General features: G+C 46.1%; 2 protein-coding genes across 10 annotated transcripts; both read right to left on the reverse strand.

Annotated features, from left to right (window-relative positions):
- Positions 1-1,898: 1,898 nt before the first annotated feature.
- On the reverse strand, positions 1,899-69,072 carry ZHX2 (zinc fingers and homeoboxes 2). Of its 5 annotated transcripts, XM_075582278.1 has the most exons (4): positions 68,552-69,072; positions 33,358-33,433; positions 4,646-7,284; positions 1,899-2,949 (listed from the first exon to the last, which is right to left on the reverse strand). In XM_075582278.1, the coding sequence occupies exon 3, from the start codon at positions 7,107-7,109 to the stop codon at positions 4,650-4,652; it is 2,460 nt and encodes an 819-aa protein (XP_075438393.1). In that variant the 5' UTR covers positions 7,110-7,284; positions 33,358-33,433; positions 68,552-69,072; the 3' UTR covers positions 1,899-2,949; positions 4,646-4,649. The 5 variants fall into 5 exon arrangements, with proteins under 5 accessions (XP_075438393.1, XP_075438385.1, XP_075438405.1 ...); XM_075582270.1 differs by lacking the exon at positions 33,358-33,433; XM_075582290.1 differs by lacking the exons at positions 33,358-33,433; positions 68,552-69,072 and adding an exon at positions 49,192-49,334.
- A 29,457-nt stretch (positions 69,073-98,529) lies between these two features.
- Positions 98,530-135,124, reverse strand: LOC142477471 (uncharacterized). 5 transcript variants are annotated; one of them, XR_012792436.1, is made up of 6 exons: positions 121,154-121,272; positions 118,182-118,226; positions 116,794-116,924; positions 101,866-101,995; positions 100,717-100,954; positions 98,530-98,970 (listed from the first exon to the last, which is right to left on the reverse strand). XR_012792436.1 is itself a non-coding variant. In XM_075582300.1 (5 exons), exons 2-5 carry the CDS (start codon positions 118,209-118,211, stop codon positions 98,701-98,703), a joined length of 669 nt encoding a protein of 222 aa, XP_075438415.1. In that variant the 5' UTR covers positions 118,212-118,226; positions 135,058-135,124; the 3' UTR covers positions 98,530-98,700. The 5 variants fall into 5 exon arrangements, 3 of the variants coding, with proteins under 3 accessions (XP_075438415.1, XP_075438411.1, XP_075438414.1); XR_012792438.1 differs by having other exon boundaries at positions 101,899-101,995; positions 121,154-121,268; XM_075582300.1 differs by lacking the exons at positions 101,866-101,995; positions 121,154-121,272 and adding an exon at positions 135,058-135,124.
- Between the last annotated feature and the right edge of the window lie 9,055 nt (positions 135,125-144,179).

Genomic DNA, 144,179 nt, shown 5'->3' on the forward strand with positions numbered 1-144,179 from the left:
ACACCTTTCTGTTAGTCCCCAATTGATCACACTATAATATTTCATTCTCCGTTTCACTGTTTGTCAGGGGGGACAGGTATTTACACATTTAATCCCGGGATCATATCATTGAGCAAAGCCAATAAGTAAAATAAATGGTAATTTATACCATAGAAACAGGCAAACACACATTGAATTACAATAGACAGAAAAACATACACTTACTTGGGGTCTGTGGTTGACAAACTGACTTTACTAGTTGAAATAAAGTCGTTAAAACAGTCCAGTGCTCAAGTGGGGACCTTGCAATCTCAGTAAGGCGTCTCTGGGTCCAGTCCGACCCGTTCTTGCCCTTATAGCAAAATGGACTTCTGAAATCTTGGCACAAACATTGAATCCCTTGGAATCATTCGGGGGAAAAAACCTCTCTTAGGAATCTCTGGGGAATCTGCCAAATCTGAGCTAGGTCAGAGTTTTTAAAACCTCTAGTATTCATTCCCTGAAACCCTGCAGCCCAATGAACAAACCTTAGCAATTTCCCTAGCAACCAATCCGAGACCACTAGACAGGGTTTCCCCAAACACCTGAGTGTTCCCAGGGGCAGGCAAAATATTCTTCTCTGTCCCTTTGCCCCCCCCACAGTGCGGGGCTCCACTCGGTCTAGTTTGGCAAGGGGGGTTCTGTCTTTCATGACAGGACATGGGCACTTACACAACCATCTCATTTTAAGGACTTTCACAACCCTAGCAATCTAGTGCCCTTTTCATCTATGACCAAGGGTTAGACTCACCAGCACCAACGCCCAGGTGGCTAGGAGAGGGAAGAAGACCCTGCTTTGTTTCATGGACACAGTATATAACATTTTAAAACATACCACCTTTAATAACCTATACTTTTCTATTCTTCTTTATTAAAGTGTGCTAAGTTTATTTGGGGTGTTACATACAGTTTTCACTCTGTTTTTTTCTCCCACCAGCCATATCTCCGACACTCAATAAATAAACTTCTTATTTTAATAAAAACCTGCTCAGCCTCATCTTAATAAAAACCTGCTCAGTTTTATTTTTGGGCTGGATTAAACCCTCAACTCCTTATCTCCGAGTGAGGGTTTCCTGGGTAAGAACTGGGCAGCCCCTCCTGTTTATATTGGGGACCCCATGACTGTTTCAGTTACCCTTTTCCTCCCTGTGCCTCATTTTACCTTTTCTGGTCTGTGCTGAAGCAGGACCTCCTAGGGCTGAGTTGCAAGAGCGCTTTTCATGGTAGGGTTTTGACCGGAGCACTGCGCTTCAATGTAGCCGGGAATCTAACCTGAACCCCGGGTACATTTTTGGGGTCTCCGGTAACTTTGGAACCCCGCTATATAGGACGCAATCTGACAGAAGTTTCTCCGTCAAACCCACCCTGAAACTCACAGCCTAGAAATCTCCCGGTCCCAGCATCCCAGGAAAAGCAAACCACACAGAAATCTTTAATGTCACATAATTTGCAGTCACAGTAATGCATTTAGGACATCTGGGTCCAAGAGCTGACACTCTAGGACCCCAACACACGGATCAGGGGTAACCAAGTGGGCTTGACCTTTATTGATGAGCCTGGTTAACCACGTCACCCTGTTGTATAGCAATATTGAATTTTTGGTTAACACACATACACCTGTTTTGTCACTTCCCAGGTGCCCGGCCAGAAGAGACCAGCAACCTTACAGGAATGACCACTGACCCCAAGGATATTAAAACGCCCAGACATCAGGACCACAATACCCCATTCATCCACACTGCTCACCATATTCAGCCAATATGCTTAGTGTGATTTAGGATTCCTCTCAAATCCATTCATATTAGCATTATTTTCATCACCCCCCCCCCCACACACAGACACCCCAACCATAAGTGATCACAAAGAATGTTGAGTAACCGTTTAAAAAAAAAAATGTTTTATTCAAATTTCCTAGTATATTTGTGCAGTATACTGAAATAAGGATATTTCCCCCCCCAAACACGACTATTCTTATTTCAACATATTCAAGGTAATTTGAGGGGGGGAGGGGAAACAAAAACAAAGATATTCCGAAAGTGCACTCACTGGATGGGGTAAACTAAACCTACAAATGAGGAGAGGGGAAGGAGAAACAAGGGGGAAAAAACAAAACAGTCTGTAGTTGTGCTCCAGCGCTTTTAGGGGAACTCCATACAAAAGAAAAAAGTTGAAAAATTAAACAAAATGCAATTTCATGTCTAGTCTTCTTAGTGACTTGCATTACATTTTCCTCAGTATATGAAAATGCCTCAACTAATTTGAAGCCACCAGGAAGCCCTTTTGAGGTTTAATGTCCATTAAGTTTGCAGCCAACCAGGATAAACTTGTATTAACCCTTCTGCATGCCACTGGCAGCAGACGGGTTACGGAGGACTCCGCAGCTGGCTCTCCCTCTTGCACAAGTTGCAAGTTTGATCCAGCGTTTCTCCCCTGGGCAAGTTGAACGAATCTGACAAACGTTGCCCCCAAAATACAAGCCACCCCTGGCACGGGCAGTGCCACCCACAATAATATGGAGTAAAAAATATATATAGTGTATATACACAATACAGGGGGGGGGGAGGGGGGAAAAGAGACGCCTTAGTGGTTACTAATTCTAAATAACTAAAACATCAAAAAAGAAAAAAATATTTGCAAATGTATCTTTGTCAAATAAAAAAAACAAAAACAAACAAAAAAATTCTCTCCCACTTCAGCGTCGGTTCCAATGTAGCAGGTAGAAGAATATTACAAGAGGTGTGTATTTTTTATGAATGCAGTAGTAGTTCTTTGGCAAAAAGAACTTTCCATGTTTATAATCCAAGAGACAGAGTGCTGTGCCCAGGTAGGGTCGAGAATCCCATCTTCGTTATAATCGACTGGAGTAGGAAAATATATCTATATCATCTTCAAAGGCATATCCCAACAGGAGGACATGGCCGATCCACTCATCTGGAAGAAAAAATGACAAGGACATCAAACTTCTGAAATCGCTTGGTAATTATTCATACGTAGGCTTTTTCTGACACCATATACTTCGGCGTATATGGCATTACCTCATAAATGTGTTACTTCCCGTTTCCGAATGCTCGAAAATTAATTTGAATAAAACCTTATCACAAAAGATTAGGTTTTTTTACATACTGGCAAGAAAGGAATAGCCAATGTTCTATGGGTCTTTTAACAGGCTCCAAATACTTTTAATTGTGGGGGAGGGGGGGGGGGGGGGTAAGGGAGCTTTAGGATGTGCAGGTGTATTTGATTTTATTACATACAGAGCAGTTGTAGGACTTCCAAACCCTATTTAGAATACTCTATTGTGGATATGGTTTTACAGTTGCAAAGAAGCAGTTTAGAGAGAATAGAACACAAATGGTTACTCTTTTGGAACACGTGTCACAATACAATGACTGGCTTATGTCCTCAGTTCCAGTGCAAAAAAATGAGTACTTCATTATTAGGCAATACCTTTAATATTTGGCCTAATTATTGATGGTCCTAAAAAAACAAAACAAAAACAATGGTTAGTAAAAAAAAAAAAAAAAAAAAAAAAAAAAAAGGGGGGTTACCTAATACTGAAGTAACACTGATACTTCAATTTAGAATGATGATCTCGTGAGTTTCAGATTTCAAAACTAATAAGCATGGATTCAATGTTTAAATATTCCTACTAAATCAACATAGAGTTACATGGAACAGAGTAGGAAAAAAAAAAAATTTGAGGGTGGTTCTTTTTCCAACCAGGATAACAGAAAGTTGTATCTTCTCCTCCTAAAGTCCCCAAACCTGGCCTTCTAATTTTGGTGAAAAGCTATGTGGCGCTCGTTCCAAGTCACAAAGACTATGGTGGCTTCATCTTTAATTGTAACATTTAGCAGGCATGAGAAGAGGTCAATGAATAATAGTGTACAATCCATTTTTTTAAAAAGGAAGTAAAAGGAAGGTGCCACCCTCCTAGATTTTGCTACCTAAAAAGATTTTTGTAAGCAAACATAGCACTCGAGAAGGTATCGTGCATACCTATATATTAAAAGGCATTGCTTGAATAGACGTGAGAAATATACGCCAGCAAGGAAATTTGCCCTTTTTTGCGCAAACAGATTTTGCGGAGATTTGAGAAAGTTTGCCAATCAAATTTCCCACACAATTCAATGTTTAGGTTAAAGACCCCCCCATTTAATGCAACATTGCCCTTTATATAAAGCCATTTTTTTTTTTTTTGCAACTCCCCGGCAAATTTTTTGTGAACGCACATTTCAAGACGACATTTCTAATTCTATTCTGGCAGTTCTTGGTGTGGTAGGAAACGGTGCTTCACTGTGCTTGGATCAGTATGGTTCTTTTTTTTTTTAATTGTATTTGACAAATTGTATCCACTTCCAAAAACGGACGATACAATTTCTCTTAAAAAAAACAAAAAAACGGGACATTTAGTTTAAGGGTTGGGGAAATGTACGCACGTTTGTAGTTTAGGGAAATAAATGCATGTTTTGCTTCCATGCTTTTCCCAATTAACCTCTTTGCAGCAGAGGAGATTAGAAATCCTCAGCTTCTGCTGGTGGTCTATAGATTTGTATTTCACAGTGTGTGGACCACGTGGTCAGCGTTACATAATGTTAAGGTGTTTGGTTGCTTGCACCAGCATTACCTGATTAAATGTGCGAATTGTCTGTAGGTGCACTTCCAGAATCATAATCAGGTGTGTCCTCTTGGGCATCTTGCACAGTCTGACTCCAGCTGTCTCCACCGTCTGAGATGGCCCCTTCATCTCCAATAGTCATCTTCACCCAGTCCTTGTCGTCACCTGCAGCCATCAGTTGATCGTCTTGATTACTGCTCTCCAATTCTTCAAGAACTGCTTTTTGCTGTATCTCCAAAAAACAGGCTCTAATTTGATCATAGCTCATTTTACACTTGACAACCAGGAGGTCCAAGTCCTCTTCATGTAGTTGGCTGTATTCCTGGAAATATCTCTCAAGAACGTCTTTGCCCGTCTTTGCCGCAACCATCTTTATAAACTTTTTTCTCTCCTCCAGCGCGCGCTCGTAATGTTTCTTGTATTGGTCCATCCATCTTAGGCTTCCTGTTCTGAGAACGCATCGGTTATCCTTGAACCATTTTACGATCTCAGTCCTAACAAGACCCGTCTGTGTAGCCAGATGGTCATATTGTTGCGGTGTTGGCCACTGGGTTTTTGCAAATGTACTTTTTAGCAAGTGAAGCTGCTCCTGTTTAGATTTGAACTGCGCCATAGGTTGCGACCAAGAGCTGGATAAATGAGAAATGGGCATCTGCCCGTCTTGAGGGGCAGTTCCATTCACACGTCCTAATTCATCTATTAACTTCTCTGCCCCCATTGAATCCAAAACTGCTTGTTCCATAGAATCCCTAATTTTTCTTCTTTCTGAGAACCACATGTCAATTTCTTTTCTGCTCAATTTTGTTTCTGCTCTTAGATGATCCATTTCTGTTTGGGTTGGAAAAGAACTTTTAAGAAAGCTGGTTTCAAGACATCTCAGCTGTTCATCTGTTGTCTCTTTCAGTTTTTGCGGTGTGTAGTCTCGGTATGTATGGTAACTACGTCCAGACCTGGCAACTGTTACCCTGTCTCTGGCTATGGATTCACTAGTGATATGAACAATGCCTCTCTGGCTTCTATACCTATGATCACTGAACCACTTTTTAATTTCACTCCTAGACAGCGCAGTGATGTCTATTAGCCTATAGATTTCTGTGTCATCAGGAAACTGGCTCATTACAAAACTAGCTTTCAGGATAGCTATTTGTTCCTTGGTCTTTTTACGGTCATTGGGGAGTGGCTGGGGCATGACATTCAACTTGGGTGTAGCTGGTGATGGAGTCTGTGTGGTATTTTGGCGTTTAGGTTCTGGAGTATCTTGTGGGCTCTGTAAGGTGCGTTTCTGGCTTTGATTGGAAGAGCCAGCAACATTAATTGGCATTGAAGGGATTGAAACTGCAGGTGTGTTTGTTACCTGAGTTAAGACCAGCCCGGTTTGGCCAAGTATCTGACAGGGCAAAGCGGTCTGAAAAATAGGTTGAGAAACTTTATTTGTAGTCGTTATATGGCCTGGAAAGACGGTGAAAGTTTGGGGAACAGACTGTATGGTGCCATTAAACATTTTCTTCCTTGCCTCTTCTACTTCCTCTGGAGACCAACTTATACCATGCTTCAGTCGCTGGGTAGCAAACCAAATTCGGATTTGCTCCTCCGGGTGTTTAGATGCTGCTGTCAACAAGGACAACTCAGCCTGTGTTGGGTAAGGAAATTTGTTGAATGAGTTGATCAAGGTTGCATTTGTGTCCAGAGCACAATTATATTTGTTGCTGTTCAGAGGCACTGGGACTTTGGGAAGAAGGTTAACATTGGGTGGAAGTTGCACAGAGGGCATAACATGAGTCAAACTATCATGACGCAGATCATTTGAAATGCCGTTCGTTTCTGGAAGAGTGGAGTTTCCTTTGAATTGGATTTCCAGCAGTCCATCCTCTGGCTTCCTCACCACCTTCTTCACATCTGGTCTCACTTTTCCAAATTTCATGATCGGCATTTTACTTATCGAAATCCCAGACATGTGGTCGTCATTTTCAAAGAGGTCTTCAGTGTTGCTGGCGTCGTGGAGATTCCCCTCAATGGATTGCTCTAGAATAGTCTGATTATTGCGTTTCATCAACTTTAACTTGAAGTTGCTCTCTCCGGGGTGATAATTCAAATTATGTTCAGATAAAGAATCATATTTTTTGGTTGTAAAGTTACATTCAGCGCACACGTAAAGAGGATTGAGAATGACATTTGGGTGCTGTATATCCACGTGCTCAGTAAACTCATTGAGATTTTGTGTTACGTAGGGACAGTATTTACACTCATACCCCCCTTGAAGCTTTTTAGATTGATTTTCCGGCGGTGGTTTATCTTCGACCATTTCACGGTCCTTCACATCTCTCTCTTTCTCCGGCGCCCAATCATCTTTAGTTTCTGGAGATGGCGTATCTGCAATATTATCTCTGACGTCATCAATTTCGGGGTCATCCTGATCAATGAGCTCAGTTGCTCGCACCATGCATGGCGTTGTCGACTTCCTTTTGCTGGCCATGTTACAGATATGTTACAATATCCAAATAAGTCGCTCAGTCCTATTAAATCGTGCAGTAAAAAAAAATGTGATCTAAAAAATTATTCTGTAGGTAATGTTGACTTTATACTCCAAGAATATTCCAGGGCCAACTCTGGTTATCTTGAATCAGCATAGGGATAGATTTTCTGCCCACCTGCAAACAGAACAACAAGTGTTTAGCTATATATTGAATGCCATTTACATTTAAAAAAAATTAACACCGAAATGGGAAGTAATTCATAGGATAATGCAGGGATGGAAAAATTCCAGGCACCTAAAATTCCTCCCCCTGGCATTTGTGCTGTGAGCTGTGATGACTGACCCGTCAATCAACGCCGCAACCAGCAGCAGCACTCACTAGCAACATCAGAGCCAGACCTGATGCTCTGAGACTGGCAGCGGCAGTGATTGATTGGCAGGTCAAGTCACCTCTGCTCAGTGAGGAGGGGGGAGGGTATATACATCAGAGAGCAGGAGGCAGGGGCAGTGCAAGTGCTGAGGGCAGAGCTAGTTGGAGCCCTTTAGCACTCTTCCCGTTCCTGCTCTCAATGCACACTGTGGCAATGGGTGTGTGTGTGTGTGTGTGAACATGTCTGTGTGTCACTCTGACACACACACACAACGCCCCCCCCCCCCCCCCCACCGTTGTGTGGTTAGCCAGGACTGCAACCATCCCCCCACCCCAGCACCTAACACAATGCTGGCTCCTACGTATTTTATATTGGTGTCCACCCCTGGAATAATGTATTTGCCTTTAGATTTAACAGTTGTTAAAGTTGTTAAGTAAGGGCCAATAGACAGTTGAAGCCTGAACTTGATGGTGGAGAAGGGCCTAGCATCTTATACATATGCTGGTTTGTATAACATAAGTATTCTGGAAATTATGATATCCCACGTCGTCTACTAACTCATTAAGCTCATATATTTTATTAGTGACATTAAAAGCAGACTACTGTGTACATCTCAAAAGGTTTGTGCTATTGCTAAAAAGTACATTTGCAAGGAACCAGTAGTCGTAACCACAAGTTACCACTGTCAGCTGGCAGCACAAAATGGTCTTGTTAGGACTGAGACAGTAAAATGCTTCAAGGATAACTGATGCACTCTCATATGTATATGAAGGGGAGGATGCCATGCATAACCTGAAAAGATTTAGCATTTTTTTTTAAACTATAATAAAACTACTGTATATAAATTGTTAAACTAGAAAACGACCTGCTAAATATTCTTCTCCCCAGCATTTTAGTGAACATATACACTCCAGGAAGTAGCGAAGAACAAAACCTGAGGCCTCCCCCCCACCTTTTCATTATTATTAGTATTTTTTTTTTAATAAAGTCTTCATATTAAGGTTATAGATGGTCTAATTTTGAACATTTTCTACATATTTCAGTTTGTTTTTTTTACAGAAAAGCAGAGACTATAAATGTATCCTAGAATAAGATCAACTGAGTAATCCTCTAAACTACACGAAAATAACCTTTTTATATATTAGCCTCCAAATGTACCTGATGCTTTAAATCCTGCAACACACACCTTTTCCCCCAAATATCGCAATTCATAGGCATCCCCCCTCCCCCCCAAAAAAAGGAAGTCAGAAATATAAGGAATTCACCTCACAATTGTGGCGATGGATAAATGTACTTTTAACCCCGTCACTGGCAGAGGAGTGTGCAGCACGCTTCGCAAGCCTGTCTGGCAGCAAAAGGGTGCACACCGCCGCGCCTAACACAGAGGCTTCACTGCACAAGCACACTTGATGTGCTGGCAAAGGCAGGCTACAAGTCAGCTTAAGAGAAACCCTTTTTTAAATTCATTTTGCCAATTCAGACTATTTATAACAAAATAGTTTCACATATCCTAGGAGGTATAGTATCCCAAGCTTGTTGGAGGGGGTGGGGGGGGGGGGGGGAGAAGAGCACACGCTTAATAAAGGCCCCAAACTGCAGCTCAGTGTGTGCAGACAGCATAGCGGCCGATCACTGTGCGAGATTTCACAGTTACACCGCACAATGCCTTATCACTGTGGGTGCCACACATTGTGGGGAGCGACTTTGGAAGCTCCTGCTGTAATTGACCCCTCAACTAAGGTGCAGTTTGGGGCCTTACTCAGTGCACAGTCCCCTCATGGGCTCAGGAACCCGCTGTACTGCCATTATATATTTTTATTGGTGAACCCCTTGGAGTCACCTCACAAACTCCTGTCAGAAACCACCAATGTAAAGGTAATACAGGCATACCCCGGTTTAAGGACACTCACTTTAAGTACACTCGCGAGTAAGGACATATCCCCCAATCGGCAAACGGCAGCTCACGCATGCACCTGTCGGCACGTCCTGAACAGCAATACCGACTCCCTACCTGTACCGAAGCTGTGCGCAAGCAGGGAGACTATAGAGCCTGTTACAGGTGCGTTATTTACATCAGTTATGCACGTATATGACGATTGCAGTGCAGTACATGCATCGATAAGTGGGGAAAAGGTAGTGCTTCACTTTAAGTACATTTTCGCTTTACATACATGCTCCGGTCCCATTGCGTACGTTAATGTGGGTTATGCCTGTAAAAAACATCAAGAACGGGAACTACATTACAATAACCAAAATTAAACCATACCCAGTAATGAACTTGGTGCTTTCTTGTTTAAGCGATCTGCATCTCTGCTGACCACTTCCTGTGATGTCATTTATGACCCTGTTAGTGGTACCATTTGGTAACAGTGGGAGGGGGTATGAAAGGAGCGATTAATTTATTACGAAGCTTCTCTTTGCTACGGAGTTTCTTTAGCAATGATGCATCGCCGGGGTTAGACGCACTGATCATTTAATTACAATGCATAACCTGCCACCTAGTGAGAATAAAAAGTTACGTGAAATTACATTGATGTGTACAGTCCCTGGAATTTCCTGGATCATAAATGACATCAAAGCAGCAGCACGTTTATTTGTATTTATTTCTTTTTAACATTCAGGACTTAAATATGCTGATAAAATAAAATGTTTAAAAAATGAAAATAAGAAAAAACAATAAACACAAGATCTGAATGTGCAGCTGCAGACACACACACACACACACACACACACACACACACACACACACACACACACACACACACACACACACACACACACACACACACACACTTTCCCTCAAATGAAGCACCTTTTAAATCTGCGTCTGCTTAACAGCTAGTCTAAATATAATGCAGTACTGTATGTAAATGTCTGCTTTATTAATGCACCCTGATGTATAGTACATGGGTACGACGCGCCTACAGGTACCCCAACCACTTTTTTTTGTTTTAGTATTCAATAAAGTTACAGGGTTACACAATATTTGTTAATATCACACGTCAGCAGATATGGTCACATCCGTGAACTTTACAATAGCAAATGGGGAATAAACACAACACGACCAAAGCACGTCCTTTTGAATCCTCCCGTTTCCTTCTCGTGTTAGGCTACAATCCATTTCTTATCTCTAAATGCTACTTAACATGCTGCATAAAGCCTGCAATTCAAGGCCATCAACGCTTCCGTAGCACAAGACACTTGTTTACTTATTTTAGCAAACAAAATGATAAGGCGGCTACTGTGTCAAGGTAAACCTCATAGTTAATTATATTAACATACTGTACGTCCTCTAACGCTGTCCAAAAATATGTCATCATTTCGTGTCGAGGCCAAAATGTTATGCAAGGAGTTCAACGATTGAGGAATCTTATTACGCCGCCCGGAGGGAAGTGCATGAACACGGCGACGGATTTAATGGTGCAATCCCTCTTCATTTACACACAATACTTCAGTTTGTAAACGCTACAACAGGCCTGCACAACTCCAGCCCTCGAGGGCCGCAAACAGGCCAGGTTTTCAGGCTATCCCTACTTTAGTATGCCTACTCAGTATGACTGAGCCACTAATTGAGCCAGCTGTGCTGCAGTAGGGATATCCTGAAAACCTGGCCTGTTTGCGGCCCACGAGGACTGGAGTAGTGCAGGCCTGCTCTACAATGTACGGAGCTCCCCAAAATAAATGAAACCCTGTTCAAAGCAAACGTTTGCCCGTTTTGGTTTCTTAGGAAATGAAGTTTCTTTATCCAACGGGAGCAGCTCGTCTGTCGAATGTTTCCCGAACCTCATAGCCCCCCTGTCAGAGGGGCCGCAGCTGTGCAATGCTCAGCGCACACAAGGGAGGAGCTGGGGGAAATCAGATTCCTCCCAGGCCTCGGATTACCATGTTCCCAAATCAACATATTTTTCAATAGCATAGGGAAAGGAACATGAAATCGCCTGGATGTAACCGCTTTCACACTAAACAGTGACTGGCCCTAGGCGAGGATGCACCTCTAATAAATCTCATCTTCACATTGCGAGTGCCAATTGATGCGTTTGATTGATCGCTGGCGATATATTGGAAGCATGCTTCAGCGAGTGCTTTTACACCGGCTTATTATGTGTGGATGCCTTCTCCTCACAGAGCTGCTGAAAATGAACAAAAAAAACATCCGCAATAGTTTGTTTTAAACATATTGGAGGACAACTCCAGTGGTGTAGATCAGGGGTGCGAGAGGTTTCTTTTTTTAGGGGTGCGGCGGTTACAGAGGCCCTGCGCTCTTCCCCAAGAAGAAAATTAAATGCCGGGGGACCACGCGAGGCCTCTGTAACGCACTTACCTAGATTCATCCGGCTTCGGGTGACGCGTCATCATGGCGGCAAATGACGCAGCGGGGTCACATGACCATGCGGCGTCATTTGACACCGGCACATAGGTAAAGGGGGAGGGGGGGCGCACACGCACTGGGGGAGAGCAGGCAGGGGGCGCAGCAACAAAAAAAGTTTGCGCACCGCTGGTCTAGATGTCATCTTGTTTGTGTTTTAGTTAGCCAAGTCGGACACGGAAAGTCCTGGGTTCAGTTACTATCCTTGCTTTGGATGCTGTATGATCTTAGGCAATTCATAAAACCCTGTGCAATAGGCAACTCAACTGTATGCCTCCTTGGCAAGCTGCCTTGCATAGCAGAATAACACACTTCCAGGATTGCACCCTAGAGGTGGCTGCCTGCATGTGTCTGCTTAACATAAAAGGACGTGTACGAGGCTACAAAAAGATGCTGCGCCAATTTGCCCAATGTTCTTTTACATGCCCGGCATGTGTGTGCTCAGCAGCTCTATATCCCCTCTGCTGCGCTGCACTGCTGTATACCACCATGTGCAAGAGAGACAGCAGATGGCATTATACTACCTTGCTGATTCACCAGGAGCGCAGCATCTGGAGGCTCGACACCCACTGAAAACATGATCTGAAGCAGCGACGACGTCACAACAACTGAACTGTAACACAATACTCACCGCGGGGACCTCAACCCCGCAGTGCCGAGTCCACCAGCGACACCAGAGTTCAACATCAAGCAGATTTTACATTCGGAAAGGAGTGCTACGATAAAGATGGTGTTAGATGGCCGAGCAAAAACTCCAGCATAGGCTGCTTAGTGGGATATTTGTTTTAATTGTATTTACAACATATTCCCTAGCGCGGTACAATAGGGTTGGACGATGGAAATAAGTAAACATTAACATACGGTAGGTAAGAAGGGCCCTGCCCCAAGGAGCTTACAGTCTATAAAAGGAAGGGGAAAGATAAGGTACAGGGGGAGAAGGTGGTTGGTGTGTTGGTGGCGACATATTTACTAAGCGCTGCTCTAGGAGACACCATCCGGCCCTATTCAAGTGAATGGGCCATAAAAGGACATATTGCCTAAGCAGTGTTGTGCCCTACACAATGTTACAACCCATTTACTTGTCGAAGTTCCATATTTACTAAGCGGGGCTACGTAAGACACCCTCCAGCACGGCTTCGTAACTATGGAACTTATTCAAGTGAATGGGTTGGAAAGGTGTCTTATGGAGTTGCACTGCTTAGGAGATATGGCCCGGCATCCTTCAGTTCACAGCTGGAAGTGCTAACATTACAGTAAAGCCGTGTTTAGGAAGCTCTGAGAACTCTGCCATTAAATAAAATACAAGAGAAGAAATCCCTGCAAAGTACCAACTATAGACTGAAGTCTTTCCCTCCTGCAAAGTGGTGCACAGTAAAGCTGCGGCCATACAGCCTTTGCTCGCGCGGAGGCGTGCGCCTCCGTGACGTCACCCACGTGAAGCAGGTGCGTTTTCAGGACATGTTAGATGCGCCGTGGGGGGCAGGGGGGAGGGTGTTTGTGACATCCCGGAGCTGGTTTGCCCTCATTGGCCAAACCGCTTACGTGACCTGCCCGTCGCGCCCCCTCCTGCTGTCACCCACGCGCGCGGTCAATGCCTTAAAGCAATGTGATCGCGGACGCCTCCACCCAGTCTTCGCCAGCATGGACGAGCCCCAGGGCCGCGTCCATGGTTATCGCGACCGAGTGAACAACCGTGCGGCGCGATCAAAATGCCTTAAAGGCAATGAGGTGCGCGAGAAATCAAATACATGTGATTTTGCCGTGCGACGGCCGGCTCACGGTGCGCGGTTCAGCCAATTAGGGCGAAGCGCTCGCGTGACGTCTCCCGGCACGCCCTCAGTCACGCATTCCTACAGGCCGTGTATTGCTGCAGCTACAGGCGAGCGTGACGCCGCGCAGGCACCATGGATGCAGCCTAACTCAGAACCCCAGCGTGCCAAATAACCACAGCATGCAACGCGCAGCGTTTATAAAGAATTGACAAAAAAAGCATTTAAAAATGTAAGGCTGCGCTTATAGTGCCGCCGTCGGCGACGCGCTGTCTAAGGCCAGGGAAAGCACCCGCTTTCCCTGAGCCTCAGCGCGCCTCCACACGCCAGCAGGAACCTTGGCCGAGGCCTAAATCCTGATAGGAACAGGCAGTGTTGCGGTTAAACTCCTGTGCAGGGCCTAGCCTGCAGTTGCAGCCTGGATGGGTACTATGTTGCCTTATCCAGGGGCAGGCCTAAACTGGCAGTTGGAGTGTCATACCTGGGCAGGGAACGGACTGGGTCACATGTATATGGTGTGATGCCTGTCAGTACCTAGACCTGCCCTGTTATGGGGCGGGGTTACAAGCCCTTCCCCCAGGGTATAAAAGCTGACACTCCACCAAATTGAGGTGGTTGATTATGGGACAGTGCGATTCCCTTTTCCCTACAAGAGGGTCAAGGAGATTGGGAGGGGCTCTTGGAGCCTCAAGCCCCTGGGGTCTGCTCCTGGGCTAAAGAGGTGTCATGCTATTATGCAATAAACACACCCATGTAGTGGCCAGATCTTCCGTGGCAGGGACACACACACAAAATTTTTTTTTTATATATATATATATATATATATATATATATATATTTCCCAGAATCCCTTGCTGCAGTGGAAGTGCTGTGTGCTGGGTGATAATAGTGAAGGGTGGGGTTGCAGACCTGCCTTAGACATGCAGATGAGCATACAGTTATATATATATATATACAGTTATATATATATATATATATATATATATATATATATATATATATATATATATATATATATATATATATATATATATATATATATATACTAGCTGAGAGACCCGGCGTTGCCCGGGATGTAATGTTCCCGCTCCTCTCTCTGTTTGTCCCCCATTCACATCAATCCAGTCCCCCGCCCCTCCCTCCTTTACAGCTCTGTTTGTCCCCCTTTACAGCTTCATGCAGTGTGTGTTCGTTAGTCATTGTGTGTGCGTCAGTCAGTCACTGTGTGTGTGTGCGCGCGTCAGTGAGTGTGACGCACAAACACACAGACTGACGCACACACACAGTCAGTGTGTGCATGCGTGTGCGCCTCAGTCAGTGTTTGTGTGCGCGTCAGTCAGTGTGTGCGTGCGGCAGTCAGTCAGTGTGTGTGTGTGTGGGTGTGTGTGCGCTCGCGCGTCAGTCAGTGTGTGTGTCAGTCAGTGTGTGTGCGCGCGTCAGTTAGTCTGTGTGTGTGTGTATGTGTGTTTGTGTGTGTCAGTGAGTGTGTGTGTCAGTCAGTGAGTGTGTGTGTCAGTCAGTGTGTGTGTGTCAGGGTGTGTGTGCGAGTGGCTGTCAGGGGTTGTGTGCGTGCGGCTGTCAGGGGTTGTGTGCGTGCGGCTGTCAGGGGTTGTGTGCGTGCGGCTGTCAGGGGTTGTGTGCGTGCGGCTGTCAGGGGTTGTGTGCGTGCGGCTGTCAGGGGTTGTGTGCGTGCGGCTGTCAGGGGTTGTGTGCGTGCGGCTGTCAGGGGTTGTGTGCGTGCGGCTGTCAGGGGTTGTGTGCGTGCGGCTGTCAGGGGTTGTGTGCGTGCGGCTGTCAGGGGTTGTGTGCGTGCGTCAGTACGTGTGTGTGTGTGTGCGTCAGTACGTGTGTGCATGCGTCAGTCAGTGTGTGTGTGCGTGCGTCAGTCAGGGTTTGTGTTCGTATGCCAGTCAGGGTTTGTGTGCGTATGCCAGTCAGGGTGTGTGCGTGCGTCAGTCAGGGTGTGTCTGCGTGCGCCTGTCAGGGTTTGTGTGTGTGCGTCAGTCAGTCAAAGGGCAGACGCGGGGGGGGGGGGGTGAAGGGCAGGGGTAGGGGGGGTGAAGGGCAGGGGTAGGGGGGGGTGTGAAGGGCAGGGGTAGGGGGGGTGAAGGGCAGGGGTAGGGGGGGTGAAGGGCAGGGGTAGGGGGGGTGAAGGGCAGGGGTAGGGGGGGGGTGAAGGGCAGGGGTAGGGGGGGGGGTGAAGGGCAGGGGTGTGAAGGGCAGGGGTAGGTGAAGGGCAGGGGTAGGGGGGGTGAAGGGCAGGGGGCGGGGGTGAAGGGCAGGGGCGGTGATGGGCAGGGGGTGAAGGGCAGGGGCTGAGGGGCAGGGGCTGAAGGGCGGGGGCAGGGGTGAAGGGCAGGGGTAAAGGGCAGGGGGGGTGAAGGGCAGGGGGGGTGAAGGGCAGGGGGGGGTGAAGGGCAGGGGGAGGGTGAAGGGCAGGGGGGGTGAAGGGCAGGGGTAGGGGGGGTGAAGGGTAGGGGGGGTGAAGGGTAGGGGGGTGAAGGGTAGGGGGGTGAAGGGCAGGGGGAGTAAAGGGCAAGGGTAGGGGGTGGGGAAGGGCAGGGGTAGGGGTGAAAGTGAGGCACAAATTATTGGCAGGAGTAAAATGTCCACACACACATCCGAGGAGGCTGCTTGGCCCCCCCCAGCGGCCGGGGAGTTAAGGTAGCGCCGGGGAGTTAAGGGAGTGCCGGGGAGTTAAGGTAGCGCCGGGGAGTTAAGGTAGCGCCGGGGAGGTAAGGGAGCGTTGGCGGCTGGGGTAGGAGGGCCGTGCCGCGCTTACCCTCCGTGTTTCCGGGAGCCGGTTGAGAGCGAGGGGGGAGGAACCTGCAGTTGGCGGCAGGGGCAGGAGGGCCGCGCTTCCCCTCCGTCCGGGAGCCGGTGCAGGGCGGCGCACGTGATGGGGAGGGGGGGGAGTGTGTGTGTGTGTGTGTCTCCGTCTCTCCTTTGGCCCGTCACTCCGCCTCAGGCCAATGAGAGGTGTGCGGGGGCGGGCGGGCGGGCCAAGGGAGCAATCTCATTGGCCTGGCCCACGGTCCAATGGGATTGCCGCTAGGGACACAGGGAGGGACACATACAGACATAGACACATAAGATGCTTTCACAAATATATAGTAGATATATATATATATATATGAGAAAAAGGAGAGCGCAATCCTTTGAGAAAGTCACAGTCACGTGACGAAACGCGTCAGGGAACGGAACTGCGTCATCACGCAAGCGCATGACGGGCCGCATCGAGCACAGATTCACATTGCGGACAGCTAACATTGGAGATAGTACCCGAATTCAAAGACTGCATTATTGATTTTAGGGAGACTTTGGATACCCGCACCAAAGAACATCTTCTAGCAGCTTCAAGTGAGAGTTGGACTGCAGGGTCTGGATGCTGAGTGACCAGAATTGGCGGTGATATTATCAAACACTGCTTGTTTTTAAATTTACCCTTGTGAGTGAATTTTCTACCCCCCCCCTTCCCTTCCCCCCTTTCCTAATAAATGTACTGTATTACGCTATGGGGCGTGCGCGCTCTCTTCTTTTTCTCCAATAGGTATTATCTGGATGTGGTTCATCCTATCTGAGAGCTGCCGGAGATCCCCTCATACCAGCACTATTCTTCCAATTAAGGACTTCCATTAAGGACTGGTTTTTATACACAATTTTTCTTTTCCGCATGTATTTTATATGTATTTGATGTGTTGTTTTAAATTGTAGTTCACTAATAGGAGCACAATACATGTTATACTTTTATTAACATCATTAGTATATATATAATTTAAAACATTTTTTTTTTTTAATGGATTTTCATATATATATTTTTCATTAATTTTCACATTACTTCAACACGTCATTTTGGCGCTACTTTCAATCTATATATATATATATATATATATATATATATATATATATATATATATATATATATATATATATATATATATATATATATATATATAAATAATCCACACACAAATCAGCAAATTTGAAGCATCTGCTCTATAGTGGCAACTTTTACGTGTTGTAGTCAATCCAATGATATGGGAAATACTGCTGTAGAAGCAAAGTGTTACCCTGTAATAAGCACTAATGAAGCTTGCAGCAAGCAGGCGGTCTTCAGAGAGGATGAGGTCATACTGCAGCTCAGACAGCAGACTGGTACAGCACGACAATCTGCTACCATAGGATAATGTGAATAATTAAATACAAAGAATGATATGGATGATAAAATAATCTGGATTGTATATACATTATGTATTGCATACACATGCGCAGATATTATGTGTATGATATATAGTAGTCCACAGCACTCCAGAATAGAAAATATTTCATTAATGCATCAAAGCAAGTACAAACCCCCCCAGCGTCGTGTCGGACCTGCACATGAGCCTGTCCCATGCGCCTCTATTAAAATACGTTCTATTCTTTGTAATCTGGAGTGCTGTGGACTAATGCAAGCTTTCGAGAGTTCTCCTCTCTTCCTCAGGTCAGCAATACTGGTTTACAAAGGAATCTATGGCTAAAACAGAGGTTTGGAAAGCAAAAAACCCCCCAGAGAAGAAGATAAGGTGGGGTGGCAATGGGGGGTTTGAAGAAATTAGAAGGGTAATACAACTATGACAAGTAACAGTATGGAGGTGGGAGGGTATGCTGTGGGGGGGAGGGAAGTTGTGGATAAGGCTAAGGCCCCGCTCCCTCAGTCAGCGCACCCGCACTGCAGACAGGCGGGGCGCTGACAGACACAGACCGCGATATGTGGTCTGTAGGTAGCGGGAGTCGGGCGTGGTTTGAGCGGAGGGACCCGCTACTCCCCCCCCTCCCTCCACGGGCTAGGTCTGCAGGACAGGAGGGAGCTGCTGCGGGCTGCTGGAAGGTAAGCAGCTCCCTCCCCCTTCCCCCACAAATGCCCTCCTCACACACGCTGACACAGACGCAGACACACACACACACACACACACACACACACACACACACACACACACACACACACACACCACCCACCTACCTACCTTGTGGAGGAAGCTGTCTGACAACTCCCGCTCCCGCCCCTGATTGGCTCACAGCCACACCACGTGACGCGTCACCGCTCGGGATCACAATTTTCTTGCATCCCCTGATGGCTGACGCGTCACAGTGCGTAGTGAGCTCTGCAGCGAGGGGGGACTGGGACCGGCTCGGGAGGATTCCCCTGCTGGTGGGGAACGCTCACGCGGCCGCCCGCGCCGCCGGGCGCAACGGGTCCCAGCCCTTAGGCTTGTTATATAGTACGCACTGCTGCGCATGGGGGCGCCCGGCGTTGCGCGTGCACGTTTAGTTGCTATAGCGCAAGTGGTGACGGCGCGGCTAGGGGGCGCGCCTCTGACATCACAGCGTTAGGCCGCGCTGTGATTGGCTCGCGGTGTGGCAGCAGCGTGAAAATACAATTTTCTTGTATTTGTTGTAGTCTGCCGCGTCGCCGCTCACGCCCGCACGTCCCAAGTATACAAACGTCTGGCTGACACAGAATTATAATTGACACATGCGCACAGCAGCGCATGCATTACAGCCCTAAGAACATTGGCAGCGAGGCAGGCAGGCAGGATAATTACAAACAATTGTGTGTGAGAAACCCCATATCCGCATTAAGTCATCTTGTTTTGGTGTCAAAGAGTCTTATCATTCTGAGTCCAAATGTTTCCGGTTCCTGGGTGCGTTTGAACATTCCATTGAGGATTTAGATTTTTAAATCATTTATGGAATGATCTGGTAGTGAGAAATGATGTCCCACTGGTGAGCAGTATCTTCCTTCTTCATGGTGTAGTATAGAGCAGCGTTTCCCAAACTTTTTTTTCTGTGACCCTGTTATTTTTGAACTTCTCCGAGACCCACTAAAAAATTTATCGCCTATAGGTAAAATAAAACAGTTATGAATGTCCATACAGATTTCATATATTCTCCCAATCCCCTGTATTCTCTCTCCCCCCCCCCCCATTCTCTCTCTGACCTGCACAGACACACACAGTCACTGACCTACAGACACTCACACAGACAGACCAACACAGACACTGACCACGCACAGACACCCACACAGACACAGCCACTGCTGGCCTGCACAGACACACACACAGACACTGATACACACACACACAGACACACTCACACACAGCCACTGACACACACGCAGCCACACAGAGACACTGCTACACACACACACACACACACACACACACACTGATACACATGCACACACACACAGAGACACTGATACACACATACTAATACACACATACTGACACACAGACACAGACACTGATACACACACACACACACACACACACAGCCACTGATACACACACACACACACACACACACAGCCAGATACACACACACAGCCACTGATATACACACACACACACACACACAGTGAATTACAGGCAGCGACGGATGTGAGTGACTGGAGGGGGGGGGGGGGGCGGGGGAGAGAGGAAAGGACGGCGATCCAAGTAGGCGGCTCCACCGCCTCCCCCTGCCCGCCAGCGACTGCACAGCCACCATTGCCCTCCCCCGCGCCCATCTCCTGCACCAACTGACTGGGTGGGAGGCTGGGAGACGGTGACTTAGACAGTGACTGTGTGGGTGGGAGACGGTGACAGTGACTGTGTGGGTGGGAGACGGTGACAGTGACTGTGTGGGTGGGAGACGGTGACAGTGACTGGGTGGGTGGGAGACGGTGACAGTGACTGGGTGGGAGACAGTGACTGGGTGGGTGACAGTGGGTGGGAGAGTGTGACTGGGTGAAAGTGATTGGGTGGGTGAAAGTGACAGAGTGGGTGACAGTGACTGGGTGGGTAGGTGGGTGGGAGAGGGTGACTGGGTGACAGTGACTGGGTGGGTAGGTGGATGACAGTGACTGGGTGGGTAGGTGGGAGACAGTGACTGGGTGGGTGACAGTGACTGGGAGGGTGGGAGAGGGTGACTGGGTGACAGTGACTGGGTGGGTAGGTGGGTGGGAGAGGGTGACTGGGTGACAGTGACTGGGTGGGTGACAGTGATTGGGTGGGTGAAAGTGACTGGGTGGGTGACAGTGACTGGGTGGGTGAAAGTGACTGGGTGGGTGAAAGTGACTGGGTGGGTGAAAGTGACTGGGTGGGTGAAAGTGACAGGGTGGGTGACAGTGACTGGGTGGGTGACAGTGACTGGGAGGGTGACAGTGACTGGGAGGGTGGGGGAGGGTGACAGTGACTGGGTGGGTAGGTGGGTGGGAGAGGGTGACAGTGACTGTGTGGGTAGGTGGGTGGGAGAGGGTGACTGGGTGACAGTGACTGGGTGGGTGACAGTGACTGGGTGACAGTAACTGGGTGGGTGACAGTGACTAGGTGGGTGGGTGACAGTGACTAGGTGGGTAGGTGGGTGGGAGAAAGTGACTGGGTGATTGGGTGACAGTGACTGGGTGGGTGACAGTGACTGGATGGGAGAGAGTGACTGGGTGGGTGACAGTGACTGGGTGGGAGACAGTGACTGGGTGGGAGACAGTTACTGGGTGGGGTGACTTACCTTGCCGCCGAACGCTTTCCCCTGCTGCCCCCGATATCCCCGCGGCAGCTGCCCGGGACGGGAGGTGGGCTCGGGAGGAACGCGGGAAGCTGGCCGCGGGGGGAAGAGGGCCGCAGTAGGAGCTGGTACTTCCTCATCCGTCCCACGTTGGGGGGGGGGGGGCTAACCCCTGCTTGCCCTGCGCATGCGCGCGGGACCGTAGGGGAATCGCGCCAATTTTTTTAACTTGAGCAGGGGGGGGTGGGGGGAGGGGGCACCGCGCGGCCAGACTCGCTGCGACCCGGCAATTTTGGTTCCGTGGCCCGGTGCCGGGTCGCGACCCACCATTTCAGAAACGCTGGTATAGAGTATCTGTGCATATTCATTCTGCCTTGACGTTTTTGGCTTGTTTCCCCAATGTAGCATCCTTGGTCACATTGAATCAAATAAACTACATTCCTGGATGTGCAGCTGTGTGATCCTTTAACATTGGAGTGTTCCATGGTTGTGACTGGCTGTTGGATCTTGGCATCCCCCCCATGCTGGTACTTGTCACCGTTGTATTACCCTTACAATTTCTTCAAACACCCCTTTGCCACCCCACCTAATCTAAATCTGTTTTTTTTTTTTTGCTTTCCAAACCTCTGTTTTAGAAATAGATTCCTTTGTAAACCAGTATTGCTGACCTGAGGAAGAGAGGAGAACTCTTGAAAGCTTGTCCTATGACATAAATTGTTAGTCCAAATAAAAAACGGTATCGCCTAATACTGAAGAACTCATTTATTCTGAAATAATATTTAAAAAAAATTATATATATATCTACTATATCACATTTTAAGTTATGGTGGGTGAAAAAGGCAACAAAAAACCTCCACCGTTAGCATATAGCCAATACAGAATATCGCTTGTGACCACATTCACATGTTTTAGGCAGGTCTGCAACCCTGCCTTTCAACCATTATCACCTAGCATACAGTGCTCCCACTGCAGCAAGGGATTCTGGGAAATGACATGCAAATGAGCACACGTGTCACCTTTTGCCTGGAATATCCATTCACATGGAGCCCATTTAAGCTGATGCATCGCCCATCAAGATTGAAACATGTCTGTGAGTGGTTTGTACTTGCTTTGCTAGTCCCAGGCTGTGCTTAAAAGCTGTGTGAACGACGAAGCGATCAAAACCGAAGTGAGACCCCTCCACTTTGGTTTCTGGCAACGCAGGGGCCTGGTTGTGTCATGTGATTGCTCCCAGAGCGATCACATGATCGAAAGTGCCAGATCTCCAATAACACACTCTGGTGCTGGCAGGGTCCCCGGCAGTCTAAAGGTTAAAGAATATTTCATTGTAACAGCAAATCCATCACTAGAAGACCGTGTTTCTCAACTTTCAGCCCAATCCCATTCACATATAAGATAAGAGCAATGGTGTCTGTGGGAATTCATGGGGTATTCCTAAAATGTGGTCAGGCTGCGATGCCCCAAGGATGGGGCTGAGAAACACGGCTATAAGAGAATACCATAGGCACGGATTACACTCCTGGGAGTCGTCAATACAAGCCGGGATCTATGGAATGGAAATTGTATGTAACACACACACAACACACACACACACACACACACACACACAAACAGAAAAATGAAACATAGAAAATGTGATGGTCTGGAAGTCACAGAACTAGGCATACACGGCCCTGACCCAACTACATTTACTATTAAGATCTGCAAAACAAAGAAAATTCTTTTACAGTGCCAAAGAATATACTGTAACGGGAAGCAACAGCAACCGTGGCAACGACAGAGAATGTTATGTGTTTCTGGGACTTTATTCACAATAACTCCCTGCTCAGAGTGGTGAAATATAAATGAAATGTAACAGCGACTGGCAGTGAAAGGGTTAAGGATAATGGTGCTGGCGTTTCACGTCTTTCAGAGTCTGGTTCGGCTTGGTTAGAGACACACACACACACCTTGCATTTCTGTGAAGGGGGAGCAATGCCAGCACACTCCAGGCTCATGCAGAATGTCACCCCGGGACGGACGCTGAAAGGCAGCCAAGCCGTTAACCACTTCAGTGCTTGGGCTGCAGGCCTCTCCCATTTACGGATTCTAATACAGCGTTTGCTGTTGTTATTTATAACAATAAACACAGTAGATGAGGTTTAGTAATTGAACACCGTCCCCCTGCATTTCCTGAAGCGTCTGGAGGTACAGATCTAGCAAGCCTAGCAGTCTGCCTTGCTGCTGTCGGGCGTGGTCATGTGACCGCAGAGGTTGCATCACTGAAGGATTATCGCTGCGGGGGATGGGGGGGGATTGTCCCGTTCAGAAGCATGGACCTTCCGCAGCGCGATCGCGGCAGACACGGTCCCCGGCCGAGGAAACATCTTGCTACCTCTGTATATGCAATCCCGTGCAATATGAACTCCATCACCGCAGACCCTTCCTGCTTTAACCACTGAAACTATTCAAGATGGGTCGCCCGCTCCGAGAGCAAAATAATGATTAGTAATTAAATGGAGGGGAGCGGAGCATCATTCTGCCACGGCAACGACATGTAACGAAGCAGAACATAATCTCCAAAGTAGGCCACGGCCTGAGCTAGTGACTTGAAGAGTCGCTGATAAGTCCTGACAGGCCCAGAACACAGCGACGGCACTCGTCCGCCTCCGGTCCAATCTACAGGAGCCGCCCGACTACTCCTGTCAGATGAATACCGCAGTGACCTAGGCTGGTGCAACTCCAGCGCCTGCAGGCCAGCTCGGGCCTGTAGGAAGCAAGCGCCGTGTACTGGAAACTTCCAGAATCAACCTTCTAAGAAGGCACAGAAAGGAAGTAGACAAAGCCAAAAGAAAGTTGGAGCTGGGCTTCTTGCCCTGGTTCAATCATGTACGCCACAAAGACGCTCTGTTAAATCAGCTGTAAGCGACAGAAAATGCATAGCACAAAAAAAAAAGCAACTTAAATTTCTAAATTATTCTGCATTTTTAAAGTAGCAAAACTTCCCCCCAGAAACCTTTAGGAGTTTAACTCGCGTAATATTAGTATTTTGCCACCTGAGCCTGTCCTGCTCTTTTTTTGGGGGGTTATAAACCAGGATTTTCTTAATCTCTGGTTCCTATGGTTGCCATGGGAACATTCAGACTGCACTGGGATCTGGGGAGAGTTTCATGTTAACCTCGCAGACACGTCACATTTCAAACGCATGTATTTCCTGAACGGAGCAGCAGATGAAAAAAAGAAATAAAACGCTTTAGAAATGGCAAGAAAAAAAATCTCTTAAAAAGTATGTAAAAAAAAATGTCGGCCGGTGTGGATTGTGGCTTTAAAAATAAACGTAACTTTCTGAAGCTTTTTAAAAAGTGTTCTCCAAATCAGTGGTTCCCAACCTACTTCAACAAGGCCCCGAGCCAGGCCTGATTTTTATAGTAACCAATTAAGACTAATGTAGCGCTGTTTCCCCCAACCTATGGGAAATGTGGCGGCTACTGAGTGTGTGGGGCGTTACCTGCGGCGCACAGGAGGCCTGAACCTCTGCTGCTGGGAGCCTGGGGTGTACATTATCAGTCTGGTGACAGCGCCTCCACCTGTGAGGGATCCCGACAGTGCCAGGTAGCCCATTCACAGGACCCAATACAATAAGTACAAAGCATATATAATAACAGATATACTTATTCATATCACTACAACATGTACCAGATAGGCCTCGCACGGCCGCAACCCCACAGTGCCCTCCAACCGCAATGTCCACACCCTGATGGGATTCTTCCCCTCCACTCCCTCCCCCCCACCCCCCCCAAGTACTGAGGTGGCACCCAACCTCCCTGGTGTCCACAAGAGCCAACCCACCCAATGTGTGCGACAGCGCTGCCCACAATGTATCGTTAGTGCACTTAGTAGATGAGGGTATACCTGCCGGGTGCTCCAACACCCGGTAGCGCCGACAGGATAACAGGGATCCGCTGATCCAGCGTCGTCGTTGTCAACGAAGCCTCCACCTCTGCGTGGGGTGGTATCCAGCTGGATGGTCCCACCTTAATAGTCTCTTTATACTGTGGTAGTCTGGTCCCAGACTACAGGCCGCAGATGCTGCGCGGCGTCTTCGTGCCGTGTCCCTGACACCGAGGCTGCGCTTATAGTGCCGGCCGCGACGTCGCGTGAAAACAATTGTATTGAAGCCGTCGCGTGCGCTTATATAGTGGACGCGAATGCGACGGCGCTACCAAAATCCTTGCAGTCACTAGAATTTGAGTTTTGCAGACGGTCTCACCATGCGACTGCCTATAAGCCAATCAGATAGATTCTAGTGCACCCAATCAGAGAGCATAGTTAATAACCAGAGTGTATGTCAACAGTACATGCTGACACCTAGTGACTTACGTGGTTTTAGGTGTGTGTGAGTGCGTGTGATGAGTGTGTGTGTGTGTGTGTGTGTGTGATGACTGTGTGTGTGATGAGTGTGCGTGTGATGACTGTGTGTGTGTGTGTGATGAGTGTGTGTGTGTGTGATGAGTGTGTGTGTGTGATGTGCAGGGAGAGGTGTGTATACTATAGGTTTAAACAAACTCCATTTTGTGTTTAAATAGCACACATTGGCAGCATACAGAAAACACAACTCCTCTCCGTTTTGCCTTTTGCTGTTGCCTCCGTTCGCTTTAGTCTCCGCCCCTCTGCCTTCCCCCTAGTCTCCGCCCCTCTGCCTTCCCCCTAGTCTCCGCCCCTCTGCCTTCCCCCTTGCTCTTGTCTCCGCCCCTCTGCCTTCCCCCTAGTCTCCGCCCCTCTGCCTTCCCCCTTGCTCTTGTCTCCGCCCCTCTGCCTTCCCCCTTGCTCGTCTCCGCCCTCTGCCTTCCCCCTTGCTCGTCTCCGCCCTCTGCCTTCCCCCTTGCTCTTGTCTCCGCCCCTGTGCCTTCCCCCTTGCTCCTGTCTCCGCCCCTCTGCCTTCCCACTTGCCCCTAGTCTCCGCCCCTCTGCCTTCCCCTTAGTCTCCGCCTCTCTGCCTGCCCCCTTGCTCTAGTCTCCGCCCCTCTGCCTTCCCCCTTGCTCTTGTCTCCGCCCCTCTGCCTTCCCCCTAGTTTCCGCCCCTCTGCCTTCCCCCTAGTCTCCGCCCCTCTGCCTGCCCCCTTGCTCTTGTCTCCGCCCCTCTGCCTTCCCCCTAGTTTCCGCCCCTCTGCCTTCCCCCTAGTTTCCGCCCCTCTGCCTTCCCCCTAGTCTCCGCCCCTCTGCCTTCCCCCTAGTCTCCGCCCCTCTGCCTTCCCCCTAGTCTCCGCCTTCCCCCTAGTCTCCGCCCCTCTGCCTTCCCCCTAGTCTCCGCCCCTCTGCCTTCCCCCTAGTCTCCGCCCCTCTCCCTTCCCCCTAGTCTCCGCCCCTCTGCCTTCCCCCTAGTCTCCGCCCCTCTGCCTTCCCCCTAGTCTCCGCCCCTCTGCCTTCCCCCTAGTCTCCGCCCCTCTGCCTTCCCCCTAGTCTCCGCCCCTCTGCCTTCCCCCTAGACTCCGCCCTCTGCCTTCCCCCTAGTCTCCGCCCCTCTGCCTTCCCCCTAGTCTCCGCCCCTCTGCCTTCCCCCTAGTCTCCGCCCCTCTGCCTTCCCCCTAGTCTCCGCCCCTCTGCCTTCCCTAGTCTCCGCCCCTCTGCCTTCCCCCTAGTCTCCGCCCCTCTGCCTTCCCCCTAGTCTCCGCCCCTCTGCCTTCCCCCTAGTCTCCGCCCCTCTGCTTTCCCCCTAGTCTCCGCCACTCTGCCTTCCCCCTAGTCTCCGCCCTCTGCCTTCCCCCTAGTCTCCGCCTTCCCCCTTGCTGACGTCACTCCCCTTGTAGCCAGCGACGTCTCCAAAACTGATTTACAACTTTCGTAATGGTGACGGGGGACGTCATCGGTCGCATCGCCGTCACTATAAGCGCGGCCTAAGAATGCTACTTGGGCAGTGTCCCTATTTAAGAGGCCTGTCCCTGTAGCAGCCACAATCAACAGGGGAGTCGGGGCCTAGCTGGGACCTAATAGGGGGTCTCTGGCCTAGTGCAGGGGCTACAGACACCTGCACACACACCCTTATCCACTGATGTCCCAGCTCCGACTGGCATGGTCTCCTCAGCGCACCAAATGTATCTACTGCAGAGCAGGAGATCCTCGCAGCCCTATTGGCTGTTGCACGGCATGTGACTGCAGCCCCTGGGGTTGCTGGGGGTTGTAGTTCCCCTGCGGAGTACTTTATCTAATGGCCGTCGCTAGAATAATGCTCCTGCGCAAAGCCCAGGTAATTGCCGCCGCTCCTCCGGTCCAATCGGTGCACACATAAAGATGGCGGCACCCTTGGCGGAGCTCTGGCGACCGGATCGCCAGCCCGCCTGCCGCTGCTCTCCCCAAGCACACTGCCAGCCCCTGCCAAGCGCGCCCGCGCTGGGAGGTAAGGGGACAGAAGGGGGACCAAACTCTGTGAATTAAATGTGTGCAAATGCATTGTTATTCCTATAAAAGATGGAAAGCCCCTGAAGGGAGCTCTGAGAACACATGATCTAAAAGTAGAAGCTAAAATCACAAACAATCTCCATTACATGATGCAGATAAAGGAGTGGCCAGTTTTGAAAGTTTCCAAATCACTTTCCAATTTAGAGGGAGTCATCTTAAATGTGAAACAAAAAAAAAGGTGCAGTGTTCATGCTGGGGTTTCAGGAAAAAGAGAAACAAAAAAAATGGTTAAAAAACAAAAAAACAAAGAGCCCCCGACCCCTTTCCTTTAAAGTTGCCGTTTTTAAAAATATATATATAATTTTTTCCCATTCAATATGCGAATCAATACAATCTGCACACTGACAAGTGATTAGCTAAGCTGCAGATCGATCCGTTCTCCTGTAGTCGACTGTAATCGATTGCTTGCTCAGTGTTCTTTAATTCAGCTCTTGCACAGCATTGTGGGCAATGTAGTTCCTAGAATACAATTGACTGGGCAGTTACTAGATACAATTGGTGCACTGCTAGAGAGAGGGCGGGGCTTAAGAGCCTCAGAAGGGGAAGGGGCTGTCATGTTGTAAATGCTTCCTACATTAGAAACATTAAAAAAATGTATTTAAAACATTTTTTTAAATGCTACAAGTATTTTCTCATAGCACAGAACTGATTTATTATTAAAAAAAATAATAATAATAATAATAATAAAAAAACAAACACATATAGAATATTGCTTGACCGGCTGCTTTAAAATGAGCAAATGAAAATAATATCCAAAGGATAAACCGGCTGAAGGAATTATTCAATGGGCACTTCCTTAAATGAAGTTTGGATGGAGCAGCTGTTTACATACAGGCTAAACCTCTGAGACTATAAAGGGAGGATGCTATAAAGAGATATACTTCATGTGCTCAACTTCTCTCCATTTTAACCCTTCCCGTGTAAGAATGTCTGATAGAACTGGCAAACTTCTGTGGCAGCGTCTTTCAGCGCTGCGGTGGCCATCTTTCCTAGAAACCGGCAAACACACACAACGCACACGGGGGCGCCGAGCTTTGAGACGTTCAATGGATGTTATGTGGGTACATGTTAGTGTTACACGGCAGAACAACAACAGGCACACGCCCATTTTGCTGCTGGATAATTGCAGTAGTGAAATTGGTGGTGCTCTGTTAATTAGTAGTTAACAGACTTTGGATTACGGCGTGACGCAATTCAGTACTGGAGGCTTAAACAACATTTGTGCCGTTGGCATGTGACTGTCATTCTGGAGCCTGATCACTCCCGAGAGACCTGCAGAAATAATCTGAACGGAAGAGGGGGGTTGGTGTTAGACGGAAAAGGACGACATTTGGGGGGGATCCTGTAGAATTTGATTTTTGTAATTCGTCATATGAATCTGGAGCAAAAATTTTTTTGTGCCACTAGACAATATATTGTTGAAATTGAAACTCATGCAAAACAGCGCTATTAAACAATACACCATACTCTTGTTGTGTCTGGTTCGTACGGCCGGCAAATTCCACACATTTTTCCCCATAACCACAAAGTGCACACACATTGCATACGATGCTTTTACACTTTCTTCCCACCCCCCGCCCTTCCCTTATGCTGACGTGACTACCATTTCAGGACATGGGCCTTTCCCTGGAAGGTTTGCTCAGAGAACTGCAGCCCCAGCAGATTCGAGAGGAAAGAGGGTGCTACAGCAGCTGTCTGAGGCCCAGAGTGTCGGTCTCCATACTCTGATTCTCCATAATAAAAATGTTAACTTTATACCTTTTCCTGATGGTCCAAATTGTGACTATCCAATGCCTATACTGTCATTCTAAAACAGACTCCAGTAGCTTCAAAAGTACCAATACAAAACCTTCACACTATAGGCATTTCAACCCCACGTTGTCAGCAGAGCACGTTTACATAAAGCATACATAGGCAAGATAAGGGCCCAGACAAAAGGCTTTGCCAACATGATGGGTTTGTTTTGTACTGTACATTAAGCAAATCACAGGGTGACCTGCAGAAGGTGTTTCCCTTCACTCCCTAAGGCTGAGTCCATAGAGAATTCAGCCGTGCGGAGGCTGAGGGGAAAGGGGGTGCTTTCCCTGGCCTTAGTTCGCGCGCCGTCCGGGGGGTGGGCCAGTGACGTCACGGAGCTGGTTCTCCCTCATTGGGCAAACCGCTCACGTGACCGGCCCTGCGCTCCCGTGAGCGCTTAAACTAAAAAAAAAAAAAAAATGTTGTTGGCTACACTTCCGCACGCCTGCGGAAGTGTGTGCAAGCCCCTGCTAAATCCGCTCTCATTGCGGCTGCAGGGGCTCACTGCCAAGCGTGAGCGCGGGTCAGCACCTGAGCGCTGACCATGCCCGCGGCCTAAGGCTTTGTCCACATTGGAACGTGCTAGCTTCCGCGCTCCTCCCGGCGTCGCGCTTGTAAAACAAACTTGTTTGTATTGCGAAGCGCCGCTCTCCCTGTAGCGCATGTGCACGCACACTATGCACTACTGCATTGCCATCCTAGTGTTCGTTTCGGCGCGTGCTGCCGTAGGCTGCACTATGGACGAAGCCTAAAACAAACAAGCTTTGGGAGATCGGCCAAAATGGTTCCTACAACCACACCCACCTGGCAATTATTACAATAAACAACTATTGAATCAGTGTGTTGGTGATACAATTTCACCTTCATCAGGCCTATTAATCCAATAAAGTTCAAGTTTTAACAGACCTATATATAATTATGTGTGTATATATACACACACACACACACATACATACATACATACACAGCTATCAATAAATGGGAAAATAAATATACATAGTGAAAACTAAATCTGTAAGACAAAGGAGACTTTTGGTTACATCATTTGATCAAATAATATTTGCTTACGTTTTATGTTGGGCCTAATTAAATCCTTAGCAGCACGCTCCTTGTGTGCACCACTATTTTACATTAGTATACATTTAGCATAGGGACCTGCTACTGAAACTTACCTTGGTGTGGTTAGCAGGCTTCTCGTTATTTGATCAAATGATGTAACCAAAAGTCTCCTTTGTCTTACAGATTTAGTTTTCACTATGTATATTTATTTTCCCATTTATTGATAGCTCGATGGAGAAGCGCTGGGATTCACGGTCTGTTTTTCACAAATGTAAGGCCAATGTTTTCACCAGCTGCATGCTCCCTACACAGAAGCGCTGTGAATATATATATATATTTGTATACATACATGTTGATTATTTCCTCAAACCTGTGTAGTTTGGCATGATCCATTACCACCACGGCTGTCCTGACCACTCGGGTAACAAGGCCTCAGTTTTGCATACTTCCCATGTCAGAAAAATCAAATGTATACAATTCCAAACTGTGCATCTGGAGCCAGTATGGGATTAGAAAAAGGATACACCTTTCAGGGCTGTATGGAAGTCTAATATAAATAATGCTGTTCCTTACTGAAAAACCTGTTTTGAACTGACCAAGCCTAAGATGTTTCAAAGCACTAAAGTATAGGAACAAACCAAGCTTTTACCTTGTCCATCTCTCCCCGCGACAGTTACTGGCTTCCCGAGTCACTGTGCCTACAATAATTCCATAACATCATCACGGCCTCTATGAATGATGTCATCAGAGCGGTGAACTTTCCTACGCAAGGTTCATAGACACTGCATCAGACAATACCACTGGCAGGCCAGAGGCATCCTTCCCCCATGTATCCACAGCAGAGCACAATGCTATATACAATCCGCGATACCATGTCAAAAGAGAGCTTTTTGTGTGAGCAAATTTTGCATTTTAACAATGTTTTATATGGGTTACAGTGACGCCTTTCTTTATGCTGTAGCAGGAGGTCTTTACAAATAAATATCACAATTTAAAACATTAAAGGCTAGCATTTCCTCTGAGGAAAACGTGTTTGCTGCCACATTGGTAAAACCTTAAAAAAGGAGCAATCCATGCAATATCCTACACAGGTTATTTTTTTTTTAAATAAGTAAATCAGTTCTGTAGTATTAGATCATTAAAAATATATATAATTCAACTCTTAATCCCATTTTGAATGGAGGTTTAATAAAATTGGCACCCTATAGCAGGGTTTCTTAAACACACGTCCCCAGCAGTGCAAGATCTTTGTAACACTTTCCTGTGATAATTTGGTGCCAATATTCCCAGCCGTTTGAGCTGCAAACTGTAACAATAGATAATGTTACTGTAGAATTATAAGAATACATTGTAGCTGCTGAGTTACACTGACCTGAAGGATTGATTGAAACACAGCCATTTAGTGAACCCTGGGAAGCAGGATCTTTGCTGATCGATTATGGGCGAATTAAAAATCGATCGGTAGCTTAGGTAATATTAAAAGAAAAACAAGTGGTTTTTTTTTTTGTGACGAGAGATCTTGCTCTCTGTTTGCGCACCCACCAGCTAAAGGTAACAAAACATAATCTAGAACATATCTAATATACTCATCATTTGCATTTAGTGCGAGTGACATCCATGATGTATTCTCTATGAAGAAAACACATATTGATTCACTAAAAGGTTTCAAAACCTGAAAAGGTCTAGTCTTCTCCAGGACCTCTACAGCTTCAAGGAAGCTTGTATATCAAGCAATATATCTCTATGAATTAAACAAGTCTGGTTTTAGCGCGCACACACAAAAAAAAAAAATAGAAATTCAATGGAGACCAATAAAAATGTTTTTAAAAAAACAAAAACATTTCAAACAGAAATGTCGTCGTTTTTCTATTTTTCATCCTTATTACTTGTTCACCTTCCATTTTAATTCCAAATATTTTCTCCCGGTGGTTTTTTTTCTGTATATGTGATTAAATGGATCAAAAAGTCGCTGGCATAGATGCTTGACAAGTCCATAAACATAATAATGTACTTATTACGGCAATCGCGATATGATCATTCAGAAGCATTAACGGGCGATTCCTCTTTGGAAGAGAAACATTAAGGACACAGCAACACTGGCAGAAGGTTGAGGTCTTGGATCATTTACAAACAATGGGCGATGAGGCCGTACTCAGCACTTGATGCATGTGCCCCATCGTATCCAGCAAGATCGTGCTCTTTTATTTGGGAGGTTTTACGATCTGTAACCACTGCAGTAGTTGTAGAATCCTACAGTAGATCTAAGTGAGAACCATCAAATAAATTAGTCGCTTTCAGTGCTTAACAATACATTTCAGTATTAACAAGCGCTGGGCACACACTAAGAACCACAGAGAGATCTATGTGCAAAAATAGGATATTACAGCACACCTTTACTGTTGAAATCTGTACTCTCGTGGGGAAACATAATAATTAAATATCAATACACCTTGGAAGTCAACAGATAATTCAGTAACCCTAATGCAAGTCCAAACAAGTTGATAATGCCTGATATTAATAATCTATCCAATTAAGGACCTGAAATCTCTGATTGATAATGAAAAACAAAAATGCGGTCAGTAACTCCTTGTTAATCATACTATAATAGCTAACTGCTATTTCCAACATCACAATTAGGTTAACTAAGCAAAGCCAGTTCGCGACAAAAATCACACGTTCTCACAATTCCCAGTGTCACTACCGTGGCCTGGTAGCATCCGTGGTCAGAAGCCTCAGATGGTGGATTCTACTTGCTTTAAATTATACAGATCACTACAACAACTTGTTCTGTACATGTCACACATTCTAACCACCTGTTCCACATATGGAAAAAAGTGAGATTGGAGTCTCTCAAGACAAGACACTCAGGCTGCACATCCCACGTTGGAGAGGGAAACAGGGGACATTCACAAGTCATTTTATACCTTGATATTTAGAAGGCTGCTCCTTCTTGGACATGTCAATACACATTCCAGGGTTAAGTCGTTACTCCACCTTTTCCTGAAAATATATATACATGTATAGAAGGTAGTGAATAAATGGCTCTTATCTGATGCATCACATTTACTGCAATATACATATAGTACTAAAAGGGCGGGGGGAGCAATTTGTAGAAGAATCCTGGACAGCAAAGCGCAGCGGTAAAAATAACCCCACTAGCACCCAAAAAAAAACAAAAACGTACACTTTAACCCTTTAGCTGCCAGAGCTGACACGTTGCTCTGTGAAAGGGTTGCAAGTCAATTACACTATTAAATAAAAATAGACACTGTAGACAAATTGTGTTTGTAACTAAAAACTAGAGCAACCTAGTGTCTTACCTATTTTTAAACCGATTGCATCCCATGCCTGGATAAATGAGAGGCAGCTAGAAAGCCAAACTAACTACATGAACAGCAGCACATCACGGTATAGAAACCCTAAACACGCAGTAAATGTCATCCCTCTGGCAGAGAGTTCAAAAGACTTAAATACAAAAGGCTACTCCGTGCCAGGATACCAATGGAGGTGGTACTACTGTCGGGAAGATCTCAAGTCTACTTTGCCAAGACCTGAAAGGAGACTTCGGATGTAGATGACACCCTCTTTTCCACGCTTCTCCTCAGCTTAGAACTCAACCTGCATGTGCTCAATTGCCCCAGCCACCCGAATGTATACAGGGCCAGGACGCAGGCCTTTGTGGAACTGTATGCAGTAGGCCGGCGGAGGAGCAGCATTCAGCTGGCTTTCCAGACAGGACAGATCGGAAGAGAAATCACTGAAACGTCCCGGTGAGAAATACTAAAAAGGGAACATTTGCAAAACATGGTTTGAGTCCTTTATATTTTGCGTTGCATTAATCACCAAGGTTTAACTAGTTAAACATGTCGCTGCCATTAGGTCACTCGGTATCTACTTGGCAATAAACCTTTAGCCATTTATACAGCTTTATTTTATTATTTTCCTGTCTTCAACTGAGTGAGTCCCCTGTGCTGAAGCAGGGATATCCTTAAAACCTGATCAGTTGGTGGGCCTTGAAGACTGGCGTTGGCCACCCCGATATAAACCGATTGTACAGATGTAGCGAGGAGCTGGATCGCGGCAGACACGGTCCCCAGGCGTGTTTTTCTCGGCAGGGCTGGGGCCACATCTGTACGTGCAAGGTCATTTTATTGTGGGTAGCACAGGTTTCCTGGGGCATTTTACCCACATTGAAATATCCATGAAGGTTTGGGAGGGACCCACACTAATGATGTATTTGGAAAACTCTTTTTCTTTATGCCACTCCCCAAGAAAACAACCTCTGCTCTGTGCCGCTTTCCACTTCTATATTTTTTTCCCAACATCAATTTCTTTACAAATTTTGGGGCATAAAAAAGAAAATAAACAAACAGATTTTAAAAAAAAGTGCAGTTTCCCTCCCCCTCCAACCCCCAAGTTAAAACAGAAAATTAAAACAATTTTCTTCATCTCCAGCTGCTGAGGTTACCATGGTAACTGCTCTCGGCTCTGGGGAGAGATCCATTTTAAATTCCCGGACACATAATATTGCAAACTCTTCTCTCCTCAACGGAGCACCAGATTTTTAAAATAAAAACGCAAAACTGGGTTTTTCTTCCGATAAAAGAGGACCCCTGTTTTAATATATCTGCATGGACTTTATGTTATATGCATTAGATAATTAGACAGCAGTCAATATTTTCCATTAAGAAGAATTGTTTTCCCTGTAACCCAAAAAAAATTAAAAAAAAACAAACAAATATTTCCTCGTTTGTAAGTCGAAGCCGCACTTGTGTGTATTTCTGAATAACAACTTTGAAACAATTTTACCAGCGAGTTTGTTTAATGTGTATATTGCAAAATTTGGCACAACCGGAACCAAATCGCATACAAATATATAAAAAAAACAACTGTGATAACGATGAGAAATGGCTTTGGCTCGGTGTCATTGGGTCACAGATACTCACGCCATCTGTGACACACACACACACACAAACTCCCCCTGACTGCCACAAGTTAAGCTGCACTGGGTGTGGCCGTCTCTTAGTCCCCCCCCTCCCAACCTCGCGTCTCCGTCCCCGACTTCGCAGCACAGTGTGACGGACCTGTGGGTCACCACCACTACGATATATACACACACACACACGACCCTGGAAGGAGAGGGTGGTTTTCTGTCTGCCTTGGTGGCTCCACCTCAATAATTACGTTTCTGCGCACGTCCAGGGATTTAAATACTCACTCGGCCACTGTCCCAGAGAGGAGTGAAAAATTGGGGGTGACTAGTGGAGCCGAACAAAACTGTGGCTAGCATAGTGCTATGCAAGGCAGTCACACGGCATGTCCTGCGCTGTCCCCCATTGAGGAAGTGTGGCAACTCTAGGTGGGCCAACTGGTCCTTCTCCGATGTCAAATTCTATGTATGCAAAACTGGTTGTCCCCTGCACAGGTTCCCTCTGTAAAATGGCCATATAGAGAAACAGGATAGTGGAGAAACGGCTGCAAGAAATACTCACCATGGCCCCTCCGACAGCAAAAGGGTTAAACTTAAGTTACTATGCTTACAAAAAGGACTAGAATCAAATCTTTCAAAAATGCTAAATCCCCATCACACGTTTTTATCATCCATGCCCCTCGTTTTAATAGAATATACTGTATCACTGCCTGCGATCAAAGCAATGTAAACAAACATTATTTTGTGTACAGCATTACACGTTGGGGCAAAGCACTATACACAGTAATGTAAACCGTATTTTAGAAATAACCGAGCAATATTTATGTCGTTAAAATAAGAAAGGGGGCAGCCGTTCAAAAGCCAAAGTGGAATTGTCTGTTTGTTTACAAAAACGTAGCGGTACTCCTCGGTGGGAAAATAAAGTGCTGGTACTCCATACCCCTTCGAACCGTCACCGACCACCGCCATTCGTCCTACGTGGCGCTGCCCATTCACAACTGCCATCAAGACGACGAAAACCGCATTACAGCAAGCGCAGTTCCTGCCAAGTATCACAGTCAGGTTTAGCCTCGATCCAATCAATCCAAGCAGCAGTGCTCTTTTTTGGTTCTTGAATGCTATCTGAAGCAGGGAAGGGAGGCGTCCTCAGAGCTGCAAAATGGTTGCCCAGTAGGCACGAAACGGCCACAGGGTTTCGGCTCACTTCAGCAAAACGTCATTGGGAGGTGTTGCAGCTTTCTATCGGTGGTCCCGCAGCCATATTTGTAATTTGTGTCTCACGGACACAAAAATAATCCTCTGGGTAACAGAGGGGGGACCCCCACGGGGACGACAGCTCAGGTACAAAAAAATAATCCGGTGACAGCCACTTTAAATGTATGCAGTGCCCCACTTCCTGTGCAAGGCCATACGGTATAAAAAGCTGACCTAGCATTACAGATGTTAAGCTGGACCATGACTAACAAGTCCGTTTGCTGCTGCAATAAAACACAGAACGTCCTTCTCAATCTTAGCAGCTTGCATGTTACGACTTGCACAACATAACCGGCAATTTTCTTAATCAGTTGGCAAAAGAAAAATAGAAAAAGGCAGATCAGACAGAACAGGAGCCAAATTTGCAGTGACGAGCATGGCAGCCAGCACCTTGTTACTATGGGACAGTGGTTACAAGCAAATAATGGGGTAACTACATCTCAATTTATACAGGCAGTCCTCGCAGCACTTTAATATATATATATATTTTTTTTTTTAAATTTTATTTTAATATATGCAGCCTTTGATTACCTTTATTGAAAACTAATTTCCTAAGCAGACTATGAAAAAGGGAGGGGTCCCCCACCAGCTCCCACTTCAATGCGCGCTTCGTCGATTTACTTCTTCAGGAAGAACTCCAGAAAGTCCTTTTAACCAGCAAAAATACCACAAAAAAAAAAAATATCTATCTCTCAACCACAGGTATTATTTATACTTTTTACTTATACTATAGACGGAAAAAAAATATTTATACTATTTAAAAATGACAGAGTTATGAAAGACAGTAAAAATATGAAAACATTACATTATTAAAATGTATCAGTACAGAATGTTTGGAGGGACCAGCCCAAAAACGGAACTCACAATCTTTCTAAACTCCATTTGTTGACATGCCAGCAAAGCATGTTTAAGGCATAGAGGCCCGTACAGTATGTACTTCTGGTGCTGGGAGACCCATCACAGACCATTTCCCCGAGAGCAGCACGCACATCTCCCCATCTATTACAGCCTGGACTTCCCGAGGAGGCTCAGTAAGATATTAACATCCTGATTGTATTGGCATCAAATGATAACGCACAGAATTGTGAATACTGGAAACGGCCGTGGCTTTGGGACATCGGACATCACTGAGGAGCGTGCACCATGCACGGACACCTCTGGAAGCCGTGCTGTGTTGTGCAGGGTCCCGAGTATGTCCTGTGTATTTCAACTTTTCCCCAAATAGAGATGAAGATATTTATTTAGATTTCTGGTCGCATGAACCACAGCAAACCACTATCCCTGATGCATTACCGAGCCAGCTCAGGCCAGGATTATGGGATGAGATCACGCATGCAGCAATTTGCATGTATGTGCACGTCTCCGGTGCTTTTATAGGGATGGATTCAGGCCAATCCGGCAGCTGGCAATATTACCACCATTTTATAATGTGTTACTGCTGAGGTAATACATTAAAACAGGAGAATGAACTCCTTCACTCTGAAGACACTTTTCACAGGTGTAACCTGTAATGACCAAGCTTTTGTAACAAAATCTAGGAGCTGTAAAAGTATTGGTAATAAGGAACAATGTAAGCGCAGAAACAAGTGTGCACTAAGGCAGAGGTAAGCAATCTGGGGGGGCGCGCTGTGGCTGCAGAGGCCCCACGCTCTTTCCCAAGGCATTTAAATTAACCGCCATGGCACCGCGCGAGGCTTCTGCAACCCAACTTGCCGTGATTCAGCCGGCTTTGGGCGATGTGTCATTTGACACCCGTCACCATGGCAACGTGACATGATGCCGCACCAAGGTATATGGGGGGGGGGGGGGAGGAGAGGGGCACGAGCACTTGTGGAGAGCAGGCAGGGGGGCGCAGTAACGAAAGTTGGCGCACACCTGCACTAAGGCAGTGGTGCTCCACTTTCTCAAGACCACCCCAAACAGGTCAGGTGTTAAGGATATCCCTGCTTCAGAACAGGTGGCTCCATCTTCGGCTGGCGCCACTAAATTGAGCCACCTGTGCTGAAGCTGGGATATCCTTACAACCTGACCTATTTGAGGGGGGTAGGGGGTCTTGAGGACTGAAGTTGAGCACCCCTGCACCAAGGAGTCATTTAATGATAAACCCTGAAACAGCTCCACAGGTGAACAGAGTATGGCCGAGCGACGAGCCATGGATTAGACCAGGGGTCCCCAAGCTGCAACACGAATATCTAGTGGCACAGAAGAAGGCCCTGCAAATGTGCTACTCCAACCTCTTGTGGTGGGCCAAAAATAAATATACATTCAGTTTGAATATTGCGCTCAAGACTTCAGTTGCAATAATTCAACTTCCGGAGAAAAGTAGTTGTGGGTCAGATACAACTCTGGCTACCCGTGCGCGAGTCGCTGCTACAGGAAATGGTCTAGTAGCATTAGAGTAGTAGAGAAAAAAAATTGTGAACTAGCGCTAAAGTGTAATACACAGTGTGATATTAAAAAAACTTATAATAAAGGATGGCTGCCCGGTGATACTGCCAGTACTAACAGAATAAACCAAAATAAAGAAAAACCTGGCGCCAAATAGTCAGTGGAATGTCCTGTACTCCTCAAGGGATCCGCACACTTGCTCGACAGACCATGCAAAGAAAAGAACACAAACAAACAAAAATCATAGCGCAACACTGTAGGGTAAGCAGTACTGCACTAATACACACAAACAGTTAAGAATCCTAGCGATTATTAAAATAATTATTTATTAAAAAGAACTATGCCAAGACCGACAATGGCAAATACAAGGAACCGCAGGTCATCCGGAGCACAAAAATTGGAGCCCTACTTACATACAGCAAGGTTTAAGCTCGCATGGTAGGAACAAGTCCTAGGTAGAGATGATCTCCCTGGCAGGTGATGCCTCTGCTCCACTGCGGCTCAGACACCAGTCAGTCCTTACGGCCGGAGCTGTTCCGGTTACCATCGTAAGGACTGACTGGTGTCTGAGCCGCAGTGGAGCAGAGGCATCACCTGCCAGGGAGATCATCTCTACCTAGGACTTGTTCCTACCATGCGAGCTTAAACCTTGCTGTATGTAAGTAGGGCTCCAATTTTTGTGCTCCGGATGACCTGCGGTTCCTTGTATTTGCCATTGTCGGTCTTGGCATAGTTCTTTTTAATAAATAATTATTTTAATAATCGCTAGGATTCTTAACTGTTTGTGTGTATTAGTGCAGTACTGCTTACCCTACAGTGTTGCGCTATGATTTTTGTTTGTTTGTGTTCTTTTCTTTGCATGGTCTGTCGAGCAAGTGTGCGGATCCCTTGAGGAGTACAGGACATTCCACTGACTATTTGGCGCCAGGTTTTTCTTTATTTTGGTTTATTCTGTTAGTACTGGCAGTATCACCGGGCAGCCATCCTTTATTATTAGAGTAGTAGAGAACACAATGAAGGTTGGTAACTGCTGGACCAGAACATTAATTAGATACAGTGACACATAGCCTGAAGCTGTGACCTGTTGACATGAACTCCTCAATGGCAAGCCTTCCTCAGGGCCTCATACTGTGTTAGTGCTGGAGCCATTCAAGAGGAGAGTTTTAAAATAGCTCAGCAAAAAGTGCATGTTTCACAATGAAGTAAGGGACCAGGAAAAGGCCGCGCCCATGTTTAGTGCTTGCGGGCGGAGGCGCGCTTCCGCTCAGCACTGAGCCCCTACAGCCGCAATGAGAGCGGCTTTAGTAGGGGCTCGCCTACGCTTCCGCAAGCGTAGGTCTTAGGAAAATTTCAAATGTTCCCGCTTGCCGGAGCGCAGGGCCGGTCACGTGAGCGGTTCGCCCCAATGAGGGCGAACCAGCTCCGTGACGTCACTGGCCCGCCCCCGGACCAAGGCCAGGGAAAGCACCCGCTTTCCCTCAGCCTCCGGGCGCCTCAGCAAGCAAGAAGGCACCCTGGACGCAGCCTTAGAGAGAAAAAGGCAATTGGTACAACGCTTTTCAACATATCCACTGCAACGTAGAGAATAGCAAAACATTTAGTTAATATGGAAAAGAATGTACATACAGAAAGGTACAGAACAGTTTCAGAGTGTGCCTGGGTTTCAGAGACGGGCCGCGCACGTCCCACTGCCGGGCTTATTTACCCACTGTATCAGGGAAGGGATTTTAACACACTGACACAAAAGGGAAACTCGCTGCTCTGAACCGGAAATGACGTGACCAGTGAATGGCATCTTCATGCGGCTTCTCTCAGTAAAACCCCAGGTGACCCATCCCTTTGCTGCCAGGGAACTGCATGACCATATGCCGCTATGCCACGCAGGTCTTTGCAAAAAATTATTTTACTCAGTATTTTTCCAGGGCACTTGCTAGTGCTTTTCTGAAAACGACTTTATAACGGCTCAGTGCCTCTTTAAAATGGCTGCTGTTCTCTTCAGCTGGCTGCTATCTAATAACACCAGTGTGTGGGGCATTTCATGACATTGGTGTTGTGCTTTATTTGTTTAGACTTGCACACTTGAATGCCGAGTACATCATGAGGTCTGGTACCCTGCTGGCCCTTGCGATGTCCAGCGGATTGCATTGCACCATCGTCAGCGCATCCCAACCACCTCATCACGGTAGCTGGCAGGTTCACGGCAAACAGGTGCCGCAGAGCCTTCATGCGCTAGAAAGTGTTAGACGGCGTGCGCGGCGCACACACCCTCTATGGGGCTGGCCCCAGTAACTACCTGCGCCCGCCGGCAGGAAGCAAGATGCACGGCCGCCTTTGCCAAAAGACGAGAAATTTGTATTTAGGAGCGGTGGCCGAGCGCTGGCTACGTCACGGCGGCGGTTCAGCCAATGAGGGCGAACCAGCCGCGTGATGTCATGGCAGCGCCCTGCCAAAAGTCGTCGACGTGCGTCCCATCAAGACCCTAGGACCGCAGATCGCGGCTTAAACTGATGCACGCACCGCCAGGCGCTCCGACGAGCGTGTGCACGCAGTGACTGGGGCCGTGGCCTTAAGCATACTGAATATTAAGCCCCAAAACAAGTAAGCCAACATGCATCAGATTTTTTTTGGTCAAAAGATGCGGAATATCACTAAAATTATAAACAATAAATAACTTCTGGGGCTCCAAGGTTAAATTAAAAGTCCAGAAAACAAGGATAGGCACATATGGATCAAACCGTGTATTAGAGCAGGGGTGCGCTGCAACCCCCCCCCCTGCCTGCCACTGTGCTCACGCCCCCCCCCCCTACCTAAAATCAGGCATCAAATGACGCGCGGGGTCATGTGATGTCACGGAACACGCGACACGTCACATGACGCCGCCTTGCCGAAGACAAGGGAGGAGACACTGCAGGGGCCTCCCGCGATCCCCCGGCACTTTATTTAAATGCCGTGGGGAAGAACGTGGGGCCTCTGCAGCCGCCGCCGCTCCCCCCCCCCCAGAAAAATCTTGCGCCCCCCACTTTGCACACACACATGCCAGTGAACTGCTGGAAAATACAATTGAATAAAAATATAAAAATAGATCAAATATAACAAATCAGTATTCTGTATCACAAAGATGCTGGTACTCCTCAATTGGTTAAAATTATAGGCACTTTGACCCCCCTGAGCAGCGATCCCTGACCGTTCAGCATTAGGATTTTGCAGCGTTTTCACTGGTTTACCATTTCACTGGCATCAGTTGTCACCATGGCAACCTGTGTTTTAATCATGTGCGAACGCAGCAGACATTTTAACCTCCCTAGGAGGCACATTTTCAACACATGATCTCTCCAGAGTAAAACTACAAAATAAAAAATAAAATAAAAAAACACAAAGAAAAAAATAAAATAAAATGCTGGCTTTGCTAAATACAGAACAAATACAACAAGTCTACACACTGGTAACAGAAAAAAAAGAAAGGAAAGATTTATCTTCTATGGTCAGCATAGGGGACTGCTGCTTTAAAACACTGCATTTACCACACTGGCGTTTGATCCTAATGCATGACTTACAGTCCAAAACATACGTATACGTGCACTCAAATGAAAGGTACATACATGCGAGTGCTGAAACTGAATGGTGCAATCCCGGAGAAATGAAGCGAAAAAAAGTTTAGCGCTCCAAAATAGCGGTCAAGTGGTTAATATGTATTCCCTCCAACGTATGGGTCCTGCGCAACAGACCTCTCTCACAATGATTTGCTGGAACATGCGCCCGCTTTCATCATCGTTTCACGAATCTTTCAGAGTTGGGAGTTTCTCGGCGCTTCATACACTGTAGAAGATGGGCAATTATCACCACTAACACCACCACTTCCTGCATCTGAGGCCTGACCACTCTGCGCATAAACAACGTCATCTCAGGATGTACAGTACTACAAGCAACGTATAAACATTCTCAAAACTCCTTCTTCCAGGGGCAATGAACGTAAAAACAGCCAAACATGTGAAATCTCTCTTTTTAAATAAACCAGTTCTGTAGTATTAGATCAGCGGTGCGCAAACTGGAGGGCGCGAGACTGACTGCGGGGGGGGGGGGGGGGGCGGGGTTTACAGAGGCTCTGCGCACTTCCCGAAGGCACTTAAATTAAGCGCCGGGGGAGCAGCAAAGGCCTCTATAAACATTATTTACCTTGGCTTCGGCGGCTTCTTAGACACGTTGCCATGGCAAGGTCATGTGACGTCACGTTGCTATGGAAACATGACGTCATGACGCCGGAGCCGAGGTAAACAGGGGTGGGGGCGCTGAGAAAGGGGAACTGCCGGCAGGGGGGCACAGGGGAAAAAAAGTTTGCGCCCCCCCGTATGAGATAATACGTACTGTATTTAAAGAATAAAAATATTAAACAATGCCATTTGTAATTAATTTTAAAGCATCCTTTGATTTCTGTAGGTTTTACACACCTCCCCAGCAGTGCAAGATTGTTGTAACACTTTCCGGTTTGTGATCATTTGTTGCCAATGTTCCCAGCAGTTTGGGCTGCAAACTGTAACAATAGATAATGTTACCGTAGTAAAAATAAGGATACAGTGTACCTGCTGAGTTAGGCTTGGGACATGGTGCAGGGAGCGGCGCTGGGCAGCACTGATGCTCATGCTCACCTGCTCACGCATGAGATTTTTCTTGTCCCTGCATGAGCGTCAGCGAGCGCGCTTGTGTGCAGGGTGGGAGGCGGGCCTGGAGGCGGGCCTAGGGCGCCGACGTCACGGACTACCATTGGCTTCTGGCAGTCACGTAACTGGCCCTGCGCTTGCATGAGCGGCAAAATTTAAACTGGCCTGTCTCCTGCATTTCCACGCGCGTACGGAAGCGCCGTCTAAAGCCGCGCTGATAGGGATAATGTTTCCCCTCAGCGCGCCTCAGTACGGTCTTTTTGACCATGTCCGAGGCCTTACACTAACTGAAACAGCCATTCTGTTAGTCACACAATCAGGATTGTGACAGATATTATAACAGGAGCAACAAACGATTGCCAGCGTAGGTAAGAATGTAGTTCTACATGGTCACATGCTTTACATATACAAATAAGGGGGAATGTGGGATTGCTGCTCTAGGCTTGGTCCTCACTGGCTACTGCAGCGCCAAAAGCCAGGCCTCAATGGGGCCGGGCCCGCTGCGAGGGGGGGGGGGGTGTCCGCGCCGGGGTGCGTTTTTCAGACTCACATTAAAATTGTGATTAGACCTAGCGACGGAGCGCATGGGCACGCCCCCCCCCCAGCGGTCCAGCCAATGAGGGCGAACCTGCCGGGTGACGTCATGGCCGCGCCCCCATCACTCTCCCCCCCAGCTCACTGCAGACTGGGGAATACGGTTGCACGCGTCGCCAGCCTTGCAGGTGCAGCGCAGGATAGAAAGAGAGAACCCGGCCGCTACCTGTGTGTATGAAAAAGATGGGATAAAAGGTATACTTACAACCTTAGAAGTTCATAAGGTATCCCTCCGCTTCTTGGTCTCCTCCTGTGACTCAAACAACCCCAAAAAAGGATCTATAAGCAATTCACATAGCAATTAGCTGTTTTTTATAATATGCTAGATCTACATTAATGAGCCAATACATCCGAATTGTTTAAATGTATATATTCGTCAGCTATCCCCTTTATTTAAATACACCACACGAGATTTGTCTTGTTTTAATAACAGTTCACCACCTAATGAGGTTGTCACGTATCTATTATAGAGATTCATTTGCTTGAAATTCAGTCATATAATATGTCACGATTTTAATCATAGATAGGGACGGCAGTAAAGGGTTAATAACATACCACCACACGGGGCCTACCTCTCCTTGAATTAGGAATATATTAGGTGCAGCCTTACTACAACGACGCAATAGATGACAGCAGAGTGGGGGTGTAGTGGATTGACCGGCCAAAGCATATATAGATGACGCTATGAGCCAAATCCTTTCTAGCTACGGAGCCTGAGGATACCCAAGAAAGGGCGAAACGTGTAGCTCAAAACCCCCCCCAGCGTTTTGAACCTTCACAGCCACCGTCTGGAGTGGGACAAGGGAAGCGCAGCACTGCATCCAGACGCGGAGGGAGTTTGCTGCAAAACCACGAGTCCTGCATTATATTCCCCGTAGGCTTTTTTATATCTGTTTTAGCGCTACTTACTCTTTTAGTTTGTAGCACTTCTTTGTTTATCGCTTTTTTTGATTTGTTTAAATAAAGATCTTGGCTTTTACCCCTGGTTTAAGACCTTTCCTTACCTTTCTGGGGCAAGATTTTATCACCCTATTTTTCTTTGGACTAAGATTTGGAGACTGCAGGAGGAGCAACAAAGATACAATTCCAAGTGTGTGCTCACACTTGGCCGTGTGAGTATTAGTACTCTGTTGTAAATTATCCATTTCATTTCCATTACCTACTTGGTTTAAGTAGAGATCTTTTATCCCTATTGGAGAGGCTAAACCGTTCATTGGAGCTTAAAGAAACCTCCCCAAAGATTGCACTCACACTTGTCCGTGTGAGTGTTTACAGTGTGTTTTAGCCCTGTTTTCATTCCTTGGGACACTTTGAGACTGTTAATGTATTCTGATCATATGTTCATTCGTTTATCCCGAGGGTGATATTACATCAAAGAAGAAGAAGAAGAAGAAGTGCGCAGACGGAGAGCGAAGAAAAAACTCCACAAAACAGAGAGGAGAAGACCAAAATATACCTTGATGCGACAGCATTTGCACAAGGCCGTGTAAGTGTTAAGAGTTAATATACACTTTAAAACCACCATCGTCATTGCTTCAGGTGCAGCGCAGGCACTGGGGCCGTAGCCATAAAGTTGCAGTCCAAGCTGCTGTGTGTGTGTGTGTGTGTGTGTGATTATATATATATATATATACACATACACATACCCTTTCCATAACCTAAATAATGTGTGGTGAAGGCCTACTCATGTCTCAAATTGCAAAGCCAGTACAACCAACCTCACACTGATGAGACCCACAAGGTCGAAACAGTCTGTCTGTGAGTGGGTTTACATCTCATCCCAGCCTATGTTTAAAAGCTGTGTTTAAAGCAGCATGCATTGGCTTAAGGGTTGTTCATGTAATGTGGACTTGAGAAAAGGTGGCACTATGTGCTAATTTGCATGTAATTTCCCAGAATCCCTTGCTGCAGTGGAAGCACTGTATGCTAGGTGATAATGGCGAAAAGCAGGGTTGCAGACCCAAGACATGTGAATGTGCTCACAAGTAATATTTTTATATGATATATATATATATTTTTTCTCTTCAATATGTGCATCAATACAATCTGCACACTGACCAGCGATTAGCTAAGTTGCTGATCGATCCATTCTCCTGTAATCGATCGGCTGAAGATTGGGCTCGGGGGTTCTTTATATCACGGTCAGTGCAGCAGAATAGGACCAAAGATGCCAAGATCATGTGACCAGGCAGGCACTAGATACAATTGGTGCACTGCTGGAGAGAGGGCAAAAGGGGCGTGCCAGAGCCTGTCTCAGAAGAGGAAGGGAAAGTGACTTTGTAAATGGTTGCTATAGAAACAAAAATGCTTGTAACATTAGAATACATTAAAAATGTTTTTACATTTTTTTTGTAAATGCTACAAATATTTTTTCATAGTACAGAACTGATAAAAAAAACATGTAGGATATTGCTTTTACTGCAGATTTAATGTTCCTACATAATCTATAGAAAATTCTGAATGCTATAAATGTTACACCAGCATAGTCTGCCACAAGACATTATATTCTACACAAACGTTAAATGGCAAAAGTAACAGATGACCAAGTTAAATGTATAAGCAGTTACAAAGAGTACGTATCCCACACCAATACACAAACAAGCCTTGTTTTAGAAAGGAGACATGAAATCGTGACTCATGAAGGCCTTGTGATGTCACCTTTGGCATATAATCAGCACGGCCCACAAAGACGAGCATAGCCAGGCTTGTTCTATATTGAGCAAAAACTGTCTTCCGCAGCACAGAGGCAGTCTAGGGACACGGCCAAGAATTCCAGTGAAGAACTGTACCATATAACCCAGAGTTATTGGAAGCAGGAGCTTCCTGAGCAACCCAACGCACACAGCACATCTTAACCAGAAAGGGCGTTGAAAGGAAAGCTGTGCGTGGCTCATTTAAAAAAAAAAAAAAAAAAAAAAAAAACAGCCTCCATTTTGTGACAAGAACATATTAAACAAAGTGACAAACCTGCTACAAAGCCCTGTAGGCCCTGGAAACGTACGTAGTTTCCCCAATACAATTCTTATAGTTGGATGCCTATGGAAATTCGATCACTCCGACCTCCAACCTTACTGGCTTCAATGAACCATGTTCTTTTTCTGGCTAAAAAGGAACCCGAAACCTCTCCATTTCAATAGGATAAAAACAAGGTAACCCCCATACATAGCAGAAAAAGATTGTACAACAATTGGCCCTTCTAAATACAAAAATAAAAATAAAAAACGTCAATATTATAAGGGGATTTATAAAGTACCAAGCCCCAAAATATTTAAAAAAAATGACTTTATAGGCAGATAGTCATTTTTAATTGCACCTTAAAGAAGCAATCCAAAATTAAGCTCACCAAGGAAGAAACAAGGAGATAAGGCAATACAGATAAAGAAGCGTTTGATAATCAGTAACTCTATGAAGTTCGTCCAAAAGGGACACCAGCAACCAGGGCACACACTCCCTCCCCCCCCACTCTTTTCTCTCTTTCTCACCCCCCCCCCCCTTCTTGGCCTCTCCGTTACTGGTAGGCCACCCGACTCGGGCAACAGGTTTTGCCATCCCTTCCCCCCCAAAAAATACAAAAATGTTCTGTATTAGGCTATGTATATCTTTTCTTGTATGTACATTTTATATCTGCCTAATAAAAATAAAAAAAAGAAGCAATCCGAGCGGGCAATTTTATTTTCATTAATTTTAACGTGGGATTGAAGCAGGGGCTCTCCGGAGGTTAACCCCATTAATTTCGGCTTTTTGGTATCCGCTACTTCCGGAGATACTTTGCTCCACCCGTAGTAGGTGCTGGGAGTCGCTCGACTAGCTGGGGTTCATGTAATGGCGGCTTTCAAAGCTCCCGCGTCCTGCGGGCCAATAGGAAGCCGTGACGTCAACCGGCGAGGCTTCCTATTGGCCCACGTGTAGCGGGAGCTGTAAGCTTTTGCCGAGATACCCGGTACCCCCTACAGGAGGCAAGTATCTCTAGAAACAGCGGGATCCCTGGTGCGGAAATTAATGGGGTTCAGCTCCGGAGATCCCCTGCTTCAACCCTATGATCATTTTATTTTTTCCATTTATATTTAAAAAAAATAAAAAAACACCTCGAATTGCTCCTTTAATCTTGATCTACCTTTGAAGGATGAGGCGAGTCCATCTTTCCAGCGTACACAGCAAATAGGACGAAGGGTCAAGTATTTTGGCAATACACATTTTTTTTAACCCCTACCCTGCCAGCCCCTGTGAGAACAAAGGGGGGTAATGAGGTCCTCTGCCATTTATAGCCGCTGGCCCCCTAATCCCAGCAGCAGCTGATCAGCAACTCCACAAATTCATATACAGGCAGTCCTCGTTTTACAACGAATGGCTTATCCAACGCATACCTATGTTCATTTATACAACGCCAAAACGGCTTATCCGACGCTCTTACGACGCTTTGCAATGTTGTTTGTGTACATATATACAGTGGTTGACAAATCACCAAAAAATCTACTCGCCACACAAAAAAAATCTACTCGCCACCTAGTACCAAACGTGTGCTGCTTGGGCCAATATTTACTCGCCCGGGGGTTAAATCCACTCGCCCGGGGCGAGCAAATGTATAGGTTTGTCGAACACTGTATATATATATATATATATATATATATATATATATATATATATATATATATACACACACACACACACACACACACACACACACACACACACACACACACACACACACACACACACACACACACACACACACACACCAGATATTACCAGAACTTGATCCGGAAAGAAGAGACAGCACACAGCCAAGTTGAAATGTCAATACATTGAGGTAACAAAACCAAGACACTACATCCGACGTTTCGGTCAGCTACATGTGACCTTCCTCAGGGATGTGCATTGAAAGAGTGCCAGTGAACAAACATATATACCCAAAGCAATCAAAAAATAATCAAACTCACCCGTGTAAACCAATTGCAAACATGCAGACACAAACAGGTGGCGTTGGTGACACGCAATCAGCTCCTGGAACGCACGGCCATCTTGCAGTATCATCTGCACTGCTGTATTCACACAGGCACCGTGACCGCGCCAACCCCCGGCGCCGTCGTGTGACGTCACACTGCACTTGCACGTGTGCAGTGTGACCAGTGAGTTCATGTAACCACCAAGTGCAAACACACAGCGATGTCTGCACAACAGCGACGCTCACAGGTACCTGGGTGTACTACACAGTGCAGATTATAAAAACACTGCAATATAACTGCCCATTATTACTATGGGCAAATCAATTGTCACTAGAGACCTATCAAAACATAACCCCAAATGTATCAGAGCCTTATCAAAGAACCTTGGGAATTAAAGATTAAAACTAGTATGGCTAGTGTACAAGATGTGTGTCACCAAACATCACCAACATCTAAACATAAAATACCACCCACTGTAACGTGAAAATAGTGATGGGAGTATAACCAAGACAAAACCATGGAGACAAACTGTATATAAATCAACTGCGCATCCAAATGCAGTCAAAAAAAAAAAATATATAATAAAGACAAAAAAAAATTAGAAAAACAAAACTGTCCAAAAAGTTCATAAACATCACAAAGCATCAAAAAATATTGTTACAAAAAACATCCCAGTTTGAGATCCTCGTTTAACCCATATGGGGCAACGGTTTTCAACTCAAAAATCAACCTTGCCTCTTGCTGCAACAAAAGCTTGTTTCTGTCACTGACCCGTGCCGATGCCTGCACTTGCAAAATTGGCATACACCGGAATGTCGCAAGCGAATGTCCCATGTCCCTGAAGTGTTTAGCAACCGGCAGACATTTAAAGTCCTGATCATCCGTAGCCATGAGCGCTTTCCGGATAGTGGACCGGTGGATAGCGATTCGCTCCTTCAACATCCTAACTGTTTTGCCAATATAGTAAAAGCTACATGGGCATCTGATCAAATAAACTATACATTTTGACTCACAATTAAGATGATGTCGAATTTTAATACGTACACCACTATGCGGATGACAATATGTTGGCCCAATCTGCATGTACTGACAATTAGTACATCCCCTGCATTTGTATGACCCGGGTTTGATAGCTAACCATGTCTTGGGCTGGGCATATTTGTCAATCGGATCTGTTTGCGTAATAATGTCCCCTATGCTGGGTCCACATCTGAAACAGAAAAGCGGAGGGTCCTGAAACAACTGGCCGATCTTTTCATCACTCGCCAAAATGCGCCAATTCTGTCGCACACTGCGCTGCATGTTCCTTGATGCCGTGCTATATGTAGTGACAACATTAAATCTGTTGGACTGTTCATTCATTAGGCGAGGAGTAAGTAGAGTGTCTCGATCCATAGGTTTAACGCGCTCTAATGCATTTTTCACATCCCTTGGGCAGTACCCTCTTTCCACAAAACGAGTTGCCATGGAGACTAGCGACTCATCCAATTTCTCAGGGTCACGGATAATGCGTTTAACTCGCAATAATAGCGAATATGGCAAACCCCTCTTTAGGGGTGCTGGATGGTGACTTGACGCATATAAAAGAGTGTTCTTGTCAGTAGGTTTATGGTACAAACAAGTGGCTAAAGTGCCATGATCTTTGTACACCCTCTTGTCCAAAAATGGAATCGCCTCCTCGCTGTAACATAGAGTGAACCTTATGGTTGAGGGAATATTGTTCAAATATTTAACAAAGTTCAACAATTCGATGTCACTGCCGCTCCAAAATGATGAAGATGTCATCGATATAGCGTAGGTATTTCCTGATGTGCTGCTCATATGGGGCATCGTTTAGCAGGTGCGTCTGTTCACAAACGTCCATGTACAGGTTGGCGTATGATGGCGCCATGTTTGAACCCATGGCCGTACCGCTGAGTTGAAGATAGAAATTCTTTTCGAATTGAAAGCAGTTTTTGTTGAGTATCACTTCCATTAACAATAAGATGGATTCCACCGGGAGACCTATGAAGGCCTCTGTTTGCTGAAGCTTGCTCCGGACAGCCTCAAGGCCATCTTGATGTGGGATGTTAGTGTAGAGACTTGTCACACCTGCTCTTCATTTTGTTCCTATTTTATTTATTGATATATTTATATCCTGTCTAGCTATATACTTTTAGCACTTGGTACCTGTGTATGCGTGCACACTTTAGTATACATTCTTTGCGCACACACAGTATTTGTGTTTGTGCGTGTGCAGGTATGTTGGCACACACGGATATTATCAGATGAATGGGTTGATATTGATGGGTATTATGTTACATTATATATGTATTTTATGATTGTGTATATATATATATATATATATATATATATATATATATATATATATATATATATATATATACACACACACACACACACACACACACACACACATAATTTTTAAGAAGATTTGTAACACTAATATTTGTAGCCTTTTTTATGATTTTGATTAATAATCATTATATAATTTTTAATTATTATTTTTATATTATAATATTGTGGTGATTTAGCTTTTTTGTAGTATTAGATGTTGTTATTGTATTTTGTAGTTATTTATATGACAGTGCTTATATGCTTGAGTGATTGTTTAATTCTCTATTCAATTTTTCTTTTAAATGACCACCTTTGATTCCCGTTACACTCTGGTTCCCTTTAGGGGGGGAATCTTTGATAATTGATGCACCTACCACGACCGAGACACTCCAGTATATTAGCACGGCCATTACTGTTCAGGGACATTCCCTTTGATAAAGCTACATTTGTTGCAACGAAACGCGTCAGGGACGTACCTTGCGACATCGCGTCATCACGTTGCATGCACGCTTTACGGCCGGAGAGTGCATGATGTACTATTGAGGCCAGCTCCGATACCATATTACATGGAGGACTTCGAGTGATCGTTGAAAGGATTAACGCTGTCGGGTGCCTTGTTCCAGTATTGATGTTGGACGGCTTACCTGTCATGAGACGTTACCTGCCCCGGTGGTGATTATATATCACAAACGGCTTTATTTACACTTGTACATTGTGAGTGTTTTTAATCCCCCCACCATTCCCTCCCCATATTAAATGTTACACTATGGGGCGTGCGCTCTGTTTTTTTTTGTGTGTGTGTATATGTATATATATGTATATAATATATATATATGTATATGTATACACACACACACACACACACACACACACACACACACACACTGGTCGACAAATCACCAAAAAATCTACTCGCCACCTAGTACCACACGTGTGCTACTTGGGCCAATAGGAGCTTGCCACGATGTTAAATCCACTCGCCCGGGGCGTGCAAATGTATAGGTTTGTCAAACACTATATATATATATATATATACACATATATGTATGTGTGTGTGTGTGTATGTGTGTATATGTGTGTGTGTGTGTGTGTGTGTGTGTGAGAGAGAGTGTGTGTGTGTGTGTAATATATTATATTATATAACTCACTACATAATTTATGTGTGTGCTGCATATCTTATTGCCTGCGTAAAATATTTGGTGTATTTTAGTGTTAAAAATGCTTTCAGGAACGAGACCTTTCATTTAAACAGTGTTCCTGTGGGAAAACGTGTTTCGCTTTAAGACGTTTCGCTATCCAACGCCATTTTGAGTAACGCATTGTGTCAGATAACCGAGGACTGCCTGTACACATACTGTGCTTTTTTTCCCCCTTCAACAATGCATGTCCCCTTCCCCCCACCAGGTCCATGACCAAAAAAAAAAAAAACCAGTGATGTCCAACTGGAGCCTGCAGGCCACATTATGGTGATCAGCCCCTGCTGCTACCAGATGCATTACTTCCACCGATTCCTCCCGTGCCGATGGGAACTCGGGCCATTGTAACGAGCTGGGTTCCAGACCTCTTATGACCAGAGCCACTATATTGCTGATAATGAAAACCTGATTAGCCAACAATTGCATTGGGATTACTCAATGAGGGGGGGGGGGGCGGGGAAGAGGGAAACAAACAACAACCTATCTGTGTAATTAGCTTCTTTAGATAGACCATCATCATCGTTCAAATGAAAAACTGCTGCGGATTCTGTAGTGTTTTACATTTCAAAAGGATCCTATAAAATGTATTTATCTAAAATATGCAATTATTGTCCACTATTAGGCATTTGGCTAATGAAGACATAATTGTTTGTTTTTCTCCCAAAGAACTCAAAGTGGTGGTGAAATGAGTTTGCCTGTGGATACCAAGCAGCAGAGATTCTCACAATGGAGATTAGGCAAAGCACATAAAAAGAGCATATGGAGCCTATGGATACATTAAAGCTGCAGTTCAGTCAATATCCTGCATGTGTTTTTTTTTTTAATAAATCAGTTCTTTAGTAAGAAAAAATACTTTTAGCATTTTCTGTTTTTAAAAAAACAACTTTGAAAGACCAATTTTCTTGTATTCTATTTTAACAGCCATTTGCTAAGGCACTGCCCCTTCATGTCCTGTCACAAGCCCTGGCACACCCCTTTGTCAGCCCTGCCCTCCCTCTAGCACATGTCAGTGCAGGAGTGCTCATGAATATTCATGAGCTTCCACTGAGTGACAGAAGCAGAGGACAAACATATCCCATATCTAAAGATGTTGCCAAATTTCGCCGACACACACACTTCTTAATATGAGTTAGTTCCCTTCAGTCCTAGGTAATTACTTGCACTGATTGGAGGTAAATGGCATGATTAATAGATTAACTTTAGATGACGGCTTCCTTAAAAAAATAATAGCTGAAGAACAAGTATTTTTTTTTAAACCACAGTTAAAAAAAGGGTCCATGGACGCATGTATTGACCTTTTATTATACACTAGTAAAAAGTAATGTGGGACAAAAAAAGGGGTCTATGGTAAAATAAAGATTTCAAACCTCTCCTCTGAGAAAGCTGCAGTTCAAGCAATATCCTGCATGGGTGTGTTTTTTTTTTTTTTTTTTTAATCTTTTTTAGTTCTGTAATACGAGAAAATACTTGTAGCATTTTTTTTAAAACAATTTTTAAAGACTTTTATAAAATGTATTCTAATGTAGCAAGCACTTTTGTTTCTATAAAAACCATTTACAAAGTCACACCCCTTTCCCATTCTGAGACAGGCTCTGGAGCCCTGCCCTCGCAGTGCACCAATTGTATCTAGTGACCGTCTGGTCACATGATCTTCCACACAGAACTTTGCCTTGTGGGTAATGTAGCGCAGCAGTAACTGAATTAAATAACCCAGAGCAAAGCGATCGATCACAGGAGAACGGATCGATCTGCAGCTTAGCTAATCACTTGTCAGTGTGAAGATTGTATTGATGCGCATATTGAATGTAAAAAATAAATTAAAAATGTTTTTAAAAAACGGCAGCTTTAACTGCAGCTTTGGTTAATGTCTTTTGGTGATGAGCCCATATAACTGCAGGTAAATAGGTTTTCCCCCTTTCGTTCTTTGTATGCTGAGATTTTTCACAGATCAACAGCTGATGAGAGAACTAGGCATACCCCAGGAAAAATAAAATGAAAAAACATTACATTTTCACTACATTACATAAAAGACAGTATATGGCCGATTGCGTCTTTGTAAGGAAGCCAATTACACGGATAAAGTCCACTTTTTGCCATTCTATATTTCACAGCCACCTTCATGTCCCCCCCCCCCCCTACTGAGCGTCCAACATCAAGAGAAGCAGCATTGCTACAGTATCCGAGCCTTTATAAAATATAGAAGTTAGGAATCAGTACAAGAACGCACACTGTTCTTCCTGATGGTTCATGAGATCCCATCAAAACACCTGCAAACTAACCCCAGGTCAGCAGAGGCGCAATGACCCATTCATATGACCAGTCTTGTAAACTCTGGTATATTAGGCCGCGTGAGAACAAGAGGCCGTACCTCTTGGAGGCAGGCCATAGAGAGCGCGCGTGAGAACAAGAGGCCATGCCTCTTGGAGGCAGGCCATAGAGAGCGCGCGTGAGAACAAGAGGCCGTGCCTCTTGGAGGCAGGCCATAGAGAGCGCTCGTGAGAACAGGAGGCTGTGCCTCTTGGAGGCAGGCCATAGAGCGTGCGCGTGAGAACAAGAGGCCATGCCTCTTGGAGGCAGGCCATAGAGCGTGCGCGTTAGAACAAGAGGCCGTGCCTCTTGGAGGCAGGCCATAGAGAGCGCGCGTGAGAACAAGAGGCCGTGCCTCTTGGAGGCAGGCCATAAAGAGCGCTCGTGAGAACAGGAGGCTGTGCCTCTTGGAGGCAGGCCATAGAGCGTGCGCGTGAGAACAAGAGGCCGTGCCTCTTGGAGGCAGGCCATAGAGAGCGCGCGGGAGAACAAGAGGCCATGCCTCTTGGAGGCAGGCCATAGAGCGTGCACGTGAGAACAAGAGGCCATGCCTCTTGGAGGCAGGCCATAGAGCGTGCGCGTGAGAACAAGATGCCATGCCTCTTGGAGGCAGGCCATAGAGCGTGCGCGTTAGAACAAGAGGCCGTGCCTCTTGGAGGCAGGCCATAGAGAGCACGCGTGAGAACAAGAGGCGTACCTCTTGGAGGCAGGCCATAGAGAGCGCGCGTGAGAACAAGAGGCCGTACCTCTTGGAGGCAGGCCATAGAGCGTGCGCGTGAGAACGTTTCAGCCAATGAGGGCAAACCCTTAACGTGACATCACGGGCAACCCTCCGACACGCCTCCCCGTCGTGTCTCCTCCTCCAGATCGCCTCTGCAGCAGGCGCGTGACGCCATGCGCTCAGTCGTGCGCGCCAACTCTATCCGAGGCCTTAGCGTAAAGCAAGGAAATAGGCGTAGATAGAGCACAGCTCCAGACATCCTGTAATAAATCTCCAGGGAAAAAGACCAGGCCACTCCAAGAATAACAAAAAAAGAAGTTATTTATTGCTAGCTAAACATACAGGGGGAAAAAAGACAATGAACGCACCTACGCGTTTTGTACAAAGAGTACTTTATCAAGGTCTTTTTTCCCTGGAGATTTATTACAGGATGTCTGGAGCTGTGCTCTATCTACGCCTATTTCCTTCCTATATCTACATCAGATGGATTGCACACCGAGGATGATGAGAGTGCCCCTTGGACAGTACAGGTAAAGTGCTGCAGTGCCTTATTTAACCCCGTCTCTCATGGACATTGTTCCCCTTTATTATCATTACTGATTGGGTTCTTATATTGTGTACATGGTTGTGGATGTCCAGCTGACTCCACTAGTCACTTTCCCCTTCAGTTTTGTCATATTCATTTGGGGGCACTCCATGGCAACTGGACTACCAATTGTGGATTTATGATGTCATTACAACCTACATGTGGAACCTGTTTCAATTATTGAGCACCACATATACCACTTTTCTCTCTTAGCGTAAAGCAACCTGGATCATGTCAACAAGGTCCCCTGGACTGAGTTGGAAGGTACGGAATAAAGAACATACAGGATTCATTTGGTATGATCATTTGATTCACCTGAGCAACTCTGATCAAAATCAAGCCCCTTCCTGAAATGTCTATTCCTTAATTTGGTATGTTAAGTGTTGTGGTTTATTGTGATGTTATATTAAATAGTCTGCCAAATGTCCTGTCTGTAATGCAGCGACGCTGTTAATTGATGGTCCTGATGGTGACTGTTTGAGTAGAAGTCTGAAGATAGCATGGGCGAAGCACAGCTGGGGTGAGCATAGCATTTCAAAGGGAACATTTATAAAGGACAGATAGTTATACAGGAAGTGGACGTCTATCTTCCAGGAACTCGATCTGCAGATTCATATTACTGGACAGCTTTGGGTGAGCTTATTTTCTACACTTGTAGCCCTGCTCCATATAAGTCCCATTCTTCCCCCACACCATAACTTCTACACTAGATAGTCTCCTCAAAACTTCTCGTTCACTCTTACATTCCTCCCATGATTACTCCATCCATGCAAGCACTCAAAGTCTTCTGCAAACAGCCGCCGAACAAGGCTTCTGCAAAGTCTATAGGGTGCCACCTATAGACCTTGGTGGGACGGATGGGCCAAGGCTAGGGCACCAAGCTATCGCCTAATATATGTATCCAGGACTATTGCCTGTTAAATGATCACTCATTTTCTATCCATTGTCTCTGTTTTAGGAGAACTGTTTATGTGGCCCTAAGGACATGGGTGTGTAAGGGGTCCTGCTGCCAGTGTGTGGTATGGAGAGTTCGGTGACCAAACTGGCTCCTTTCCTCTCTCTCTCTCTCTCTCTCTCCTCCCGGTATGGGGTGGGCGAAGGACTGGTGGAGGCATGCTGCCGGGAAGCATGTATTTGGGCATCTCCATCCCGTCCTCATTTCAGAGGACACCCACTGCCCTCTCAAGTACCACAGGTGGAGGTTGTCAGGAAAGGAGGACTGGCAGGCTGGGGTCCTGAAATCAATCCCCCTCCAGCTGGGAACCAGAATCCAGATAACAGCTGTCAGCAAACTAGAGGAGCCCGCTCTGAATATCATGCTTATAAATGCTAAGTCAGTCATCCACTGTGCCCTGCTGGTGCAGGAGACGATTGACCCAAGACAATAACATCTAGTATATTACAGGTAACTGCTGAAATTGACAGTGTGACCTAGTCCCTGACGGGTACTCTGTGTTGCATGTTCCTAGGGTGGGTAAGGAGGAGCGGGTGGGGGATTAGCCGCAATATTTTAGCCCAAGGGCCAGCTGGGATGTTTGCGGAGCTCGGTACAGGGACATGTGCGGGGCCTCAGCTCTTACCTTCTCCGGCAGCATCATCTTTTGGCATATCCTCCTCCCGGCATCTCCCCCAGCATGGTCCAGTCATCATGGCTCAGTGTCATTTTCATTTGTTTAACAGTATTGCAATGTCCCTTTAAGTGGGGGCGTTTTTACTCAAAAAAATTAATGAAAGTGCACACATTTCTAGGGTCCAACACAATGTATTGCATGCTGGGTGGTCCAAGCTGAGCCTTGAAGATCCAACAACAGGTAGGGTATTCAGGGCAATATGTAGCTCAATGGCATCGCGTTGCCATGTCAATGCGACGCTGAATGGCATTGTGCCATCACGTTGTCATGTACCATGCAGGAGGAAATGCCGCCGGAGAAGGTAAGAGTTACAGAGGCCCCACAGTCAAGTTTAAATGGTCATGGGGGAGAGCGCTAGGACGCTGTAAACACGGGGCTTGGTGCACAGGCACCGCCATCACACTGGCCCTGTCTGCACCTCCTACCCAGGGTCAAGTCTTTTTGAATATTTGACTGTTTTCTGTGCCATGCAGACAATCAAGCTTTGTATTTCACCCTGGTGTACAGGCCGCCTGGACACGGGGGTGATTGTGTCTCAGTTGTCGGATGTGGTCACTCCCATATTACTGGAGTTTCCTCGCTCTGTGGTGCTTGGGGACCTCAATATGTGGGTTGATGACTCAGACAATGCGGAGGCTAGGGATCTTTTGGATACTATGGGATCCCTGGGATTTATTCAATTTGTGCATGGCCCGACACATGAGCACAGTCATACACGCAACTTGATCTTCGCGCAGGCGGGTATCAGTTGAAGAGGTCAAGTTTTCCTCCCCATAGACAAATCACTGGGTGATCTAAGCTCAAATTGGAGGTGCTCCTTAAACAGAGTGGTGGGACCAATGCAGCTTGGGAACCGCCTAGGAGGCTGCTTGAGCCCATTAGGTTTAGGGCTGTCCTTGGGGGCCAATCTTTCCTCATTTGCATCGGGCATCTCGGTCTGCATCAGGAAGAACTTGGCTCTCCGTGCAACCACAGACGAACTGGCCCCTCTTCGGAGAATGCTTGCTCGCAGATCCACAAATGTGCCGTGGTATTCTCGTGACTTTCAGCAGGCTCTCAGAAGGAAAGAGCATCAGTGGTTGAGACGCCGCGAGGATGCTGACCGGACAGCCTGGAAGGTATGTCAACGGGGGTATAAGGGTGCGGTCTCCCAGGGCGAAGAAAGCCTACATCGCCCAAGGATCAACACTGCGAGGAATCAGCCAGCAAAAAATCTTCAGGATGGTGAGCAGCCTGGTTTATCCAGACTGCTCCTCCATCGTGGTTTGTCCAACAGAGAAGATGTGGTGAATTTCATTGATAAGGTCGCACGCATCCATGCTGTTATTCATCTCCCAATGGATCATGCGGTCTACCTCACCCCACAGGCAAAGCTGGTCTTGGAAGTGTTCAGCATTATCTCAATCCCAGATTTCCTCTCAATTGCAGCTGGGATTAACTGGACCACTGGTGACCTGGATCCCTGACCATCATGGCTCCTTAAAGAGACCATTGATGCAGTGGCTCCGTGGTTGGTAGAGATCAATAGATCCCTCACTGTGGGGGAGGTGCCAGTGGCCTTTGAAAAAGTCGCTGGTCCGTCTCCTGTTGACTAAAGTGTGTCTAGGTGTTGATGTTATCGCCAACTATCGTTCAAATCTCCAACCTTCCCATCGTAGGGAAGATGTTGGAGAGGGTGGTTTTCACCCAGATGGAAGATTGTCTGGAAAGGGCTGGCTTCTTTGACCCCACACAGTCTGGCTTTAGAGCCTCATGGAATTGAGTCAGCACTTCTGTGTGGCGGATGACACATTGATGGCCATGGACAAGGGCTGTATTTCTGCCCTTGTCACGTTGGACCTTTCAGCAGCCTTCGACAATTGATCATGCGGTGCCGCTGCACCGCCTGAGGGACTGCATTACAATGGGTTGCCACATTCCTGCAGGGCCGGACCAAGCAGATGGCTATGGGGTCCCATGTGTCACCGGTGCCAACCATACAGCACCCTACGCTGGGTGGGTGGCCGGACCTTCTCATGTGCAGCTTCAGTGGTCTGGAACGCGCTACCGCCAGAGCTCAGGTGTATATCTACTTCACCACTCTTTTGGGCTTGGTGTGAAACTTACCTCTTCCTTCTTGGCTAACAAAACAATTGTATATTATTTTCATTTGTTTAACTGTAAAGTATTGCGATGCCCTTATAAGTGGGCGTGTTTTTACTCAAAAAAACAAATAAAAGCGCACACATTTGTAGTGTCCAACACAATGTATTGCATGCTGGGTGGTCGAAGCTCAGCCTTGAAGATCCAACATCAGGTAGGGTTTTCAGGCCAAGTTGCCTTATATTTATTGGTTAATTACATGTTAGAGACTCCTTGCAAACCTGGCCTGTTGATGGTAATTGTATTATTCTTTAAAGCTGCAGTTCAACCTGTCGTTTAATTTTTTTTATTTTTTTTAAATCCATGCAATATGTGCATCAATACAATCTACACACTGACAAGTGATTAACTAAATTGCTGATCGATCCATTCTGTAATCGATTGCCGAAATTCAGCTGGGGGTTCACTAAATGCATCTTGGGTAATCTTCTACAGCCAAAGTTCTGTGAGGGAGATCATGTGACCAGGCAGGCACTAGATTCAATTGGTTCACTGCTAGAGAGGGCAGGGCTCACAAAGTTGATGCTGTCTCAGAAGGGGAAGGGGATGTGACTTTGTATATGGTTGCTATAGGAACAAAAATGCCTGTTACATTAGAATACATTAAAAATGTCTTTAAAATTGTTTATTTTGTTAAATGCTACATGTATTTTCTCATAGTACAGAACTGATTTACTTAAAAAAAAAATATTGCTTAAACTGCAGCTTTATAAACATAAAAAATAAAAAGCTTAACAGACAAGCAACAGAAATAAATTAGATGCAGTTCTACTTACTAGCGCACACACACACACACACACACACACACACACACACACACACACACACACACACACACACACACACACACACACACACACACACACACACACACACACACATCATATGCTTCTTTTATCCCAAGTCACACACACATCTACAGATTTCTGCAATAGTTTTCTACCTTCAACAATTAATTCTGACTTTATAGATTTTGTGAACGTTAAAAAAAAAGAAAATAAAAAAAAGGGAACACATTCTTAACGGTTTGTCATTTACCTCGTATATTGCGCCTGCCCTCAGCCGAGCAGCATTGGGATTGCTGCAGCATTGGGGTTAGGTAGGGAACGCTCATTATTCACAAACTGATGCAAGCAAGGTGTATTTTTTATTCTGTGACATTTGTTGTTAATAGGAGCGTTAGGCTGTGAAGACTTAAGTTATTGAACAACTATTACACTAGATAAAACACTGAAAATAGCTTGATGCTGTCATTTTATTACAACAAATAAAAAAAATTAAATTATGAGCACATCCACGTGCCTCAGTAAGGTCCACAACCCTGCCTTTTCCAATTATCTCTCAGCATACGCTTCCACAGCAGCAAAGGATTCTGGGTAATGACATGCAAACGAGCACCAGTGTCTCTTTTTGCCGCTTATCCATTTTAACATCGACCCCTATAAGGCTGCGATTATAGTTGCAGTGCACGCGTGATGTCACGCGCGAAAAAACGCACTAGACCATCGGGAGCCGTGAGCAGTTCGACCTCATTGGCTGAACCGCTCACGTGACGCGGCCGTCGCACTGCAAAACAAATCCAATAGAATTTTCAAAAATAGCGCGCTTTATGGCCTGCCTCAGAGGTACGGCCTTAGCACAGCATGGGTTAAAGAAGTGCACTGCCAGTAAACCTACTCACAGACAGCTGTTTCGACTTTTTGGGCCTCATCAGTGTATAAGGCTGGATCACTGGCTATGGCCATATTATTACAACCTAATTCACTTTACAAGACGGTTCAAATGAAAGGATGAAAATCTTTAACACAGGGAAGCTGCTTCACAGCACACTGAATAAGGACATTAAAGATGTGTGTTAGCATAGATGGGAAACATGGGGGTGGAGGGGGGGGTCCCGCAGGGATGAACCGCATTAATTCCAGCTCCAGAGACCCCCTGTATTCTCTGAAGGTGCTCCTGGTACCATTTCCTGCAGGGGAAACAAGATGGACGTTTAAAAATCACCTACAGCAAGCTACCCAACAGGAAGCCACCACATTCTCCGCTGTGGTCTCTTATTGAGATCTAAGGGCTGTTATATACAGGAGGCGGCCGTGCGTTCCTATGCGAACGCGCGTGCACGTTCCGCATGCTTTTCCTGTATATAGTGCCGGGAGCTGCAGGTAAGGTATGTGTATGTGTGTGTGTGTATGTGTGTGTGCATGGGTTGTGTGTGTATGTGTGTGTGCATGGGTTGTGTGAGTATGTGTGTGCATGGGTTGTGTGAGTATGTGTGTGCATGGGTTGTGTGAGTATGTGTGAGTATGTGTGTGTGCGTATGTATGCGTGAGTATGTGTGAGAATGTGTGAGTATGTGTGAGTATGTGTGAGTATGTGTGAGTGCATGGATTGTGTGAGTGAATGTAAGTCCTAGATAGATTTTTTAAAGAAAAAATAAACTTAATATTTTTTTTTCACTTCTGCAATCATTCACACACAAACATCCATATAAACACACATCCACACATCCACGCATCCACGCATACACACACACACACACACACACACACACACACACACACACACACACACACACACACACACACACACACATTTGAGCGCAGGCAGCGGCGCGAAAAGATGAATTTTTTCATCTTCGCGCTGTCTGTCGGCTCCCCTCTCCCTGCCGTGCGTGCGCGCTGCCCTTCTATAGAAAGGCTAACGTCAGTCACCTAAAAATCCGCTCGCACGGCGCAGCACGCGCCCGGCACTATAGAACGTGCCTAAGAATCACCTGTGCGGAAGAGCTGGGATATTCTTAAAACCTGACCTGTTGGGGGGGTGGGGGGAGGGGGGAGGGGTTGAGGACTGAAGTTGAGCACCCCTGTCCTAAATAACAAGCTGTTTGGCGGAGTTGACTAGTTCCATAACCTTGAACCTACCGCGGGTCCAACTTCTCTTCTGGTTGCCGATATTAAAATCACTGCTTAGAATTATACAGCGAGACATTTTAAACACTTTAGCGCACACTGCCTGGTTTCCCTGTGCTCAGTTGAGCCGTATATAGCAGCGACATATTGGTCTTTGCCTTTCGCAAGTTTGCTGTATTTTTGAGTTGTATTGTTTTATGGTTTAATGAGTCTCTGGATCCCAAAGCTAATGGATCATCCAATGAAGGTCTAAACCTGCTTAGTGCACCGTTTGCAATAGATCTCTGGTTATCATTAACGAAGACGAGCGACTCCTCCGAAGGTAACGGAGAGCCGGAATAGATTAGTGGCTTTCTGACGCTTCGTTCGGGAGACACAAGAGACTGTTCAATATTAAAATGTCAGGGAACTTAAAATGAAGCTCTTCCCATGGTAACCTCAGAAGCTAAAGATTTTTTTCAATAGTATGATTTTTTAACAATATGTATATCGTTATTTATATTGTGATTAACAGCAGTAACCCCCCCCCCCTGCAATTAAAAAATTTAAAAAAATGAAAAAGAAAAAAAAAACACTCAGGGGACAAGATATTAAGATTATATGAGTTAAATTTATATAGGCTTCTGAAGGGGGTTGCTACTTTAAAAATGATAAAACATGGTAAGTAAGTAAGTTGTTACCATGCTATTTTTCTTCTTATTCAAAATGTTTGTGGGGAGGGGGCGCGGCACGCTACCTTCCAAACTGTTCGACTGGGCCGCTATGTCTGCTGTAATTGTAGGGTATTTAACTTTCACCATACAGAACATATATGACAGACGTGCTTATTATCGTACGTTTCGAGCGCTCCCTTTTTTTTTTTTACATGCAAAAGAGAATGGCTGTTTTTATTGATTAAAGAACAAAAAAAAGTACAAACGCTTATTTTATAAAAGTGGCCATGAAGCGAAATAGAACAACATTTTGTAATAGAATCAAAATGGAGGGGATACGACACGCTTGGGGTTATTCATTAAACTGCAATAGTGCCGATCAGGGAATGATTGACGGAAACGCCCACTGAAGTCAGGCGTTTCCACGCAATAGTGCCCCAACCGGCACCATCACAGTTTAATAAAGAAACCTTTGTGAGCAAAATACACTGACAACCAAAAATGGCAGCAGTGTGTTGGCAGGATTACAGTTGGTGATTAAGGCCCCGATTAAAATGTTATTCGACAATTTCACAGAGAAATTTTTTTTTAAAATAAATCTACACTAATTATTTGAACAGAACCCTTCATAAAACAATGTTTTTAATGCATGTCTTTTTTTTTTTTTTTTTTTTTTTTGAAAGATGGGTTTTAAATGGGACATTGCAGATAATTTCCTTGTGTCCACCAGCTTTAAGTCAGTATTCAATATACTGCAAAGGAGTCTTCCCCCTCACTCTGAAAGATTACAAATCAATGATTTGAAACTCAAAATTCTCCCAAGCAAAGAAAATAATCACTTCCCAGCATATTAAATAGGACCCCAGTCTCTTAACTTCACAGGTCAGACTAATAGCATCCATTCCAACCCCACCTATGGTCCGAATATTGAGTGTGCAGCCATAAACCCATAACATTTATCCTATAAAAGGTTCACATCAGTGAACGACGACTTGTTACAGTGGTGGAATTACTGCTTAGCGTGTTATTTTTGGATAATGAATACGAAGCAAACACATTCCCAGTGAGTGTTTACATACGAGTTCTTTAATAACAGGTTTACTACTTCATCAAGTCTATTGTAACACACGATGTCAAAAGATCAGATTGTCACATGTATTATATGCTTGCAACAGCAACAAAAATATATGGAACCAGGATTTGTAATCCAAAGGTTCCAATATCCCCAGTAACTTTTGGTTTTCATTCAACACTTCCATGTAACTAGGAACATTGATTCAGAAGGTATTCAAACGAGTTGGCACACCAAACAGCCAATATCTGGGGTGCATTATGAGGCAAAAGCTAGTCTGTGTGTTGTGAAGATGGCATTACCTTGAAAATACTGTATTAGCTTATTATACAATATAATTTCTAGCGGCCTAAGAAAAAAGTGATTACAACAAAAAATAAATAAAATAAATAAATCAGAGACATAACTGTTGCATGTATACACACACACACACACACACACACAGCGAATACCGCAATCAGAACAACCGTCAAATTAAACAAATGTCACAAGCCAGAAAATATCCCTATATAAAATCAGCAGGACTGGCGGTGCTATGGGGACAGAAACTATAAGACACACAAAAGGACACCGGAACCCCTATTAGAAGCACTAAGACATGTCTTGTAACAAATACAATCAGATGCAGACAGGTTAAATTACCTAAATTCAATTTTATTATTAATCTACATCTAACACAACAAAAAAAAACAAATGACATGAAAACAGACCAAAACACAAACCTAAAGGAGATAATACCTATAATACAAGTCACTCTGGGTACAAAAGTTCCCCGGGTAACCAATGACCGGCCGGTCAATAATAGCAAAGTGAATTATAACCTCCCCCACTAGTCCCTAAAGCAGCAACATGCTAATATTTGGACCCCAAAAACAAATAGCAGTGATAAAAATAAAAAAGTACTCAAACTGTATGCGTATTAGTCAAAGGCAAGAGGAAAATCCACCTTGCCAAGGATATTAACTGTGACCCCTCCTCCCCTATCAAAGATCCAACATGTCATCAAACATGTGTACCAATACTTAGCTCATATATATGGTCTGAATCGCCAGAGGTAGGTAGAAGGTGGTCCAACTGCTAGATGTAACGAGGTAGCAAAAACATGTCACCGAGGGTCCCACTGCATGTCAAGTCCAGGTAAAGGCTACAGGAGGCATTGGTCTGCGCTACACCACAACGCGTTTCGACCCTGCGGTCTTCTTCCCCGAGTGGTATCAAATACATAAAACCAGCAGCGGTTTAAACACAGCGTGAAATATATATATATATATATATATATATATATATATATATATATATATATATATATATATATATATATATATATATATATATATATATATATATATATATATATATATATATATATTGTTATGGACATGAAGCTTTACAGAACGCACATTGCATCGGAGTTAAAATTGTCATACATATGTATTAGTGAAAGAAGTCCCTGCATAGAAAATCTTACAATGCTGCCCTGTAATTCCCTACCAATGCCAGGTCTGTAGATGACAATTCATGTTGATAACGTCATACACCTAACCAGAGAAACTACATATTACAGCAAGGAATAAACTGCTGATAACTATTTAAAAAAGTCATACATTGTAGAACTGATCTTGATTAAAACAAAAAAAATCTCACAGGTGGATGCGATACCATGGGACATGGATTATCATTACTTTCTCATTTATTTATAAATGTACCGTTTCACTTTCTTTTAAGAATTATTTTTTGTGTTATAGCATAAATTGTTTCTATATTAAAGATGCAAATAGCTTTCCCACAATCTGTTTAGCATATACATTTTTTTCTCTCACTCTACTTCCAGTGTGAACACGCACACACATTGAAGTGGCTTTAAAAAAAAAAAAGAAGAAGGATTGTATGGTTGTCCAAATGTGACACCAACGTTTTGGTCCACAATGGGACCTTCTATACCTCTCTCAATGTCTTGTATAGCGCATACACTGAGCAAACACAGCTCCTATGCACACACACAAAGTTTTACATCTCTTGCCCAAGTCTAGCAACTGTAAACATATAGAAAGTGGATATATATATATATATATAGAAAGTGGATCAATCTATCTATATATATCCACTTTCTATGTGTTTACAGTTGCTAGACTTGGGCAAGAGATGTAAAACACGTGTGTGTGTGTATGTACACACACACACACAAGACATTGAGATAGGTATGGAAGGTTCCATTCTGGACCGAAACGTTGGTGTCACATTTGAACAACCATACAATCCGTGTACACGTACACACACATTGAAGTGGCTTATAAAATGTAGATGCTAAACAGATTGTTTGAAAGCTATTTGCATCTTTAATATAGAAACAATTTATGCTATAAAACAAAAAAAAATCATTCTTAAAAGAAAGTGAAACAGTACATTTATAAATAAATGAGAAAGTAATGATAATCCATGTCATCAACATCCACCTGTGAGATTATTTTTTTTAAATCAAGGTCAGTTCTACAATGTATGACTTTTTAAATATATCATGTGCAAAGTTCCAAGCACAGAAAACATGGCAATGTCGCTTTAAGTGTGGATTGCAGACAGCTTGGATTCCCACACTGCCAGCAAACAAAAGGAAATCAGGAAATAGTTGGAGGAGGGCAGCCCCCCACATGGCTTTGAAATAAATCAATCAGGTGGAACTTCTCAGCAAATCACAACTGCACTTCCTAAAAAAAAACAAGTTTTATCCCCACACCAGCAAATTAATCCTCTCGTTCCCAAGGCGGGGGTTAAACCTTAATACATGTAACCCTAATCTCACTAGTATTTCTATAAAACCAGGTTTGGTGCAGCTGAAAACAAAAGGGCTGCAAAGGCTTCTATTTCAGAATAGTTACAGTAAACCCCCAAATATTTGCTGTAATGATATTGGGGGGGGGGGGGGAGACACAAAAGGTAAAGGAATTGCACGTTGCAGCTGCCTGCTGGAAGTTGGTAGCAGGCACCTTGCATGGTGACTATGTACAGATACTAAAAAAGGTATATGGATGTCTTTACAGTTCCTACATCTTTCTTTTTTTTTTCCCCTGCAGTTCCTGGAGCTGCTGGAGAGGAAGCACAGGCTGCAAAGCAACGCGTCATGGTTTCCTGCAACCACATTACGACAAAATGATCACACGATCAGGAGGACCCATTAAAAACACAAACACATGTGAAAAAGTCACTAACTTTGAACTTTATGAAGCGATCGACAAAAAATAGGAATAATCATGCGGCACAAATCGACTGAATCAAAAAGAAAAAAAGGGATCAGCTCTGGCACTCACACCACCCAAATACTCATTCGCCTCTACGTAACGCCCTGTCGAAAGCGGACGCCATATTTTTCTGTTGCTTATGTCGACATAGGGAAACGTAGACATGTTTTTTTTTTTAATGCCTCCCAATCTAAACCCTGCTTCAATCCGCCCCCAAAAAACTTCAACCCCGATCAGGGCTATAACCCCCCCACAATACATCGTACCCCCCACCACCACGCGTCCCACCCACGACACGCTCCTTCCCCACATCATGACCCAGAAATCACGCGGGAGCTCGGAAAGTTGATCCGAGAGAGGGGGGCCGGGGAAATGAATAAAAAATAAAAAAAAAGAGATAACCCAAATCGGTTGGCTGGATAACCTTGTATGCTTGTTCCCCATCTCACCCCAACAACAACATCGTATCGGGGGGGGGGATTGAAATCTGAATGATAAATCAGAATATATCGGCGATATACAACAGCCCGATCGGGTGTTTGTTGCATTCATGTGGAAGTTTCTTACCTGCGAGCAGGTCGTGGAACGCGGTGACGCGGATGGAACGTTCGCGGTGTAACTCTTTATTCCGTCACAATGCAATAGAACGCGGGGATACGCAACACTCGATCGAACCCCCCATCCCCCCCACCCCCCAAACTGCACAACGGCGGAGGAGAGGAGAGAAAAAAAAATCCTCGATCAGTGGGGAATCTACGCCAAAACCCACATGATCTGTAACGTCAGCATGCGTATTTGCATACGATATCGCCAGCACTTCACCCAGGATCACGGCGTATTTCTTGCGCAAAGTTGGAAACAGACGCTCCGTAAATAGCCCCCATTGGTTTGTCTGTTGGACAGGGTCGGAGGGGGGGTGTTGTGGGTGTTACCCCCTCCCCCTCTTAAAGTGTTTTATTATTTGTAATTGCACGGGTAGTATGCTGAACACCAGAGAAGCCGGCGAAGAGATCATTGCATATTAAGTATTTACTTAAAGGGGTTGAGAGATGACAGCCTCCGGATCCCCGCAATGCAATACCCATTTTCTTTATGAAAAGTTCAAGGTGTCACTGATGAGCTTCTGCAAACTGTTGATCCTGACCACGTGTAGCACCAGCTTCAGAAATCAGTTAGGAGAGAAGAAATAAGGAGGCAGGATTCCTTTTAGCAATCATATGTCACAGATTTACTCCCCCCCCCATCCCCAGCTTTGTTTTATTATGGAGCTGTAAAAACAATCTGATTCCATGATTAATCCGTAACCTCACTTGAAATCAATCAAAGGAGGAAGCAGTTGTTTTGGAAACTGTATGTAACATACATGTCATGGAGCTTCTGGAAGTGAGGTCAGACTGTTGGGAGAGTCTGTGGGAAGCCAGAGGAGGGTTCTTTGAGGATTGCAGAAATACAGACACCATGTATCTTTGTTTTAACTGAGGGAATTTTTTGAATGCTGGACTCTTCAACCAGTCCTCCAAAGGGGCTAGATCAGAAAACATGTAGTACTAGACGGGCCACACGCTTATTGCAATGTAATGTTGGCCAAAATACGTTTTATGCGTACAAAATACAATTATTTCAACATTTCGCAAGCACTTGTAACATCAGTACCATATATATTTATATTTGCTTAAAGCAGCTGTCCAAGCTGACATTTAAAAAAAAAATCCCTTTAATATGTGCATCAATACAATCCACACAGTGCTAAGTTGCAGATCGATCCGTTCTCCTGTGAGCGATCGGTGAAGATTCGGCTCGGGGGTTCACTAAATGGCTGTCAGTGCAGCAAAAGAGGACCAAAGATGCAAAGTTCGGTTTGGAAGATCATGTGACCAGGCAGGCACTAGATACAATTGGTGCACTGCTAGAGAGAGGGCAGGACTCAAAAAGGGGTGTGCCAGAGCCTGTTTCAGATGAGGAAGGGGATGTGACTTTGGAAATGGTTGCTATAGAAACAAAAATGCTTGTTACATTATAATACATTAAAAATTTAATTCAGTTTTTTTTTTTTAAATGGTACAAGTATTTTCTCATTGTATAGAACTGATTTATTAAATAAAAAAAAACACGTACGATATTTCTTGGTCTGCAGTTTTAACTTGCAAGTAAGTTTGTGGGGGAAAGTGCACTTACGGTAGCTGCCTATGCACCTGGTATGAAATTAGCAGGAGTAGATCGTTTAATGGCTACCTCAAGACCCTTCACGGGCCACCAGTAAAGAGCCCTGTTATTAAAGCACAAACCTTTGCTCCTGCGCCCCTGCCTTGTGTCCCCTGGTTCTCGCGCCCCCCCCCCCCCTTCGCTAAGTGCAGAGTCATCAAATGATGCGCGGGGTCATGTCACGTGACCCACAGCATCATTTGACGCCGCGTTGCTATGGCAACACGCGTATGACGTCACGCCGCATGACCCCGCGGTGTCATTTGACACCGCGTTGCCATGGAGAGACGTCCAGACGCCGGCGGAATCTCGGTAAGTTGAGGTTGCACAGGACTCACGCGATCCCCCGGCATTTAATTTTAATGCCTTGAGGAAGAGCGCGGAGCCTCTGCAACCGCCCGTGCCCCCCCAGAAAATCCCGCGCCCCCCCACACCCAGTTTGCGCACACCTGTTTTAAACCACAGTCCTCAATTTACATAGAGGAAAGGGACTTTGGAGTCTGTATTTTAGCTGATTTAACAGTGGGCAAACATCTGTAGTAAGCTTCGTGTTCATCTTTCAGCAGCTCTGATTAGCTGGTGACTGAAGTTCAATTAATAGAAGCAGGAGACAGAATGGAACTCTTATTAACTGAACATTAAAGCCCCTATTCCACAATGTCACTCAGACCAAATCCTCAGATGCTGGGTAACCTTAGAAGCCGCACTAAGTAATCCAGTACTATTAGACAACTTAATGTGGTTCCCTCCAGGACTCAACTCGGGCAGCAAAGTAATTCTGCCCACGCACTCCAGTTTTGAAAACAATGACATTTTAACATAATCTCGCAACAAAAAACTGCCTAATGACAACCCCGCAGTTCGACCAATGCCTGATAGCACCCCGTTTAAGAATTGGACTAAAATAGGGGTTTCTAGGCTGAACAACCTACAAATAGACCTCAAACCCAGACAGTTTGAAATTTTCCACAACAAAAAGGAATTCCTAATGCAGAATTTTTCAGATGAGGGTGTTCTATACCAAAATAGGCTCTTAATCGTCATTATCCAACTTTGAGAATTTATGCCTGGGCAAGCCACCAGAAGCTGGTATCACATCTATATGGCTATTTTGCTTACCTAGAAGAGACCCCTCCAATTTAAGATAACATTTATGACACAATGGGAAGCCGACTTAGGCCTCGGCCAGGCTCCCTGCTGGCGTGCTGAGGCGCGCTGAGGCTCAGGGAATGCGGGTGCTTTCCCTGGCCTTGCGGTTGGTTACAGCACAGGGGGCCGTCCGGGGGCGGGCACGTCACTGGCCGGGGGCGGGCCAGTGACGTCACGGAGCTGGTTCGCCCTCATTGGGCGAACCGCTCACGTGACCGGCCTGTCGCGCCGGCAAGCGGGGAATTTTAAATTCCCCTAAGACCTACGCTTCCGCAAGCGCGCAGAAGCGCAGGTGAGCCCCTACTAAAGCCGCTCTAATTGCGGCTTTAGGGGCTCAGTGCTGAGCGGGAGCGCGCGTTAGCGCGCTTCCGCCAGCAAGCAGGGAACATGGCCGAGGCCTTAGAGAAGGAACTGGACGGGGACAACTGAGGCAAAAAAAGAAAATCTCAATTTGCACAACAATTAGGGAGAATGCCCACAAAATAATGCTAGGGTGGTACCACACACCTGTGAAACTTTCTAAATGTGTCCCAGGATACTTTCCTCTTTGCCCTAAAGGTTGCGTGGCATAGGCAACATACCTACATATGTGGTGGACCTGTTCTCAAGTAGAAGGAAGAGCTAGTCCTGCTCACAGAAATACTGCTTGACCCATGGCTATAACTTTTAAGTAGACCCTTACAAAAACTGACAAAGGCTGAGAATAAATTAGTATCCCATATCGCGATCTCAACTAGATGCTAGCTAGCAGCCCTCTGTATACAAAATAAGATCCTACACCTGTCCAAAATTAGGAGTACAATCTGGTTTATCTGCCAGATGGAGAAGATGACTTGCTTCCTAAGGGACACTGGTCATAAATTCCAACAAATGTAGCAACCCTAGATATCCCATACAGGCATCCCAGGCCTCAACCCTTTTACAATCCTAATCTAAACCAGGAATAGAATAAACTCTTCCCAGGGGGACCCTGGAGAATCACCCCTCCCACCTACCCACACTTACTTTAAGAAAGTTTCAAGATCAAATTTAAAGGCTAGAATTTATCACTTAACTTGGAAACAAACCATAGAAATACCTACTGCACACATGGAATATACCGTGGTTGAGACATAGTGTACACATTGAAATCTGCTCTCCTCTGACCACCTCCACCTCTCTTTATGTATTTGATCTTAATTGGATACATTGTTTACTCAGTGGCTCACCATTATGTGTCCCTCAAACATAATGATGACATATTCCAGTGACACAATTATTGATTCCCCCCCCCCCTTCCATTTTCTATTTATCCTTCTGGCAACGTCACAGAGTGACACTGGTCCCGCTGATGTTCCATAAACCTCATGCATATTTTGGGGCTTGTGTCTAGGGCTGAACACGGGTTACTATGGCTGCGGTAAGCGCCATGTAATATCTGCGCTAACCCAGAAGGTGGAACGTCTGTGACGTTCTGCTGCTTTTTGCCGTCAATATCATCGGTCTGAAATGTGTCACTGCAGAAAAAGGTGTTGCCTGGTCATGTTTGACGTGGAATTGTCCGATGGCCAACAATTGGACATTTAAAAATTCAATCCAAAAAGTTACTTTAAAAAGTTAGTAATTATTATTATTGTTTATTTGGAAAGCGTCACCATATACCGCAGCGTGGTACATGGGGGGGGAGGGGGAGCACAGGGTTGTGTATATTACATTAACAGTTGCATACAAATAAGGACAAACATGCACTCACAGATACAAAGAGGTAACGAGGGCCCTGCTCCTGAGAGCTTACACTCTAGAGGGAATAAGGGACAATGTTGAAACAAAAAAGTTAAGTGTCTGCTCATTGTGGGACGGAGTATGGTCCTGCCGCACAATTGATCCCATTAAGGTTGTTGGGGGGTGGGAGGGGTTTATGTTATGTAGCCAGGTCTCCCCAGCAATACAGCACCCCCCTCCCCTGGTGCGCGATCGCGGGTACCGCCGAGTCACAAGGCGGCCCCGCAAGACAATCGCGCGGGTGAGGGAGGTCAGGTCCCGGCTCGGGGGTTGCCGGGGACGCGTGCGGCCGGTTGCCAAGGCCGCACGCGCGTTACAGGGCTCCCGGCGCTCTCGGAGCCGGGTTGTAAGGGCGCCGCCATTGCGCTTCAAGTTGCGCATGCGCAGTAGGTCCCCGGCGGCCCGACAGACTCGCGCATGCGCAGGGCTAGCCGGGAAGGCAGGGACATAGCAGGAGAACTTGAGGCGGCCATTAGGCGTTCGCGCATGCGCGGGAGAAGCGCGCACGCGGCCCCAGTGGTATAGCAGCCCCCTGGGAACTACAATTCCCAGGAGGCATAGGGAGACAGGCACCAGGTGCCTGATAGTGGCCAATAGGGCTGGAGGAAGCTCAGCCCGGGAAAAGAGATACATTTCCCAGGCTTTGCATGAGTCAGTTGGAGCAGCGGAGCTGAAGGGGAAGGAAGGATGCAGGGAGTGAGTGCAGCTCCTGCATCCAGATAGGTACCCACACTCCAGGTAGGCCCCAACTCCCCACCAGGTTAGTGGGTAATTTATAAGGGACGGCCCTAGATAGGGAAGGTCACCCTTAGGTGTGTGTTGGGTGCAGGTTTGGCAGTGCCACAGCGGGTAGTGCTGTGAGCACTGACAAATAGGCATCGGGTGTACAGCGGATGCTGAGTGTGTGCAGTGGGTTATTGCTGGGGTTCCAGGCTGCGGTGTATGAGTGTTGCATGTTGACGCTGCATGTAATGAGTGCAGTGTGTGTGCAGCGTGTGTTACTGTCTGCAGGCTGACTGTGAGATCTGTGTGTCGGCTGCAGGCGCGTTAGGATTAGTGAGTTAGGAGCTAGTGGTTAGTGAGGTTTCTGGACTTGGGGTAGTAGGGGAGGGGGGTAGGTTATTAACCCCGCAGGCCCTAGGAGTTTTCCCCAAGTCACCTCAGGTTGCGGTACATCAGGGACAGGCCCTAGGTTAGGGACCATGTCATGTAGTGCCAAGGTTAGATAGGGATCAGCGGATGCTGCAGTTCCCATAAGGCGACTTGGGCTCAAGTCGGTGTTTAAAGATAAAGACTATCTCCAGGGTGGGACCGCCCCTGGAGGACCCCAAGCAAGGATTCACCGGACCGGATCAGACGGGATCCCAGAACGGCAGAGCCTTTGTGAAGCTCCTTGCAGGCCCGAGTGCAGGAGCACTCGGCAGGTACTCTACAAGTGCACCAACAGATCATAACATTCTCTCTCACATAGTGGCAGCGCTGACCACGGGACAAAGGGGTTGGGCTGTGGGCACCGTGTGGGGATGTTATGATGATGTAATAGTTATCCTTTGCTAGTGTTATTCATTCAGTAAACCTGTTATCCATAATACTGGTGTATGTGGTTTCTGAGTGGGTTCCTATGTTAGGGTCATTCTACATTTCCCTAGAATAGATAGAGAGTTGGGGTGCTCAAACCCGCATCAACTACATCCAATAACAAAATAATGTTGCCCCTGGAGACACCAGTGGGAGTGGGCAGGCAAATAAAGACTTGTAAGTTTCGCTTGAATGACAACAGTCAGACTTAACCATAACAGTCTAAACCAAAAGCCCCACTCACGTCATCTCCAGGGTTTCTCTGCCGGCGTGCAAGCCAAGAAGGATCCAGAATCCAGAAGTCCAGTAGAAAAAACGAATGGCGCACAGCCAGGGAGTCAGGTGTGGGATAAAAAACTTTTCCTTTATTGCAGCATGGTAGGAGACAAATTCACCCCCTTAGGGGACACAGACAGGGACCTCCTACGCGTTTCGGACCAACGGGTCCTTTATCAAGGAGTATTACTCCCCCTCGTTACGGAGCGTGCGCCCATGAGCAGCAGCAGCCGCCATAGCTCTAGCCACCTGCGGAACAGCGGCCGCCCGCCAGGGACGAGGAGGGAGTCCCCCAACCACGGGGACCGGACGGGACCGGCGAGGAGGACGCCCTGCAGCAGCGGGCGCAACATGAGGTGAGGGGAGGTCACGCTGCAGCCATCGTGACCCCCGAATCCTCACAGTACCCCCCCTTCAGGGTCGGCGTCAGGACGATCCTCCCATGGTTTAGACGGAAACTTATTTCGGAAACGTTTGAGAAGCCCAGGTGCATGAATGTCTTTAAGAGATACCCATGATCTCTCTTCGGGTCCAAAGCCCTTCCAATGGACCAAGAATTGAACCTTACCTCTCGAGAGGCGGGAATCCAGTATGGCTTGGACCTCATACTCTTCGTTGCCCTGTATGATAACTGGGTCTGGTCTCAGAGTGTGGTCCGGAAAGAGAGGACTGGAAATGAACGGCTTGAGAAGAGATATGTAAAAAACATTAGGAATTCTCATGCTTTGAGGTAATTGAAGACGGAAGGCCAGAAACCTAGGTGCCAATTTAGGGGAAGGGGTCTTGAGGTGGATATTTTTAGTAGACAACCAAGCCTTGTCCCCTGGTTTGTAGTGGGGTGCAGGTCGGCAACGACGGTCAGCCTGAATTTTAGAAGACAGGGAGGCCTTTTGAAGTGCCGATTGAATTCTAGCCCAAGAGTCCTGTAGGAGGGAGATGTGTTCATCCACAGCTGGAACTCCAGAAGAGATATTGGAAATAGGTAGGCGAGCCGGGTGAAAGCCGTAATTAATAAAGAAAGGTGTCTCACCAGTGGATTAATTCCTGGAGGAATTAAAGGCCTACTCAGCTCAGGAAAGTAATTCCGCCCAGTCATCCTGGGAGTCAGAGACGAAGCACCTTAAATACTTCTCGAGAGATTGATTAATCCTCTCGGTCTGTCCATTACACTGAGGGTGATATCCCGAAGAGAAGGAGGAAGCAATGCCCAGTCTTCTGGTGAAGGTCCTCCAGAATCTGGAAATGAATTGAGAGCCACGATCCGATACGATGGATGTGGGTATGCCATGGATCCGGAAAATTTATTTGGAGAAAATATCGGCTAGGGCGGGTGAGGAGGGTAATCCTTTGAGAGGGATAAAATGTGCCATCTTGGAAAACCGATCCACCACTACTAGAATGGTGTTCATGCCATTCGACCTAGGCAATTCGACAATAAAGTCCATGGATATGTGGGACCAGGGCCGCTCCGGGATGGGTAAGGGCAAAAGAAGACCATGGGGTCTCTGGCGAGGAATCTTATTGCATGGCATTTGGCCATATTGGGCCACCAGAAGGTGCGACGGATGAGATCCAAAGTCTTCTTGAAACCCGGATGTCCTGCCGAACGGGAAGCATGCCCCATTCCAGAATCTCAGGAATAAACTTGGCCTCTACGTATAAGGTGTCCTTCGGGATCTCAAGATCGCTAGGAAGGTGTCTTTGAGACTTGATGATCTTCTCAAGATTCTTGAATGTAGTGACCGCGAGGATCTTTTGCTTGGGAAGGATAGACTCGGTAGTTTTCTCCGGTCTCTCTTCAGAAGAAAATTGTCTAGAGAGGGCATCCGCCTTGACGTTCTTGGTGCCGGGAACGTAAGACAAAATAAAATTAAACCTGGAGAAAAATAACGACCAGCGGGCTTGGCGGGGACCTAAGCGGCGGGCATTCTCGATGTATAAAAGATTTTTGTGGTCCGTGAGAATAGTGAACGGCTCTTTTGACCCCTCGAACAGATGCCTCCATTCCTGAAGGGCCAACTTGACGGCCAAAAGTTCCCTATTGCCCACATCATAGTTCCTCTCAGCTGCGGAAAACTTCTTAGAGAAAAACCGCAAGGGTGAAGTTTATCCTGGGGAGAAAATCTCTGGGATAGGACTGCGCCGGCCCCGCAGTCCGAAGCGTATACCTCTAGGGTGAATGAAAAATTGGTGCCGAGTGTCGGAGGATGGGAGCTGAGAAAAATGCTTGTTTCAATGTTTCGAAAGCTGTGACTGCCTCAGGAGACCAAGACGAAGGATCGGCTCCTTTTTGGGTCAGTGCCGTGATCGGAGCGATGATGGTGGAGAAGTTACGAATACATTTCCGGTAATAATTGGAAAAGCCCAGGAACCGCTGAATAGACTTGAGGGAGTCAGGTTGCGGCCAATCTATTACGGCTTTAAGTTTCTCAGTGTCCATGGCCAATCCCGTGTTGGAAATAATATACCCAAGAAAAGAGGTGGTAGACTGGTGAAAGAGACATTTCTCCATCTTGGCAAAACTCAGTTCTCTCGGAGGCGGGAGAGAACAAACTTAGTATGGATGATATGATCCTGTAGATTCTTGGAAAAAATAAGGATGTCATCCAGATAAACAATTAAAAAACGATTAAGGACATCCCGAAAGATGTCATTGATAAAGTCCTGAAAAAACGCCGGGGCGTTGCATAAGCCGAAGAGCATCACGACATATTCGTAGTGGCCGCTACGGGTGATGAAGGCGGTCTTCCATTCGTCGCCCCCCCCCGGATGCGAATAAGGTATACGCCCCGCGAGGTCAAGCTTGAAGAACAGGTTAGCACCTTGAAGTCTGTCGAAGAGTTCAGAGATGAGTGGAAGTGGGTAACGGTTCTTCACTGTAATGCGGTTGAGTCCCCGGTAATCTATACACGGTCTGAGAGTACCGTCCTTTTTCTTGACGAAAAAGAATCCAGCCCCCGTGGGCGAATTGGAATGCCGTATAAAGCCCCGCTTCAGGTTCTCGCGGATATATTCGTTCATGGCTTCTGTCTCAGGTAGAGAGAGGGGATAGGATTTGGATTTGGGCAATATGTATCCAGGTACCAAGTCTATTGGATAATCATATGATCTGTGAGGAGGTAGTAGTTCGGATTGAGTTTTGCTGAAGACATCCAGAAAATCAGTATACGGAGCGGGTAAATCTCCCTTAGGGTTGGATGTATTGGCCAGCAGATGAGGCGGAAGTACAGCTGTTGGAGGTGACTCCTCTGACCTTGACCTCCAGATAATGGGATCTTTGGATGTCCAGTTGATGTGAGAATTGTGCTTCTGCAACCAAGGTAAGCCAAGGGTGACTGGTGTTCCAGGAGCATGGATTACATCAAAGGCCAGGGTCACCTTGTGGGAATGAGAGAAAAGGGTGAGGGGGCAAGTCTCCAAGGAAATGTATGCCGGGGTGAGCGGACGGTCGTCGATTCCGACCAAGGCAACGGGAGACTTCTTCCTAACGAGTGGAATCTGGTTCTGTTCAGAGAAGGTTTGGTCCACGAAATTGCCGCCCGCGCCGGAATCGATGAATGTCGCAGCAGAGGTGCGGAAGGTAGGACCCGAGAGGGAGATGGGAATGGTCAACTTTTTGGGAAGTTCCTTCCTGGAAAGGGGACAAGGAGATTTAGCACCCAGGGAGAGCCCCTTCGTACGCACTGGGTTTGGTCGTTTCCCGGGCGTAGTGGACATTCACGGACCAGATGCTCGGAGGATCCGCAGTAATAACATAACCCACCGACTTGGCGAGCTTGTCCTATCGGTGCCCAGGGACGCTGGACTCCAAGTTGCATCGGCTCCGGAGCCTCCATTGCGGGCAGCGGGGAGACGGCAGGTCCTGTGGTTGGAGAGAATCTTGGAAAAGGAGCACGGAAGGGCATAAATCGGGGATGCTGGCGCTGAGCGCGGCGTACCTGGAGGCACTGATCCACTCGATTGGCTTGGGAGATGAGTTCCTCCAGAAGCCCTGGCCTGGGTTGTGAGGTGAGCTAGTGTTTCACAGAATCCGTTAAGCCCCGCCAGAAGACTAAAGCCTCCTGGTCCCATCGTGTCTCAGCTGCTATGGTCCTGAACTCCAAGGCGTACTGGGCCACAGAACGACGTCCCTGAGAAAGCTCAAGCAAAGCGTCAGAGGCAGTTTCTTGGCGTGCGGGGTATCGAAGACCTGTCGAAAGTCTCGTCTAAAGGCCGCGTAAACGCGGGTGATTTCTGGATTGTAGTTCCCAAATTAGGGAGGCCCATGCCAGCGCATTCCCTGTGTGTAGGCTGTACACATATGCCACTTTCTTACGACCTGTGGAATACTACTGCGGGGCCATCTCAAACTGGATCTCACATTGATTGAGAAAACCGCGAAAGGCGTGCGGATCCCCCGCGTACGGTTTAGGTGCCCACACTCTCTCTCTCCCCCACACTCTCTCTCTCTGTCACTCACACACTCTCTCTCTCTCCCCCACACTCTCTCTCTCTCTGTCACCCACACTCTCTCTCTCTGTCACCCACACTCTCTCTCTCTCTCCCCCACACTCTCTCTCTCCCCCACACTCTCTCTCTGTCACCCACACTCTCTCTCTCTCTCTCTCTCTCTCTCTCTCTCTCTCTCTCTCTCTCTCTCTCTCTCTCTCTCTCTCTGTCACCCACACTCTCTCACACTCTGGATCTGGATATCTTATTTACCCTATATATCTTAACTGCCCTATACTACACCGAAATAACCTATACTGCTTTCTTCCAGATCTGACTCAAGTTTCACACGGAAGACATCGGAACCCCCCCCCTAACCCAGAAGACAGGTAAGGAACACCTCCCCTCCAATGCATAACATTGCGGGAATGACGGTACCTGGACATTGGAGGACTGCGGGTCAGGTAAGATCCCAGGCGGGATTGCTGCTTTAGATATTGTGAAGCGGGGACGTCCAGACACTGGTTAAGGGGTTCAGGAAACTAGTCATTCACACCTGGCTTTTATTTCTAGATCCGACATTTACACACACACAAACACATATAACAAGGACTAATTGTAGTATAATGTAATACAATAAATATATTTATGTCAAAAACAAATGTTGTTCTGACTAGGAATTTATTAAATGTATTTTATTTATATATTTTATTTTGAAGCGGGGTTGGGGGCGGGACTAGGGTTGGGGCGGGACTACGGGCGCGGGGTTGGGGGCGGGACTAGGTGGCGAGTAGATTTTTTTGGTTGGGCGAGTAGATTTTTGGGTGATTTGTCGAACACTGTATATATATATATACATACAATGAAGATCTGCGCCTGTGTGGAGATGTCAGAGAGTAAGGTGGATTGAATAATATAAATTATTAGTATTGATTACATGAATATATTAACCAATAACATTAATAAAACCTGACAAATAGATGTCTAGCCATATAAAATATATATACAAAAACATATATAGTGCTGTTGAACCTCCTATAGGTGCACAATACAAGCTGTCCTTTTGAGTCCCAAAACAATGTCCAATTGAGGGGAAAAAATAAAGCACTATCAGGAAACAGGCAGCTTCTTCAACGAGGGTGCAACGACCTCCCTCACCACCTGCATAGAAAAAAAGAAAAGAGAAAAAAGCGCCGATTCCTAGTGCATTACTGTGCAATAAATTATTTAATTTCCCAAAAAGGCTCATAAAATGAACTCACAAACATACATAGATAAAAAGCATGTTATGAGATAATACTCATGCTCCAAAGGATCAGCAACCGCCGCTTCACTGCTACACTGCTCCGTGGCTTCACCGTGTCCAAACTTGTCCTCGTGGTTCACCGTCAAACAGGAACTCACGAAAATCGGGCTCACCGCAACTCCTCTCCCTGGTCACACACCAACAGATGAACTTTGGTTCCCTCCGGGGACGATAGATGTGGCGGGACTGCAAATGACGTCACCCGATCAAATTCAAAGTACAAACGGGCTAGGATTTACCAACAGGTCTGCCAGCAGCATTGGAGGATCAACTGCACAACTGTCCCTACACGTTTCATCAGATTAACTGACTTCTTCAGGGGATCTTCAGGGGTCCAGCACTGTTAGTCTCCTGCTCCCGAGATACTCACTGGATTAGCCGCTGTTTTTTCTCCTTCCCTGTAGGAAAATCAGTATGGCCGCCAAATCACGCAGACCATATTGGACGATGGTTTAAATGTCCATGACATCAGTAACTAAACTGGTAATTATCTCAGAAACCAGGGGATCCCCGGAGCTAAAAAAAAATAGCGCGGTTCAGCGCTATGGGTCTCCCTGAGATTGAATTAAATATATATACTTTTCAAACATAGATGTACGACTTACACTGTACTTACATAAAGAGCAATCTGTTGATTAGCACAGCTGGGACGCATTGATGCGCTTTTCATAAGTATATTTTATTTATTTCTAAAACGATTCCCTCTGGAATGTAAGCTCCCAGGATCAGCGCCCTTCACCACCTTCTGTACCTGTTTGCGCTCGCCTGTGCTCACGTGTACTGTATGTCGTTCAGTTTATGTGATTGACGTCACTCTGTACCGCGCTGCGGAATAGGTTGGCATTTTACAAATAAAGGATAATAATTATTATTATTCCATGCTGAAGCCAGTCACAGGATCACTGCTTTCTAATTGCATTTCAACCACTGCATTTGCATAAGACGCCGGTATTCTTCTCCCAAGGTTTTTGCCAGAATGGGTTTAAAGTTACCTCCTTTATCATGCACTGGCTCTCCATATAAATATCAATAGAAGTCGTCAGCCCAGGGTGGCCCTTGTTACTTCAGTCTTAAGCTTCAAAAACTTTTCATTTTCTCGGTATGAAAAGCTCTAACTTACCACCCTTTCCACACAATTGCCAACCGTGCAATCTTGATCTCTCTGATGTTTTTAGTAAACGACTGTCAGATGGGCCTTGAATAGCAATTTAAAAGCGTGTTGGTGTGAAGGACAAAAGTGTTACGCAGAGACTGTGCTTAAGAAGAACCTTGGGAGGCCACAAATCTGAGTGCAGCACCATAGGAACAACACTTCTGATTTCAGCTTTTAGTCGCCTTTGCTATTTTTGGTTTGGTGACTCGGAATTCCCATAGTGCATTGGGTGATATTTTGGAAGACACAGCAGTTTCTGTCTTGTCGGTTGTTATTTTTTTTTTTTCAGCCCACGATTGAGCTCTGATTTTATTTTTTTTGGTCTGCTTTGGGAAATAATGATAGCACACGGATTAAGAGGATCGCTGCTACGGTGCGCCGTTGTCACCGTCCTTTCCATTGCTGGCGCCGTTAGCCCGGGCAAACAATTTCTTCAAAAGTGCAGAGGTACAAAGTAGAGCTCTACTCGCATGTTCATAATGAAATTCTCCTTTAATGTGACAGCTAAGAACAGCGGAAAGACGACGTTTCAGGTCCCCTTATGGAGCTTTCATCCGGTTATTGGCCGTTATGCCAGGACAATTAGATGAATATCTACTTTCCCAATGCTTCCTGGAGGTGTAGCAGGCGTGACCCTGTTCTGTGATATCATACCCCCTCCGTAGTTGAGTAATAAAAATGATGGAGGGGGGTGGTTGCTCTCTGCGTTACATTTCTTCATTAGACATGGAGAATGCCCATAATAACCTTTTATATCTGTGGAGTCAGAGGTGTCCACGCTGAACATGAGTCCGTTATGGTCTGCAGTTACCAGCTTTCCCTGCCTCGGTCCTGCGGTCAGGGGGGAAGTCGGTACAGTGTATCTCTTATTTCCCCTTTACAGGTGCCCTTTGTCAAATGGAACTCACAATATCTTATATTGGGCGGCCTCAATAAAAAACGAGCATACAAAAAAGGAGAAACGCATTAGGTGCTAGAACCAGTCAATTTACTGCCTAGGGCCACGCAAGCCACTGTGCCACAGACTCATTTGTATTTTGATGCAGTTTCTCGCGTGTCCTTACGGTCATACACAATCTGAAAGTGCCACTTACACAATCTACAAAACATCTAACGAAATGCAAAGGAAATTAGATAAAGATACCACTTTTGTTAGCACAAATTGGTTTAAAGAGGCAATCCAAGCAGTTGATAAAAAAATGCATCTTTTGTCGTTTTGCTTTAATATATTGAAGGATGTGTAGGAACATGGTGCTCAGATATAAGTGTGTATCATGCAGTATATACAAATACATATGAAGACGGCCAAACTGGAACCCATGATGGTATATAACAATCCATAAATTCCAGGGTCAACCGGACCTAGCAGTGTCCACTTGACCACTGCATCCAATGGTCTGGATATATTAGCCCCACAATAATCCCAGATAGGGTCAAGGGTAAACAGTAGGGGCCAAAGCCCATTACCTGCCCATAGGGAAATCCAAAGTAGATCCAGAGTTCCTAGGTTCCATATTATTCATAATATAAGTTTATTGTTTATAATTTATTATACTTTATTATTAAGCACATGTTTAGTTATATGGTCATATTCCCTCTTATATGAGTTATACAGGCATACCCCGGTTTAAGGACACTCACTTTAAGTACACTCGCGAGTAAGTACATCTCGCTCAATAGGCAAACGGCAGCTCACGCATGCGCCAGTAAGCACATCCTGAACGGCAATACCGGCTCCCTACCTGTACCGAAGGTGTGCGCAAGCGGGGAGACTATAGAGCCTGTTACAAACGCGTTATTTACATCAGTTATGCACGTATATGACGATTGCAGTACAGTACATGCACCGATAAGTGGGAAAAAGGTAGTGCTTCACTTTAAGCACATTTTCGCTTTACATACATGCTCTGGTCCCATTGCGTACGTTAATGTGGGGTATGCCTGTATATAGTACAACATATTAGATTTATGTAAGTATTTATTGCACTTAGGAATCTTTTATAAATAAGTTTCTATGTTTATTATTAAAATTTGTCTTAAGTATGTATATATTTCCTTATTCACAGAATTAGATTATGTCTTAATGAGTTTTCTATTGTGTTGTATTATATATATATATATACATTTTTCTTGCACTTTTATCAAGTATTTATATGTATTTTTTTAATGTTTCACATATTTTGCTTTCCATTCATTGTTGTTTTGTTAGTATCAATAAAGTTTGCTTTGTTTTTATGTTTATGCTTATACATGTGACCTCCATGGCCTGGCAGGAAGTAACGCATGCGTGCGTTTCACCTTGGGGTGGTGTCGTGTCGTGATGACGTCATCCCGGGCGCCAGATCACTCAGGCTGTCTCCGGATGAGGTACAACGGCGCGACAGACCCCAGACGTGCAGGTATGATGCTGCACCGGCAGGTTTTGGCGCGAATTGTGTAAGTATAAAGGGTGCAGTATATCTAATTACTAATTACAGTATATCTAATTACACCTTGATAAAGTCCCTATCGGATGAAACGCGTTGGTGTGTTAGCTTTTTCTTCATCATTGTACTTTGATTAAACCACCTTTAACTTTTTACATGGAGTTGCCCAGAATTTATTTCCTTCTCATGGATGGACTTTGTGCTGTGCTCCTTTGCTCCACTATTTTTGTATGTTGTTTTAATATATGCAGCCTTTGATTACCTTTATTGAAAATTAATTACCTAAGCAACCGATTGATTAGTTCTCCCGTGATCGATCAGCAAAATTCACTTAATTGCTGCCTTTCAGTTTCAAATCAATCCTTGTCAGTGTAACTCAGCAGTTACAATGTATTCTTATATTACTCAGGGTAGCATTATCTATTGTTACAGTTTGCAACTCAAACTGCTGGGAACATTGGCAACAAATTATCACAAACAGGAAAGTGTTACAAAGCTCTTGCACTGCTGGGGAGGTGGGCTAAACCTGCTATAGAAATCAAAAGATGCTCAGTGTATAAAAACGCATTAAAAATGTAATTTAGAATTGAAATGTAAAATAAAAAAAAGTAGTAATTATTATCTAACACTACAGAACTCCACATGTAGGATATTGCTTGGATTGCTCCTTTAAAGCTGCAGTTCAGGCAATATCCTGCATGTGTTTTTTTTTTTAATAAATCAGTTCTGTAGTAAGAAAAAATATTTTAGCATTTTCTGTTTAAAAAAAACAACAACTTTGAAAGACCAATTGTTGCTATAGCAACCATTTACATTCCCCAGATCTAAAGATGTCACCAAACTTTGCCGATCAATAGACAGAGAACGAATTGACCGGCAGCTATGCAGTTCTTTTAGCTAAGTAGAGATTGCCCAAATGAAACTATTAAAGTAAAAAAATAAAAAAATAAAAAAACCGGGAGCCTGAACTGCAGCTTTAAGTAAGCAAGAAATATAGAAGAGATAAAGTCACACGAAGCTCAGAAAATATAATCTGTAGTACTTTATTTAATTTTTTTTAAAAAACCCTGTTTTAGTGCTTTAATAAGCTTTATGATGTGTACGGTTATACCTGACGTATTTGTGCTTGTACATAGAATTTGATGGCGGATCAGAACCACTTGGCCCAGATAATCTGCCCATTTCCCACGTGCTATAAAACCTCAGACCTTATTTGATCCTTGGCTGTCTTTCATATTTAGGATATGCAGGTCTTTTTCATTCTTCTGGATATAGATCCAATGTGGATCTTTCTCCCTCCTAATAGAGGTAAATGAGAATTTTAATCCTTATAGAGGTATATTAGTATTTTATCTGGTAGTGTTAGGCGTTGCGAACAGGTGTCTGCCTTATCGTGGCTCGCAGGCTTACAATGCTTTGGCCAAAGGGTTAAACTAAATGACCCTTTTTCAAGAGAACATTTAAGTATTTTACTGTGTTTTTTTGTCATATTGAATGTAGCATTGGGCTTCTCTGTCGCTTGTTGTATAAGAAGAGCACTATTGGCACAACATCATTGTGTGTCAGTCGTTTTTGTGGAGTGCTGCGGGTAGTCTCTTCGTTTTGTACTTTTTGGGGGTTCGGGGAGATCCTCCTACCTGCGTGCACCATTTCTACTTTGTTGCTCTAGTACTATTATATTAGTGGTGCTGTCTGACCTTGTATTTTTTTGCCTAATTAATAAATATTGCCTGCCCATCAGATTATTGCGAACAAAACTGTGTGACAGATCCCTGGCAGTATCGTGTCCTGAGCTCATATAGTCCAATCCCACATATTGCCACTTGGTTATCAGTCTTCTATGTGAGACAGTGGCACATGCCTTACTCAAATCAAGGTAAGCTACAGCTACTGCTCCACCCTGATTACCTTACTCACCCGGTCAAAGAAAAAATCCAGTAGATTTGTTTGAAATGAGTTCCCCACCAGTAAACCCATGCTGTCTGGGATCTTGTACTGTAGGTTGTTGAATTTTAAATAGTCAGTGATTCTATCTTTCAGCAATGTTTCCATTACTTCCCCCACAACTGACGTCAGGCTCACCGGCCTTTAATTACCTGCCTCTTCCCTACTTCCAGTTTTGTGATGTGGGAGTAGGCCTGCTCTTCTCCACTCACCTGAAACTTTACCAGTTAATAGTGACTGGTAAATTGGTTTGTTAATGTTGTTGACAGCACACCCCGAAGGTCTTTTAATATCCTTGGCTGTATCCCATCGGTGGTCACTGACTTGTCCACTTTCAGTTTTGCAGGTTCCAGTAGGACTACCTTCCCTTGTGGACTCGTGTCCAACTCTTTCCCATGAATATAAGTCACTCTCAACAAGACTGTTCTCTTCTGTCTAAAGTCTTACTATTCTTCCCTTTTGTTTTTCTCCTTCCACTTCTATATCTTAAAAAAGGTTTTGTCGCCCCCACTCCCTTTACCTGACTGACCTATTTTTTCATCTGCTTGGGCCTTTGCACATCTGATTATTTGCATGGAGGCCCTCTGCTTAGCCTGATATAGTTCTCTATCCTCCTCCCTCTGAATGTGCATATATTTACTGAAGCTGTCATCCTTCTAGCTTTTACAATACCTGCCACCTCCTTTGAGAATAATAATAGCATGTTCTTGTATAGCGCTGCTAGTTTTACACAGCGCTTTACAGAGACATTTTGCAGAGCCCTGTGGAGCTTACAATCTGTGTTTTTGGTGCCTGAAGCACAGGGAGATAAAACGACTTGCCCAAGGTCACAAGGAGCCGACACCGGGAATTGAACCAGGTTCCCCTGCTGCAAACTCAGTGCCAGTTCCTCCTATATCAGCTTTCTTTTTCTTGCATTTTTACTGACCCCCCTGACACACAGGTCTGTTGCTTGTAGTATTGCATCTTCACGTTTTTCCCACTGCCCCCCCCCCCCCCAACCCTGCCAATGCATCCCTTAAATCAGGGGTGCGCAAATTGGGGAGGCGCAAGATTTTCCTTACTCACTTACCTTGGCATCCAGCGATGCGTCGTCATGGTAACACGGCGTCAAATTATGCCGCGGGATCACTTAATGTCATGTTACCATGGTAACGTGATGTCACATGACCCTGCAGTGTCATTTGACGCCAGAGCCAAAGTAAGGGGGGGGGGGGTCGTGAGCAGGGGGGGGGAAGCATGCAGGGGGAAAAGTTTGCGCACCCCTGCCTTAAATAATTTCTCATATCTCAAAAGTCAGCTCGCCTTATATCTAAAACCTTCATTTTTGTGTGGTTGACTCGGCCTCTTTCATTATACTAAACCACACTGATTTATGATCACTGGAAACCAAGTTCTCAGCCACATATACATCTGATGGAGGTATCAAGAAATACCGAGGGGCCGAAGTACTTAGCCTCTATTGACTGCAAGGGGGAGTCCCTCCTAAGACCCAAATGTACCAATGGCAGTGACATGTGTGAGAGGTCACATCTGAGTAACTGATTATGTTTATACCAAAAACCAACACCTATCAGTATTGTGATATCATTGTTTTACGGTCAGTTTGTAAACATGGTGAGCGGAGACTTGGAAGAGGTTTGATTTCTTTGCCTGATGTCAGTGTGTTCAGCAAGATAAACCAAATCCTTGCTTTAGCATGGTTAGATTTGTTTAAGGAAGCCAATTATTTTATTTTTTTTATCTACAAAAGGTTTTTTTTTTTTTTTTTTTTTTTTTTGCCGGCTGTGTGTTATTGTACCTTGAAGTGACATAGTCTTTATTGATTGCTAACGGCCCTTCATGTGGACTGGCCACTAACGATCAGTACTGGAAATGACACTTCAATTGAATAAACCCGTTTGACTCATGCATGGACTTAGTCACCCACTGACTCATTCAGTCTGCTATTCTGTGTACTTGTTTCTGTGCAGATAAGCAGATGTCTGTGAGCTTTATATCAGTGCTGGCCCAGGTGCTAAACACATTCTCACCTTACTTTCACAAGCTACCAGGAAGGCAAAATGTGATTATACTCTCTAACAAAGCCACACATTATCACTCCCCTCACAAGCAATAATAGGCCACACTTTATTCACTTTTATTATCCCCATTGTAATTTTTTTTTGTCAATCCTGAAAAAAATATTAGTTGCATAATGTTTATTTTACTTAGAAATAGGAGTAAAAGATATATAAATAGTACAAATTCAGACCAAGTGAAAGCACGTAAAGATTTTTAGGGGAGATGCAGAAAATCAATGTACTCTTAAAATATTTAGTATTCCTTTTTTTTTTTTTTTTTACCATTTCTTCTTAATAAACAAAATATTCATATAGACATATTGGTCTTGTTCCTATTGTTTATAGAGAAGGCAAAAAACAGTCAAGATTAACAGCATCACATGCAGTAAAGGGGCTGTAAGCAGAAATCTATCGACCTGCTACAGGGCAGATATAAAAGGAAGCAAATGAAAAATCTGTATCAACAAAACACTATTTCATGAGCAAGTAGAGACATTGCACCTTTAATTATGTCTGCTACAGTGTTATAGATGTAACTATGTGAGGATGGAAGGTTCAGGCTATTGTTCATACATCTGTGTTGTGGTTACAGGGAAACGCATATTCTTAATGTCACTCATATTTATTGCCTCAGTTCAAAATCCAGTTCAAAAGGATTTTGCTTTTTACCCTAACTTTTTGCAGTTTATTCCTACATCTCCTCTTCCAAAGAAAAACTGCTTTAATCAATGACCTTGAGCAATATTATATGTGTATATTTATGTGTAAAGCCAGTACAACCAAACTCACACTGATGAGGCCCATTACGGTTGAAACATGTCTGTGAGTGGTTTGACTGGCTTTGCATCGGATTCCCATGCTGTGCTTAAAAGCTGTGTGAACAGCAGAGCATTTCCTTATATGGCTTCTATGTAAAAATGGATTTCAGGCAAAAGGTGACACATTGTGTGCTCATTTGCATGTCATTTCCCAGAATCCCTTGCTGCAGTGGAAGAACTGTATGATAGGTGATAATGGTGAAAGGCAGGGTTGCAGACCCATCTAAGACGTGAATGTGCTCACAATTAATATTCTTTATTGGCTATATGCTAACGGTGGAGATTTTTTGTCGCTTGTTTCACCAACCATAACTTAAAATGTGTGTGTATATATTATATATATATATGTCTATATATATATCTATATATATATATATAGATATATATGTATATATCTATATATATCCCAGAAGCCCATGTATTCTGCCTTTTAATGTTCCATTCACACTGTCATTTTCAGATTATACACCTACGTATGTATTTTAATCATCTGCAGGACATCAACAAATTGTCTCTGTGTGTAGGTGAAAGTCTCCTGAATACAAAAGCACGGCACTTATATGCAAAGAAAATGAATCCCAGTGAAAACAATTGGAAGTTTTTCTTTCGATAAAGCTGGTTCCATTTTTTGCACTGGTTTTACCGCAGTTATTGTGCTGGGGGGCTACTAACTAACCCTCATGAGATTCTAACATACCTCTGTCCAGTCCAAACAGGAAGGATTCCAGTGTCCCAAGCTGTAACAGTGATCACATGACTGAAGGACAATGTGGGGCAATTTGGCTATAAAAGTGCTTGTCACTTAAAAGTGCTAATATGCTCCCTTGCATATCCACGCGTCTTATTATCTTCATTTCAGACACTGTAGCACACTTGAGAGCCTCGGGGAATTTGCATGCTTCCTATTGAGGTTCTTATTACTTTGCGAAGTAACATTATGGTGGGGACAAATGCCCCGAATTGGTCAGGTTGAAACTACACGTGGGAATTACATGTTCATGATTGGGTTTCTAGTTCGTACCCAGGTTTATCCTCTCCAAGCTGCTTATAAGTGCAGTCCTACCTAGGACCACATACTGTACTTATGCGTAGATTTACTCATACATGTAGAGCTTGACGAAGAGCAACTTGGCTCAGACGTAAAGTTACTGATAGACCCGGAAGAAACAGACTACCCCTGCAGCCACCCTTACATACAGACTGTCAGTCTGAAATTTGGACGAGACCCAAGATTTCAGCAGTTTCCTGATCATTGCAGAAGACTTGATGACTCCGCTGATTCCTGGGCCCATCTGATATTTCCTTGGGTACTCAGTGGGCTAATATGTGTGTAAACAAAACACTGGATTTCAATAGTGTTAGCATACTATACAGCACTGCAAAAACATTATGATAACCAAGTACTGACATCATGAAACAATGGGTATTTGAGGTGGGGGGGGGGGGGGGGGAATTAAAACATACGTGGCAAATATAGCCATGACTGTAGATGTAGGTACAGAAATTTGCAGTGTTTACCCCTTCAGGTCTGTAGAACATAGCAGCACAAGCTTTAAATAAGTCATTACTACAAAGTAAAGATTTTGTACTTCTTAATTTACAACTAGACAACCTTGGAGATATATAGAGTTTCTGTAATGGCCAAGAAAGATACAGAAGTGGGAGCAAGGCCTTGGAGTGAGGCACATGCTGTACAGCTACTTGCTTCATGGAGACAGTCTTGGGATTAGAAGACTGTAATTAAGACACAAATATCGCACTGTAAGAGTGTGGTAACAGTTTAATTTTACATTTCATGGGGAGCCCGAAATAAGATGGGGGAGTAATAGGTGCATTGTAAGGAAGGGAGCAGTTACACGCAATGTAGAGTTGCAATAAAGTAGAAACACTCAGCCACCCAACACCTGGACCATTTTATAATTATTTAACCCAAGCTGTGCTGAAAAGCTGTGTAATGTGGCAGGCAAGTGCTTATAGGGTTCCATGTTATAATGGAAATGAAGTAAAAGGTGAGCACATTTGCATGTCATTACCCAGAATCCCTGGCTGCAGTGGAAGCATTGTATGCTAAGAGGTAATGGGGAAAGGCAGAGTTGCAGACCTGTCTGAAATGTGGATGTGCTCACAACGTGATATTTTTATTGGCTATAGTTGTTTTAAAATGGAGGATGTGTTTTTTTAATTTATGTTAATTCTCATTGCCTATTTGGAGAAGCACAATAACAAATACTATGCAATACATACAGGTACTAGTATGGAGATCAGGCCTAAAAGAACTAAATAGTTGCATAGTCAGGGCTGATCTATAGCAAACACAATAATAACCATGTTGGAGGACAATGTCCTGGTAAAAATATTTTTCTGACACCGATTTTCCAAAATACAAAAAAGAAAAGAAAAAAAAAAAAAAAAAAAAGAATGCCATTTATATACATAATGACATCATTAGAGGTTAAAGGTGAAAGTGACAAAAAATAACAAAGAAAACACTGCGCACCAAATAGTGATAGTTATAGATACATAAACAATATATAAAATATAAGTACATAAAAAATTGTGTTTAAGATGAATATTAAATAAAATGAATCAATAGAACTGCCTTTAGATTGGGCAGGATAACATCTGGACTGAGGTTTAAAACTAGTGTGCTGACATAAAGCTGTGTCATCATCCTCACGTGTGGCCTCACCACCACCTTCCCTAGTCTGTGCTTTAAATCCAAAATCAGTTTGAAAAAAAAAATGCCCCTTTAGGGTTACATTTCTTGTAAATTTGTGAAGATCCGAAAATAACTGGAATCCATTCGGACCACAGGATTTTGAAAATGAAAGTGCCTTTTTAAGGACATTTTCCTGATGTTCCGTAAGGATAACGGTAGACAAATTAAATATCCCCTTATTAGACTGCATTATCTTTCCCATTCCTGTTCTTTCCTTTATTGTTTGTGTTCTCAATCCCCCCTCCCCCCTCGTCCATCTTCGGGTGAGTGGCGCCTTTTTTGGCTCTTCGGAGTTTCCTGATTCCTTCTCTCTAATTCCCGCTCCGGTTTCCCTGTATCCCACGACCCTAGATGTCGTGATTTTAGGGCCGCTAAAAAAAGGGAACGTTCTGGTGATTGGCAGTCGGATCACGTCCAGGGGGGAAGCACACTTTATTAGGATCTTGATGTTTATCTCCATAATAAGTACCCGTTTTTTCACTCTGTTTCAGAATAGGATCTGTCCCTCTTCTGATTATCATGTGTAGTGTGACGCTGAAAGCTTTTTTTAGGGTATTTAAATGATTTATTATAATGACCGGGTCTCTCGCTTTGGCCTAAAACACCCTCTGGGTAATAACCTTCAGGTCTTGAAAAAGGGGGAAACCCCCCCAGATGTTTCCTTGTTGGGTGTTGGCCACGGTTAGGGACACCCCTCTCACCCTCAAATTTAGTCCAATCTTTCTTCTTATTTTTTTCATAATCAATTTGGTCACGAAAAAATAAATTTCTGTTTGATTTTCATAATTTCCTCCTCAAAAGATTCTAACTTTTAACACGTATTCCATTTCTGTGCAATTATTTTCTTTGATTAATGGCTCCAGAATTTTAATTGCCTCAACTATTTCTTTCTCAATCTCAGAAAGGGATTTATTTCTCTCATATATAGTCAATTTCATAAACTCCATAGTCTAATCCTCCAGGATTCTATCCCATTCTTTAATGAAATGATTGTTATCTTTCCCAAATGTTGGGTTTTAAGGATACGTAACCCCCCTTGGGACTCGTCTACAATCTATGTATTTCTGCAGTGTAGTTTTTTCCCACCACTGTTAACTTTCATTTAATAAAAGTTTTTCAAGTCTTTTAAAGTGATCCTCTATTGGGATACATAGTGGATCTTTCTCCAAAAACACATCAGACTGCTCTGAGAATAGAGACTCAAATAGTTGTGCTCTTTTATCTCTACAATTGGACAAAGTCCAAACCATAATTGCAGTGTATGTTCCCGTGCAATCTCAATACACAAATAGGATCCAATAAACTATCGTGCAGCAGATATGAGCTAAGTAATAGTGACAAATAATAATAAAGAAAACACAGCGCACCAGATAGTGATAGTTAAATATATAAACAATATATCAAATAGAAGTACACAAAAAATTGTGTTGAAGATGAATATTACGTGGATAGTGAATTAATAGTATTGATTACATTAGAACTGCATTCACACATCCAAATGCTAAGGGTTAACATGTGCTTGTCCTTTGTTGAATCGGCAACCCCACCCACTGGAATGTTAATGAGCCATGGGGACACAAAGGAAAGATCGTTTTGTTCACTCCAGCGTACATCTGCGTTGCCCCAAAGGCGCACAGCCTGATGGGGTCCCCCCAAGAACTGTTCCCCTCTGCACAGGACCAGCGTGCTAAGGGTTAACATGTGCTTGTCCTTTGTTGAATCGGCAACCCCTTTTTGTTCACTCCAGCGTACATCTGTGTTGCCCCAAAGGCGCACATCCTTTGGCGCAGCCAAAGGGCGTGAGCCGTTTGCTGCCGTTCGCTGATGTTAGTTGATGTTAAGGCTGCTCTATTTCTATCTGAAACTCACAAGCCCTCTATCCCCTGTACCCAATTTTCCTACTCTATCTGTCCATGAAATGTCTGTTAAGTGACTGTTTGACCTCTGTTCTTTTATTGTAACCATGTATTTGTTAAAACTCTGTGCCCAGAACATACTTGAAAACGAGAGGTATCTCTCAATGTATTACTTCCTGGTAAAACATTTTTTTTATAAATAAAAATAACTCCTTCTTTAAAATGTGTGTAATAATTAAGGCAAATGGCCCCAAATGCATGCTACTTTGGAAAATAGAGACATATTTAGTTGTTTGGTGTAGAAATGTATATCTATGGTCATTATTCAATGTGGTATGAAAAGTGGCATTATACTTAGGCTGCGCTTAGTGCTGGCGACAGCGATGTCGCATCAAAACAAATGCATTGTCACCGGCGCTTATAGTGGACGCGATGGCGCGACGGAGCGACAGCACTACCAAAATTCTGTCAGTGGAATTTGATTTTTGGAGAGACGGTCTCCATATGTGACTGGATATAAGCCAATCAGGGAGCTTCTCCGCCCCTCTGCCTTCCCCCTTGCTGATGTCACTGGCCTTGCAGCCAGCGACGTCTCCGGAATCTGAAATACAACTTTCGCAATGGCGACGGCGATGTCATCGGTCGCGTCGCCGTCTGTATAAGCGCAGCCTTTCTGATAATTCCATTTCTTCTAGTCTTTCCATGCCAGTACAAAGGAATGGTGACTTGAGTCCACCCCAGCTGGGGGTAGGACGAAAACTGAACGAATCAGGCTCCAGCAGCACTTACAGGGTTCCCTGCTCTCTACCTCACAGCAGTTATAGATAGAGAAAGAAGGCAGCATAACAACGGACAAACAAAAACATGTTTTCAGGGAGGGAACCTTGTACTGGCATTGAGGGACTAGAAGAAATTGAATTATCGTAAAAAATCGGTAAGCAGAGTAATTAGGTATGTTTGCGCCTGCGGCAAGTTCCACCCACTGCTTAAGACGTTTCTAAGGCCTGGGACATGGTGCAGGGAGGAGCGCTGGGCAGCGCTGACGCTCTCCTGCTCAAGCAGATTTTTCTTGTCCCTGCATGAGCGTCAGCGTGCCGGGTGGGAGGCGGGCCTGGAGGCTGAGCGGGAGGCGGGGCTAGCGCGCCACATCACGGCGCCGACGTCACGGACTGCAATTGGCTTCTGGCAGTCACGTGACCGGCCCTGCGCTTCCCTCTGCGGGAAATCTAAAATGTCTCTGTCGGCTGAAATTCCACACGCCTCCACACGCCTGCGGAAGCGCTATCTAAAGCCGCGCTGATAGGGATGTTTCCCCTCAGCGCGGCTCAGCACGGTCTTTTTGACCATGTCCGAGGCCTAATGCTTAATTTCCAAACTTGTGACATATTTAAGGTTGATCGATTAAAATTGCTTTGGTTTTCAAATACGGTGGGTGTGATGTATCAAGCTCAACTGGCTGAAAAAGAAAAGAGCTCCTTTTTATATCACTCAGATCCCCCACTTGGGAAGTTACATAACAATGTATACAATTTTGGCTCAAGAAGAGTCAGAAAAAAACCACAATAATGCACCCTATGCCAGTGTACATGTATATTTTGGCAAACAGAGGCCCATAGGTAAATACCTCCTTCCGTTCAATCTCTTAACCACAATGGGATCAATAATTAATGAACAAAATAATACAATTTTATTACATCCGTATACAGTATACTGTATATGTAAAATTACAATAACTATTAAAATGAATAAAATTCTCAGTAGTGGAGTAAAATGTAGAAAAGTCACTTCTTATTAGTTAGGTCTGTCCTATGTAATCATAATGGACAGATATCTACATAACATAGTCGTATTGCTAGCGTGTTATTTTGTAGCCAAGAATGCTATGGGCTCGCTCAGACAGGGCGCTACGCCAACTTGCTAGCGTTCGCGCCCCCGCCGCTCGCTCCTGCAGCACAGCGATCTGTGCTCAAACTGCAGGAGGCAGATTACGGCTTTTGGGGGCGTGTAACGAACGCGTCACGGAGCTGGTTCGCCTTTATTGGCTGAACCAGCTCGCGTCACGCGACTGTAGCCCCTCATTTCAATTTAGGTTGTGCTGGTAAAATGTCGCAGCGACAACGCTGCACTTTGCCGCCGGTGGAGTTTTCAGTTTGAAAACTCCCACCGCACAAATTTGCGACGGACGTGCGCGCGCACGTCGCATCACTTTCTGTCTGAGCTCAGCCTTAAGGCCGCGTATATAGTGCCCGCGACCGCGACGTCACCCGTCGACGCTAGCGAAAGTTGAATTTCGCATTGCGGCGGTGCCGCGGGCGACCAGGGCATTGATTGGTTCAGGGGCTGTCACATGAGACGAGAGCCCCTGAAAAATCAAATATTCCCGGCTTCCAAAAATTGCGTCACCACGTCGCCGTCGCGCTTACTATAAGTGCACGCGGCGGCGGCGGCGACAATGCATTTGTTTTCGGGTGACGTTGCGTCGCCGGCACTATAAGTGCGGCCTTGAGATCAGTTCACATACGCATGCTATTGTGTGCTGCGGACAGGATATTGTAACGATTTTTCTAATGATACATTTTAGCACTCATTATGAGATAAAATTTTGCTACATTTTGTGTCAGATCATTATACTATTAGCAATGGTTTGAGAGGTTTTCAGGTGCAACTCAATAGGAGATTAGTGATTATAATATATTGCTGGTCACAGTTGCCAGTTGTATGTTGAAATATTTACTGTGCTCCCATTGCCAGATAGTAATTTAATGCTAAGTATACCTGCTGTGTATGGGGTTCTCACTCTAATAAGTATTTATACTAAGAAGCTAACATCCTGCTAGCTATACGACTATGTTATGTAGATATCTGTCCATTATGATTACATAGGGCAGACCGAAGTAAAAAGAAGTGACTTTTCTACATTCTACTCCACTACTGAGAATCTTATTCATTTTAATAGTTATTGTAATTTTGCTTATATATATTGATGTAATAAAATGTTATTATTTAGTTCATTAATTACTGATCCCATTGTGATTAAGAGATTGACCGGAAGGAGGTATTTACCTATGGGCCTTTGTTTGCCAATATATACATCTACACTGGCATATAGTGCATTTTTTGTGGGGTTCTTTCTGACTTTTCTTGTGTCAAAACTGTATACATTGTTATGACATACCCCTATGCACCTGTTACTAATCATCCCAGGACTAATTCTTAGGAGAGAGGTCTGGTTCATCTGTTGCAATTCGAGTTACATAATTAGTAATGTTTGATGTTTCAATTCACCCTGCTATTGAACAGAATGATGAATAAACTGTATATATATATATAATCGGGACAACTGTCACGCATGCGTATACCTCTCTCAGATGTTTAATATCACATTGTATAATTATGACTGCTTACGCCAAACATTAAGTCTGATTGCATTCTGTACCCACTCCATTTCCTGATAACCTTCCCCATTTTATTTTCCGTACCCCTTTTATTTGGTAAACATCAATAAAATGCAAGTTAAAAAAAAAAAGCAGCTCTTTTCCTGCATCTGCAGGTATTTGTTCCCAGTGTTCACAAACAGTCCTTCTAACAGTCCTTCTAACACCCCCATCTACAACATTACACTACAGCAAGAGCTCTCTTCCCCTCCCCACACCACTCTGTCCATTTTTTTTTTGACTGATTGACACACAGCCCCATATTTACCACCCGGTTCAAACTGCTGTGTCTTGTGCCACTGGCCATTATGTAGCACACGCTACATGTTCCGTTGTAAGGAAGCCTCAATACACATGTATGCAGACGACACAATCCTATATGCACACAGCCATAGCCTCTCTGACCTTCAACACATACTTCAATCTGACTTTTTGAGACTCGAAAACTGGATTTCCCAAAACAAACTGTTTTTAAACACTGACAAGACTGTAACAATGGTATTTGGAACCAAGGCTAAATTTTTAAAGCTTCCAATGACTGAGCTCCAGATTAGAACCAACGCTAACACCACCCTAACCCCTGTCACTAGTTTTAAATACCTGGGCTTATGGTTTGACTCCCACTTAACATTCGGGATGCACATTGATACCCTGACAACCAAGACCTATGCCAAACTAGGGGTACTTTACAGGAACAAATCCTCCCTAAGTCTCCTGGTCAGAAAGCGTATCGCACAGCAGATGCTAATGCCAATTATTGACTATGGAGACATAGTATATGGCTCGGCACCTCAAACCCACCTTAGCAAACTTGACACCCTCTACAATTCAATTTGTCGTTTTGTTCTCCAATGCAACTATAACACACATCACTGCGAAATGCTCAAAGAATTAGATTGGTCATCACTTGAGTCTAGGCGCAAAGTTCACCTTTCCTGTCTTGCATTTAAATTCTTTATGGGCAAGCTACCCAGCTATCTGAACAAGCTCCTCACCCCTACCACTAGCAGCACTTATCACCTGAGATCAGACTCCAAAAGACTGTTCATGGTCCCAAGGCTCAACAAAGTATCCGGCCGTTCCTCCTTCTCTTACCGTGCACCCCAAAACTGGAACAACCTACCAGAGACTCTCACACCCACCACCAGTTTAAGTTCTTTCAAATCTAAGGCTGTCTCACATTTTAATCTGGTTTGTAACTGTTTCATACGCCCATAATATACATCTTCTCTAACTGTGCATGCAATGTCTTCTTTATAATGTATACCCTGTTCATTTATGTAACTGTATTTGTAACCATGTATTATTTGTTTTACTCTGTGCCCAGGACATACTTGAAAACGAGAGGTAACTCTCAATGTATTACTTCCTGGTAAAATATTTTATAAATAAATAGTTACCAAAGAAGAAAAATCAGGGATTTCCCACAGCATTCAGTGGTAACGTTGGCTCAGTTTATTCATCATAACATTGAATTCTAAAAAAGGGGAAAATGTGCGAGTCACATCTGTACGTTAAGTTATTATTTTGTACAAATATGAAATATTGATGCTCTTAAATACCCCATAGGAACGGAATTTAAGAGGGGGGGGGGGAGAGGATATTAATGTTCAATAGGCAGCATGGTTTTATTTTCAGTCTGTTGGCTCATTTCTGCTTTGCCTTGCTCATATGCCAGCTGTAATTTCTGAAGTCCTCTTGCCATGTACGCCGCCTGTTCATTGCCTCCGAACTGTATGATCCACTTCCTTAGCTCTGTGTCGGAGAAGTGCGTGCTTCGGGGGAGGCTGACGGGGCGTGTGCTTCTTAACGCAAGTTCAGACGGAGTCCTTGCAGGGAGAACAGCTAAACTGCAGCTCTGTGTTTCCAAGGGCTGCATGCAAACAAGAACACCACATTGTTAGCTTTTAATGTTCAATTAAAAGCAGCAATCCCACCCAACAGGTCACAATTTGTAGGGTTAAAATTATTTTTCTTAATTTGTTGCGTCTGAGGTTATCCAGGTAACATTTACACTGCACTGGGCTCTGGGAAGAGCTCTATTTTAACCTCCGGAACACTTCATATTCCAAACACTTATTTCTCCCGACTAGAGCATAAGATTTTAAAATACAGTGTTGGTAATGGCCGGATAAGTGGTCTGTCTGACATCAGTTTCTACTAGCGCCAGATCCTCTCTCAGAAAAAGCCGGGCGTTCCCCCAAACATAATGTCATTGTGGAACTACATTCTCAGCAGAGCTCTGCTGCCTTGTGCGTTTTTAAATGTGGAAATTAAAATGTTGGGTTTCTAAACTATTAATAATACATGGAGGAGCTCCTGAGCGCAGATGTACAAACGCCGGGATTGTCAGTACTATTAATGACCAAACACAAAAACAAAAACCTTCCTGGATATACTTTCCACACTGTTAAAACCTTTTCTAAGACTTTATGTACCTTTTCGAGCAAAGCCTTGTTAAATCTGCTATACTGTGTGGTGCCTGCTCTCATAACACACAAATCCAAACACATTTTGACCACAAACAGGAGAAATGTCCTCACTTGTGTTTGTATGAGTTTCAGGATCTATATGCAGCGGTATTGGCTTAAAACACCCCCCCTGCCCCTTGCCCCTTGAAAACACAAAAAAGTGTCACTTATGACTACAATTTATTTATACAAAAAATATGCTAAAAAGTAGAGAGGCTTCCTAAAATACACCCATTTTTCTTTAAATAAAGAAAATTAGTCTCAATAAAAAAAGAGAATAGTGGTACGCCTACACCCCATGTAACTCCTCCGACTGACACTCACAAAAGGTGCAAAACGCTTCATCACATAGGGGCTGATGAAAATGCCTCAGTTTGGCACCAAAATTGTCTTGATACATAAACCCCTCATATCTTTCAGTAACTTTAATAAAATATTTAAAATGATTATTTAATCTAGTAGACGTTAAATGCTTAATGTAGGGATTCTCTTCTTTGTGTGTATGCAGCTAAGACACATGGTTGACAGGAACAAATGGTAATAGGACCACTTAGTTATGTAGGAGACAACTGTGCATGCAATGTCTTGTACAGGCAGTCCTCGGTTATCCAACGGAATCTGTTCTGGAAGTAGCGTTGGATAGTGAAACCGATGTAAAGTGAGTCCCATGTTAATCAGTGGCGGTGAGCGTTGGATAACGCATTCTGGCGTCGAAAAACAGCCCATAGGGTTGCATTGTAAAGTGTTGGATATGCCATTCGTTGTAAAGTGAAACGTTGAATAGCGAGGACTACTTGTATATAATGCATAACCCTGTTCACTTAATGTAACTATATATTTGTAACCATGTATCTGTCATCATAACTCTGTGCCCAGGACATACTTGAAAACGAGAGGCAACTCTCAATGTATTACTTCCTGGTAAAACATTTTATTAATAAATAAATCAGAGCGTGATTTAGTGCAAGAAGCAGAGCACCTTAGTGAATTAACCAAACAACCCGACCACGTAGTGTGTCGATGCTTACCAATGTTTAGTAAGCCAGGGCCTGAAAAGGCTTTATAATATTCATGTTTCCCTGGCTGTTGCAATTTAACCCCAATGCATTGCAAGACCCTGGCAGCAAAGTGGTTAATACAGGTTTCACCTTTCCTGCTGCTCTGTTTTTATGTCTCGCTTTCGGTCTGCTCTCGTTGGCTTTGCCGGGGTAGTATGGAAGGTGCTTAGGCTGGTCTAGCGGCGGCAGCGACGTTGAGGTGGCAGCACTGTGCATGGAGCTCCGAGGAGTGGGATTCATGCAGGACCTACAGGCAGTGCATGTCCGGGGTCTCAGCCGCTGCTCTGAAAGCCGAGAAACTGAAGAGCTGCGGAGAGTCACAGGGCTACTGTAATGAAAGGATTTGGGGAAACGTGTATTGGTTTGCGCAATAATATCCTCAGTGCCAGGTGAACCAACTACTTATTGAATACATAGTTTGGGTGGATACTGCAAAAAGGGGCAGCTTGTCAGACCACTTTGCGTTGTTGTCCCCAATGGCAGCAAAGGGGTTAAGATGCATTAGGGCAGGGGTGGGCAAATTTTCTGCGCTGCACCCCCTGGTTGCTCTCCCCCAGTGTTGCGCCCCCTTTAATCTGGCGTCAAATGACGCTGCGGGTCATGTGACGTCACAAGACCCCCACGGCGTCATTGGATGCCGCATTGCCATGGCGGACGCCTGAAGCCGGCTGAATTCAGGTAAGTTACAGAGGCCTCTCGCTAAAGAGTGCTAGGCCTCTAACCGCTGCACCACCCAAAAAAAACAATCTCGGGCCCCCCACCTTGCGCACCTCTGCATTAGGGATATGTATACGTTATGCTTTAAAGCAGCAATTCTAGCTGCTCATATATCTTTTTCATTGCCTGAACCCGGGAGTCCCATAGAACTCAAATCGGATGTCCCCTGACATCCAGGGACCTCCCCGGTTCTGGAGATCATTGTAGTTCTTTTGTCAGTTACGACACACAAAAAATAAATAAAAAATACAATATGGCAGCAGACTACAAACATGGATGCTGGGATCAAACATAACATAACCATCTCCGGGTGATGTCGCAGCTTTTCTACTGGCCGCAGGAGCGAGCCCTGACCTTGGCAACCATATTGCTTTGATTGTAGAATGTAGGGAGCGCAGAATCATGGAAGACAAAAATATGCATATAGTGCAATATTGTAATGATAATAAAATTTGTGGTTGATTTATGTTTTGGACGAGAGATCAAAGCCACTAACTCACATGGCCCAGGATGGGTAAGCACCTATAAAGCTATTTCAGAGGTGGTATCCTCTACCTTCTTGGTCACTGGTAGTGCTTGATTCCTTGTCAGTCTAGTGGGGGACGTCTACCCATGGGTTAGATCAGGACCAGGAACCCTTAGTGGATATGTTCTTTCCCCCGTATGGAATCACCGTACACAAAGAGAGTGGTGTATAAACAAGATGTATTGACATAAAATACAGTACAGTACTCTGTACTTACATATTAAAATAACATCTGGGGCCAGATAGTGGAGCGTAGTAGTGTAGCAGCCGTGTGAATAGTGTGTCACTTCGGATCCTTCTACCACGGGTCTCTTTTTTACTTCCGCGTCCTCAGCTCACTGATGATAGCTCCAGGGACTGCTTCTACAGCTACGGCTGCTGACTGGCTCCAAAAAGGTCACGGATAATCTTCAACGCGTTTCGCAATTGAAATGTTTCATCAGGAAACCGTGATCCGTACTGTTTTGCCAGGTTGTCTGGTGATTTCAATCCTTTAGAACTGGGGAGGGGGGGCGGCCCCAGGAAGTTAATTCAGAAGCGATATAAAAAAATAAAAATAAAAACACACGCTCTCTCTCCCTCTCCAGGATTGCCGCTTTCATGTGAATAAAATCACATCTATTTTGAGTGAATATCCATGCTCCACCCGACTGATTTGTTTGGCCCAGGGATTTTCAAAAAGGTTGATTCATAACAGCTGCTTATGTCCCCCCTCTTAAAGAAAAAAAAAGTTTGAAGAACCCCCTTCATTTCAGCTCCAGAGATCCTCTGCTTCCTGAGACACACACTTCCATAAGGGGTGCTGCTTCCTGAGACACACACACCTCCGCAGGGGGTGCTGCTTCCTGAGACACACACTTCCATAAGGGGTGCTGCTTCCTGAGACACACACACCTCCGCAGGGGGTGCTGCTTCCTGAGACACACACTTCCATAAGGGGTGCTGCTTCCTGAGACACACACTTCCATAAGGGGTGCTGCTTCCTGAGACACACACTTCCATAAGGGGTGCTGCTTCCTGAGACACACACTTCCATAAGGGGTGCTACTTCCTGAGACACACACTTCTGTAAGGGGTGCTGCTTCCTGAGACACACACACCTCCGCAGGGGGTGCTGCTTCCTGAGACACACATTTCCGTAAGGGGTGCTGCTTCCTGAGACACACACTTCCATAAGGGGTGCTGCTTCCTGAGACACACACACCTCCGCAGGGGGTGCTGCTTCCTGAGACACACACTTCCATAAGGGGTGCTGCTTCCTGAGACACACACTTCCATAAGGGGTGCTGCTTCCTGAGACACACACTTCCATAAGGGGTGCTGCTTCCTGAGACACACACTTCCATAAGGGGTGCTGCTTCCTGAGACACACACACCTCCGCGTGGGGTGCTGCTTCCTGAGACACACACTTCCATAAGGGGTGCTGCTTCCTGAGACACACACACCTCCGCGGGGGGTGCTGCTTTCTGAGACACACACTTCCGTAAGGGGAGCTGCTTCCTGAGACACACTTCTGTAAGGGGTGCTGCTTCCTGAGAAACACACTTCCATAAGGGGTGCTGCTTCCTGAGACACACACACCTCCGCAGGGGGTGCTGCTTTCTGAGACACACATTTCCGTAAGGGGTGCTGCTTCCTGAGACACACACACCTCCGCAGGGGGTGCTGCTTCCTGAGACACACACTTCCATAAGGGGTGCTGCTTCCTGAGACACACACTTCCGTAAGGGGTGCTGCTTCCTGAGACACACACTTCCATAAGGGGTGCTGCTTCCTGAGACACACACCTCCGCAGGGGGTGCTGCTTCCTGAGACACACACTTCCATAAGGGGTGCTGCTTCCTGAGACACACACTTCCTTAAGGGGTGCTGCTTACTGAGACACACACTTCCATAAGGGGTGCTGCTTCCTGAGACACACACACCTCCGCGGGGGGTGCTGCTTCCTGAGACACACACTTCCATAAGGGGTGCTGCTTCCTGAGACACACACACCTCCGCGGGGGGTGCTGCTTCCTGAGACACACTTCTGTAAGGGGTGCGGCTTCCTGAGACACACACACCTCCGCGGGGGGTGCTGCTTCCTGAGACACACACTTCCATAAGGGGTGCTGCTTCCTGAGACACACCTCCGCGGGGGGTGCTGCTTCCTGAGACACACTTCTGTAAGGGGTGCGGCTTCCTGAGACACACACACCTCCGCAGGGGGTGCTGCTTTCTGAGACACACACTTCCGTAAGGGGTGCTGCTTCCTGAGACACACTTCTGTAAGGGGTGCTGCTTCCTGAGACACACACCTCCGCAGGGGGTGCTGCTTCCTGAGACACACTTCTGTAAGGGGTGCTGCTTCCTGAGACACACTTCTGTAAGGGGTACTGCTTCCTGAGACACAACTTCCGTAAGGGGTGCTGCTTCCTGAGACACACTTCCATAAGGGGTGCTGCTTCCTGAGACACACACACCTCCGCAGGGGGTGCTGCTTCCTGAGACACACATTTCCGTAAGGGGTGCTGCTTCCTGAGACACACACTTCCATAAGGGGTGCTGCTTCCTGAGACACACACACCTCCGCAGGGGGTGCTGCTTCCTGAGACACACACTTCCATAAGGGGTGCTGCTTCCTGAGACACACACTTCCATAAGGGGTGCTGCTTCCTGAGACACACACACCTCCGCAGGGGGTGCTGCTTCCTGAGACACACACTTCCATAAGGGGTGCTGCTTCCTGAGACACACACCTCCGCGGGGGGTACTGCTTCCTGAGACACACATTTCCGTAAGGGGTGCTGCTTCCTGAGACACACACACACCTCCGCATGGGGTGCTGCTTCCTGAGGCACACACACACCTCCGCAGGGGGTGCTGCTTCCTGAGACACACTTCCGTAAGGGGTGCTGCTTCCTGAGACACACACTTCCGTAAGGGGTGCTGCTTCCTGAGACACACTTCTGTAAGGGGTGCCGCTTCCTGAGACACACACACACCTCCGCAGGGGGTGCTGCTTCCTGAGACACACTTCTGTAAGGGGTGCTGCTTCCTGAGGCACACACACACACACCTCCGCAGGGGGTGCTGCTTCCTGAGACACACTTCTGTAAGGGGTACTGCTTCCTGAGACACACACTTCCGTAAGGGGTGCTGCTTCCTGAGACACACACACCTCCGCAGGGGGTGCTGCTTCCTGAGACACACACTTCCATAAGGGGTGCTGCTTCCTGAGACACACACACCTCCGCGGGGGGTACTGCTTCCTGAGACACACATTTCCGTAAGGGGTGCTGCTTCCTGAGACACACACTTCCATAAGGGGTGCTGCTTCCTGAGACACACACACCTCCGCGGGGGGTACTGCATCCTGAGACACACATTTCCGTAAGGGGTGCTGCTTCCTGAGACACACACACACCTCCGCAGGGGGTGCTGCTTCCTGAGGCACACACACCTCCGCAGGGGGTGCTGCTTCCTGAGGCACACACACACCTCCGCAGGGTGTGCTGCTTCCTGAGACACACTTCCGTAAGGGGTGCTGCTTCCTGAGACACACACTTCCGTAAGGGGTGCCGCTTCCTGAGACACACACACACACCTCCGCAGGGGGTGCTGCTTCCTGAGACACACTTCTGTAAGGGGTGCTGCTTCCTGAGGCACACACACACACCTCCGCAGGGGGTGCTGCTTCCTGAGACACACTTCTGTAAGGGGTACTGCTTCCTGAGACACACACTTCCGTAAGGGGTGCTGCTTCCTGAGACACACACTTCTGTAAGGGGTGCTGCTTCCCGAGACACACACACACACCTCCGCAGGGGGTGCTGCTTCCTGAGACACACACTTCCGTAAGAGGTGCTGCTTTCTGAAACACACACACTTCTGTAAGGGGTGCTGCTTCCTGAGACACACACACCTCCGCAGGGGGTGCTGCTTCCTGAGACACACACTTCTGTAAGGGGTGCTGCTTCCTGAGACACACGCACATCTCCGCAGGGGGTGCTGGTATCTTCAGATTTAATGGTCTCAGTCACGTGGGCCAACAGGAAGCCATAAGCGGGACATTTAAACTGCAGAGAGATACACAGCTCCGTATGTGCTGCTGGTGTCTCGGAGAGCAGGGGTTCCCTGGAGCTGAAATTCATTGGGTTCAACTCCGGAGACCCCCTGCTTCATAAATAAATATATAATGTACGAAGTAAACAAAAAAAAGTGCAATTAAAATAAGCAACATAGGTTGAATTAAAAGACAACACAGATGAAGAATAAAAAAATATATACTGTACAAAACGTTTATTTTTTTTTTAATTAGCCGCTGCTTGTTGCTCTTGACCTTTTTGGGGATCTACATGGTGTGTAAGCAACTTACCTTTTCCACTGCTAGCGAGGGCCACTGAGAAAGGTACGCCAGATTACGAATAAAACCAGGCCGCAGAAATTGTGTGGAATAGGTGTCTGTAACAGGGGATTTATCCCTGTTCAGGAAATGTGCCTCTAATCCAGCAGTGTGGTGGTTAACTGCTGGTAGTCAATTAACCAACACCACCTGGCTGATTAGGTTTGTTAGAAAAGCCTGCCTTTGAGACAGGAAGTGAGATTTCCTGAGTGTCACAAATTGTGGGACTGACCATAGGAACAGATGTCTTGAGCCTGCACGCTGCCAGCAAGACACAGGGGAAAGCACCTCTAAACCTGAATGCTGATATAGCCTGAGGAAAAGGCAGCAACAGAGAAGACTTCCCCTCCAACTACAAGAAACAGATAAGACTTTCCTTTATAAGACTTTTTGTATATCTGCACATATCAAGATATATGTTTGGGGCTGGGAGACATGCTAATCTAAAAGGAAGTTGTGGACTGCATAGGTTTCACTAGAAATACTCCAAAGTGGAACAGAAGCTTTGTTTGACCCCTTATTTTGCATACGTTTGGATGATTTTGTGTTAAAGAAACAGGCACAATAAAAGCCTTATTTAATTTCACCTTAAAAAGTCTCCATTGCATACCTCTGCACACGTCCTCTTACAGTGTCAAAGCAAAAATCGCACCGAAAGGCCTCTTTGATTCTCATCTAGATCAGGGGTGCTCAACTCTAATCCTCAACACTCCTCCCGAACAGGTTTTCAGGATAACCCTGCTTCAGCACAGGTGTCTCAGTCGTGTGCTCAAGCTGGGATATCCTGAAGACTTGACCTGTTGGGGGTCTTGAGGACTAGAGTCGAACACCACCGATCTGTGTGATGCAGTCAAAGATGGCATGTTTGAATTAGAAAAAAAAGGTACAGTATCTACAGAACGCCAATTGTGTCTTTGTTCCCATTAATCTTTGCTTGATCGAGCAATAATTATTGCTAATAAAGCCTCTGTTTGGGGAACAAACACAGTAGCACTCAAGTAATAGATTAATAAAAAGGTATTTGTAAACATAACCACCACCACCACGGTCCTGGGAGGTTGTCCTTGGATGAAAAGTAAAAGAAATCTTGGGAGGTATGAGGTGCGCGATAAGGACTTCCGCCTCGAAGGCGATTCGTAAATGTTAAATAATAATAATAATAATAATGAAACATTAACTCGTTCACTGCTGCCATAGCTGCAATAATTACAGAATGCCTGGGGATTTCCGTCTCAAGGGCCATGTACCGGTAACACTCCCTCCAACACGAGGAAATGAAGAGGAACTCCTGTTCCGATGACCGCAGTCGGCTCCGCACATAAGCCGATATGGACCACATTGCACAAATCAAATGACCGTTACTAAAAGAAGATAACATCCTCTAGTACTTTTCTATTTTTAAAATCAACTGATCTCTTCTTTTAAACGAGGATTCCCATATAACTCATTCTTTTCTGGGAAACGTGTAATTATGTTTCAGTTGTGATGCTTCTTTTAGAAGCTTGTGGAAAAAGGATGTAGTATGGTGTAAGGAAGAAGCCTACTCACCTCATTGATCTCCACTATTTGCTGCTCAATAGACGTTTTAAAGACACAATTTTAGGCCTCTGAATTTTATATAATAAGTGTTCAATACTACATGCACTATGTATACTCCACCAAGCACTGTCAAATTATGCAACTTGGCTTAAAAAGCAATGGCAAATTCTGTAATGAATATATTAGAAAATAACAGCTTGTTAAACATGGCAAAGATTTAGGCCCAAAATATACTAAGCGAAGCCATTAACCACTCTTAAAATGAATATGGCACTTTGTCTTGAAATAAAATGATTTTTTCATTTGTGATGGGAACACTTTAATGGCGTATTTTATCATCCCCTTGTTCGTGAGCATGGTTTGGCCAGCGATAGCTTTGTGATGGAGAACAAAGACACTTTCCTTGTAGAAAAGAAAGTCTCGCGTATTTTTTGTGATATGATGCAAATGTTTATTTCAAATAAAAATTATAATAAAAAATAAATAAATAAAAAAAAAAAAACCACGCTAGAAGCAGCTGGTTAGGGAAACATTAAAACGATTTAGAAATACTCAATCACGCCTGATTTTTATTTGATTTTTTTAAAGGTGTTTATTACTTAGAATAAACCCATGACACACATCATTACCATTAGTTCACTCCACTCCATTAATTGCCATTAATTTACTCCAATCCCAGGTGGGATTTCCCCTATGGTAGGCTACATTTTCAGAATAGGGGAATAAGAAGCAGATATACAGTGGAGGTACAAACGCACACCCTTTTACGGTGAGAACAGCGACCAAACAATACTTCCTGAGACCGGACGCTTCTCCCAGGGATGTGCGTCATAGCATTAAATGCTGTTATTATATTGTATTTGTATGGCACCACCATGTTCTGTAGCGTGAGAGGGAGGACATCGTATGACAAAAAAAGGCGTACATACATGTTAAAGAGGCAATCCAAGCAGGCGATTTTATTATTTATAGGATTGAAGCAGGGGTGGGGGTCTCTAGAGCTGAAACCCATTAATGTCAGCACCAATGACCCCCTGCTTTTAGAGATACATACCACCGTAGGGGGCGCTGGTATCCGCTTTGCTGGCAGGGAATCACATAATGGACACTTTTTAAAGCTCCCTACTGGCCAATAGGAAGCCGTGATGTAATCCGGTGCAGCTTGCTGTTGGCCCACGTGACACGGGAGCTTGGAAAAGCAGAGAGATACCGGCACCCCCTTCAGAGGGATCTCTGGAACCAGGGGGTCCCCGGAGTTGAAATTAAAGGGGTTTGGTTCTGGAGACCCCCTGCTTCAAAATTTTTTTTAAAAAAAGAAAAAAAAATATATATATTAGTCAATGAAAAAATAGTTTGCACTCACGGTTTCTCAAATGAAGGCAGATGCTCGTCCCATATAGAAATATGTACAGGGTCACCTGGTTGCCATGTGTGTGAAATATATATATATATATATATATATATATAATACTGAGTTAAGTTATGGTGAGTAAAAAAAGTGACAAAAACCCTCCACAGGAAAGCAAACATGCAAATATAGCTGTATGCTCATCTGCATGTCTTAGGCAGGTCTGCAACCCCGCCTTTCCCCATTATCACCCAGCATACAGCACTTCCACTGCAGCAAGGGATTCTGGGAAATGACATGCAAATGAGCACACAGTGTCACTTTTTGCCTCAATAACCATTTTTAACATGGTTCCCTATAGGCTTAAGCTTGCTGCATGGTCACAGCTTTGAGCACAGCCAGGGTTAAGGTGCATACCCAGAAAACCACCCACAGACAGCTTTTTTTTTTTTTTTTTTTTCCTCCCGAGAGGGTCCACCCTCTCGCTCATCGGATCCCAGTCCACTTCAGTGGATAGGGAGCTTGCCCTTGGACTGTCCAACCGAAGTCAGACCCGCCCTCGGTGCCCAGTTTCCCTGGAGGTTTCAGCCCGAAAGCCTAGGTCTCCAGGGACATTGATGCCTTCCTCCGTTAGGATTCAGGACATCCATCTCTTCCTCCCTCTGGCCCGAGGCCCGCAAGGGAGTTCACATCATATCCCCTCTTTCGAGGGTTGTGCGGGTGCACCCCAGCCCCGAAGGGCTGGTTGTTCGAATGCCATCCCCCCTTAGCCCGAAGGCTCAGGGGTTCTGTGGTCCTGGGCCTGGACACCACCTCTCAACGAGCTAGAGGGCCAAATGCTTGCCACAGACCTTTCCTACTGGAGCCCATGTAGGATAGTACTGCATTTGGTCATAGCTGTGCAGGTCGAGAGGAGCACTCATCTCGCTTGATCTTAGCCAAAAGGCCGAGAAGACCCACAGACAGCTGTTTCGACCTTGATGGGTCTCATCAGTGTGGGGTTGATTTTACTGGGATGCAAGAGAGGCTTATGGGATAGGCCAAACCATAATACTGAGTTAAGTTATGGTGAGTAAAAAAAGTGACAAAAACCCTCCACAGGAAAGCAACCTTAACCCTGGCTGTGCTCAAAGCTGTGACCATGCAGCAAGCTTAAGCCTATAGGGAACCATGTTAAAAATGGTTATTGAGGCAAAAAGTGACACTGTGTGCTCATTTGCATGTCATTTCCCAGAATCCCTTGCTGCAGTGGAAGTGCTGTATGCTGGGTGATAATGGGGAAAGGCGGGGTTGCAGACCTGCCTAAGTGTAAGGAATCCACTACTGGCTTTGACTATTGCCGTGCAGACCTGTGCAGTTACAAGCTTCCTCTGGCAATCTATGGCACAGGTGCTGCCTCTCATTGCAGCTTCTGCCCTGTGCTACTTCATTGGAGGAATTCTCACACACCCTCCTCCTGTGATTGGATCTCCGCCCTTTATATTCTAGGCGTTGGCTCTGAACCAGCGCCGAGCATAAACTATTCCTACCTCTATGTTATTGTCTCTGCCACAAACCACCCCAGGCCTCTCTCCTAGCGTTCTTACCTTCCAAGTTCCTGAGTATCCAGAGGCCTGGTCCTGGACGTCTGTGCTGAAGCGTTGTTGCCAGCACTGGCCTGCTGCTATCTCCTTGCAGTGGCCTACCCTGAACGTCTGTGCTGAAGCGTTGATGCCAGCACTGGTACTGCTGCATTCCCTCCTAGCAGTGGCTACCCTTCCTTTCCTGCGGCCTGCTGCTATCTCCTTGCAGTGGCCTGCCCTGGACGTCTGTGCTGAAGCGTTGATGCCAGCACTGGCCTGCTGCTATTCTCCTGCAGTGGCCTACCCGGGACGTCTGTGCTGAAGCGTGTTGCCAGCACCGGTACCTGCTGCATTCCCTCCTAGCAGTGGCTACCCTTCCTTTCCTGCGGCCTGCTGCTATCTCCTTGCAGTGGCCTGCCCTGGACGTCTGTGCTGAAGCGTTGATGCCAGCACTGGCCTGCTGCTATTCTCCTGCAGTGGCCTACCCGGGACGTCTGTGCTGAAGCGTGTTGCCAGCACCGGTACCTGCTGCATTCCCTCCTAGCAGTGGCTACCCTTCCTTTCCTGCGGCTTGCTGCGATCCTCTTGCAGTGACCTGCCTTGGACTTCTGCGCTGAAGCGTTGGTTCTTCCCGACGCTGCCCTGCGGTGAACTTCGGCCAGCCTGCTGTCTCCTCCTGCTGAGATCGGCGTCATGGGCCGAGGCCGCTCCTCGCGCAGAAGCCACCCCCGCGCTCACGCTCCTAAGCTGAAGCGGGGAAATCCTGACTACCTGTTGCCGAACTCCTGCTTCCATAACGACGATGCTGCCTTCTCCAATCCTGACCCTGCGATGTACGACTACGAACTGCGCACTCCGGATCAGTCTGCGTGGACTCAGGTCGGTGATTATATAACCCCACCTCAGCCCCGCGGTCCGGTCCCGGTTTGTGGCGAGCATCGGCGTAACAGTATGCTCGGCCCGTTAAAACCGGACCGCGCCGTGGCGGGGGATGGCAATTTTCCAACTGAAGTTATGTCCCGTCCTGCGTATCAGTCCCACTATGAAGGCCAGTATTTGTGTGAAGTACTACCCCTGATTGATGAACTGTGGACTTATGAAGGTTTAACCCCTTTGCAAAGACAATGCCGTTGTGATCTCTTTATTAAGGCTTACTGCATCCTGAACTTAAAACAGTCTCTAGCCGAATGTATTCGCTCCCCTGATTCCCCTTTAACCTGGGATAATGTGAACCCTATGGAACTGGCCGACGCCCAAGAGGCAATCTATGCCCTGGCCTCATCACTGGACATTCATCTAGTAGAACAGAGCGCCCTCCTCATGTTGGCCCAGTCTCAAGATACACTCCATGTACTTTCCTCTACACTAGACACTCACATAATAGAACAGGATCCCCTCCTTGCCAGCTATGCTGCTGCTTGGCAGATTCTCTGTGCTGCCAGTCCTGTTACTAAACCTGTGGGGTTACCTCTCTCTCCTAAGAATGGTCAAACCATTTCTCTGTCGCTGCCCGCTAAGGAAGAAGCTGCCACGCTCCCTAATCCTGAGTTAACCTCCCTAAGTTCTGTCCCTGAGGTTATTTCGGTCTTAACCCCTGCTAGTCAGGCTTATGTGTTCCCCACTGTAAATCCCTGCAGTACCCAGGTCAGTGTGTCTTCCCTAGCACCAGAGAATGAATCCTGTTTGCCCTCTTTTCCTAAACCAAAAATTCTAAGCTCTGTTTCCGAGGTTTTTTCTGTATTAACCCCTGCTAGTCTGCTCTGTGAGGTTCCTACTGCTAACCCTAGTATTCCGCAGTCTAATGATAGGTCCCTAGGGCAAGAGGCAGAACCCCCTATGACCCCACTCTCGGAGACTAGCTTCTATTTCTCTGATTCTCAGGTACAGAGTAATTTAACCCTTGGGGTTTTTCCTATGTTAACCCCTGCAGGTCAGCCCTGTGAACCTTCCTTGGTAGATCCCTTTAGTTCGTCAGTCAGGGACACCTCCTTAGCCTCAGAGGATCAACCCCTTTTGTCCTCTGACTCGGCTAAAATTCTCGGGGCTATGCCCCCTGAACTTTCGGCAAATATACTGGCTCCAGTAAAAAGTATTCTGGAGCCGTTTGTTTCTCTAAACCTGTTCGCAGAATCCCTACTCCTAGGTATTTCACTCACCCCGTCTGCCACTCAGAGAGCTGAGACCCCTGCTTCTGAGCATAGACCCCTTTTCGTGGAATCTGTTGTCGTTTCTGAAGTCCCAGACACTCTTTCCCAAATACCCACTTCAGAGGCCAGCACAGTCGTGGTTGCCCCACTTGCACTGTCTGAGTTCTCCTTTTCTCAAATCCTAGGGTTTAAAGCGAACAGTACATATTATGCTCCTTTCCAAGTGACCCCTACTGAGATCAGCGTATCTGCTGTTGCTCCCTCAGTACCATTAAAGTTAGGGCCCTTCTTTTTGAAGGATCAGGCTTTCAAGTTTGAGACTCCCTTTATCCCTGACTTTGTAAATCTGCAGTCCCTTCTCACTGTAGTTAAAAGTTCTCCAGCAGCCGCTGAGTTAAGCTTTGCCGCTGTCAAATCTTCTGTTATAGAAGCAACCTTGCCTAGCTTACTTCTGTCTGTCCTATCTGTGATGCCTATCACCTTTACTAAAATTTCTGTTTTGCAAGGTATTTCTCCTATTAAATCTGTGATACCTGCAATTCCTTTTATCAGTTCCAAAACTCCTGTCACTAAGTCTCCCATGGAGTCTGATGCCCTCACTAGGGATTCTCAGGGACCCAATTCTGTAACAAGCAAGATGTCCCTTGTGTCTGTTGAAGAGTTTTACCCAGTTTCTCTCACGGATCATGCCACAGCCTCCGGGATGATCAAAAATGACTTTAAGTCTGGGATGCCCATTCCTGCAATAATACTGTTTCACGCTGATTCGCCCACAGTATTCGGGGTATCCACTACTGACTGTATGTCTACTACCACGAACTCAGGGGTATCGCATTTGGAACTTTTCCTTTTTTCAGAAGATACCGTCTTTAAAATGGACTTATATTTCTCTGTGTCTTCCACAATACTTGGGGTACTTGCTATTGACTGTCCTGTCCCAAGACTAGGGTTACCTCTCAAAAAGGTGCCTGGAGCTACCGATGTTAAAAACCCTATGTTTAAAACAGTAACAATTTGCATTGCTTCTCCCACAGTATCATGTGAGACCTGGGTACCTGGGACCTCCACTCCGAAGCCAAGCTCTAGTTCTCTGTCTTCTTTCTCTGTGTTGGAGGCACCCAGCTTTAACCCCAAGACTTTTTTCCCTAAGGTCGATGCACCGTTTAACCGCCTGCCTTGTTTTTTGGATAAAATCTGTTTTCTCACCTTTCAAACAGACTCCTTACTCGCAGGTCTCTGTGCGGTGCCCAAAGTGCCCGTTCTGTATGGCAATTGGCCTCTCCCTAAGACGAAGACACCCTTACTGGACCTCGTCGCTTTACCTGAAGCGTCCGTTCCTGTTCTCTATGGGTCCACTATGGGTATAGACATGCTTATTATGTCCTTCGCCAAGGCCACAATTTCGGATTTGATTCTCTCTAAAGATCACAAACCAAAGGAAGCGGATCCTTCTTCAACTGCCAGTACCATGAGTTGCATACACACTGCTACAGACTCTCGCAAATTGCTTGGGATAGCAACCCTGCTTGGTATCAAAAGTACTGCTGCAATAGTGTGTAGTGAACCCTCCCACCCCATTCCCTTGCTAACAACCACCCGGAATTCCTTGGAAGCTAAAGACTCTCGCAACTTCCTCCGTGCTGATTTCACCAAAGACATTGCCTTCTCTGAAGGTCCCTCTGCCATTTTTGTCCAACAATCTGTGTCCTGTGTCCCATACTCTTGGACTATTACTATGCACCGGACACCTGGCTACTGTCCTTCCGATGTTCCCATTCCGGAGCCCTCAGGTCCCATTGTCCATGTACCAAGAACTGCAGTACCACCGCTGTCTTTCATGGCACTCGCCAATGTACATCTGGATTGTGGACCTAATTCTCGCCGGAGACACTTCAGGAACAACTCAATGTCTCCCAGACCTATGAATGGTCCTGTTCACCCAGGCTTCTCACCCAGTGGTGGGGGTACTGTAAGGAATCCCAACAAACTATGGGCTTTCAACGCCACCTCTCGCCTAAGGAGGTTTAGGAACAATTCCATGTCCCCCAAATCTGTGATGGATCTTGTTCGTCCGGAGGTCTCACCTGAAGGGGGGGGTACTGTAAGGAATCCACTACTGGCTTTGACTATTGCCGTGCAGACCTGTGCAGTTACAAGCTTCCTCTGGCAATCTATGGCACAGGTGCTGCCTCTCATTGCAGCTTCTGCCCTGTGCTACTTCATTGGAGGAATTCTCACACACCCTCCTCCTGTGATTGGATCTCCGCCCTTTATATTCTAGGCGTTGGCTCTGAACCAGCGCCGAGCATAAACTATTCCTACCTCTATGTTATTGTCTCTGCCACAAACCACCCCAGGCCTCTCTCCTAGCGTTCTTACCTTCCAAGTTCCTGAGTATCCAGAGGCCTGGTCCTGGACGTCTGTGCTGAAGCGTTGTTGCCAGCACTGGCCTGCTGCTATCTCCTTGCAGTGGCCTACCCTGGACGTCTGTGCTGAAGCGTTGATGCCAGCACTGGTACTGCTGCATTCCCTCCTAGCAGTGGCTACCCTTCCTTTCCTGCGGCCTGCTGCTATCTCCTTGCAGTGGCCTGCCCTGGACGTCTGTGCTGAAGCGTTGATGCCAGCACTGGCCTGCTGCTATTCTCCTGCAGTGGCCTACCCGGGACGTCTGTGCTGAAGCGTGTTGCCAGCACCGGTACCTGCTGCATTCCCTCCTAGCAGTGGCTACCCTTCCTTTCCTGCGGCCTGCTGCTATCTCCTTGCAGTGGCCTGCCCTGGACGTCTGTGCTGAAGCGTTGATGCCAGCACTGGCCTGCTGCTATTCTCCTGCAGTGGCCTACCCGGGACGTCTGTGCTGAAGCGTGTTGCCAGCACCGGTACCTGCTGCATTCCCTCCTAGCAGTGGCTACCCTTCCTTTCCTGCGGCTTGCTGCGATCCTCTTGCAGTGACCTGCCTTGGACTTCTGCGCTGAAGCGTTGGTTCTTCCCGACGCTGCCCTGCGGTGAACTTCGGCCAGCCTGCTGTCTCCTCCTGCTGAGATCGGCGTCATGGGCCGAGGCCGCTCCTCGCGCAGAAGCCACCCCCGCGCTCACGCTCCTAAGCTGAAGCGGGGAAATCCTGACTACCTGTTGCCGAACTCCTGCTTCCATAACGACGATGCTGCCTTCTCCAATCCTGACCCTGCGATGTACGACTACGAACTGCGCACTCCGGATCAGTCTGCGTGGACTCAGGTCGGTGATTATATAACCCCACCTCAGCCCCGCGGTCCGGTCCCGGTTTGTGGCGAGCATCGGCGTAACACTAAGACATGCAGATGAGCATACAGCTATATTTGCATGTTTGCTTTCCTGTGGAGGGTTTTTGTCACTTTTTTTACTCACCATAACTTAACTCAGTATTATGGTTTGGCCTATCCCATAAGCCTCTCTTGCATCCCAGTAAAATCAACCCCACACTGATGAGACCCATCAAGGTCGAAACAGCTGTCTGTGGGTGGTTTTCTGGGTATGCACCTTAACCCTGGCTGTGCTCAAAGCTGTGACCATGCAGCAAGCTTAAGCCTATAGGGAACCATGTTAAAAATGGTTATTGAGGCAAAAAGTGACACTGTGTGCTCATTTGCATGTCATTTCCCAGAATCCCTTGCTGCAGTGGAAGTGCTGTATGCTGGGTGATAATGGGGAAAGGCGGGGTTGCAGACCTGCCTAAGACATGCAGATGAGCATACAGCTATATTTGCATATATATATATATATATATATCATAATACTGAGTTAAGTTATGGTGAGTAAAAAAAGTGACAAAAACCCTCCACAGGAAAGCAAATATGCAAAAAAAAAAATATATATATTTGCCGCTTGGGTGGTTCCTTTAAGACAAACGGACCAAACAGGGAAGGGAGTCCTGTTAAAAATAATTTCAGCTGTAAACGTTCAATACCTGTGATTTTGTGCTGGTACCTGCCTACAGTCTGTATCCCTTGTATTGCTTGTTTTATTTGAGCTGTAGCACGTCAGAAGTTGTTCAACTGCCACGCGATGTGTGTAACTGTGCTTTGTGTCTCCTCCTTTCTGTGACATTCCCGTACATAAAATTAAAAATATAATAATAATAAATATTAAGAGTCATCTGCTAAAAAAAACAAATAAAGAAATTTCAATGACACAAGCTATGAACTAATCCAGTCATTTCGAACATTGGTATTATCTGAATATACCGCCAGATGGCCGCTGCGTGACACTGCTATGCTCGGTGTTGTAAGTTCCTGCGGTAGTAAAGGGATTACTGGGCCATGGATAAAGATCTGAGAATCTGAGGAAGTGGCTCACAGAGAAGCTTGTTCTCAGTCAGTATTTTAGGGAAATTAAGAAACTGATTCAGGACCTCAAGCTGTCCAAATCTCATTTTCAAAATGCACAGATAATCAACCTAGATCTACAAAAGGGTGCCAAGCTTTAGCATGTCTCAGCACCTATTTATACGAATGCGTGCTAAAGCCTAGCATCCTTTCGTTGCTCTGCAGCCATATTACATTTCGTGCTTTTTTAGTTATAGGTATATAGCAGGGGGGGGGGGTCTCCGGAGCTGAACTGCACTTATTTCAGCTCTGGGGTACCCCTGCTTCCAGAGATACGTATCGCAGTAGGTGCTGCTCCTGAAGTTTTAAATGTCCAGACCACATGAGCCAATAGGAAGCCGCAATAGATGACTTCACAGCTCCCTATTGGCCCGCGAGACATTTAAATCGCCGCCATTTTGTAAGGCACACAAGTTCTCTGGCTGCAGAGATACCAGCACCCACTATGGAGGCGAGTATCTCTGGAAACAGGGGGTCTCTGGGGGTGAAATTAATGGGGTTCAACTCCAGAGACCCCACCCTTCAATCCTATAACAAAAAAAACCAAACAAGCAATGCAACCAGGTCTGTGGCTTTAAAGAGGCAATCCCTCCTAGGGCCAAAATGAACAAGTTCCAGTGATATGTTTAAAGGGTCTCATCTGGGTAATTGATGCATTTTTAATTAAAATCTGACATATATAAGGATTTTGTATTTATTTGTTCAAGTCAGACGAGAGGGGTTTCATTACCTCTGGCTGCTCCCTTGTGTGTTCAGCAAGTGCTTGTACAAACAGAGACCCCTCCCCTTATCCCTATTTGCTCTCTGATAAGGAAACGGTGGGATAAGACCAGAGGAAAAACACTTGATTGGTCAACACTTCTCCATTCAGAGGTCCCCAAGAAATGTTTCTGACTGACTATTTGGGATTGCACCTTTAATGAGAACAAGGATCCACAAATGTGCTCATCCTTAGTACAGGAGGGATTACCTTGCAATGCGTTGCTCGTCTTGCCAGCATGGAAGAAGTTAAGTGCTAGGAGAGTGAAAATAAAGCGAGAAAGGGGGGGGGGGGAAGAAAAAAATATGTATTACAGGAGTTGAATGGTACATGAGGAAAACAAACTTATAACAGGTATTCTGTTTAAAATATATGTAGGGGCGTATTCAACAACAATTGACTTGACTGGGAGTGTTCGGCTAATCGTGGAGCGATCGGCTTCTTCGGAGTTAAAGCTGCAATTCAAGCAATATGCTGTGTTTTTTTTAAATAAATCAATTCTGTACCAAGAGAAAATACTTGTAGCATTTAAAAAAAAAGTTTAAAGAAATGTTTAATGTATTTTAATGTAACAAGCATTTTTGTTTCTATAGCAACCATTTACAAAGTCACATCCCCTTCCTCTTCTGAGACAGGCTCTGGCACACCCCTTTTGCCCTCTCTCTAGTAGTACACCAATTTTATCTAGTGCCTGCCTGGTCACATGATCTTCCACACAGAACTTTGCATCTTAGGTCCTCTTCAGCAGCACCAACAGTGATTTAAAGAACCCCCGAGCCGAATCATTTCCGATCGATCACAGGAGAACGGATCAATCAGCAACTTAGCTAATCGCTTGACAGTGTGCAGATTTTATTGATGCACATATTGAACGGGATTTATTTTAAACGGCAGCTTGAACTGCAGCTTTAATAGAATCGGCCTCCTGGGGCCAAGTTTATAGATGCAGCCTTAATATCCGTGATCACTAAAGGATCCTAAAAAAAAAAAAAAAAGTCAATATTTGTTTAGGGCCGCCACAATGCTCCATTTTTTTTTTTTTTTTTACTAAAACAATTGTATCTAAAGGAAAGTTATTAAACACTTGTGTGTTTGTTTTTTTTAACGCCTACCAACAGAAGCATTCTGGGATTTGGGGTCCGGCTTTCCCAAACGTGCAAAACAGGACGACAATTTCAGAATGCCAAGTTTGAAGTTTGAGAGCAGCAGGTGTGTGAACCTGTCAGGATTCGCTTTGCCGCAGTTTGAGGAAACTTTCAAAAAAAGTTAGCAAAATGGCCTAAATTTGTCCAAAATTTGCTATTTTGCCTTTTTCAAGTGGCAAAATAGCAGCCCTGCAACATTTTAACATTTAAACAGCAATCCCCATTGACTTTTTATCATTAAGCAAACTTTTGGACCAATACAAACTTTTTCATGAACTACAAGGGGCGACATCTGGAAAGTTCACTTCGGCATGAGAAACGCTTGCTCTCTTCACCAGGTAGGAGGCCGGGCCATCCATACAAAAAGTCTCATTCACCGCTCCATGTCATGCATTTTATAACCTTCACTAAAGTACCACATCTTCGGTCAGTGGATCCTATCGACTAGGGGCAGCTGTAGTCTAGGTGACTGCATGCTACTGTATTAACTTTTTAGTTGCCGGGGAGGGGGGGGGACATTTGTCCCCTCTGGCAGCAAAAGGGGTTAACTTCAAGTTCAAGCACATGACAGTAATAAAGATTTGGATCAAATGCAGTTTAACAACCCCCCACCCCCCCACCCCCCCAAAAAAAAACATATAATGCGTAATATTTTTTGGAAATTGTAGTGTTTTGATTCATGCACAATGCTTTTTCTGCGTTCAAACAGAATGCGATGCGACATGCACGCGTTCGCCACTCTTGCGCTTTGGTGTGCGTGAGTTTTCAAACAGAAAACGACACCCGGCGGGGAAGTACAGCGTTGACGCCGCTGCACTTGAAGGAGACAACTGAAGTTGTGTTTTCAAGCGGCAGCCGCGTCACTTGTACTTCGCCAGCCAATCACAAACAAAACACACTTTGTTTTTTTTTTGTTTTTTTAATTAAATGGCTGACGTGGTCCCGCCACCAAGTCGGTTCATTCTGTGTCTGCTGGGCATGATCACACATCGCCCAGCAGACAGAGGCGCGGACGTGTAGTAGCATGTCTGAACTCAGCCTAAAAGTCTTTATCTAAAATCTTTGGTGACAAGTATGGTGACTGCATGATGCCAACTATAAGGACATGTTACAACCACATATCCTTTATCACTGTGTGCTACAACTATAGGGGCATGGTACAACCACATATCCTTTATCACTGTGTGCTACAACTATAAGGGCATGGTACAACCACATATCCTTTATCACTGTGTGCTACAACTATAAGGGCATGGTACAACCACATATCCTTTATCACTGTGTGCTACAACTATAAGGACATGTTACAACCACATATCCTTTATCACTGTGTGCTACAACTATAAGGGCATGGTACAACCACATATCCTTTATCACTGTGTGCTACAACTATAGGGACATGGTACAACCACATATCCTTTATCACTGTGTGCTACAACTATAAGGACATGGTACAACCACATATCCTTTATCACTGTGTGCTACAACTATAAGGACATGGTACAACCACATATCCTTTATCACTGTCTGCTACAACTATAGAGACATGGTACAACCACATATCCTTTAATCACTGTGTGCTACAACTATAGAGACATGGTACAACCACATATCCTTTAATCACTGTGTGCTACAACTATAGGGACATGGTACAACCACATATCCTTTATCATTGTGTGCTACAACTATAGGGGCATGGTACAACCACATATCCTTTATCACTGTGTGCTACAACTATAGGGACATGGTACAACCACATATCCTTTATCACTGTGTGCTACAACTATAGGGACATGGTACAACCACATATCCTTTAATCACTATGTGCTACAACTATAAGGACATGGTACAACCAAGTGTCATGTATTACCATATCCTACAAACTACAGGGACAAGATGCATCCCCTGCAACTGTGTCTTACAAAGCCAAGGCTTCAGACCTTGTCACTAACCATTAGAGAGAAGGTGCAGCCCTACACACCCCATATCCCTGCTTCTCCTCTGAGGTCACAATGAGGTCACCTCTGCTGCACTCACCTTCTCCCCCTGGACAGAAGAGCCATGCCCAGCTCTGACTTCCTGCTCTCCCGTCACTTTGATTGGCATTCGCCGATGACTAATCAAAGCCAACTATATGAAAGCCCAAAGCCAATCACAGCGCTGCTGTGGGCGGGGATTCCAGAATATTTTTTTTCTCCACGGGGCCATGGAGTGGAGACAAGCAGAGTGCTTGCCGTTGCCAAGGAAACGGAGGAGGGGGCAGGGCACGTGCTGCTCTCTCCTCCCCTGTGCTGTAGCATGCACAGAGAGCTGCCTGCTGCAAGCAGTGCTGATAGAAATATGGCATGTTACATCATTTAGAGGGGCAGAAAACAATATATATACTACTTTGATATTAATATAATAGACTTCCTATTTAAAGTGGAAGTGAACAGCAGGGTTGCATACCTGTCTGAGATGTGAATGTGCTGACAAGTGATAATTTTTATTTAAAGCTGCAGTTCAAGCAATATCCTTCGTGTGTGTTTTTTAAAAAAAAAAAATCAGTTCTGTACTAGTATAAAAATATTTGTAGAATTTTTTTTAAAAGCAACTCAATAACATTTTAATGTATTATAATGTAACAAGCATTGTTTGTTGCTATACACTGGCGACACACTTTATTCGAGCTCGGCTAGTCCCACGAATTCGGGTATACCCGGGTGTATTGAGGTTTGTGACTGTTTTCTGCCCGAGTGCATTGAGGTATTTTCCAGGCAGGGATTGAAGCATTTTATTCCCGCTGGCTGCAATACTGCACAGTATATATATATATATACTGCATTACAATTCATGAATTTATGCCATCTGGTAGACACGCGAAGCATTGCAGCCTATTAAATCCTAATCATTATCATTTAACAGATCAGCCGCCCGTCAGCCAGGCATGAACCCAGGCTGGGAAGGCAAACGCAACGGGGCTTGTCAGAGGTGAGGAGCGGCGCATTCCAGGTATCTGCCAGGTACATACTGGGTATTTGCTCGAATAAAGTGTGTCGGTGCAGTAGCAACCATTTATAAAGTCACATCCCCTTCCTCTTCTGAAACAGACTCTGGCACATCCCTTTTTGAGCCCTGCCCTCTGTCTAGCAGTGCACCATTTGTATCTAGTGACTGCCTGGTCTCATGATCTTCCCCACAGAACTTTGCATCTTTGTTCCTCTTTTGCTGTCCTGACAGCCATTTAGTGAACCCCCGAGCCGAATCTTCGCTGATCGCTCACAGGAGAATGGATCGATCGGCAACTTAGCTAATTACTTATTATTGTGATAATTGTATTGATGCACATATTATAGGGAATAAAAAACAAAAAACGGCAGCTTCGACTGCTGCTTTAAGGTGGAAATGTACCTTTGTATCAAAAGGAGCATGTTTTATTTTTGAGTGGAGCACCCAAACATTAACGTGCCATTGCAATTAGTCACCTAGACCCAGGGTTGCCACCATCTACTGAAGGCCAACCCTGAGAAAATAAAAAATCCCTTACTTGGTGTGGTGGTGCAGCGGTGTCTCCCGGCAACCTGCTGCACTTCTCCCTCCAACTGCAGTGAACATGGATATTCACTGCAGTTGGAGGAGGAATTGCAGGAGAATGCCTGAGTCGCCGCCACCACACCGCACCGCACCCCACCGCCACCCAGAGATTGACAATGGCAACCCGTAGCCCGGAGGTAAGAGCCCGAAACCCGGAGTCTCCAGGTCAAACCCGAAGAGGTGGCAACCCTGCCTATACCTATTAATGGCCAATCCCTTATAGGACCAAAGTGTTCTAATCAGAGCCAGATTAAGACCCTCTGGGGCCCTCAGGCACCAAGACTTTGGGGAGCCTTTCCTTGAGGCGGCCCCTCCTCCTGCAGTTTTGCGGGGTAACGACGTTGCAGCGGTGCATTCTCATAGCAACGCATCGCCATGTGATGTTGTGGTGTCATTTGATGTCGGGTCGCCAAGACAACATCACGCTGCAGGAGGAGGGCCGCTCCGGAGAAGGTAAGAGACACACCCAAACACACATTACCTTACCCTCCTCCAACTCCCTCCTTCGGTCGGGCAGATTAAGGGGTGGTCTGGCCTGGGTACTTGCCCAGGGCTCGAACCAAAAAGGGGCACCTTCCACCATCGCTGCAGGCCTTTCCCCCGCAATCCCCAAATGTCCTAATCGCTCAGATCCCCCTCCCCCCCAGCCGCAGGGCACTCCATTCGGTCGCTGTCTCAATGCCACCCGCACACAAAGGATACCCATCCCGATCGTCAGCAGCCAGGGCAGATCCCCAAGCCTCCTGTGCACCGCGGGAAATCTAAAAATGTGTCCTAGGTGCTAGCGGCCAAGCCGAGCATCCTGCGTGCCCACAAACAGTGCCGGAGCGGTGGCCGCCTCCACAAGCAGCACCGGAACCCCCACAAACGGACTTCTGTGGAGAAGATTGTCTTGAGGTCTGAAAGGCAGTGAGAGCCTCATGCAACCATAGAGAAAAATTCATCCCCTTCTTCATCGGGGCCATGATGGGAGCCGGGACCTGGGAGAAATTCCGGATGAACCGGTGATAGTAATTTGTGAAGCCCAAGAACGTTTGAATGAATTTAAGAACAGTGGGGAAAGGTTAGAGCTAGAATAGTTAATGAGGCCGGCTGGTATCCAAGGTTGGCTATAAATCCCCACCCATCCATCTTTGCCTGTCAAACATTTTGTTTTACAGGTCAGGAATCACTTGATTCTTTTTATCTAGTGCTGCGTCTTTCACTGTTAGGCTTCATTCTGGCTCCTAGTTCTACTGACATTCTGGTACATTCTTGTTGTTTGTTTTGTATTCCGTTTGCACTATTTTTGTCCCGCTTTATCATCTTTGTCCCTTGCTAATTATTGCTATTGCATTCGGCACTGCATTTCCTTGCAGCTTATCTTGCTTGTCCTGTTCTTCCCCTTAGCAATATTGTCTTCTGTTTATTATTTAGATGCCATAGCTTTTTGGTGCAACTCTGCACATTATTGCAGACTCCATTTTGTTCTCACTGTCTTGTTATTTTTGTGTTATATTAAACTCTATCAGTTTTTATATATTTTTCTGACTCCTGTCTTTTGTGGGTTTACATGCTACCTCTGAGTGTGCCATACATCCTGATAATACAGCAATCATAGGGCCAATGCGGGGGAAGTTCCTTGGCTTGTCTTTTTTCGAAGACATCCTGGAACTGTAGGTACCATTTGGGCAGGCTAGGGGTAATGGCATCGATGGCAAGTTTTTTCTCCCTGCTAGAGTCAGAATTTGGGAGGCAAGAGGTTTAACAGGCCTGGCTCTACACTGTTACTTGTCCTGTGGTCCACTCAATCTGTGAATTGTGTTGCTGTAGCCATAGAAATCCCAAAATGACCGTGACCAAAGGAGAAGGTATTATGTAGAAGCAGAAAGTTTAGAAATGGGATGAGCCCATGGAAACTCGTAAGGGCAACGTTTCCCAGGAGATGGTCCCCGGGTCCAGAAGTCTCCTGTCAAGTGATTCTATGTCCAGTGGATCCTTCTTTGGTCAAAGCGGAATGGTGTTGTAATATGCGAAGGCGTGATCCAGGAAGTTCCCAGGTTCCCCCGAATCTACAAATGTAGACATTCTATGAATGTGTATGGACATCTATGAACACATCTATGAATGTGTATGGACCATATTCTGACCCCAGGAAAGACGTACTGTCAGCAGGAGTCAAGTCGGCTGCCTAGGAGGAGGAATCACCAAAATGCCAAAATGTTTCTCTACCCTCACTAGGCACTGGCATTTCCTGGAGGGGTAGGAGAGGTGCGGAGATAGTGGTGGACTTTGAAGCTTCAATAGATGTAGAGGCCAGTTGAGCATCTTCGGAGTAGTAGTGCCAACAATTTGCATGGGTTTCACTAGGTCAGGGCGATCAGTCTGGGTACGCCGAGGATGCAATTATAGTGGCGAGTTGGAGACTTCCTGAGTGCGGATTTTCCCACTCTTTCACTCCCGGATCCGAAAGTCCAAGCGGATGCAAAAGTCAATCAGTTCATCAAGATCCTTAGGAATCTCCTGGCTCACCAACTCATCCTTGAGCTGTTCGCTGAACCCATACCAGAAGCCTCACTGTCCCATCCTGACTCGGCTGCGAGGGTTCGAAATTCTATTGCATACTGGCTCATCGTCCGGATCCCTTAGTGAACACGAAGCAGTGACATTGAAGTAGACGAGGTATGCCCTGGAGCGTTGAATACTCTTTTGAAAGCTGAATAAAGAGCAGACAGTCGTGCACCAAGAAGGAGTCTTTCTCCCAGAAAGGGGAGGCCAAGGACTTGCTCCACAAGAGAGATATAATGTACACCACTCTGGCACCATGAGGGATGAAGATCAATGGCTGTAGCTTGAACTGTATGACACACTGGTTCAGGAAGAAGCGGCATACAGCTGGATCCTCTCTAAAGCCCTATGGAGCCAGAATGCGTGGCTCACGGGGTGCGAGATGTGGAGGTGTAGAGCCTGTAGGTGGACCTATCGAAAGTAGTAACGAGGCAGGGCTCTCCAGTAGAGAATCGAGGCGAGTATAGATGGCCTGCACAGACATGGTGATCATGGCCAATTGCTGTTTCTGAAGAAACAAACATTGCTCATGGTATCTAGTATGTGGCCTTGAGCAGAAATGGAGCTCCCTACCTCAGTGGTGTCCATTACCTGAGCAAAATGTGCTGATGTTTGTCTCAGACCAGGAATCCAACCCGCAATGCTGAGGCAGGATGGGGAGACTGACCACAGGGCTGATAAGGATACATGTCTGGGTCCCAAGCCAAGGTCCAGGCAAGGTACACCAATGTAGGTGGGGTCACGGTTCCAAGATCAGGACAGGGGGCAGCAGCATAGTCAGGGTCACAGTCTGTCACGCCTGTATGCCCGCAGACCTGGCAGGACCCCAGTACTGAGGTGGGAACGGTATGACACCACACACCCACAGCAGTGGGAGCAAGCGTTGAGTGTGGTATAGCATTGCTGGGCCTGTTGGAAGAGAGTTGTTATTTATACACTGGCGACACACTTTATTCGAGCTCGGCTAGTCCCACGAATTCGGGTATACCCGGGTGTATTGAGGTTTGTGACTGTTTTCTGCCCGAGTGCATTGGGTTATTTTCCAGGCAGGGATTGAAGCATTTTATTCCCGCTGGCTGCAACACTGCACAGTATATATATATATATATACTGCATTACAATTCATGAATTTATGCCATCTGGTAGACACGCGAAGCATTGCAGCCTATTAAATCCTAATCATTATCATTTAACAGATCAGCCGCCCGTCAGCCAGGCATGAACCCAGGCTGGGAAGGCAAACGCAACGGGGCTTGTCAGAGGTGAGGAGCGGCGCATTCCAGGTATCTGCCAGGTACATACTGGGTATTTGCTCGAATAAAGTGTGTCGGTGCAGTACTTGCAACGCTTGGGGGTGTCCGTATGCCAATGTCCAGGAGTAGAGAGAGTAGAATCGTCAGAGTACAAGCCAGGTCCTAGGAAGCCAGAGGTAAACGTAGTGGAGTGCGTAGCAAGGTTCAGAGGGGTACCAGAGAGCAGAGTAAACCAGGACAAGCAGGAGTCAGGAGCCAGGGAAATCCAAGAGCATACAGGAACAAGGAAACAGCAAGGAAATAGAGGGAGCACAGCCTAGGTCAGGTACACACAGGGAAACAGGAACTATGCAGAGCGAGGAAGAAGTGGACAGACAGGGATTATAAAGGAAGGTGCACCAATGACAGAGAGGGGAGGAGTAGAGAGAGAAGTGGGAGAAGGTAGAGATAGGTGAGGGAGCGAAGAGGAGGAGACAGAAGGGGCAGTCAGAGGAATGGCCTGTAAGGCTTGGGAGGCGGAGACAGGGGAAGCCTGATAAGAGGAGTCTGTGCGCGCGCACCGGCTGTGACACAGGAGCGGCTCACACGAAGCAAGGGAAGACCGCAGGAGGGGGAGGAAGCCAAGAGGAGGGGAACGCGTGCGCGGCCTGCGCCCGTGCGATGGCGAGCAAAGGTAGATCGAAGGGATCAGATGAGTCAGCGGAGGGGCATGTGGGCGCGCCCCCTGTGGGCTGCGGGAGCGCACGAGTCGGGTGCGTCACCAGGCGCGCAGAACGCCGCGCCGCAGGTACCACACCGGGAGGAGGCAACGGGACGGATGCCACCACAGGGGAAGGTGATGCGGGCACTGTGGGAGAGAGGGAATGGGGAGGACCATAGCAGGGACTCAGGGACTTCGTGGGTATGCGAGACCTGCGGGGTACGCACTGCGGCAAAGGGAGAGAGGTGGAGGGTAAAGGAGAGGCTTGGGAAGGAGTAGGAAAGGCAACAGGAGATGGGAGAGAGGGACCAGGAAGGGAAGGAATCTCCTGAGTCGTCACACAGTCCAAGATCAGGGCAGGAGAAAGGCAAGCAGAATCCAAGTGCAAGCAAAGGTTCAGGACAGGCAAAGTACAGGGCAGGAAACCAGACGGGGTCCAGGAGCACGAGGGATCAGACACCTTACTTGGGCACCGACTAGGAGTGGATGGCTGGTATTTAAAGGCCAGGAAAACGTGCATTTGATTTTACCCTCCATCCTGGTTGAGGGCAGAATGAAACCACTTTGGACCACTTGGCTGAGGGTAAATGACTGTAAATTTCGGGCATCTTGCTAGATGCAAGGAGCTCAGGGATGAGTTAGTGTAGAAGAAGGAAGACCATGACAGCAGGGCCTTACAGTAACGAGGGCTCGCGCGCAGACAGGATGGTACCGCAAGGCCAAGGTAGGGATTGGATACACCTACCTGGAGCCGCGAAGCTGCGTCCGGATTGCGGTATTGTAGTCGTGGGTAGCCGAGTCAGGGTTGGAGAGGTGCGGATCATAGGGGTCACTTCGCCGAGGTCGAGCATAGGAGAAGCCAGCAAGTCAAAACCAGAACAAGGCAAGACAAGGCAGAGTGCTTGTGACCAGCTTGCGACATCACAAGAAGTTTATGCTCAGCCAACTTCCTGGTGGAAGAGGCTGAGCCTAAATAGCAGGTTCGATGAATCAGAGGCAGGCTTGCTCCACAGGCAAAAGAGAAGATGGAACCAATCAGGAGACTGGAGCTTGACAGGTGCGGAGCCTGTGCCTGATCCTCACACTTACATCTTTGCAATCTATCCAAAATTCTGCTGCCAGAATAATTTGACTTTTCCCCAGATCAGTCTCTGGTCATCTCCTCGTTAAATCAGTCTCCTGGCTTCCCATCAAAATTCAGATCACCTACAAAGTTCTACTGCACCTATTCCCTCATCTGCTGTCTCTGTAAATCTCCACATACCACTTAGATTGTAAGCTCTCCGGGGTAGGGATTTCCTTTTTTATTGTCTGATTTTGTTTGTTGCTCCTATTGTATCATAATTCCCTGTACTGTATTGTCTCGTTTGTAAAGCAGGCAAGGGTTAAATGGACTATATAAGAGACATCTGATTTGGCAATCAGCAATACCCCTTAGGAAGTGGCCAATAGCAAAATGAGTTGGGTGGATGGAACCAGTGTGTCCGCTTGGTTGGACTGGAGTGAGAGACTGCAGCTCTCGGAGAACGTGACTGTGACATCAGATGTGGGCAGGACACCAAGGTGGCGCCCTGTGGTGGATATAACGTTGGTCATAATATGGGTATATGAAGACAATTACCTTATAAATACCTTAGTGCTGTAAACATTACTTTAGTCTGCCTCCCTTTGTCTGACCTACTACCACGTGTGGGTAGGGTTGCCACCACTCCAGGTTTGACCCAGAGACCATGGGTTTTGGTCACGTATCTCCAGGCTGCGGTTTGACCTTGTAAACCTCCAGGTGGCTGCGTTCGGCGGCGGCTGCTCCTGGCTTCTCCCCCCTGCAACTGCTGTCAATATGGCTGCGCGGTACCAAATGGCGCCGGTTTGCCATGACAACAGGAACGCTACATGATGCCCGTTGCAATGACACTGGGAAAACTAGAAGACGGAACAGCATCATGTGACCCCGTTGCAATGGCAACGGGGGCGCTACGTGACATCACGTGTTGCCATGACAACATGATGTCACATGAGGCATCGGCGCCATAAGGCGCCCCCTTGTCATTGCAACTTGACGTCGCATGACATCGTGATGTCACGTAGCGTTTCATTGTTATTTGGTGCCATGCAGCCCCATTGACAGCCGTTGCAGAGGAGCGATGCTGAGAGGATGTCGGAAGGATGCCGGGAGCTGCTGCCGCCGCCGCCGCCGCCGCCAAAGGCAAGAGCTAAATGTAAAAATGTTATCTCTGGGTTAGCCTTCAGTAAAAGGTGGCAACCCTGAATGTGGGGTAAAGTATCTAGGAGGACTCAGCCCCCAGCCTCAGCATTAGGTGGTAGTCTGAGGTAAATTAGAGGGGATACAGGAGGAAAAGAGGAAACAAAACAATGATAGTCAATTGCATGGGGTGCGTGACATGTATGCAGTGCCTAGGGCTTACAATTTAGAAGAATTTTTTTTCGCTTCTAGAAATTAATTTACAGTTCATTCCAGATCACTACAGCCTTAGAATTGCTGAAGTATTCTTTCACCCAAGGGCAGATGAGCACTAACTACCCTTAACAAAAGCTGCACGGGCGGCACACGGTGTAATATTTCTATTCGTGCTTTTTGCAGTCAGCACTAAATTCATAAAGCCTTGCAACAACTTAACTGTTGTACATAACATGTTCCATGTTCCACGGCGGAATGCTTCAACTTAATTGCAAATCCAATATATATTGGCCGCTCAGGCTGTGAAAAGTTAAGGGAGGTCACTTTTTGCCTCTGCAGCTGTTCGTAATCTAAAATACCAGCAGCTGCAGCAAAAAATTCCAGCTTCTCACAGTGACACTGCGGACAGTCAAGCTAGGAACAGACACTGAGGTCTCCTATTTAATATGGTGAGACGTGGGTACCTACAAATGCATTGACTTCCATTCACCGATACTGATCCTTAAATATTGTTTTCCTAATACTGCTAAACGCAAAACGTCCTTTGCTTCTGCGCACATACTGTACACAACATGGCTTTGTGATCACTTTCTCCGGATCTACCACATGTTCTGACATCATTTGTGGATAGGTCTCGCAGAAACAGATGCTCAGAATGATTTAGAGCGGAGGAAAGCTGAGCTTCCTATGACATGGGAACAGATCAAAGGGATAGAGAAATTCTTGTATGATTTACAGTTAGAAAATGCATGTGAATGAGTCTCAGCTTAGTCCATTTTTGTGGCCCAGCTGGATCAATGTTTTTTTTTGTGAGATTTTGGAGGATTTGGCAGTATATTTTGTTTGTGAAATTATGAATGGTTTGTTTGTCTGTGCCCCTATTCTCGTACACAGTAGTGAGCAGATGTGTGTGTACTTGTTTTTAAAGAACCTTGGCTGTTGCAGAGTTTTTATATTTACCGCTTACATTCATTTTATTTACCTCTTTTTTTATATTTCACACAAAATAAAAACCTACTATGACTACTAACTTCTTTTAAATTAGCCCGAGGAAAGGGCCCAAAAGCGTTGCACTTTGTAAGTATACGCGTCCAAACTGATAACATCCGATGGGACTCTACTGAGTTCTTGTGTTTTTTTGGTATACCCTGGGAGGGACACATATTAAATAGAAGCTACTTGGCTGCTTTAAAATTGGCTTTGGTTACATGATTCTTTATTTATTTTTGTAATTGATGTATTATTGAGTGCTGATCCATTTTCTTTACCGATGTACTGGACTCCGTTATTGTATGATATTTGGAAAAATATGCATGGATTAGGCATACGTATAGAAGAATCGTGTAATTCTGTGTACATTATCAAGCTCAATTTTTATATATCCATAAATCCTGGCTGAGTCTAACCCCTGACTCTAGTTATTTTGATGTATTGCTGACCAAATATATGTAGTTCAAGGTTCTAATAGTCATATTGGTCGCAGAGAAATGCATTATGCTACCTCCTAGTGGATCAACATTAAAAGTCTTCATGGATTAAATTATTGTATGCAAAGCTTTTGAAACCACACAGGTTTTTATTTTTTCTTCATGTACATACTTAAAATTTTATATAGAAAATATCCATGGATATTTTTTAGGTTACACCTCCCCCATGGAATTCAATACAACCACAACATAAAACTCTCCCTCACCTTTCATGCACTTAAAGGAATCCATAGAATTCCTTTTTTGTAGGTTACATACTTGACACCTTCCTCAAAGTGTTACACCCCTGCCTGACTTCCCCTGACACTTCTCACCCTGTGAAAACTAATTAGCCTTCCAGCTGCTGGGTTCCCACACAGCATTCACACAACCATACACACAGGCCTGACTCCCATGGGGTTTGCAGTGCCTCTGTCTTTGTTTATAATTGGGAGATTCTTGAAGAAGGGACTTTTCTGCCTATGGCACGATAACATGTTAACATTCTTTTTTTCTTTACATAGTCATGTATGTTTTATTGTTGTTTTATCTTTTACATCCACTGTGCTGTGCAATATGCTAAAGTTTTAGAAATAAATTAAAAATATCTGTATTTTTGGCGGACTTTTTCTAGCGCATTTTGGTTTGTGTGAAATTTTTTCAACACACACAAACCCAGTGGCAGATTTTTAAATCTGCTGCCTCTAGGCCCTTGCATATGCCGGCCGCCTCCTTTCTGCCGTCCTCCTCCTCCTTGCATGCATGTATGTGTGTCTTTATTTATACATCAATGCACATAGCCCTTCACAGTAGTAATACACGTGACAATCACATAAACACCAAATAATACAAATAACAGATCATGGGAATAAGTGCTTCAGACATAAAAGTAACATTTAGGAAGAGAGTCCCTGCTCTGAACAGCTTACAATCTAATTGGTAGGAGGAACATACAGATACAGTAGGAGGGCATACTGGTAAGAGTGTTTGCAGGGGGCCAAGTTTTATGTATCATGCGTATAGTGTTAGCCACGGAGCATCTCATATGCTTCATTAAGCAAGTGTGTCTTAAGGTGGATAGAGAGGGTGCTAGACTGGTTTTGAGGGGAATGGCATAACAGAGGTGTGGGGTAGTCAGCGAGAAAGGTTTAAGGCGGGAGAGGGCTTTAGATACAAAGGGGGTAGAGAGAAGACATCCTTGAGCGGAACGCAAGAGTCGGGATGGTGCAGATGAGTTAAAATCCCCCTATGTGGATTCTGCTGTGTGGCTTTAAAACAAAACACCGGCGGGATTAATGCAAATCCATTTGGCGGATTGTGTTTATTTCTAATCCGTTGTTGCAATGTAGGAAAACAGTTTGACGGAATCATCCGAAATGTAACAAAAACATGCTGGCGGGTTAATCCGTAGTTAAAAATGACAACCGGAGTAACATTGTTGTATTAATTTTTTTTTTAACAATGGCTACAGTAAAAAAAATATATAACACCAGCTCTCCTTAGTAAGCCAAAATAAATAAGGTGAATGGTGCAATGGGGAGCAACAATTGGTAAACATGGTTGAGGAACTGGTAAGCAACTGACCCCAGAGGGGCCAATAGACCAGTAGGTCCTTACATAGCAGCACTCAGTCACACTAGATAGTAAATACCAAATGTATGAACCAAACATGGAACGCAGAGCTCAGAACACCTAATAGCAGTAATGATATGATGTCAGTTAGTTAAAAACACTTTTATTGATTATATAAAATTGTCTACAGTGAGCATATTTTTTTTTTCTGTCAACAATCAAATAAATGCTATGCACATTCCTACACTGAGCTAGGAAACACATGACTAATAGTTAAATACAATACATGTGCTAGATAAGGCATGTGTGTCAATCATGATGTATGTGGCCTAGTCTCACTGCAACACTTGAAACCGTTATTCCCCGCCAGACACACCCAATCTCTAGTGCCCTGGGAGTGGACGGGAGAGTGGGAATTAGCGATCGCTTTATCGCATTATGTCATTTTTTAAATAAAACATCAGGACTCTGAGCGATATGGGTTTTCTCAGTTGTGTAACCAGGAATTGGTATTGCGCTTACAGAGGCCCCGCACTCTTCCCCACAGGAATGAAATTGATTGCTGGTGGGAGAGAGCGGGGCCTCTGCAGGAGAACAGCTCTCCTCACCGCTGCCGCGGCTTGATTTGACGCTGTGTTGTCATGGTGACGCGACGTCACATGGTGACGCGTTGCATGACAACGTGCCGTCATGTAACGTAATGACGATGCAGCTTCACATGATGTTGCGACTTCAATCGGGAGGGCTGGTAAAAACTGCAACCCCCAATTAGAACTTCTGATTTTGCCCCTGAGTCTTTTCTTATTAAAACTATGCATACATATGAAGTACAGATTCTCCTTCTAATTTGAGGGGGCTGCTCATTGGAGTTCTGAGTCTTTTCCCTGAAGTAACTGCGGTGGTCATCTTGGATATGGGCAAAGCCCTTCTGCATGTGTTGCAAGTGAAGAGACAGTTCTTGTCTAAGAGGAGAAGGGGTAGGACACACTGGAGGCCAGGATAGGCTCTCCCAAGTGTAGGCCAGCCCTACTGTGCCCTAGATGAGGAGAGCACAATCTTTTTCCCCTGCGCCCCTCTGCCGGCTGCCCCCCTCTCCTCGCGCCCCCCCCCCCATCCTTACCATTGCTCGGACGTTCTGGCGTCATGTTGCCATAACAACGCGACATCACATGACCCCACAGCATCATTTAACTCTGCTTTGCCATGGCGAAGCATCACCAGAAGACTTCTTAACCAAGGTAAGAGAGAGTTACAGAGGCCTTCACCGCTTCCCCGGCATTTAATTTAAATACCTTCGGGAAGCGCACAGCGCCCCCGTAACCCCCGCACCCCCTGGTTTGTGCACCCCTGCCCTAGATAGGTGCCTGAACCACTTTTAGTTTATGGTTATTAGGGTGGTCCTATGGATTGGGAAAGCATTACAGTGCTAGAGCTTGCAAAGACTGTTATTAGTGTAGCATCCTGCTAAATTATCAGTCCTGGTAGCTGCAGACAGTGCCAGGGTTAACAGCTATCACAAGGCTGTACATGTGAGTCAGTTCCCTTTAATGATTACAATGTTGCATTTCCAGGCATGTCTGGCTGGTAATGTCTGGAACAGGTCACATGTGCAGTTGATTGACGTGGCAAGTTTTAGGCCTCGTTCAGGGTGCTGGCTTCGGAGGGAGGGCGTGCTGACGTGCTTGCTGCAGTGAGAAACAAAGTATTCAATTTGAATACTTGTTTTCAAGGTAGCTACTGCCCTGCCTCCGAAGCCAGGCGTTGCCGCTGACGACAGCTCAGTAAACGAAAATTTCGTTTCTTGGAGCTGAAGCCGCGTCACAGGGACCAAGGCAGCCAATGAAATCATTCTTCAGAATGATTTCATGGCTGCAGCTTGGATACTTTAACCCTGCAGCCTGTAGCCCCGCCCCCTCCCCAACGCTGAAAAGGCAGCTGGGGGATAATCACATGTCGCCAGCAAACTCCCAGCACTGCCTCCCGCACGCCCCCCCTCCGAGTCCTCAGCTGCCTCCCTGAACGAGCCCTTAGCTTTGCCCAGTTACTGAAGGCAGAATAAATGCCACTCCTTTGATTTAAAAAGGGTGGATCCACCTTCTTTTATTCTGACCTCTACCGCTACCACCGTACCATCATCCCCCAAACAGATACTTAACATCAGTAGGTCTCCAGTTCCGCCTGGCCTGTGGGGTAAGGAGAAGTCAGTTTATAATTTTCCAGGCAGGGACAATTTGCCCAATAGGGCCTCTGTAGTACAGGAGTGGGAAGTATTCTGTCACCATATGGGGTGAAAGGAGGAAAGCTTCTCTATACCCAGATATCCCAGTGAAGATGCCTAGGAGGTGAACCTGTTGGGGCCTAAGACTGAGTCCCCGCTGGCGCTGAGCTCGCTTGGCGCTTGGCGCGCTTACCTTCAATGTTGATCATCACATCCCCTCTCGCGCTGTGCTCATGCGCGTGCACACACTCTCTCCCAAGCGTTCTGCTTGGGGAGACAATGGAGAGATACTATTGTGCTGAGAGCAGGGTCACATGACCCTGCTCTGACAAATGGGAAGAGAGGGGGCGTGTTCTACTCTGCTGTCACACACAACACTGACACTGAATTCAGCAGCTCTGAATTCAGCAGAGAGAAGTGGAAATGGGGGGCGGGGGGTCAAACGGACAGAGGGGGGGGCAAACGGACAGAGAGGGGGGGGCAAACGGACAGAGGGGGGGGGCAAACAGACAGAGGGGGGGGCAAACGGACAGAGGGGGGGGGCAAACGGTCAGAGGGGGGGGCAAACGGTCAGAGGGGGGGGCAAACGGTCAGAGGGGGGCAAACGGTCAGAGGGGGGGCAAACGGACAGGGGGGGGAAAGGACAGAGGGTGGAGCAAACAGACAGAGGGGGGGGGCAAAACGGAGGGCTGCAGTGTGGTGGGGGGGCAAACAGAGTGGTGTGGTGGGGGGAGAAGGGAGAGAGAGAGGGGAGAGAGAGGGGGGAGAGAAAGAGGGGGGGGAGAAGGGAGGGAGAGAGAGAGAGACAGGGGGGGAGAGAGCAATGGGGGGGAGAGAGAGCAATGGGGGGAGAGAGAGAGCAATGGGGGGAGAGAGAGAGCAATGGGGGGAGAGAGAGCGCGATGGGGGAAGTGAGATGAGGGAAGGCGGGAGATATATGAGAGAGAGAGAGAGAGATGAGAGAGAGATAGCCCCTATACAGTCAATGACACACCCCCTCCCGTAATAGCCCCCCCCCCACTCCTGCTCTAAAAATGTTGCAGGACAGCGATCGCTCATGCTTGGAGAGCTGGTGACGTCACCGCTCTCCAAGCATGAGAGAGCTCAGCGGCAGCGGGCCGCAGCCTAAGCTGCTAGAATCTGCATTGGTGTAGGAAGCACTCCAGTTCCAGGGATATGCAATGTCCTGGGAGTGGGTTCATTGCACTGGGTTAAGTTCGGTTCAAACATGGACTTCTACCAATGGGAAGGTGGTAAGACGGTGAAAAATGGGTGTATGCTAGTAGCTGTCCTGTTGATTGATTGATGAGTAATACTGCTGTTCCTAAATAAAGTGCTCCAAGTTATAAGTTCCTGGCGCCTATTCTATTTTTGTTCCATCTCTCTTCAATTAAAGCCCAGACCTGAACCCACTGAATGATGCCCTGAGAAAGAAGGTACCCCACTGAGCTAATGCACCTTGGAGCAGGTACAAAACCCTGTCCCAAGCCAAAAGACTGTTATAGGTACACTATAATATATGTACACCCTATCTCTGCAGCCGGGAGGGGATAGGGTGTTACATTTGGCGCCCAAAGTGGAGCTTTGAGAAGGGAAATGTTTTTGAGTTTGAAGATTTTGTGCCTGGGGTTCGTGTTTTGAACTTTAGGTACCCCAAGAAATTTATTTTGCAACGTTCAAATTGTTACAAGGACTGTGTTCATGGAAATCTACACTTATCAGCATATGCTGCACTGTGTGTGTGATTACATGCCGATTGAACTGTGCTTCTGCAAAGAAACTTCAATGGCTGCAGAAATTTCCCGCCAAAATTGGGAGTGCAATGTGCAGACCAGGTATAAGGATCTGTTCGATACCTAAGTTGGCCGACATAAAGTGACATCATACTCACTGAAGCAATCGGGACCATCTCGCTTCCTGTCAAATCCTGCCCTCAGTTCCCGACAGGAAGTGACTTCATCCCCACTGAAGCAAGCATGGCCATCTTACTTCCGGGCATATCCTGCCCTTACCCTCCTGACAGGAAGAAAGCCTCACTATGGCTCTCATTGCCAGCAGCTGCCGCTGGCCTTTAAGGAGCAGGCAGTGCAAAGTAGTCTAGTACTCTATGCCTTGCTCTGCTTTTGATCGTGTTTGACTTGACCCCTGCCTGGACTGGATTACCTCCTGCCTTGTTCCTGCTTTGTTCCAGCCCAGTACCTCCTGCCTTGTTCAAGTCCTGGTCCTGAGTATTCCCCTTGCCTGTACCTACACCGTTGTAAGGGATCGGGGGACACGCGCCTCTCAGCGGGTCCCCGTCACCTCAGCTCCCAGTGCGGCTGATAGCTCCGGTCCCCCGGTCCTTCGGCTCCTTACCTCTCCTGCCCCCAAGCCATGTCGCTCCTCCGCGGCGCAGGCCACATCCTCCCGCACGCAGTCGGGGCGCGTGCACGGCAACCTTACAGAGTGCGTGTGCACCCGATCCTCTTACTCGTCCTCCTGTGCCGCTGGCTCCGCCCCCATCAGCTGCAGGCGATTTCAACTACTCACCTCTCTGACTCCCTCCCTGCACACCTTGACCTATCCCTGGGATTGCTCAGACAAGCCTCCGCTCCACCCCTTCCTACCATTGGTCCTCCTACATTTATAACCCCAGTCTGCCTTCTCCTTCCTTGTTCTGCATAGTTCCTCTGTGACTCCTGTGTACAGCTGTCTATGCCAAGCTTTGTTCTCTGTTACAGCTCTTGTTCCTGTCCCTGCCCGTTGGATACCTTTGGATTTGATCTCGGCTCTTGTTTGACTACGTGTACCTCGCTACCCCTGGACTCGGCTTTGGACCTTACTACGCTGCTATCTCCTGCCCCTGACCCATGGCTCTTGGACATTACCCTCGGACTTCTGGCATCCCGGACGCAGCAAGTATATCATTAACCCTTACTCACCAGGCACGGCAACGCACCTTACCACACTCCGGGCACGCCCTCACTGCTGTGGGTGCGTGTTATACCCTTACCCACCTCAGTACTGGGGACTGGCCAGGTCTGCGGGCATACAGGCGTTATATTATGCAGAGCCTAACAAATGCAGACCCCCCTGAGGTGGGTCAAGGTGTCACTATGAATCATTGGCAATTTTTAAGTGACCAAGTCACGGCTGTGGCGCAAGAACTTTCTAAACTCTCCCTGCGGGAATCACCACCTGCACCATCCCCTCCTGCCCCAGTACCTATGGGCAACTTTGAGCCACGTATTCCACCTCCCAACCGGTATGCCGGGGACCCCCTTACTTGCCGGGGATTCTTGAACCAATGTGACGTCCAGTTCGAGATGTCCCCATCTCGGTTTTCCTCAGGTCGTTCTAAAGTGGCCTATGTCTACGCCCTGCTCACGGGTGATGCTCTCGCTTGGGCTTCTCCCCTCTGGGAGCACAGATCTGATTTAACACAGATCTACCCCAAATTCCGGCGAGAGTTCCAACAGGTCTTTGACACCCCAGCGCGTAGGGAGACTGCCGCTTCTTCCTTGTTTCATCTCTCCCAGGGTCGCAGGTCGGCTGCAAGATACGCAGTGGAGTTCCGCACCATCGCTGCAGAGACTCAGTGGAATGATGAAGCTCTCACCGCGGCATACTGGCAGGGTTTGTCCGAATCCCTCAAGGACGACCTCGCAGCTCATGTTCGTCCCTCATCTCTAGAGGATCTCATCGCCCTCAGCATCCAGATGGACCAGCGCATTCAAGAGCGACGCCACGAGCGCCATCGTCCCCGTTTAATACCGCCCTTGCCTGCTTCTCCTAGGTCTCCTCCCTTGGCTCTTCCTGCGCTGGATGCTCCCGAACCGATGCAAATCGGTAGCCAACAGCTTCGGACCGCTGAGAGAACATGCCGCTGAGATGAGGGTCTCTGTTATTACTGCGGCTCCCCGGAACACCAACTACGACACTGTTGCCTGAAACCGGGAAATGAGAACGCCCAGTAAAGGTAGAGAGGCTTCTACTGGGTACCATTTCTCCTTGCCCCTCTCCCCCCAAAGAACTACCGAAGAGAATCCCTCTCCCATAACTCTTGAGGGTCCCAATGTTAGAGTAGAGGTTGAAGCCTTCATTGACTCCGGGTCTGGTGGTAACTTCTTGGATCACGACTATGCCTGCAACAACCAAATCCCATTAGTCAAGAAGAAGTCACCCATCGACCTTGAGGCTATCGACGGTTGACCGCTCCAACCAGCCTTCATTATTTGGGAATCTGTTTCCCTCACGCTGACCACCACTGATGGTCATAATGAGGTCATCATTGTCAATGTTTTCCACTCTCCTACTGTCCAGGTCATTTTGGGATTGCCGTGGCTTCAGCTTCACAACCCGCGTGTTGATTGGAAGAATGAACTACCGATCCAGTGGTCTCCTACCTTTGAAGAAGACGGTTACTGCTCCCGTTACCATGCTCGCTGGTCTCGACACCTCTTCATCTTCCCTCTCTACCCTGCTGGAAATATATCATGACTTTTTGGACGTCTTCAACAAGACTCGGGCTGAAGTCCTACCACCTCATCGTTCGTACGATTGCCCCATCGAATTAATTCCTGGAACCACACTCCCCAAGTCTAAGTCGTATCCCCTATCTGTGCCCGAGACCGAGGCTATGGCGACCTACATCCAGGAGAATCTTAAGAAGGGGTTTATTCGGAATTCCACCTCCCCCGCCGGGGCAGGTTTCTTCTTTGTGAAAAAGAAGGATGGCTCTCTAGGACCCTGTATCGACTTTCGTGGGCTTAACAAGATTACAGTTAAAAACCAGTATCCACTTCCTCTAATTTCGGAACTCTTTGACCGGCTCCAAGGAGCCTCTATATTTTCCAAACTCGACCTGAGAGGAGCTTACAATCTAATCCGAATACGAGATGGTGACGAATGGAAAACTGCATTTAACACGCGTTCGGGTCATTATGAATATCTAGTGATGCCGTTCAGCCTCTGCAATGCCCCGGCCGTCTTCCAAGAATTTATGAATGATAAGTCCGGAACATTTTGGGTATTTGCGTCATAGTATACCTAGATGATATCCTCATTTTCTCCAAGAACCTGGAAGAGCACATTCGTCACACCAAAGTGGTCCTCACTCAACTTCGTGCTAATAGCCTCTACGCGAAGATGGAGAAATGTCTCTTCCACCAATCAACCATAGCCTTCCTTGGCTATATAATTTCCGATCAAGGTTTTTCCATGGATCCTGAGAAATTGAAGGCTGTTCTGGATTGGCCGTTGCCGAATTCCCTAAAAGCCGTTCAGCGCTTCCTTGGCTTTTCTAACTACTATCGATAATTCATCTGTAATTTCTCCACTATCGCTCTACCCATTACTGCTCTTACCAAAAAAGGGGCTGATCCGACAGCATGGTCCGCTGAGGCCATCAAAGCCTTCGAGTTTCTCAAAAGAGCTTTCATCTCCGCCCCCATCCTCCGGCACCTGGATACATCTCTTCCTTTTACCCTTGAGGTTGACGCTTCTGATGTGGGAGCTGGGGCAGTACTCTCACAAAGATCTTCCCCCCAAGAAAAACTCTATCCGTGTGGATTCTTTTCTAGGAAATTCTCTTCGGCTGAGAAAAATTATGATGTCGGGAACCGTGAACTTTTGGCTATCAAGTTAGCCTTGCAAGAATGGAGACATCTCCTCGAGGGTACCAAAGAGCCAGTAGATATTCTCACCGATCACAAAAACTTATTATACATTGAGGGGGCCCGTCGTCTGGGATCCCGTCAAGCACGTTGGGCACTCTTTTTCTCTCGTTTCAATTACACGATTTCCTATATTCTGGGTACCAAGAATATCAAGGCCGATGCTCTTTCTCGCCAATTTTCTACGGAGGAAGGATCTAACGAATCTTCCGAGACTATTCTTCCAGCAAAGTATATTATTTCTGCCAATACTTTTGATATCCTGGATGAGATCAATAAAGCCCATGCTCATATCCCTAGGAGATTTAAGATTTAAGAAGGATGTCTGTACGCTGCCCCACGTTTTCGCCACAAGATCTTAGAGTGGGGGCATTCTTCCAGATCTGCTGGTCATCCAGGCTTCAAGAGGACAGTGGATTTTATTGAAAACGGACCTTTTGGTGGCCTAAAATGAACAAAGACATTTTTTATTTCACCAGAGCTTGTCCAGTCTGTGCTCAGAGCAAGTCCGCCCGACACAAACCATCCGGTCTTCTCCTGCCTCTTCCTATTCCGGAACAGCCTTGGAAGCATATTTCCATGGACTTTATTGTGGAACTTCCAACTTCGAAGGGGATGAATACGATCCTTGTGGTAGTGGACAGGTTTTCCAAGCACACACACTTTATACCCCTCAAGGGTCTCCCCAATTCAGCTACCTTGGCTGACATTTTTTCTATAGAAATTTTCAGGTTACACGGCGTGCCACTCTCCATCATTTCGGACAGGGGTACTCAATTCATCTCTAAGTTTTGGCGAGCTTTCTCTCAGAGACTTGGCAATTCCCTCCTCTTCTCCTCGGGTTACCACCCGCAGACCAACGGCCAGACGGAGAGAATGAATCAGACCTTGGTGCAGTATCTCAGATGCTTTGTGTCAGAATCTCAAGACAACTGGGTGGATCTATTACCCTGGGCGGAGTTCACTATTAATTCGCTGAAGAATGAGTCCATGCAAGTGTCGCCTTTTTTCATTAATTATGGGTTTCATCCCAGCAGTCTTCCCCTCTCCTCCCTCCCCTCTGGTGTACCTGCAGCAGATACTCACGTGTCTAATTTACAAAACTCTTGGAAGAAAATTCAAAATGCCTTGCAAGGGGCCGTCCAAAAATAAAAGACGCAAGCGGATCGGCGACGTCAGGTGGGCCCGGAATACAAACCTGGAGACAGAGTTTGGCTATCTTCAAAAAATATCAAGCTTAAAACTCCTTCCAAGAAGCTGGCTCCTAGATTCTTGGGTCCCTTCAAGGTCCTCGAACGGATCAATCCAGTAGTGTATCGACTTTCGCTGCCTCCCACCATGAGGATACCCACTGTGTTCTACGTGTCCCTTCTGAAACCCTTCGTTCAAAATGTACATTTTCCGGACCGTCCTCAGAGACCCAATCCTATCGTAATACAAGGGCAACAGGAATTTGAGGTCCATTCCATTCTTGATTCACGTTTCTCCAGGGGCAGACTTCAGTTCCTCATTCATTGGAAGGATAAGGCCCGGAGGAACGCTCCTGGGTACCTTGTCATCATATTCATGCTCCAGCTCTTCTTAAAAAATTCCGTCAGAAATTTCCTCACAAACCTTGGGAGGATCGTCCGGAGTCCGATCCTCAAGGGGGGTGTACTGTAAGGGATCGGGGGACACGCGCCTCTCAGCGGGTCCCTGTCACCTCAGCTCCCAGTGCGGCTGCTAGCTCCGGTCCCCTGCTCCGTCGGCTCCTTACCTCTCCTGCCCCCAAGCCATGTCGCTCCTCCACGGTGCACGCCACATCCTCCCGCACGCAGCCGGGGCGCGCGCACGGCAACCTTACAGAGTGCGCGCACACCCGATCCTCTTACTCGTCCTCCCGTGCCACTGGCTCCGCCCCCCATCGGCTGCAGGCGATTTCAACTACTCAACTCTCTGACTCCCTCCCTGCACACCTGGACCTATCCCCGGGCTCACTCAGACAGGCCTCCGCTCCACCCCGTGCTACCATTGGTCCTCCTACATTTATAACCCCAGCCTGCCCTCTCCTTCCTTGCTCTGCATAGTTCTTCTGTGACTCCTGTGTACAGCTGTCTATGCCAAGCTCTGTTCTCTGTTACAGCTCTTGTTTCTGTCCCTGTTGGATACCTTTGGATTTGATCTCGGCTCTTGTTTGACTACGTGTACCTCGCTACCCCTGGACTCGGCTTTGGACCTCACTACGCTGCTATCTCCTGCCCCTGACCCATGGCTCTTGGAAATTACCCTCGGACTTCTGGCATCCCGGACGCAGCAAGTATATCGTTAACCCTTACTCACCAGGCCCGGCAACGCACCTTACCACACTCCGGGCACGCCCTCACTGCTGTGGGTGCGTGTTTTAACCTTACTCACCTCAGTACTGGGGACAGGCCAGGTCTGCGGGCATACAGGCGTTGCAACCTTGCACCGGAACCAAACATGCCTTCCCTTCAGCCTAGGCCTCAGACCCCAGGCCAAGGTTGGTGTATTACTCCCTACCTTTGCCCTGCGGGTCCATATCCTGTCCTGCAGTCAGCAGCGTTGCACAAGCCATGCAATGGAACCGCACTGGTAGGGAACACCGACCCTCCCCCCGTCACCCTGGATCGTCCGGAGGTCTCTCCTGGAGGGAGGGGCTCTATGGGGCCCTTGGTGCGGTCAGCGCCCATTTTCTAGTGCATTTAAACCCTGGCTGTTCCTCGCCTGGATCCCTGCCGTTCCCCTTTTGTTCCTGGTTATTGCATGCTTTGTCCTGCCTGAACTTCCACATGGAACCCTGCGTGTCCTCTTCTTGCTATCCGGACATTGGGACATTTCTCCCTCCATTAGGGAGGTATAGAAAACTGTATTGGGTATTGTAGGACCTGTTGAAGAGGATTTACCGTGACGTGGTAGCAGGCTTATAATCCAATGGCCAAAGCATTTAACTAAAGAGCCCTTACATTGTATATCGTGCTGCTTCTCGCTTCCGCTCACACCGAGGATTCGTCTGTCTTTGCGGTTACTGGCACTCTGCCCTTAAGGAGGCTGGACGACCTCCGGGTAGCACCAGATCATGGAGTTCTTTTCCTGTGAGATTCCAGGTTGTTCTCTTTTTAACGAATGTTCATAGTTACTGTTCCGCGTACCTTGCCTTGACCGCAGCATCTCTCTTCTGACCTCTCCATGGAAATCTGCCCAGAACCCAGCCTTGCACGCCGCCTGGGTAAGACCTGTCTCTTGGTTGTATCCCCAAGCCTATAGTGGATCGTCCGGAGTTTGATCCTGAAGGGGGGGGGGGGGATACTATAAGGGATCTATTCAATATCTAAGATGGCCACCATGAAGTGACATCATCCTCACTGAAGCAATCGGGACCATCTCGCTTCCTGGCAAATCCTGCCCTCAGTTCTAATGGCAGTCCATATATAATGAGGCATGATAATATACACAGTACTGGTCCAAAAGGCTCAGTGAAGAAGCTGTGCAGGCGAAACACATGTTGAGTGGGAGCTGCAGCGGGACCCCAGGACATTATTCTTGTGTTTGTGCAACTTTACTGATTCCAGGACTTAACTATTACTTTCTATTTATTTTTATTTATTTATTTATTTATAAAATATTTTACCAGGAAGTAATACATTGAGAGTTACCTCTCGTT

Source organism: Ascaphus truei, chromosome 2 (genome assembly GCF_040206685.1).
Source record: "Ascaphus truei isolate aAscTru1 chromosome 2, aAscTru1.hap1, whole genome shotgun sequence".
Taxonomy (NCBI): Eukaryota; Metazoa; Chordata; class Amphibia; order Anura; family Ascaphidae; genus Ascaphus; species Ascaphus truei.

What these genes read in the sequence shown, in the direction of transcription:
- ZHX2 (XM_075582270.1), bottom strand. Translation starts at nt 7,109, where the DNA reads ATGGCCAGCAAAAGGAAGTCGACAACGCCATGCATGGTGCGAGCAACT.
- LOC142477471 (XM_075582296.1), bottom strand. Translation starts at nt 121,222, where the DNA reads ATGCCAATCAAAGTGACGGGAGAGCAGGAAGTCAGAGCTGGGCATGGC. An exon ending in GTACCAGCACAAAATCACAG is followed by an intron (nt 100,955 to 116,793) that starts GTATTGAACGTT and finishes CTTTCATTACAG; the next exon opens with TAGCCCTGTGACTCTCCGCA. An exon ending in AAAACAGAGCAGCAGGAAAG is followed by an intron (nt 98,971 to 100,716) that starts GTGAAACCTGTA and finishes GTTTGCATGCAG; the next exon opens with CCCTTGGAAACACAGAGCTG.